We start from the raw sequence: 144,179 nt of genomic DNA on the forward strand, positions 1-144,179 counted from the left end.
GGTGCTGAGTGAGGCTGAGGAAGTGGTGTCATGGTGCTGAAGTGATGCAGAGTGATGCTGAATGACAGGTATGTGGTACTGAGTGAGGCTGAGGTGGTGCTGAGGTGGCGGGGTGGTTGTGCTGAAGTGATGCAGAGTGATGCTGAACGACAGGTATGTGGTGCTGAGTGAGGCGGAGGTGGTGCTGAGGTGGTGGTGTCCTGGTGCTGAAGTGATGCAGAGTGATGCTCAATGACAGGTATGTGGTGCTGAGTGAGGCTGGGTGGTGCTCAGGTGGTGGTGTGCTGGTGCTGAAGTGATGCAGAGTGATGCTGAATGATGCGGAGGTGGTGCTGAGCTAGTGATGCAGTGATGCTGAATGACATGTATGTGGTGCTGAGTGAAGCTGAGCTGGTGCTGAAGTGATGCAGAGTGATGCTGAATGACAGGTATGTGGTGCTGAGTGAGGCTGGGTGGTGCTAAGGTGGTGGTGTGCTTGTGCTGAAGTGATGCTGAATGATAGGCATGTGGTGCTGAGTGAGGCTGGGTGGTGCTCAGGTGGGGCTGTGCTGAAGTGATGCAGATGATGCTGAATGACAGGTATGTGGTGCTGAGTGAGGCTGGGGGTTGCTGAGGTGGTGGTGTGGTTGTGCTGAAGTGATGCAGAGTGAGGCTGAATGACAGGTATGTGGTGCTGAGTGAAGCTGAGGTGGTGCTGAGCTGGTGCCGAAGTGATGCAGTAATGCTGAATGACAGGCATGTGGTGCTCAGCGAGGCTGAGTTGGTGGTGTGGTTGTGCTGAAGTGATGCAGAGTGATGCTGAATGAAAGGTATGTGGTTCTGACTGAAGCTGAGGTGGTGGTGTGCTGGTGCTAAAGTGATGCAGAGTGATGCTGAATGACAGGTATGTGGTGCTGACTGAGGCGGAGGTGGTGCTGAGGTGGTGATGAAGTGATGCAGAGTGATGCTGAATGACAGGTATGTGGTGCTGACTGAGGCGTAGGTGGTGCTGAGGTGGTGGTGTGGTTGTGCTGAAGTGATGCAGTGATGCTGAGTGATATTTAGTTGATGGTGCTGCACTGATGCTCAGGCGGTGCCGAGTGATGCAGAGTGATGCTGAATGATAGGTATGTGGTGCTGACTGAAGCTGAGGTGGTGGTGTGCTGGTGCTGAAGTGATGCAGAGTGATGCTGAATGACAGGTATGTGGTGCTGACTGAGGCGGAGGTGGTGCTGAGGTGGTGATGAAGTGATGCAGAGTGATGCTGAATGACAGGTATGTGGTGCTGACTGAGGCGTAGGTGGTGCTGAGGTGGTGGTGTGGTTGTGCTGAAGTGATGCAGTGATGCTGAGTGATATTTAGTTGATGGTGCTGCACTGATGCTCAGGCGGTGCCGAGTGATGCAGAGTGATGCTGAATGATAGGTATGTGGTGCTGACTGAAGCTGAGGTGGTGGTGTGCTGGTGCTGAAGTGATGCAGAGTGATGCTGAATGACAGGTATGTGGTGCTGACTGAGGCGGAGGTGGTGCTGAGGTGGTGATGAAGTGATGCAGAGTGATGCTGAATGACAGGTATGTGGTGCTGAGGTGGTGATGAAGTGATGCAGAGTGATGCTGAATGACAGGTATGTGGTGCTGACTGAGGCGGAGGTGGTGCTGAGGTGGTGGTGTGCTGGTGCTGAAGTGATGCTGAGTGATGCAGAGTGATATTTAGTTGATGGTGCTGCACTGATGCTCAGGCGCTGCCGAGTGATGCTGAGTTAGTGCTATGCTGAGGTGATGCTGCGCTGATAAACAGGAAAATGCAGCGTCCCAAGAGGCATAACTAAACCTACTTCAGTGGAAAATGTCAGGGTTGGGACGGGATATTAAAACAATACCTCTGTTAATAACAATAACAGCAAATTCAAATCTGCCACCAACCGTACAGCTGTTAGTGCAGAAAGCAGCTGGTTCCATGATAATTAGAAGGTCCTCGGATTAAAAAAAAAACAAAAACAAGAGAGCTGATAACTGGCCAGGTTTATTGTTTGTAAAAAAGGGAGAACTTTAAAGCGCATTTACAATTTTTGACTTTGCATCATTTGTAACACATAATATAGTCAGTGGAAAGGTCAGATTTCATATTAAAGCTTTGGATATGTTAGGTGGGCTGGGGAGAAGTCACCCTGCCTTAGACCTGTGCATTAATAAAGACACTTATGGTGAGCACCTGTAACGATCTGTGGGCGAGGGTCAGGGAGAGGACGCTTGCAGTACAATAGGATCGTTGGCGATCCAGGGTTTAAACATGCTAGCTGAGTTGGGGAGAGCTCACCCTGCAGTACTATCTCAGGCAAAAAGAATAATGTAAAGGTAACTTAGGTGATCAGGGTTCCTGCTGGCGATAGATGGGAGTTTTATCTAGTGGCTGTTTCCAGTGATGCTAAAGTAGCGCAGAGGATTAAGATGCCTGCTGCAAAGAACATGTCCTTGTGTGTTCAGAGGTTTCCAGGCAACAATAAAAAGCTAAAGTTAACTTTGGCGATTAAGGTTCCTGCTGTAGAGAGAGATTAGAGTTTTATCCAGTGGCGGTTTCGACTCATGTTACAGTGACGCAGAGGATTACGTTTCCTACTCCAAAGTACATATCCTTGTGTTCAAAGGTTTTCAGGCAACAATAGAAATGTAAAGGAAACTTTGACGATTAAAGTTCCTGTTGGAGAGAGATGGAAGTTTTATCTTATGTCTGTTGTCACTCATGCTAAAGAAGCACTGAGAATTAAGATGCCTTCTGCAAAGAACATACCCTTGTGTGTTCAGAGGTTTTCAGGCAACAATAAAAATGTAAAGGTAACTTTGGCGATAAATGTTCCTGCTGGAGAGAGATCGGATTATTAACAAGTGGCTGTTTCCACTCATGCTAAAGTACCAAAGAGGATTCAGATGCCTTGTGCTTAGAACATGTCCTTGCTCGTTCAGAGGTTTTCAGGCAAAAATAAAAATGTAAAGGTAACTTTAATGTTCCAGCGGGAGAGAGATCAGAGTTTTATCCAGTATCTGTTTTCACTGATGCTGAAGAAGCACAGAGGATTAAGATGCCTGCTGCATAGAACAAGTCCTTGTGTGTCTGTGGGGTTTTAGGCAACAATAAAAATGTATGGGTAACTTTAGCGATTAATGTTCCTGCTGGAGATAGAAGGAAGTTGCATTTAGTGGCTGTTTCCACTGATGCTAAAGTAGCACAGAGGATTAAGATGCCTGCTGCAAAGAATATGTCCTTGTGTGTCCAGAGGTGTTCAGGCAACAATAACAATGTATAGGTAACTTTAGCGATTAATGTTCCTGCAGGAGAGAGATCGGAGTTTTATATTGTAGCTGTTTCCAAGCATGCTAAAGAAGCACAGAGGATTAGGATGGCTGCTGAAAAGAACATGTCCTTATGTGTTTAGACGTTTTCAGGCGACAGTAAAAATGTAAAGGTAACTTTTACGATTAATGTTCCTGCGGTAGAGAGAAGGAAGTTTTATCTAGTGGCTGTTTCCACTCAAGCTAAAGTAGAGCAGAGGGTTACGATGCCTGCTGCAAAGAACATGTCCTAGTGTGTCTATATGTTTTTAGGCAACAATAAAAATGTACAGGTAACTTTGGCGATTAATGTTACTGCTGGAGAGAAATGGAAGTTTTATCTAGTGGTTGTTTCCACGCATGCTAAAGTAGTGCAGAGGATTAAGATGCCTGCTGTAAAGAACATGTCTTTGTGTGTTCAGATGTTTCCAGGCAACAATAAAAATGTAAAGGTAACTTTGGCGATTAAGGTTCCTGCTGTAGAGAGAGATTAAAGTTGTTTTCAGTGGCTGTATCGACTCATGTTATAGTGAAGCAGAGGATTAAGTTCCCTACTCCAAAGAACATATCCTTGTGTGTTGAGAGGTTTTCAGGCAACAATAAAAATGTAAAGGTAACTTTGACGATTAAAGTTCCTGTTGGAGAGTGATGGGAGTATTATCTAATGTCGGTTTCCACTCATGCTAAAGTACCATAGAGGATTCAGATGCCTTGTGCTAAGAACATGTCCTTGTTCGTTCAGAGGTTTTCAGGCAACAATAAAAATGTAAAGGTAACTTTAGCGATTAATGTCCCTGCTGGAGAGAGATCGGAGTTTTATCTAGTTCATTTTTCCACTCATGCTATAGTAGTGTAGAGCAGTGGTTCCCAAACTTTTCACTCCTAAGGACCCCCATTGAGTCACTACTGGCAGCCGGGGACCCCCAGGCAATTTGTATGATTTAAATGTCAAACAGTAAAACTGTAATTCGAAGAAAATAAAACACACACGTATGCACATCAAACAAAGACTAGACTTAAATTACTAAAGATTTTAGGATTTTTTAATTAAAATATTTGCAAAAATAGAAAAATCCTAATGGGAAGTTTGGTGCTGCATCTCACGACTAACTTTTCATTGTTTGGTTTTATTTCACAGCCCGGGGCTCCTGCTGCTGCCAAGGCTAGACTGGAAACTTAAAGCTGCTCTGACAAATGTCGTCAGACTAGTCCCCATACATTGCACACCAAGTGCAGCGAGTGAGTCTGACCACTACAAGGGGGGAATTGGGGGCCTCTCCCCCAAGAAAATTTGGGTGGAAATGGTGCATTTTACAACACATTTGTCATTATATATTGAATTGAAATAATGACCTTACTATGCACCAGCATACAACACTCTTTTGTCAATCTTCATTGATTCCCTCACTACTACCCTCCAACAGTGCCTCTCATCTCTCCATAGCCCCAATGTCACATGAATTTAATTTGTTTTATAGCACCTCTCATACCGCTGTAGGGTGTCAGAGCACTTTACATCACACACATACAGAGGCAATGAATCATACGTCTGTAAATCAGTGACTAGAAAATGTTACATAAGGCAAAGGGGACTACAAGGTGTAGGATTCACAAGTCATCCTTACTGGTAGGCATTTTTTAAGAGTGCTTGGTCTGGAGAGCACAAACTGAGGATTCAGAACATAACACAGGGGTTAGCATTGACTTTAATAATACGGATTGATTTCTACCCAAACAAACCTTTTTAGAAGCATCAGGATAATGAAAGACTGGGAAAAAGCATAACTTACTAACTTGTACTATGCAGTTTGCTGGCAGCTCTTTAATGTCAGTTCATAGCTCACTGTGCTAAATGCAATTGGAACTTGTGAACTGCATAATAACAAAAGAGTCTCTGGCAAAAGCAGGAACTGACTGAGCTATGCACAAAACAAAATACTTATTTTTTAAATGCATGGTAGACATTTTTTGCAGCAGGCATATTAACCATCTGGGCTTCCTAAGATTACTCAAAGCTGCCACTGGACGAACCCCCATCTCTCTCCAGCAGGTACATTAATCATCGGAGTTATCTTGACACTTTTATTGGTGCCCAAAAACTGCCATTTATACAAGGAACTTTGCATTGCTTTTAAAACTGCTGCCTGCGGACCCCCTGGGAATGTGTCACGGACCCCTGGGGTCCCCGGACCCCAGTTTGGGAACCAATGGTGTAGAGCATTAAGATGCCTGATGCAAAGAACATATCCTAGTGTGTTCAGAGGTTTTTAGGCAACAATAAACATGTAAAGCCAGCTTTGGGGATTAATGTTTATGCTGGAGAGATGGGAGTTTCATGGAACAATAAAAATGTAAAGGTAACTGGCGATTTAGGTTCCTGATACAGAGAGAGAATAGAGTTTTATCTAGAGGCTGTTTGCAACTCATGTTAAAGTGACACAGAGGATTAAGATGCCTGCTGCACAGAACATATCCTTGTGTGTTCAGAGGTTTTTAGGCAACAATAAACATGTAAAGCCAGCTTTGGGGATTAATGTTTATGCTGGAGAGATGGGAGTTTCATGGAACAATAAAAATGGAAAGGTAATTTTGGCGAATAATGTTCCTGCATCAGAGAGGTCTGAGTTTTATCTAGTTGCGGTTTCCACTCATGCTGAAGTAGCGCAGAGGATTAAGATGCCTGCTGCAAAGAACATGTCCTTGTGTGTCTATAGGATTTTAGGCAACAATTAAAATGTAAAGGTAAATTTGGCTATTAATGTTCCTGCTGAAGAGAGATCGGAGTTTTATCTAGTAGCTGTTTCCACTCATGCTAAAGTAGCGCAGAGGATTAAGATGCCTGCTGCATAGAATATGTTCTTGTGTGTCCTGAGATTTTGCGGCAACAATAAAAATGTAAAGTTAACTGTGGAAATTAATGTTTCTGCTGGAGACAGATCGGAGTTTTATCCAGTGGCTGTTTCCACTCGTGCTTAAGTGCGCAGATGATTAAGATGCCTGCTGCAAAGAACATATCCCTGTGTGTTCAGACATTTTCAGGCGACAATAAAAATGTAAAGGTAACTTTTGCGATTAACGTTCCTGCTGGAAAGATCAGAATTTTATCTAGTGGCTGTTTCCACTCATGCTAAAGTAGCGCAGAGGATTAAGATGCCTGCTGCAAAGAAAATGTCCTTGTGTGATCAATGTTTTCAGGCGACAATAAAAATGTAAAGATAACTTTGGCGATTAATGTTCCTGCTTACAGAGATGAGAGTTTAATTTAGTGGCTGTTTCCAGTGATGCTGCAGAGGGTTAGGATGCATGCCTGCTGCAAAGAACATGTCCTTGTGTGTTCAGACGTTGTCATTCGACAATAAAAATGTTAAGGTTAACTTATAAGGTTGGTCCATGGGGCTATGCATATTACATTTACCCATATTGCCCTTTCAATAGTTTGTAGACAAGCATTATTAATCTAATTACAATTGGTGATGTTTGATTTTTGTTGTAAAGAATCAAATGCCACCCACATGCACCCCAGCACACTACCCACATGCATCCCACCAACACACCTTATAACAACACACCACACCATGCCACTGCCCCACGTCACTGCACTAGACACCAAGTTTGCAGCATGGAGCACCGCAGCCACACTGCTCTACAACATACCTAAACACTTATAAGGTCCCAAAGGCGAGACCTATTGGCGATATCAATGCTTGTTTAATTTTGCAGAGACTTTATCATGGTTACATGTTATTTGGTGCATGAGTCACACAGCAAACATTGTCTGCCCTTGTTTTAAAACTGTACAAGGAAAAGAGATACATAGTTTCAGGTGAGGCTTCCGGTTGTCATGGAAACAGGTGAGAGCGTCCTTGTGAAGAAGGTCCTTTGGAATGTTGGAGTTTAAACTGCGAATGACAGTTGGGGGGGGGCTCACACCAGCCTCAGCTCCGCTCCTCCCCTGTAGCGGGTGAGGGAAGGATGAGGGGCTGAAGCTCCCTGCAGCTCTCACACCAGCCTCAGCCCCGCTCCATAGAGACCAAAGATGGGGAAGAGCCTCTGTGTGAAGGGCGCCTGCGGGAAGGAGTAGAGAAGCTCCATGGAGTCAGCATTGTACAGGGACAGCCGCCCCCCCTCGTAGTCCAGATACACCCCCAGCTTCAGGGGCTTCACACGAGGGGACAGAGGGGTCTCAGGGGAGGTGAGAGCCGAGTACTGACCCTGCCACAACCCCTGCACAGCCCAGACTCCCCCCTCAGGTGACCATGTGACCTCTCCCTTCCTGTTCACAGACTCTGCTGCGACCCCCACATGCCACTGCCACCCCTCCTGCAGCAGCAGCACCTCCCAGTAATGTCTGCCAGAGGTGAACCCCTCGCTCCCCAGCACACAGGGGTAGAGGGCGAATCTCTTGGGGGTGTCCGGCAGGGTCTGTGCATTGTCCATCCGTCTCACACGTCGCCCCCCCTTAGACAGGAGGAGCTGAGGATGAGCCGTGTCAGGATCCAGAGTCACCATCACTGCAGAGAAGAGATTCACAATTAGAGATTTAATGACACAAAGAAAGGCTGTAATTACTGCTTCTGTTTTACATATGATTAATGTACACCAAACCTGGAAGGAGCACGCGGCGCTAGAGAGCGCACGGCACTAGACTGGTCACTACACTAAAGCGAGCGGCACTAGACTGATCACTACACTAAAGCGCACGGCACTAGACTGGTCACTACACTAAAGCGAGCGGCACTAGGCTGCTGACTACACTAAAGCGTGCGGCACTAGACTGCTCACTACACTAAAGTGCACAGCACTAGACTGCTCACTACACTAAAGCGCGCATTCATCTACACCAAACCTACATAGAGAGGACAGCAGGTGGGGCACTGTACTGGCAGTATTACCACATACAGGATTAACAAATGCAGTATTACCACATGCAGTATTACCACATGCAGCATTACCACATGCAGCATTACCACATGCAGTACAGCCATGTACAGCATAACCATGTGTAGTATTACCACATACAGGGTTGTCACATGCAGTATTGCCACATCAGTTACACCAGTGTAGGTGCATGCGGTGGGTCAGTGTAAATGTGTGCGCTAGGTCAGGGTAGGTGCATGTGCTAGGTCAGTTTAGGTGCATGTGCTAGGTCAGTGTAGATCATGTGCTAGGTAAGTGCAGGTGCATGCACTAGGTTAGTGTAGAAGTATGCACTAGGTCAGTATAGGTTGTGCACTAGGCCAGAGTAGGTGCATGCGCTAGGTCAGTGTAGATGCATGCATTAGGTAAGTGCAGGTGCATGCACTAGCTCAGTGTAGATGCATGCGTTGGGTCCGTGTAGATGCATGCGCTAGGTCCCTGTTGGTGCTAAAATTCTGGAAAATAGAGGTGAATATTCTCAAGGAGCTATCGCCGAGTTATCGGCACTTTATCGCAGCCAAAGTCGCGATAAATTTACCGCCCCATTAACAAGCTGGTGCAAACAGCCGGTATCACCAGTTTTCCGGCGATAGCATCCTCAAAAAACATCGCCACAGATGACCCCGGCAACTATCGCTAATGAGATGCAGAGTAGGCGTTCCTGTGCACAAAGCCGCAACAGCACCACACCGCAACATTCTCAACGACCAGCCAGATCTGCGATAAGATCACAAAACATGCAATAAGACGTGTTAGCACCAGAAAACTAACACCTGCTCCGACCTGGTGCAAAGTCAGACTACAACCTGCACCAGAAAAGAGAGCCCAGCCCAGAGCCACACCTGAAGTACAAAGATGCCATGGAGCCACGGAACGTGCGTGCCGGACACCCAAGAGGGCCAAAACACCAACCGCCACCACCCCCAGATCCAAACAGCACCCCCCCGGGCCTCACCCCGGGCAACCCCCACCTCCCCCAGACCAATACACTGCACATCAACGGCACGAAAACATGAACAAAAGCACCCGCCTGATGTCACACATATGCAACACTCAACATACATGTGAGCACTGAAATCCTGATTCATACATCCACCGTTGAAAGACCAAACTAAACGTCACATCCAAAATTGTCACCAAACAACTATTTTGAAGAGTCATGGTGGGGTATCCCTGGACAATCTGTGACTCACAGCCTGCAAGACAATATCCAAGATAAGAAGGTGTGTGAGGCACTCATCAAAGGACAGGGAGAGAGAGAAAGAGAGAGAGAGAGAGAGAGAAAGAGAAAGACTGAACAAGGAGCGCAAGGCCAATCGGGCCCTTGGCTCATGCAAACATGCCAACAGCTGCGCGTGTCTCAAAATCTGTGCACCCCAAATCACAGGCCTGGCATCAAAGTCAGTGCGAAGTCCACATCACATTCAAGAAATACAAGCAGTCGCCAGATTCATATCAGGAATGAAAGCCCCTTTGTCTCAACACACAAGGCTGAAGGCCAACCGTACCCCCAACCTTGGTCCTGAATGCGGCTGGCACACCCTGCGTGAGATACCATGCCAGCCTCCGACGACTCCCACACCACGAACTGCGCTAATGAAACACCAACGTGCCCACACCCCACACACACTTGTCCCTGCGCGACCTACACCTGCAAGGGATGCCCTTGACACATAGGTTAAAAACTACCCATTTGTCCAAATGTCGCACACACATACGACTCATTGCCCAGAGCTGTGGCATATCGTCCACCGAACTTCCACCGGTCTGAGGACTGCCGTTGCCACGAGCCCAACAAACGCAATGGCAGGCACTCCCGGGCACATGCACAACCCCTGTCACGTGGAACTGTAGTGTGCATGAATGCTGCATCTGTTGGGATCCCTGCCAATGGCAGTGTTGCAAATCAGTTTCCGTCTGAGTTTCCATCTTGCCTACGTCACCTGCGTCCAGCTCAGGTTCCACTGTCGATCATGCACATTCGAGTGGCCCATCGAGGTCTGCCTATCCAACGCAACAGTAGCTGAATTGGATTGTGACCTCACAGTGCGCCCCCTGTTGGCCCACAAACAGGAGTGTCACCGGGATAGCCATGCATGAGATGCACGGATCTTTGGCGTATGTACTGGCAGTTGCGCATGGGAGATTGCACAACTCCTTGTGTGCAGTGACCACATTGAGGCGCTCCCCTACTGGGCTGTGTTGCGGATTGGGGAAACGGCGTGGACTGAGCACATCTGCTCAGACCAGTTAATGGATTGGCTCACCCTGGTGTTCCTTGAACCCGACAAGGACGTACTATTGGAACACATTGCACACGAGGCTGCGCTGGCATTCATGGACGCGTAACTACGTTCCTGCAGCCACATCGGATTGTCACCCAGAGCACAGATCCCAAAACAGGTCTGCCTTCGTCTGGACTCTGAATGCATGTGCGTGGAACTATGCGTGTGTACACACACCTTGTGCAAGGTGATGCAGTTCCATGGTCGGAGCAGCACAGCGTCGTATGACAACGTTACCAATTTGGACACACTGCTGGGGGAGAGCACACACATGGCAATGTAGCACGACATGTGACCTTGTCAGACCCTTTCACCTGATCACTGTCAGCAGAGAAGACAGTCGGCGCAGTCCGGTGGCAGAGCACTATGCAGACCCCACACGGGGCAATGGGCAGACGCCAAACAACACATCACTCGTCCAGCAAGGCAAGGTGGGCTGAGACCATTGCCATCCGTAATGATTGGTGTTCAGCTCTGCCTCTCCATTTCCTGCACCTCGAAAGGTTCCCATGCTGCGTGCAAGTGTCTTAAGCATGTCCCTGCCTATTGTGGCCGTTACCTTGTCCATACTGAGACGCACATGCCAATATAGTCTACGCAACTTCACTGGTGTCTAACTGTGATGAGTGTAGATTAGATTGACCACTCGTGTGCCACAATGAGCATCGTCCCTACGCAGGGAGGGTCTGACTGACGCATGTACATTGGTGGTGGGTCACTTTTGGCAGCTCCACCTCTGTGAGCCAGACATTGGGTTTGGGATAGTTGCTGGCAGACCTGTGTGCTTACGTGACTTCAGCAATGTGAGTATGGTGACCAACCTCTGACCATGTGGAGCAATGTCATAAATCATAACAGAATGTGTCCACACAGATGTGTGTGAGTAGGTATGCGACATGAAGTTCTGTTGTCACATGTGATGTAGGACACCACTCCTGGCCTGCTACCGATTTGGTCATTCCTACACACAGGCCTATTCACCACATGGACGTGTGCCTACGTTTGGGGGTTGTGAGATTGCTGTTAATGTGCAATGGGGACACAGCTAGTACTCACCTCACAGTCATCCAATTGGCCAGGTGTCTCAGGGATAGACATGCGCATAGATGTCAGTTACCAGGGTGTACCTTCATGTGCAAACATTGTCCCTACATCCAGCCATACTTCCATGCGTGTGTGTACATAGTGAAGACACATCTGTGTGATTTAGAATATTTTATTCACATTCAGGTGATTGACGGAGCTGGAGCCGTACATGGTCATCCAAGCCCACATAGTCCTTTGGGGATTGCACAGTGATTGGGAAGAGGGAGAGTGCAGTCCGCAGCAGGATTGCTGTGTAATTGTCAAGCAGTGAAGATGTGGCAGTCCATGTCGGGGTCCGGGTGTATGTCCCAGAGTATTCCGGGGGACAGTGGGAGGTGTTGTCCCAGGGCATGATGCATAGGGCTGAACCAGGCAGGAACAGGCCATCTGGCGGTGATAGATGCTACTACCTCCTTCCTCACACAGTAATTACCATCCACATCTTACTCCTCTGATACTTCTTCTGTGTCCGGTGTGTGTGGCGGTGAAATGGCTTCATAATTGGGTGCTACTGACACATCAGGGTGCGAAGGTGATGGGGCTGCATCACTGGGTGCCACTGACACAATAGGGTGTGAAGGTGATGGGGCTGCATCACTGTGTGCCACTGACACATCAGGGTGCGAAGGTGATGGGGCTGAATCACTGTGTGCCACTGGCACATCAGGGGTCGGAGATGTGGGTGTCAAAGTTCCCGCTGCAGTTATCTGGGACTGGCTCAGTGACAGCAATGGCAAGATGATGAACTGCAGGGCATGGAAGATCCCAGCTACATCTCGCTGGTGTTCAGCCGTGGCAGCCATACTTCCAGCCTGCATCTGCTCCATGGTCTCCATTGTCCTCCGCATCTGTGCCAACTCTGTGCTGTCATCGCTGGTGCCTGTCTGACTGCACAGTTCCTGTATCCGAGTAATGGCCCCAGCGAGGTCAGCAAAGGATTGTTGGTGAGCATGGTGCGGACAGGGGGTGTCCGTAAGGGACTGTACGTGGTCCCTGATGGGACTCAGACACCCACGTATGGCCTCGAGTTTGGCTGCTACAAGCTCGAAACCCACCCGCAGCTGATCCGCCAACTCCACCTGGCAACACACGGCGTTGAAATTTCATGTATTGTTCGTGGGGGTCCTGGGAGACAGCCATGGTGGTGTGTGTTTCCTGCTGTGTGGAGTGTGCAGGTGGGGGGGGTCACCTCGAGGCAGCTGGCCTGCCCTGCTCCTGGGGGTGGGCTGCGGAGGCTGTCCATTATACGATGGTGTGTCTTAACATATGTGCAGGCTGTCCTCTACATCATCAATGATGGGATTTGTGGTCTGCTCTGCAGTAAGTGTTGATTGTCTCTCTGCAATGTTAAGGGGTGATGCAGGTTAACTGAGTTTCCCCTGTATGTTGACGCATTGCAGATGTTTACATACAGACTGCATGACAATGCACATTGTGACTGTTTTTGTGGAGCTGGCTATTTGATGGCAGACAGTGGGATTTTCGACTACATGACGGATGTGTGGTAGTACCCGTACATTATCATCTCACAAGGTCAGTCAATGCCAGATGTGAGTGGCCAGTTTCTACGCACAAGTGGAACCTGTTGTGTCCTCTGTCCTGTGGTGTAGGTGTTGCACTTTAAACCACAGTGCCGTCATTGCTGATGTTCTGTGATTGCTATGTGTGTGTGCTGCATTGTGGAGGAGTTTCACATGCAGATCTGATTTTGTGTACCCTTATCCCTTTGAGGCGGTGTGCCTTTGAATTGTGTGCTTTTCGGGGACGGAAATGTTTGCGACTTGGGTCATATGTGCTCTTGGAAAGATTTTTTGGCCTTGTGCATTGTTCGTCTGCTGCGTATATTGGACTGCATGGGTTGTGGTTGCACATGGATAAGTCAGAGTGTGACCCGCTCCTTTACGGATGTGATCCGCACTGGGCCACCTCCATGTCGAATCGTGCACCATGTCATGTATATTGGCTGCAGCCATGCTATTGGTCATGCGGTGTCACTTGCATTGTCAGTGTGGCTCACACAGCCACTGCTTTTCTGTATTCATCACATGTGCATGGCTGGGTTGCGTCGTTGGTTATTTGGAGGAGGCCAATATGTGCACATAGTGGACGGGGGCCTACTTGGTGTTCCTATGTGTGCTGCAGTGTGCCAAGGGTATCAGGGACATGTTCCACAGTCATTGTGGGTGTGCAGTGTGCTACACATAATTGTGCATGTGTGCCATTGTGCCCATCTCCTCCCGTCCCCAGTCCCTGGTGGTTACTCACTCTGTTGCGGTTGGGTCAGGTCATTTTGAGCTGTGTCCAGGCCCCCCAACTCCTGCTACCGTCTCCACACTGATGACTGTGGCCACCATTTGGTCCAGCTCATCCAGCTCCTCCTGTGGCGCAGGAGGCCCACCTCCAGTCGCCCTTGCTGCCTTCCTGTTGGCGGCAAGCTTCTCCTTGGTTTGGCTGTGCGCTTCATGCCAGCGCCTCTTGAACTCCTCTATTGACCTCCTCGACACTCCGACTGCATTGACGTTGGTGACGATGGACTGCCTTATTTCCGTATGGGTTGCCAGTGCCGCAGTGGAGGTGACGAACAGTTGTTGATGGTGTTCTATCACCTCCTTGAGGATGATCCTGAACCCAGTCTTCCTCTTCCTCTTCTCCTTCTCCTTGCCCTTGCCCTTCCCCGAACACAGGGTTGATGGCTGGTCCTCCGTGGGGCTTGTGGGGTTCCGCTTGTCCTCTGCACTCGGTCCGAGTGCATCCATGGTGCTACGCAGTTTGAATAGGTTTTGGTGGGTTTTTTCTTGCTTTTATAGTGCATTTTCCCGCATGACGCATGGGAATTGCAGGCCTGTCGCTGGTTTTCGCTAATTTTGGTATCGCGCTTTGTGGCATCGCAAATTTTTGACCGTTTATATTTCGTATTTTTTGTTTGTCGCATTGGTTTTTACGCTGTCATTTGGCACGTTATCATGCTGCTATCGCATGGTGCCGCTGTGTTGGAAATTGAACGTTAAGACGGTGTTGTTTTCTCGTGATAGACTGCGATATGCAAAGTTGCGTTAAGCTAAATTTGCGATTGTTATTACACGTTCTTGAGAATATACCCCAATGTGTTATGTGGTAAATACCAAATTCTGAGGTCATTTTCCATTCAATAGTCCCAGAATACTGCAGTAACGGAGTTACTCGCAGTTATCAAGCCTAGCAGTATCATAACAGTATCATCGTTCGACACTGTCGCCCACCAGATCTTGCTCAGGAGATTGGACTCAGGACCTGCTCTTTAGTGGATGACGAGCTTCCTGTCCTCCCATTCTCAGACCATCAATTTAGGCCCTTTTCGGTCAAAGACGATGGAACTGACCAAGGAAGTTCCCCAGGGCTCATGTTTAAGCCCCACCTTATTCAACATCTATGTTGCTCCCTTAGCCGACCTCCTCAGGACCTGTGGCTGTACGTCGATTTCATATGCATTGCTGACTATACTCAGCTCCTCTTCTCATTTAATAAATCCACCCCCTTTGTTCAGGGAAGACGGAGATTATGCTTTGCAGAGAGACATCTTTGCTGTGGACACCAGACTGGTGGCCAGTAGCCCTTGGCACCCCCCTACCCCTAAGGCCCTTGTTAAAAACCTGGGCATTCGCCTAGACCGGGCCTTGACCATGAAGGAGCATGCCGCTTATACGTGCTGGGTTTGTTACGGCAAGTTTTTCTTTTCCTTTGAGATTCCACTCGCAAAACCCTCATTCAGACAATGGTAGTAAGCCGCTTAGACTACTGCAACGCTTTCCTGGTCCCGGCCAATGAGTCTTTGCTGAGCAGATTGCAGGTGGTTTAGAACACCGCAGCGCGCCTTGTCTCGAATTCCCCCCCGAAAACTGCCTCCCTTCCTCTCCTTCAACAGCTTCATTGGCATCCAGTGCGCAAGCGGGTTAAATTCAATACTGCTGCACCGTCCACAAGGCCTTGTAAAACAATGGCCCCTCTACATCGCCGAGAAACTTAATCATTATGTCCCTTCTAGGACCCTCCGGTCAGGAACCAAATTGCTTCTCTTGGTCCCACGGATCAGGAAATCAAGGTTAGGTGGGAAATCCTTTTCCTACCTCGCTCCCCTTTATTGGAACCAGCTCCCCATTTACCTGAGACAATATCCTGACTATCTCCGATTTAGAAAGCTTCTTAAGACTGCTCCGTTCTGATAATGCTCGTCAGCCTGTCCAACAGCAAGGTCCGAAGCGCAGAGATACCCCTTTGGGGGTGATTCAGGCGCTATATAAAACCCATAAATAAATAAATAAATGTGAGGTGTGAAATTACCGCATCTGAATTTCCAATAAACTTAGCATGAATGTCCAAGGGGAAGAATGATTTAAACAAAGGAAATGCAGCAGCAAGTATACAGAATGGAGATAAGTAGAAACCTAGAAAAGACAAAGTTTAGAGACAAATCAAGTAACTGTACCCTGACGTGAGTGCACGTTACCACTAAATGTCAAACAATACCATACCATACCATACCGCCATCCCATTCCATCCATTACCACCATACCAAACCATCCCATATTATACCATGATCTCCCTCTATAGTACACCACACCTTACATACCATCATAACATTCCATACCGTACCAGTCCATACCATCCCATCCGATCCAACCCCATCCCACCATAACATCCCATAACATACCATACATACCATACATACCATACCATTTCGTAGCATACTATACCATACCATAGCATACCACACCACACCATACCAAAGCCCACCATACCATAGCATACCACACCACACCATACCAAAGCCCACCATACCATAGCATACCACACCACACCATACCAAAGCCCACCATACCATAGCATACCACACCACACCATACCAAAGCCCACCATACCATAGTATACCATACCACACTGGGAAACCTCCTTTACAACGCAGTCATTACATCGCACTACCTTTACATGGCAGTCATTACATCGCAATATCCTTTACATCGCATGTCATTACAACGCAGGCATTACATCGCAAGTCATTACAATGCATACCATTACAACGCATAGTACCCTTACACTATCCAACACTTACCCAACTGTTGCACTCACTGGAGTTAGAATAGTAATTATTACCCCTATACTATCCAACACTTACCTTAAATGTGATGTAATGGTATGCGTTGTAATGGTGTGCATTGTAATGGTATGGGTTGTAAAGGTATAATGCGAAGTAATGTTATGCGTTGTAAAGGTAGTTTCTGAAAATGCGATGTAATGGCATGTAATGTAAAAGAACGCGTTGTAAAGGATGTTGCGATGTAAAAACTGGGTTGTAAAGGCATGCGTTGTAAATGTAAGCGTTGTAACGCCATACATTCTACCACACCATACCATAGCCAACCACTCCATACCATACCATAGCACACCACACCATAGCACACGCCACCTTACCATAGCATACCAAACCATACCATACCATACCATAGCACACCTCACCTTACCATACCACACCTTACCAAAGCATACCACAGCCCACCATATCCATACCATATAATTTTCATGAACATTAATATTCAGAGCTAATCATCACAATGATATTTACCTTTATAACTCTTCACCACCACCTCTGGGCTCTGAATCTTCACATTATTACACCTGTAATAACAGAAACATCATCTTTGTATTAAAGAGCAATGACAGCTTCAGGAACAAAGCATGAACATCACACAAGACCCGTATTTGAAATAAGATTCAGTACTAGGAGCAGCGCCTGCGGACTAGAGCTCAGCGTGAGTTACTGTTCATAAACTACAGTCAAAGCTCTAACGATATCCAAAAGTACCTTTAACATCTTATGACAGGATGTGGGTGTTCTATGGCAGATGGCTCAGTGAGACCAGTGTGCTTTATATGATGCTATGGAGTGCCACAGCGTGGGTCTTCTAGGAGCGGCCGTTGGCTGAGTGAGGGGGGGGGGGGCGGTTTGAGTAACGGGTTACATCTGCTCCTGGTGGGGTCTCGTGTATACACTTAATAAATACCTTCTTACCTGAGGTCCACATGAATTCCTGACAGCGCCCACAACACAACATTGTCACACCCAATCCCTGCCAGTGTAAACCTTGTCAACATTCTCTACAACGAAGATATTGAAGAGCCTTAGTGGGATATATAAGGAAGATATGAACCCAGACCGCTTAGTAATGAAAAACTGGTTACAAAACAAAAACTCCCACGTCTTACAGAACAGCAGATTTTAGGCCGTAGGGGAAGGATCACAGAGGGAGAGATAAGGGAACAGGTTAGAAAGTTCAGTAAAGGGAAGCAGCAGGAGGCACAGGAGGGATCACAGAGGGAGAGATAAGGGAACAGGTTAGGAGGCTCAGTAAAGGGAAAGCAACATGCCCAGAGGGGATCACAGAGGGAGATATAAGGGAACTAGGAGGCACCATAAAGTGAAAGCAGCAGGAGGCCCAGAGGGGATCACAGAGGGAGAGATAAGGGAACAGGTTCAGAGGCTCAGTAAAGGGAAAGCAGCAGGCGCAGAGGGGATCACAGTGGGAGAGATAACGGGACAGGTTAGGAGGTCAGTAAAGGGAAAGCAGCAGGCCCAGACGGGATCACAGAGGGAGAGATAAGGGAACAGGTTAGGAGGCTCAGTAATGGGAAAGCACCAGGCCCAGACGGGATCACAGAGGGAGAGATAAGCGAACAGGTTAAGAGGCTCCGTAAAGGGAAAGCAGCAGGCCCAGGCGGGATCACAGAGGGAGAGATAAGGGAACAGGTTAGGAGGCTCAGTAAAGGGAAAGCAGCAGGCGCAGACGGGATCACAGCGGGAGAGATAAGGGAACAGGTTAGGAGGCACCATAAAGGGGAAGCAGCAGGCCCAGACTGGCTCACAGAGGTAGAGATAAGGGAACAGGTTAGGAGGCTCCGTAAAGGGAAAGCAGCAAGCCCAGAGGGGATCACAGAGGGAGAGATAAGGGAACAGGTAAGTAGGCTCAGTAAAGGGTGAGCAGCAGGCCCAGACGGGATCACAGAGGGAGAGATAAGGGAACAGGTTAGGAGGCTCAGTAAAGTGAAAGCAGCAGGCACAGACGGGATCACAGAGGGAGAGATAAGGGAACAGGTTAGGAGGCTCAGTAAAGGGAAAGCAGCAGGCACAGACGGGATCAGAGGGAGAGATAAGGGAACAGGTTAGGAGGCTCAGTAAAGGGAAAGCAGCAGGCCCAGACGGGATCCCATCTGAATCCTCTTTCTGGGCATCTTATTTTAATGAGATGTCTCCGGAAGGCTGTTAAATTCCACCTTCCTAATATGAGGCACCTGTAGTTCTAATCCTTAAACCGGGTAAAGACGCTAGGTTAGTGGATCCCTACAGATGTATATGTTAGTTGAACTGTGATTATTTTTTTTTTTTATTATTATTTTTTTATTTCCATGACAGTTCCACTATTATAGACATACATGACTTCAATGCAAAAAAAGAAAAAAAAGGAACAGAAAGCAAAAACCAGATCACAGATACTACGATGTACTTATACTATCAGAGAGAAAATTCATAAGGGCTCCCCAAATTAACATTCCCAAACATTTCTTCCTGGTTCCTTTCAAGGCATACAAATGCATTTCAATTTCATAAATACGATACAACTTAGCTCTCCAGAATTCAAAAGTCGGGGGCTCAGATGATAGCCATTCTGTTGCAATACATAACCGGGCAACCGTCATTGCAAGAAATAGAAAATACCCATGTTCTTTTAAGATCTGATGACTGTATGTTTTTTGACAGCAGCCCAGTATCATAAGTGAAGGGGAGATCTTCAAAGGACAAGCTAGTACCAATGATATAAATCTTTCGACATCAGCAAGAAAATGCGACAGTTTTGTGCAATTATAGAAAATATGCAACATGTCAGCTTCCTGATCTCCACACCGAAAACATTTACCATTGTATTTATCTCCCCAAGTTGCCATACGTTTAGGAGTGTAATATAACCTAAAAATCGTTTTATAAACTTGAGCTTTTAGATTAGCTGCCAAACAAATTTTTTTAGCGAGACATAAAGATTCCACTATTTCAATTTGAGGGTCTCCCAGTTGGTTAATCCAATACTGGTTATATTTTTGAATATCATCGTTCCTATATTCCATTAAAATCGCATATAGTGAGCCGATCCTTTTTTGCAGACGGATCCCCTCAATTAAGTTATTAGGAAGAGCGTCAATCTGGTTTTTCAAGCAAAAGTCGCGAACTTGAAGATATTTAAAGAAAAACGTCTGTGGAAGCTGATATTTGTCGACTAATTCTACATATGTTGCGAATTTTGCATTTGTATCATATAAGTCACCATTTCTTGAGATCCCTTTTCTAATCCATATCTTAGCATTATCGTCCCAGAACACAGAGGGGAGTATTTTATTGGCATCAAAAGGAGTGTAATATATGATTTTACCTAATTTAATCATTTTCTTGACATTTCTCCACACTTTAAATGCTGAAGCAAGTACCTTAAATCGTGTGTGTTTGTAATAGTTGCCCTCTAATTCTTTTAATAAGCAACCTTTTGCCTGTTCTCCTAGAAGTAAAAAAAAGATAGATGGGGCATCCGCCTCATTTTTTGGAGGTTCCCCTGTCAATACATAGCCCATTTTTTGTAAAAAACAGATATAATAATAACAAAGAAAATCAGGCAAACCACGGCCTCCTCTTTCTTCCGGTAACTTGAGCCATTTCATGGCTCTACGAGGTTTACCAGGAGCCCACACGAATTTCCCACATATATTTTGTAATTGCTGTATATGCTTAAGTGAAAATTCCAAAGGTATACTTCGAAATAAATACAAAATCTTGGCTAAAATATTCATCTTGATTATGTTCCCTCTTCCGATTATTGATAATTGAAGTCTGCTCCATCTGTCTAATGAATATTTAATTTGAGCTATAGTCACCTCCCAATTACTTTCAACAATCTCTTGCATTTGGGTTTTAATCTGAATGCCTAAGTAAGTAACCTCATTTGTAACCCGAGAATCATTAAATTGTATGTTCTTTGTACAAAGAATTTGGGTTTTTTCAGCATTTAACTTGTACCCAGACATTATTCCAAAGTTTTTAGATAATGATTCGATCTCCGCCATAGCCTCTCTAGGGTCAGTAGTCACTATAGCGATATCATCTGCATATGCAAATACTGTATATAGAATGCCTGTAACTAAAAAAGGTTTGATACATGGAGAGTTCTGTAAGCTGATAATAAAAGGATGAATATATAAAGCGAAAAGTAAAGGAGAACAGGGGCACCCTTGTCTTGTTCCTCTAGTAATGTTGATCTTTTCAGATTTTAGACCCATAGCTGTGATTCTGGCAGTTGGTGCATTATATAATACCTGAATTGCCGTTAAAAAAGCTTTCCCAAAACCCATCCTTCTCATCACTTCCCATAAATAAACCCACTCTACACGATCAAAAGCTTTTTCAGCATCAAGCAGTATCATAGCTAAGTCCCTCTTTTCAACATCTGCAAAATCAAATAAAGTAATAACTTTGTTAATATGGGATACCGTTCCTCTTTTAGGTATAAAACCGTGCTGATTTGTGGTTACTAGTGAAGATATGACTTTAGATATACGGTTAGCTAACATTTTGGAGTATAACTTGCTGTCGCAGTTAAGCAAGGATATTGGACGATAGGATCCAGGTAGTTCAGGAGGTTTCCCTTTTTTACTGAAAAGGACTATGGAAACGTCGTTCCATGTAGCTGGTGCTGTTCCCGTTTGTGCCATCCTGAACATTGCTAGCAATACATTCTTCAATGGCTCGAAGAAGCATTTATAGACTTCCCCAGGAATAAAGTCAGGGCTGGCTGCTTTCCCATTTGGCATTTGCCTAACCGCCTCCTCTAATTCCTCCATGGTAAAAGGGCTGTCTAAAATATCTACCTCTACATCATTTAATTGATTTGCGACGGCGGCATCAGGAATCTGAGCCGTAGTAAAGTTTGATTGCCTGGTGTAGAGATAAAATTGATGAAATACTTCTAGAATTTCCGACGGATCTTCCCGAACCACCCCAGATTGGTCCCGTAATCTCGGAATCAATCGAGAAGTAGAGCTCATTTTTAGTCTCAAGGCTAAAGACCGGCCAATGGATTCGCCATATTCGTAAATATGTCTCCTATTTGCCAAATATTTGCGAGCAATCTCTTCGGCCCAAACTCCTGTTATAGTCGCTTACATTGTGCAATTTTTTCTTCCATAAGCGATATCTGAGTTAAATTATCTTTTTGTCAAAGCTTTAGCAAGACCAACTTCCGCTAGCTCTAGTTGCTGATAGAATACCCTCATTTGTGATCGTAATTTATTTTGATGGTATAATCCGAATTTTATTGTTTCTCCTCTAAAACAGGCCTTAAATGTGTCCCAGACTATTGCAATATTAGCTGACCCTAAATTGATACTAAAGAATTCTGTCATCCACTCCGTCATATAGCTTCTATATTGTTCATTAAGACAGAGCTTCCTATCAAATGAGAAGCTTCTCAAAGTATTTATCTCGGCCAGAATTGAACAGTCGATCATGAGGGGAGAGTGATCCGAAGTGACTCTGGGAAAAGTCTGTATCCTTATCTGTGTATGAATAGTTGAAGATGTAAAAAAGTAATCTAATCGGACGAGTTTCTTGTGTGGTGCGGAATAGTACGTGTATCCTGGAAGGGAAGGGTATTTTTTACTCCATATGTCCACCAGGCCATGATCATTAACTAAATTATATAAGGCTTTAAAAACCCGTGGTTTCCGTCCCTGATAGTATGCTAAACCTCTCATTAGTTCCGTAGTGCTTAAGTTAATATTCAGATCTCCACATAAGATTAACGGAACTCTCCAATTAGCTAACTCTATATTTAATAATTCTAAAACTTCAGCCTCATCCACATTAGAACCATATATTGAACAAATTGTGAAAACCCTACCCCGTACTGTGAACTCAACTATAGCCCATCTGCCCCATTTATCAGCTAGTTTACGGCCCACTGTGCAATATCCAGGTCTAGAAAGGATCATAACCCCTCTAGTATTGTTAATTTGTTGGGAAGCTACATTCAACACATAGCCAAGATCAGCTATAAGAAACCTATTATCCCAAGAAAGATGTGTTTCCTGCAGACAGAGAATATCAGGTTGGATAAAGCGAATTTCTGCAGCTATTCTCCGTCTTTTATTGCTAGAGTTGAGCCCAGAAACATTAAAAGAACAAATTTTTATACTTCGAGACATTGAGCATTATTCTCAAAATCAATATCGAAATCAATATCCAAGATACAATGTTAATCCAGTCAAACTGAAAATTATACAAGATTAAGTTCGTAACATACGTACATCGTTCAAAAATATCCGTTTCGTAACTGTCATTTGGAACCGCCAAGGAATTTTTTCCCTTGTACCCAACCCATCCCCAAACCCACCACCTTCCCCACCTCCTCTTTCCCCTCCCCAACCCCAATGACCCCTTCCCCCCTCCCTTAATCGAGGCTTTAGGACACAGTCCTATGGATGGAAATGAGCGTCAACCCTTCTGTCAATTCCGACAGCTCTATCTGCTCTATTACAGAAAACAATACCATGGGGAAACCCCTTCCTGCTATGTGTCACCTGAATCTATCTAAATCAAAAAATCTTTAACCCTCAATCCTAATCAAAGGCTGGCCCCCAAGACATAACTAGGCATGATATATGATAAACTATCACATCCATAAATTATTATGAGAGTACTTCATATCGGAAATAGAGAGAAGAGAAAAAAATCCATTTAAAGGTCCTTCAGAGAATGTAAATACTCTTTAGCTAGGGCGACATTAGTAAAAAATCTCGATTTTTCTTTGTAAGTCACTTTAAGTTTTGCGGGGTTCATGATATAAGCCTGCGCGCCCTTTTTTTTAAATAAATCCACCAATTGTCGCAATTGCCAGCGAATATCCATTGTATATTTAGAGTAATCAGGTACCGTAAAAAAAGTAAATCCTTCCGCCATGGATTTGCTGTTTGAGCGAGTTTGCAGGTAAACATCTTCTCTAGCTCGAAAACTATTGAAAGCTACAAGAATCGGCCTTGGTCTTGATCTTGTATTTTGCCCGGAACGAGACTGAATATTAAAAGGGAATCAATGGCCCTTTCAATTTCTCGGTCCCAATCCCATTTGCTTAGGCTAGGAAACGCTTTCTGAAAAAGATCCACTATAAACTTCCGTGGATCTTGTCCTTCGTCGCCTTCAGAAATCTGCATTACTCTGTGATTACAAAATGATTACAGGAATCTTGGCTAAGAGGTTTCCAGATGTCCTTCAAAAGTTGATCCATTTCGATCATAAGGGGTTTGTGCCTGGATGGAAATTGTATGAATTAACCCAATGACATCGGTGCGAATGATATGGCCAAGGCCTCTAATCTCCTGTTAACAATCGCAAGAATTGATGCTGCTAAAGCATTTGATAGGGTTAATTGGGTCTATCTTTGGGAGGTATTGCAGGATTATGGTTTCAGCAGCAATGTTACTGAAGTTGTGCAAATGCTATATAAGGTGCCAGCAGCTAAGATTTTGGATGGCGAACTTACAGCTTCGTTTCAGATATCCAGGGGAACTAGGCAGCGGTGTCCTTTGTCACCCATTCTGTTCTGTGTATATATTGAGCCCTTTTCCCAGATGATTCGGCAGGATTAGAACATTCTTCCCTTTGAAGCTGCAGGGTTACCAACCAGACTAGCACTGTGTGCTGATGACATAGTTCTGTATGCATCGAAGCCAGAGCTCTCTGTTCCACAGCTTGAGACGCATGCCAGAGATTTTGGGAGTCTGTCAGGGTATCTAATCAATAAGGAAGGGGAAGACAGAGATTATGACATGGGCTAAAGAGAAGGTAGGGCTTCAAACCAGAAACCAGATTAGGAATCATGGGATCATCGTAACTCAGAGTTTGGAGGAAATACTGGATGTAAACTTGACTAAGGTATCCCATTGTTAATTAGGAAAAAAAAAAAAAATCGATGCTGATATGACAAATTATACATTTATTTATGTGAACAAAATCGCGTCCTTATTAACAAATTCACCTGATGTGAACGCCGCATCAACCTCGACTCGCAAATACGTAGTCTGGCAAGCACTGAGACCTAGGCCCAAGGTTACTGATTGACAGGCCACAGGTGGGGTGGCACGTAGGCTGCAGACAAATGCATGGACGGGAAATCCGAGATCAATCCCACAGATTAGTGAAGAGACACTACAATTGTTAAGGGAGATTGGCCCCAATATAGCACGCATGGCTGGAGGGGATACGCGCGCTCCAAAAACACCATAAAGTCAGATGCTACATAAGTTGGGAACACAGAGAAAATCACATCACAGAACACACAGTGATCACGTGCTCCCCGTGCCAGACATCTGGACACTTTAACCACTGGCCGCATTTTGTCCTTGCAAGGTCGAGGCCCACCTGGATTATCAATTAAAATTAATTTATGAATCTAGAGGGAGCAATTTACATTCCTCTCCCTACAAGGATCTCCAGAAACATTTTATTGCCTATAATTAGGCTGTGGGGTTTTAGGTTTAAACCTATAATAACTGATAAAACCCCACTGAAAGAGAAATAGCCCTCACCAGTGAAAACATATAAACACTGAAAAAACACCTGCACAACCACAAACTAAATGCAAACTAAATGCCATTCAATGAAAGGAAAAAGAGAGTGAAAGAGTCATTTTTTTTTCTTCCTGAAGGGGTCAATACAATGTAACTTTGTTATACAAGCTAGAAGTAAGAAAGACTGGGTTAACATTATTCTGTTTAAGTTTTGTTGTTTAGGGATGCCACTAAAATATTGTTTCTTCTTCCTTTTGCTTTTTTCAGTTTTGCGGTCTTTGGTCTAAAGATGCAGAGTTTCGAAGCATGATTTAGATCTTGGTGAATTATTTTATAAACTGTAGAGAATCAGGGAATATCAAAATCATATTTGATATTTTGTGTTTGATTCTTTCACTGATAGGTAAAATGTCTGGTTTCATAAGAATCTTTCCTAATATGTGTCATCATATTTACCCACAGAGAATGGGTAAAAACCCTTAATACATCAGCCAACAGTTTCTAGTGGGTCAATATTGATAGTAGGTGAATTGCCAACACCTCAGGCTTTAAACATTCAATGCAAGGTATAGTGACAAGTATATGTATAAAGAGCGCTATCACCAAGCATTTGGGATAGTGGTGAAAACATGACACCAAACATTTGGAAAACATGGAACACAGTGTCACTTGAAATGCTTTGCCAAAAAAGGTTCTTTCCAAGCTCAACAAAGATTGGAGTTATATTTTTTGTTTTTGCAGTGATTTAGCTATATATGAAAAAGTTGTGTGATGACCTGTCAAAATTGATACCCGAGCTGAAGTGATTCCCTGTCGGAGATCCTTGCCACTTCTTAGATGGTATGCTGAAGGCATCTTTACAATCTTCAGTGTTAATGAGGGATGCTATTGACTTTTTAGTTCATTCTGGTGCACTGTTTTCTTATTCACAGGAACTAAAACGCAAATATTTATCATTTCATGCTTTGTGTGAAATCAAAGAAAGAGTCATCCCAACTGTGTCCCTTAGCTGATGGTTCTTAGTCCAAGGGCCTATCAATGCGATATTATCCATGTTGCAACAGTTTACAGAATGTGTGCTGAGTGATGATGCCAAAGGCTAGAAATGTGAGGATTTTTGGTCGCATATTGATAGTGATGTGAAAAAAGTACACTCTACTGCATTCTTAGATTTTTACAGGAAAACATAACTGCTGTAGTGGACATAATAAAAAAAACTAGAGTCTGAAATAACCCTTGTCTGCCAAGTGTTCAGCATAATTGGATAGATGTGAAACATCTCCTTGAGAGTAGGCTGGGCGACACCTTTAGTGACTTTGGCATTGCAGCATGTTTCATGTTTGAGTGCGTGCCACTTGGTAAGCAAAGTAATGTTGAAGAGCAATTCAGGAACGTTTCTTTTACAGTGTATGAGAAATGGCTTGCAATGATGCCTAGAAATGTCCCTTCACCCCCAATGGCATTTGAAGTCAATGAAACCTCACTGTGGTACTCGGTACAAGTTCTAGATCCCTTCAGTAAAGGGGAATTTCCTCCGTAGTTTCTTAAGTGCTGCTTCATTTTTAACCGCTTCAATAACTCTGAGGGCATAAGCGCCCAGCTCAATGCAAATGTTGTAGAACCTGCCCTAAGAATCACAATCCTCAAGTGCACCAGTATTGGCATGGAAAGCTATGTCAGTGGCCAGAGTTCAGAAATTGTGTGCTAGCATTTTGGCATTGTCGGTCTCAAGTGCCAATGTTGAGAGGGCCTTTTCACAGAAGTTTACATGGGAAGGAAAGAGCAGGCACACTTGACGAAAGACTCACTGAAGGAGTATTGTATGGTGTACTACAATAAGTTTAATTTGCAAAAATCTATTTGGACCTCATATACACTATATGTACACTGTCTATATACCATGTTCTATCAGTGCGGAAAGCAACCAATAATAAAAGCAAAATGTTCCATAAACACTGGAAAACCCCTTTTTCTGTTGTTTTTAGTGGCGCGAAAATGTGTAACCACTGATAACAACTGTTTTTTAAGGTATTGAAATCACTTGAAAACACTGAAAAAACCCCACCAGAATTTGCCAAAAATAGAAACTGAAAACAGGAAAGCCTACCTATAATGAATTGTATATAAGAGCGCTACAGATTGATTGTAATTTGAGACATTCCTCAGACCCTGTGCCTGTAATTGTTCTCCCGGCCGCTATGTTTAATTAAACAAACTGTTCCTGTTTTGCCAAAGGTTTTTCAAAGGTATTTCATGTTCAAGCAACACCGTGATATAGATGCTCGCCTTACAAGATGGAGGGAAAATCTGCCCCTCGGTATCAATGGAGGGTGAACACCATTAGGAAGCTGGTTCTTCCGAAGGTGATCGTCTTGTTTAACACTGAATCACTTCCTTTTCCCAAAAAGCTTTTGCAGAAATTGCAAGGGAAGGTCGGAAGCTTTATATGGGCATCGAGGGGTGCCAGGATCTCATGAAAGAAGCTCCGGAGGAGACTGAAGCAAGGGAGGGTCAGCAGCTTTATATGGGCATCCAGGGGAGCCAGGATCTCATGAAAGAAGCCCCGGAGGAGACTAAAGCAAGGGAGGGTTGGCAGCTTTATATGGGCATCCAGGGGAGCCAGGATGGCACGAAAGAAGGAGGAGACTGAAGCAAGGGAGGGTCATCAGCTTTATATGGGCATCCAGGGGAGCCAGGATCTCATGAAAGGAGCTCCGGAGGAGACTGAAGCAAGGGAGAGTGAGCAGCTTTATATGGGCATCCAGGGGAACCAGGATCTCATGAAAGAAGGAGGAGACTGAAGCAAGGAAGGGCCAGCAGCTTTATATGGGCATCCAGGGGAGCCAGGATCTCATGGAAGGAGTAGACTGAAGCAAGGGAGGGTCAGCAGCTTTATATGGGCATCCGGGGGAGCCAAGATCTCATGAAAGAAGCTCCGGAGGAGACTGAAGCAAGGGAGGGTCGGCAGCTTTATATGGGCATCCAGGGGAACAAGGATCTCATGAAAGAAGGAGGAGACCGAAGCAAGGGAGGGTCAGCAGTTTTATATGGGCATCCAGGGGAGCCAGGATCTCATGAAAGAAGCCCCGGAGGAGAATAAAGCAAGGGAGGGTTGGCAGCTTTATATGGGCATCCAGGGGAGCCAGGATGGCACGAAAGAAGGAGGAGACTGAAGCAAGGGAGGGTCATCAGCTTTATATGGGCATCCCGGGGGACAAGGATCTCATGAAAGAAGGGGGAGACTGAAGCAAGGGAGGGTCAGCAGCTTTATATGGGCGTCCAGGGGAGACAGGATCTCATGAAAGAAGGAGGAGACTGTAGCCGGGGAGGGTCGGCAGCTTTATATGGGCGTCCAGGGGAGACAGGATCTCATGAAAGAAGCTCCGGACGAGACTGAAGTAAGGGACGGTCAGCAGCTTTATATGGGCATTCAGGGGAGCCAGGATCTAATGGAAGAAGGAGGAGACTGAAGCAAGGAAGGGTCAGCAGCTTTATATGGGCATCCAGGGGAACCAGGATCTCATGAAAGAAGGAGGAGACTGAAGCAAGGGAGGGTCAGCAGCTTTATATGGGCATCCAGGGGAGCCAGGATCTAATGGAAGAAGGAGGAGACTGAAGCAAGGAGGGCCAGCACCTTTATATGGGCATCCAGGGGAGCCAGGATCTCATGGAAGGAGGAGACTGAAGCAAGGGAGGGTCAGCAGCTTTATATGGGCATCCAGGGGAGCCAGTATCTCAAGAAAGAAGCTCCGGAGGAGACTGAAGCAAAGGAGGGTCGGCAGCTTTATATGGGCATCCAGGGGAGCCAGGATCTCATGAAAAAAGGTCTTGATGAGACTGAAGCAAGGGGGGCTCGCTCTTCTGGGTTTTCAAGCCTATTATTATTCTTTCCAGTTCAAGAATTCTTGGTTCTTGGCAGGAGAGCTAGATCATTCTCACATGGGTCAATTATGTAGAGCCATGTTGAAGCATTTAAGCCTGAAAACGTTTTTTGTTTAAGTTTGGGGACCCAAAGTTTTTAAACAAGGTAGGTTAAAGGTACTCTTAACAATCCTGAGGGTGTGGGAATCCTTTAGGAGAATTCTCGGGATAGATTACAATGCAGACCTGGCACCAATTTGGGGCTCTCCTGTAACCCCCAAGTGACAAAGATAAACTTAGTTACCCTCTCCAGCAGGGCAACTTATCCACCTGGAGTGACATGACAAGCGCTCTCTGAACTTTTGAAGCGGGGCTTTCAAAATGTAACTGCCTGCAGCTTTGTTGTTGTTGGTCATCCCAAACGTAGTCAGAGGTGAGCGGTTCGGTGCAGGTGGATGTTCTCGAGTGGGTGAGGGCTAAGTAACAACCTTAAAAAGGGGTTTCCCAGTGGTATTGGGTATTCATTTCCGTAACAGATGTGAAAATGGGAGTCCCATACCTGCGCTGGGAAAAGGATCTTCTGGCGCTGGCTAAAGAGCAATTATAGCGAGTATCTTTAAATCTGTTATACACTCTGATCAAACTAGCACCACTTAAAAAGAGTCATTTGTTTACTCTCCACAGACCTAACTGGTCACCAACGAAGTTGGCTAAGATCAATAGGAACCATCAAAATATTAGAAGTGCGGTGACACAGAGGCGGATGACATACGCATGTTCGTGGACTGCCCTTTATTTGCCTTCTTCTGGTGGTATGTAAGTCAGGGGTTTCAAGAAATTAATGGCTGCGAAGTTAAGATAACACCCTGCCTGATCCGATTTGGGATGGACTTGTGCCCGTACTGGGACGAGTTAAACTTGGATCAGGCCTCACTGATATTTTTTCTGATATCGCTAGCAAGAATGGAAATCTGTAAGAAATCGATTACTCCCGACCCACCAAAGGTATCAGAATGGCTCGGATCTGTAAGAGATGTCAGTAGACTGGACTTGGAGCGCAAGTCGGCCTCAGTAGATGATTAGTGCCGCATACTACCTCTGCAGAGAGAAGTCATGTCACTATACGCTGTAACCTCTAGGCACTGTTACTTCTTAGGATTCTTCTTTTCATCTTTGGCTCCGGCATCCATAGGATCTAGCTGTTCATTTAGCCTATGGTGGATCCATAGGATCAGCATGGCCATTCATTTTATTAATGATAGATAAGATTGGGGGGCGTGGCCAACAAGATGGCCGGGAGGCAGCACTGAAAGAGAGCTCCAGCCCAGACACAGGCATACAACATCCTCCTGCCGCCTCCTCGACTCTGAAAATCTTGAAACTGATCTCCGGATAGGGCGGCGCCAGGGGCATGGAAATAGTGACACCCCGGAGCTGTCTGCAACGCGCTGATGCAGAAACCGAGGAGAGGCCTACAAGTCACCACCTCTCTGCTGGAGACCACCTTGCCTGCCAAAGCTGTGGGGAGGACCTGGGGAGCTGCCGCAAGGAGGTGAACGGAGTGTGGGTGGTAAAGTGGGATGGCTGATACCCCGATAGTGGTGGGGCCGGCCTGCTGACAGAACCTGCAGCCTGTAACGGAGCCCCGGCACGCCTCCGCTCTTGATGACTGCCTCGCCACGGAGAGACCCCCCAACATGGTGGCTGCATTGATTTACCCCCCTCCTGAGACCCAGTGCGAGAGAGACTGTGACCGCTGATCCCCTGGACATTGCAGGCACTCCTACATGCCGTGGTGGAGATGAGCCGCGACAACAGTGCACCCTGGTTGATGCAAGGGGCCCTCAGTAGGATGCTGGGGACGGATCCAGTGGTGGCCCTGGTGGACTCATGGTGCTTGAGGTGGAGCTTTTCTGTGGACTCCCCCCCCCCCCCCCCCCCACCCCAGGTGCTGTGCAGGGGTATGCCTGGATGGTATAATAAATGCGGCTGCACACACAAGCGAGAGGCTGCCAGCAGTTGTTTATTCGCCCCACCCCGGGATTGAGGGTCGTGCAGAGGAGCGAGAGGAGACTAGCAGTCAGCCTTGGCAGCGTGGAGGTGAACAGGACTGGACATGAACCCACACTCTTGGTGGCCGGTCCCATTGACTGGTGAGTGGGCTGTGTGACTTGCAACCTGCCATTGATCCTGACATTCTCCTCCTGTAGGATTTTCGCTGGTAACTATCTCTGAACAAAGAGCATGGCCTCCATAGTCACATGACTGCCTGGTGTGATCCCTGCTCAGGCATCTGAACACCCGACCCTGGATTTGAATCAGAACTGTAGGTGACACCAGGAGGTGGGAACTCTGTATCCTCTGTGCTGCTGCACCCCGCTGCTACTCCTGGAGTCCCTCACACAGCTTACCTGTGCAGAATTGGACTGGCACCACTGGTGGCATTCATTCTAGACACACAAGGTGTGGGGAGCGACCACAACTGCAGCGCTTTCGCCAGAAATCCTGGCGATATCGAGGGAGAGAAAGTTGCAGGTCCTCAAGGTGGCATGGGTAAGGACAAACTGCGCTGGGTCGGCAAGCAGACAAAGATTGACCAGTTCACGGTACAGGGAGCGGGTACCACAACATCACAGTCTCTTGAAGAGGCGACACAACCTGCAATGGAGCCCTCAGGGGCCCAGATTCTGGCAGCAATTAAAGCCTCAGGCCAAAACCGAAGCCATGGCCATAGACGTGAACCTCCTCCGCACTGACCTTCGCATGGTAGCGGAGCGATTAGTGGAAACGGAGACACAGGTCACGGAAGTGCGGGGGGAGATCTCCACATTGAAGGTGACGGTGGCCGCCCAGGCGGTCTGCTTGAGTCGATTGGAGGCACGGATGGAATATGTGGAGGGCTGGTCCCGCAGATGTAACCTATGATTTATGGGATTCCCCGAGGGCGCCGACGGTGACGTTCCAGAGACCTTCATGGAAGACTAGATCAAGACGGCACTCACAAACGTGACACTATTTTTTGAGGTGGAAAGGGCCCACAAGTCATTGGTCCCACCGCCGCAACCAGGAGCTAGACCCCGAAGCATAATAGGGAAATTTCTCAACTACAGAGAAGGAAATAAACTACTATGAGGGGTTCGGAGCCATGGAGACCCGATATTTGTAAATAGCAGTATACGAATATTCCCAGACTATACCAGAGCTGTCCAATTGCAATGGTAGTCCTTTAGTGTCAAACAAAAGCTAAGAATGATTGGCTTGAAGTATATGTTGCCTTATCCTGCCAAACTGCAGGTGCTGTGGGATGGACGTTCTCATTTTATCATAATGCCAGAGAACACTTGGGACTGGCTGGAGGTCCATAGTGCTGAATGTCAGCCTTCGACATCTACGGGCTCGGGATTCACTGTGGCAGAAAGAAGGCCCCTCGGCTACTCCAAGGAGACAAAGCCAATGTAGACGCCGTTCCAGATCTGCTGCGAGAACGGTGGTGCAATCTGATGGTACTCTGGACCTAGCAAAACAATGACAGCAGTGAGAAGCAGCCAGGGCCTTAGTTGAGGCAGTTACTTCTGCTGCTTCTTCAAGCACAGAATTGGATCTGTTGGGGACTCACGAACACCCGAGCGAGCAGATGGTCGAATATGGACACATATTTATGGACCACACTGAAGGTGCTGTAGAATGATGTTGCACTTGCCCCAGGCGTGACAGGTATGAGGAGGGCTGGAGGGGGAATGCCACCCAGTAGTACGACGGGACTGATTAGTCTGTTTGTTGAGGCTTCCCCTGGGACACTCGGTCATTGTTGTACGGACTTTAAGTGAGGTGTGATAAGATGAGGTCGTGGCACTGATATAGGGCCCGGGTCTTTCACCCACCAAGCTGCCAACCCTCCCTTTTTCCCTTGCTCTATTATACTTTACTGCTTGTTTTTGTCCCATACCTTCTCCCATTTCTACTTTTCTGTGGTGTGACTGATTACCTGATTACCAGTGTGAGAACCTCAGAGTATTAGGGAGCGGAACTGCTGATTGAGCCGCCCCCTGGGGTGAGATCTGACTGTTTTCTGCCCCTAAGATATAATACCAGTTTATACCCAATAGAGGGATTGTACACACACTGTAGTTCAATTGAGACTGTTTTTGGGTGGGTGGGAGTAGCATTATGTGTGGGAGTACACTAGCTAAGTTGAAAGGTGTTTTCCCAGGTGGTATAATGGGAGTCGCATATGGTTTGAGGTTATTATCGTTGTTGAAGCATCAGTTGTGTCTGAGGGTGGCGGGGGTTTGGGAATGGTGTGGGGAGGTGTGTCTGCGGAGGAAGAGAGCGAGGGGAGGGTGGGATGTTACGAGATGGGTGAAATTTTAAATTTGCCACATGGAATGTGAGGGGTCTAAACTCCTTCGTGAAACAGTATAGAACACGCATCTATCTTAGAAGGATTAGAGTTCATTTAGCTCTCCTCCGAGAGACACATATGTTGGAGACAGAAGCCCAGAAACTCCACAAAAAATGGAGGGGACATATTTACTCATCCACTTATTCATCTTATGCCAGAGAGGTATCCATATGGGTGGCTCGGGGCTCTTGTTTCAGCTGAGTGGCCGGGTTGCGGACGTGACAGGATGCTACATACTCATACACAACCTATTGAATGGCCGGAATATCTGCTTGCTTAAAGCAGTGACAAGAGTGACTTTTTCAAGGCCCCAGAAATGGAATGATATACTCCATCCGGAAATTCACAGGACAACTATTCGTTCATTGGCCCTTTTCATTGTATTCCGCTACACATGGAATCACTTCCCTCGTCTCACCTGGGTGACCAGTTTTCATTCTAAACTGGTCTACTTTTATATGTTGTTATTTGCACTTCCCTTTTTACTACTCAGGAGACTTTGCTCTCCTTACGGTGTACTTTTCTGCACAATCCTATATTTTCCTCAGCATGGTTGCATATACATGCAGTTTTATATATATTTTAAATAGATTCCGACAATATCCTCTCTGTATCTAACGGACTACTTTTGGATATTGTCCTTACTACAGGGCGCTCAGCTATTCTATATTCTTATTAAATCTCACTACAAATATATATTCTTTCCTTGCACGCAAAAAGGAACACCAAATGCACATATTTCTTTGCATCTTAGAGAGCACAATGCATGTGAAATCTAGTTTTTCACTTGTATTATAATATATACTGGCATTCCCTGTGGCCTCCATGGGTTCTCTTCTTTCGGTCATCATCACCTATCATGGGTACCGCTTTTTATGGCTTTGGGTGAGCTGACGCTACAATGCATTTTTACACAATATCCTCAGTGCGTTGTGACCGGCATATATAATTTCATGTCACTATTTCCCAACGCCTCATCACTGCTACATGAGGTTGACACATATGAATTTTATGTAAAAGATTTCATGAGAGATGATGTTCCATTCCAATGTATGTATATTTTCGGCAGCCTTGACAAAGCCCAATGGACGAACACGTGTCAGTTGCTTGTGCTCGTATAGACCAGATATTGGCCGTTCCTGCTGATATATAAACCGAACATTGTGGAAACTACAAATGGAATAAGATAACTTCCCAAAAAAGGGCAAATAATTTGATGGACTTCACATTAGGACTACTTTCTTTATTAAATGGCCTTTCTGTGTGTGCTCTAGTACTTATTATTTTTTATATTTTTTGCCAAGGACATTGTCCTAAGCAGGTGAACACCCTAGGTGGCAGGGTGTCTGCCGTACCATGGTAGCACCTCTACCCCATATGAAGATATATGTGTATGATCTAACATCCTTGACAATAGTGCTGAGAATTGGATCTGCAGTTGTTGTGAGCAGAGTCACCATTTGTGTTTGTATAATTAGGAAATTATGTCTTAGTATAGGCACAACTCTGATTTGAGTAAAACATAAAGAGATCTTTCCAGAATGTGCTTGCGTTTTCTGTGTTTTCAGGTTACTTTTCTTAGGACTTCAGTTAAACTTTAAAGATGCAAACAGGTTTTGTGAGGACAGCAACTCATTTTTGCTGCAATTATTTCAGGACTCACAGGAGTCTTCTGACAACTCGCAGGGATTTATGAAAATGTAAGGGTTTCCTGATGACTCAGGGGAGTTTACTGAGAAATTAAGTTTTTAGGGGAGTCTGAGGACTTAAAGGTATTTTTTAGAATGTGAAGTGATTTTATGAGGGTCTGAAAGTTTCCTAACACTTTGTGTGAGCTCAGTAGTGGCGTTCACACTGCAGCAGTGAGACCTGCTCCTTACACACTGACAGGAGGATAATAAACCAGCCTTACCTGCTTAGGGTGCTTCTGACATCCTGAAAAACAGAGAAAGAAATACAGAGAAATCAGTTTCCACAGGAGATGTTAAAGTTATGGCGGTATTTTTAGGAGTGACACACTTCTATCTATGGTTAAAAAACAGTGACTGGGGTCACATGACACAGCACATTCTGGGGTATCGCATGACTAGCACAGAATGAGGGATTCTGAATGACGTCACATGATATAACAGAAACTGATCTTCGGAATGGTAATGACATAGCACAGTGTAATTCTGAATGAGGTCACAAAAACACAGCACATTTTGATATTCTGAATGGAGTCACCTGACACATTGTATGATGTTCGCAAAAGGGTCACATGCATGGGCATCATTTAGGGATTGCCAGGGGTCGCAGCTGTGACTCCTGTCTTACCCCTGGCACTGTTTGTGCGACTTCTGGCTTCAGAGGTAGCAAAATGAGTACCGAAAACACAGTGGAAGCTCGCCTTTATGGGAGTCGTGCTCCGCCTTTGTTTTCAACCAATTTTATATTAAACTAATAGTGAATAATAGATTATTATTCACTGTTAGTGTAGTAAAAAATGGGGCACGAGGATCTAGAATGGGAACTTCTGTAGCAGAGGTCTTAAATAAACAAGCATTTGCAATGCAATAGGTCTCGCAACTGCGAGTTTTGGAGCTATTGGCATTGTAAATGCCAATGCTTTTAATACATTAAAAAGCATTCAGGCACATGCATCAAAGCAAAAACCGGTCGCAAACGGGCAGATTCTCAGAATTCGCAAATTGCTCATACAATCTCCAATTCATTCCTATGGGCCTGGAGGCCCATAGGAATGAATGGGACAGCATTCCTTAATTGCGACTCGCAATTTGCGAGTCGCAATTAAGGAATGTGTAGGAATCGCTATTTTTATAGCGATTCCTACATGCATAGGCTTTTGCAATTCCTTAATTGCGATTCCTTAATAATCGCAATTAAGGAATTGCAAAAGCCTACGTTGATGCATGTGCCAGATTGTTATTTACAATACCAAAAACAACACCTATTGCATTGCAATGCATAAGGGGCCATTTTGTATGCAAAAGTACACTGAATCGTCACACAAGTGATAAGTTATCTCAAAGATCATTCGTATATAGAGAGCAGTATGTTTTGTTTTTACTGCAACAGGCCTTTAGAATATTATAGGCAGCACTCAAAATACAAGGCAGATTTGCTTTGCAAATGGTAGTGAGATTGGTGTTAAGATTTGTAGGGGTGCACCATATTCACTGTTAGTCAGCACCCGTATATATATTCGAGAGTGTTTAGAATTGTCATAAAAGTATATTCATTGGCATAGAGATGTAGAAATGTAATCAGGCCTTGAGAGAAATGCAGGCCATCAGTTATTGTGAAATGTATCTGTATTACGTTTAATGTTCTAGTTCTGCAATAATGTGATGTATTAAGGAACTGTAGGTCACGTTAAGAAGTTAGAATGTAGGGTGGTAATTGTGCAGGTATAAGATGATTATGTTGAACTACTGTTCAGAATGTAATTGCAATACGTTTGATTTGCAAGGCCCAACTGCATATGTAGCAGAGAAGGCCTATTTGTTCCTTATTTTAGCCATGTTTATTAGGTTGGTAGACTTTAGAAAAGCTTAAATTGCAGTAAATGTAAAATTCCGTGGTGCAAGGATTTTTTCCGTTTTCATGTTTCTGTTGCAGGTGCAAGGACATTTAGCTCGTTAGTAGAATAAGTCTTTGTTGTAGGAGTTGAGATACGAGGGCCAGACTGGAAGGGAGTGAATTGGAATGTGAAATTGCAACTCCTAGCACGGAAGGAGCCTGGGACCCAAGGTCGAATTAATGAACAAAGGAAGATGAAATAGTACATGGAAATTTACAAGAAGGAAGACCCGGCTGAAGGGGTGTGCTAAAGGGCGTGTGCAAAGGTTTTGGGATTTTGTATTAGGGTCAGTGCCTCGTGGGTTGGGCAGAGGAGACTTAGGATGGAGGCTAGAAGGAGCACCATAGATCGAGCTCTCACTAAGTAAAGACTTCTTAGGAAGTTTCACTGCTGACACCTTTTATGCTTTTCTCAACTGAAAGGGAATGTTGTGTAGGGATGTCACTGTAGAATAGAGTAGGGACAGAAATGCTATAATTAATGACTTTAAAATTCGATATCACGATTGCAATTTTGTACCTGATGCTTTTAGAAGCAGTAGTTCTTCTTATTCTTAGTCGAATGCGGATACTTCGTAGAGTAGCATTTGTGTTGGTTCCCATTTATCTTCTGTGCCTTGTATTGAGGTGCCTTTATATTCAGATGTTTTTGCTGATAATAAAAGGTCAAATTCCTAGACTGTGAGTCATCTTTTATGAATATGTCAAGTTGCAGTAAATACGTTCTGATAATCGTGTTTCTTCCCTCTACGCTATTTGGCAAGTAAAAAGATCCTGGCGACCTGAGTGGGTTCTTGTAGATAATTAGGTAGAGACAAGAATCCGGCCTTCTCAGTTGGTAGCAGAAACGGATGGTTATTTCCGGTAACAAGGGGAGATTCAGACTAGGATAAGTGATCCTTGAGGCCCATAAATGTTAAGTGATGCTGAATCATCGGACGGTGGGCAGCAGACGACCTGGCGGACGACCATAGATGGCGAGTAGCAGTGCGGCAGGAAGCAGCAGTTCCAGGAGTGAGTATGAATAGGATGCGGTGTTGTAGATTGCGGTGTTGATTTGTGTGAGATGTCTTGCGGAGTTGGTGTGAATGTTGAGTGATTGTGAGATCAGGCTGTGAGCGCGCGCAGCCCGGGAAAGTCTTAGGTGATGAGAAGCCTAAGCGATTGGGTGTAGAATACATCCGTGGTAGATTTTGTTGACCACCCGAAGGGGATCGTGAGGTACCATCGATCACCTGGACTGAGATAGGGGGAGCGAATGTGTGTGTGTATGTCAACCTGACGCTGGTCGTGGGTTGCTGCATGTGGATTTGAGTACTTGTAACCTATCAGAGGCGATCTGTCTGCCTGGACGGGGACAGACAGTTGCCAACCGAGGTCGACAATTTCGAGAGACTGTGGACGGACAGTCAGAGGCTGTGGACGGACAGCCAGAGAAGTAACTTCGGTTATTTCAGGGTATGAATGGGACGAATGCTAGAGTGCGAAGTGAGTTAGGAATAGGGAGAACGGCTGCGAGTGGAGAAAGAAGTGACGTCAGGAAGTGTTGCGCTGCGATAGGTTGGTTGGTGTGCGAGACGCTGTCATTAGTGGACAGTTACCAGGAAGTAAACAGAAAATTGTATGCGTTCGGAATTTGGTCATTATGAAATGTTTTAAGGTATTTCGAGAATTGTGTAGAGGTGATGAACATGTGGTTACTCGTGAGGGAGAAGAAGCCCCTCCCGAGGATACGCCAGCACATTACATGGCAAGAAATGTGGGGCTGCATACCATAATTTGGCTTGAGAATTGGCACAAATTGACCCAAAGTGAAGGAGAGTTAGCTTTCCCGAGGAATGGCTCATTCAGGCTAGAAGTGTTATACCAGTTAAAGTCTGTGATGGCTGCTTTACGACCTTTGCCGAGGCCAACACAATTTGAAGCATTGCATGCGTGGATTAGAGCAGCGTATGATAGGAACAGAGATAGAAACCAAGAAAAAGTGAAAAAGACGATTAAGGCGTTCCAGGATGCTAGGTGGGATGCGCAAGAGAAAAGGTGGAGAGTACAGGCAATAGAAGGACACAGACTGTACCCCTTATTAGTACAAACAGATAACGTGAAAGAAAAGTCGAAAGAGGAGGAAGAGGGCAGTGATACGGATGACAGCTTATTGGAAAGGTTGTTATCTGAGAGACCACCTCCATACAACCCAGATGCCTCAGGGGAAGATGAGACAAAGGTAGAAGAGAGTAGGGGAGTACTATCCCGATCAGAGGTGAGGGGGGAAGGAAAGATCTCGATGGGAACCGAGATTACGAGGAACAAGCCTGCAACTGGCTTAGAGGTTGAGAGAGGTGTGAGGTTACCGGATGCTCTGAAAATACCGGTTATCATTGGACCTATTGAGTCAATGTATGAACTGGAGCCAGAGAAGGTGGGAAGCTCACAGCAGTCAGAGGTAGGGGTGAGGAGTGTGGGCGAGGGAAATGGGTCGGTGAGGAGAATGGAGCAGACCCCGAAGCCTATTGAGTGGAGTACGCCGCTGCCAGCTACAGCAGACTCCTCAGGAGGGCAAGGAGAGTCGAGGCCTGGGAGACCAAGGTCTTTAGTCGAGTCAAGATCAGACTTGAGAATGTGGACACCACCAGTGAGAACCCAAAGTCAGGGCGTGTTAGCAGCAGAGAGGGAACGAAGGACGATTGTAAATCGGTCTGTTCCTATTGGCATGTCAGGAGAGGGCAGGCCACAGGAAAGAGAATGTGAGGACGATGAAAGGGATGGTGCAGGATGCCGAGAAGTCCTGAGGGGAGCTCTGAGAGCGAGGATGCTAGATGTCGTAAGACTCAGGTAGAATTGGATGAGATAATATGCGGAAATTTACCCCTTGAGACAATATTAACCTATGAACAGGATGAATTACTATTTGTAGCGAAGGATGTGACTCGCAAAGCGCGGACAGCACATGAGAAATTGTCAGAATTGGCCAAGAGATATGGGGTGGATTTGTCGAAGACTAAAGCATTGCAAGGGAATCATAGGTTACAGTACAGTGATCAGGAACTGGAAGAGAAAAGAATCATAGGATTGAGAACCCAAGTCAAGGATCTAATCATAGCAATGCGTGCATGGATCATGCTTGACAAATGGGAAGAAAGGTGGTCCAAGAAGAAAAGCTCCAGGGGAGTGGTAGGAGAGACGCCACCTCTGGGTGGAGGCATACCAGAGGTAGGGAACTTCCCTTTACGGGAGGTACAGAATGGAGGGTATGTTCACGTACCTTGGAGTAGGGGTGATTTGGCTGCCTTTACGAATGATTTTCCCCGTTTAAGGGAAAAGCCTGTGGAGTGGTACAAGCAAGTTGATCGCTTTGTCAAAATCTCGAAAGTACTGTGGATTGATTTGAATACTTTGTTTGACATAGTGGTTCCGGGTGACCTGTGGCCGGCATGTAAAATTGCGATTGATTGGCCAACCTCGGAGCCCGACAGGAACCCGATTACAAATGGTCCGTCGCCAATAGTGATGAAAAAGTTCGAACAGGTAATCACATGGTTGAAGTCGAAAATCTCACCTCAAGACATTGACTGGGTGAAGATAGATAGGACAGTGCAGGAGCCTAAGGAGACAGTGCATGAGTTTTACGAAAGGCTTTTGCAAGCTTTCAAACAGTACAGTGGCCTAGATGCGTTGGATACCAAAGATATGGGACAGTTTGTTTCTAAATTTGTGTTGGGATTGAGGCCAGAGGTTAGCCTCATGATACAGCAGCATTTGATTTGTTGGCAGAACAAGCCAGTGGATGAGATTCTACGGTATGCTAGATACTGTAGTGACGAGATAGAATCTAAGCACAGGAAGTTGAAAGATAATTTGCTGTTGGTACAGATGCAGACAGCTCAGGGACAGCCCAATGGAGGAACTTTGGGAAGGAGACAAGGAAATTATCAAGCAGGAGTACAGAATGTCCAGGGACAAGGAAATTATCAAGGAGTACCAAATGTCCAGGGACAAGGAAGGCCGAGGTGAGTAGACCCTAGGACAGGAATAGAGGTGGCGATATTGAAAAAGACCACAGCTTGTCACCTTTGTCATCAGATCGGACATTGGAGACGCGAGTATCCTTTGAACCCGTTGAACCAGATGCAGCAAGAAGGGGAGATAGTTCAGGTTCCTGTGGCGGACACGATCCCTACAGTGACTCGACCGAGGATGGCCAAAGGGGGGACAGGGGTTCCACAGGTGCAGGTTCCCCAACTGCCCAGGATACCGAATATGCAGCAGGGAGCTCGGACCTATGTGCAGATGCCCCTGTTCGAAGTGAATGGGGAAGAAGACCTAGATCCAGTGGCGAGACCCTGCTGGAGAAGAGAGAATGATTGTACGCTCAGAGCAGTACTAGAGGTAGATCAGAAGGGGCCCTTTGTGGAAGCTGAGCTCGATGGTCACCCTACGACCTTTTTGGTTGATACGGGTGATACGCGATCGACTGTGAGGTCTGTAGCGGTTCCGGATCTGCCCCTTTCTGGACAAATGATCCAAGTTGTTGGAGTGGCCAACAAGAGATTGACTAGCCCACTGACGGAGCCCATACCCATCAGGATAGGAAATTTCAGGGACCGACACCAGTTTGTGGTGTGCGATTCTAGTCCCGTCTGCTTGTTAGGAAGAGATCTATTGTGCAAGCTTAACTGCACTATCTACTGCACCCCGAAGGGAGTGGAAGTGCAAACGAGGGATGATTATGCGACCTTTAAGGTCGCGAATCAACGTTGGTGTGTGGAAATGTATCCAGCACTGACGGTGGAGGAACTCCCATTCGATCTGAGGGATTCCGTGTCAGTTGATGTATGGGACCTCAGTGGTGAAGAGATCGGACTAGTTAAAGGAGTAGACCCAGTAAAAATCCAGGTTAAGCCAAATGCAGAGTACCCGAGAACACCCCAGTATAAGTTATCACCTGAAACTATTGAGGGAATTAGACCTGTAATTGAATCTATGATTAAGCAGGGAATCTTGAGAGAGATCATGGGTAGCCCATGTAATTCGCCCATCATGGGACTCCAGAAACCGAGCGGAAAATTCAGGATAGTGCAAGATTTGCGAAAAATTTGTGAGATAGTTGTCCCATGTTGTCCCGTGGTACCGAATCCGTCGGTGATCCGGTTCCAAATCCCATGTGACGCGGAATGGTTCACAGTGGTCGACCTGTGTCAAGCCTTTTTCTCGATCCCTCTGCATGAGGAGAGCCAATTTCTTTTTGCCTTTAGGCTGGAAAATCGTGTGTTAACATGGTGTCGTATCCCACAGGGATATACTGAGAGCCCGTCTATTTTCAATCAGATTTTGAAAAGCAACCTCGAAGGTTTGGTGCTTCCACAGGAGTCTGTCCTTGTGCAGTATATTGATGATCTGCTTGTGGCGTCAAAAACTGAAGACGCATGCAGGATTGATACGGTAGCGCTGTTGAACTACCTGGCGGAGAATGGGCACAAGGTGTCTCCGAGTAAATTACAGTACTGTCTGAGTGAAGTACAGTATCTGGGTCACCGGATTGAAAAAGGTAAACGGAAGGTGTCACCAGATCGTATTGAGGCTATTTTGAAAATGCCTGTTCCGACTACCCAGAGGGCAGTTCGAATGTTTTTGGGAATGGTTGGCTATTGTCGCCAATGGATCCCAAACTTTTCCTTTGAAGCGAAGCCCTTACAGCGGCTGACGCGTAAGGATGGGAGTGATCCGGTACCATGGAATGAAGACAGTTTAAGGTCCTTTCTGAGACTGAGAGAAGCCTTGTGTTGCGCCCCAGCTTTGGGGATGCCGGACTATAACAAGGCGTTTGCACTGTTCTGTTGCGAAAAAGAAGGCTGCGCATTGGCAGTGTTAACTCAAGTTCATGGGAATGTTCGTAGACCAGTTGCCTATTTTTCGGCTACTTTAGATCCAGTAGCCTCTACGTTGCCCGGATGTCTCAGATCCGTTGCTGCAACAGGTGTCAGTATCGAAAGATGTGAGAGCATTGTAATGGGTCACCCGCTTACTGTGCATGTACCACATTCTGTTGAATTGTTGATGACTAGGACTAAAACACAGCACCTCACAAACAATAGGTTGACGCGTTATGAACAAGTTATTCTTGCAGCAGAGAATGTGACTTTGAAGAGGTGTTCTGTTTTAAATCCTGCTACATTGTTACCTATTCCAAATGTAGACGAAGATTGTGAGGATCATGACTGTCTCGATGTGACTGAATTGTGCACCAAACCTAGACCTGACATTGTCGATGAACCACTTCCAGAGTCAGATGAAATTTTCTTTGTGGACGGTTCATGTTTGAGAGACGGTGTTGGTCAATTGAGAGCAGCATTTGCTGTATGTACCATCACTGGAGTGGTTGAAGCCGCTTGTTTAGAAGAAGTATACTCCACACAGGTGGCTGAACTGATTGCCTTGACTCGTGCCTGTTTGGCTGCTGATAAGATCCGTATAACGATTTATACGGACAGCCTGTATGGGTTTGGTGTTGTTCATGACTTCGGACAGTTATGGTCCCAGAGAGGGTTCATGACATCATCTGGTTCACCCATCCGAAATGGAGATTATGTGAGGCAATTGTTGGAAGCATTGCAATGTCCAGATGAAATCGCAGTTGTAAAGTGTTCTGCTCACACGAAGGGAAATGATTTTGTGTCATTAGGAAATAACTATGCAGATGAAGTTGCTCGATTTTGTGCAGAACAGGGATGTACTTTTACGGAAAGACATGTAGAGGGAAGCCAAGAGGCAACTGACTTCAGTGTAATGCTAGCCATGGCCGATACATGGGAAGAGTTAAAACAGCTGCAAGACGAAGTGTCTGATCAGGAACGGGATAGTTGGGTGCGAGCCGGATGTGAGAAAGGAGACGTAGATGTTTAGGTTTCAAGTGATGGGAGAGCTGTGTTACCGGAATGTCTGTTGAACCCAATGGCAAGATTAATACATGGGGCTGTACATGTTGGTAGAGATGCAATGGTACGAGTGTTTCGCCAAACATGGTATAATACGAAGTTTCGGGCAGTGGCCGAAGCCGTGTGCCAGAGGTGTGTCACTTGTCAACAAATGAATGTAGGGAAGAGAACAGCTGTGACATTGAGTCATATAGGGAGGTCAGGTGGGCCTTTCAATAGAATGCAGTTGGATTTCATTGAGATCCCAAAGTGTAATGGGTTGAGGTACGTATTAGTCATAGTATGTGTCTTTTCCAGATGGGTGGAGGCTTACCCAACACGTAGATGTGACACACTAACTGTAGCCAAGTTACTGCTGAGGGAGCTTATTCCGAGGTTCGGTTTCCCGACCTCTCTTGAATCTGACAGAGGAACGCATTTCCACAGCGAAATCATGAAATTGCTTTGTGCGGCTCTAAACATAGACCAAAGGTTGCACTGCAGTTATCGGCCTGAGGCTTCTGGGATTGTGGAGCAAGTTAATGGGACATTAAAGGCCCGGATGGCAAAAGTGTGCTCCTCGACTTCTCTGAAGTGGCCAGACGCATTGCCTTTGGTTCTCATGAGTCTCCGGAGTGTGCCTGATAGGAGAACTGGACTGTCACCCCATGAGATCCTCATGGGGAGAGCGATGCGTGTGCCAGCAATACCTGCCTCTGCTTTGATTAATATCACTGATGATGTAATTCTCGACTACTGTAAAGGCCTGGCTGATGTGGTCCGGTCTGTGTCCCAGCAGGTGCAGGCAGTAGCTGTTCCAGCCGCAAGTGACCTGTGCCACGACTTGTGCCCAGGGGACTGGGTGTTGGTGCGCAAACACGTGAGGAAGAGTTGCTTGGATGTTCGGTGGCGGGGGCCGTATCAAGTTATCCTGGTAACGAACACAGCAGTGAAGTGTGGGGGATTGCCGAACTGGGTGCATGCCTCCCATACCCGTAGAGTCCCAGCACCCTTGGAAGACACAGCCCCTCTCGTGAACGAAAACCCAGCTGAGGTGGCAGGGCCATCTGAGAAGGCAAGTCAAGCTGTAGGGGTAGCTGACGCAGCTGGTTGTGCACTGGACCGAGCCGAAAGTGGATGCGAGTGTAACCCTGAATCGGAATCAGAGGAAGGAGAAGTTGCAGTGGGCAGTACTGAATCAAATTCTGCCGAAGAAGAGAGCAGTGCACAGGGTACCGAAAGGGAGAGCGGTGGTGCTACAGAAGCAGGAAGAGTTTGGCCCGTGAGCAAGAAACGGGTAAACTTGAGATTGGCACCAAGAAGAAAACTTGCCCCAGTTTCCGAAGTGTCAGAATCAGAGCAGAGTGACGAAGATCAAGCCCCAGATGCTCTGAGGAGATCGAGAAGAGCAAGAGTGCCGTGTCAAAGGTACGCCTCGCCAGAGTGGACATACGTAGTGACAGATGCCAGGTTTGCTGAGCACGGGGAGGCTGAGATCGATCACACTGGTCAGCAGTTATCCGACTCCGAAGGTGGAAGTGCTGCTGAAGATCGAGGGGATATTGACCATCAATATTCCGGATCCACCGCTTCTGATCTTGGATACATTGGCTTTTCCGACCTTTGCTGTTGTACCCGCTCCCCATGAACTGAAAGACCTGAAACTTGAAATCCTACATGGGGTCCTAGAGCTGTTGGGACCGGCAGTTATTTTCGACTAATGATGAACTTTGTTGAGAAGAAGATCGAAAAGAAGATAACCTAGATCCGAGGGGAAGAAGAGTAAATTTAGGGACTTTTCCATTAGAGATATCGAGAAAGGGTTAGGGAAGTCTTTTCTGGATGGTGTAAATAAGGAACTGAAATTTTGTTAGGAAATACCAGCTACAGAGAATGATCGCACTGAGTCGAAGACGCAAGTCTGGATGAGAAAGAGACTTTTGCCTATTGTCATTGAACTGAACTCTGAGCACAGTGTGAAGATGTCTGAAGCTGGAAATTCTCATCGTAGAGCTAAATTAGTGATAGGTACACTTTTAGGGGTAGTGATAGTTAATATATTTGCAGTAGTCATAGCGTCTTATGTAGTGGCAAACAAGCAGGAGGGGGAGGTTCAGGGGACACCTACACCTACCACCTCCAGTAAACAGGGGGATACCATAGGAGACCGAAGAGCTTTGTTGCTAGAAGAAAGTCGCATGTTTCATATAGATCTGTCTAGAGGCGATTTCAAGCTTAATGCTTATGCGAAGCTGTTGTATGAGTATGTGGATGCGATGGATGCGAAGGATTGCTATGTGTGTATGCAGCTGCCTGCTTCCGTAGATGAGGGTATTAGATACCATTACCTCCCATTGACATATGGGATCTCTTGCAGTTTATTGCTTAGCCTGTTTTACGAAAGGAAACAGTTTGAGTATTATTTTTCTAATTATGACACAGTGCTTCCTGACGTACCGGCATTTAAGCATTTGAACAAGTATGATTATTATAAGTCGAAAGAAAGACCTCGGGCTTATTTCATACCGACTACAAGTTTAGATACAGCTTATGCGCATAGACATAATCTGACGTGTTTGTTATCAGACACTGAAAATAAATTTATTGGTCAAGTTGAAGACAGGTATAGAAAGTTGACTCAGGACCAAGATGAAGGAAAGAGGTCACTAGACTGGACTGATGAGGAAAAACTACATAAGTCAAAAGGAAGCTATGGACCTATAGCTTTAGACCATGTACAGAAGGGAAACTTGTGTGTTGCTCGTCCTCAGTCTGATAAGGACAAAATCTGGGTTGGACATAGTACGTGTGATCATACCTTCACTATGGAAGATTCAGCTAGGAACTTTTTGCAAGGTCCGGTACAAGTGATTCCAACTGTGTATTATGTATGCGGAAAGAATGCGTATGTGAGATTGCCTGCGCAGTGGTATGGGACTTGTTATTTGGCTGTTATTTTCCCGAAGATATATCATGCAGAAGATTTGAATCTGCTGGAGACCGGACGTCATTCTAGAGTGCGGAGAGCTGCAAGTGCGGGAGCAGTGACTGGTGATATTTTTGGAGCAATGATACCCAGTTTGGGCGTGGTCTTGAATGATGTGAAAATACGAAAGTTAGCAACCGTGGTTGATGAGTTGTCAATGAACACGGCAAAGTCATTGTTGTTGGTGGATGGAGGGATGTTATCGATCAGAACGATGGTTTTGCAAAATCGTCTTGCATTAGACGTATTACTGGCAAAAGAGGGCGGAGTCTGTAAATTGTTGAAAGTTCAGGAATGCTGCACGTATATTTCAGACAATAGCAAGGAGTTGAGGAAATATATAGTTAACATTACTATGATTCACCAAGAGATTGCAAGTTTGGGGGAAGAGAATGTGTGGGAGAAGATTGGCAAGGGATTTGGGCACGTAGGGAGCTGGTTTGCAGATTTGGGAAAAGGAGTTCTTGGATACGTGCTGAAGCCAATAATCATTGTGGTGGTTTGCGTGATTTGTCTGTGGGGACTTGTAAGAGCGTTTAAGTGGTACCGAGGAAATAGGGCTGAGAGGACTCTCACAGCGCATGAAAGACGAATGGCGCATATACAGGATAGTCAATATCAGGATCTTAAAAGAATGGAAGGTTTTCGACAGAGCAGGATGGCTACCACATCTGTCTAAATTGGATCTCTTTAGGACGAAATGAGATTGTGATGACAGTTGTCATCAAAGGGGGGAAGTGAGAGAGCGTCATTGGTGTTAAGATTTGTAGGGGTGCACCATATTCACTGTTAGTCAGCACCCGTATATATATTCGAGAGTGTTTAGAATTGTCATAAAAGTATATTCATTGGCATAGAGATGTAGAAATGTAATCAGGCCTTGAGAGAAATGCAGGCCATCAGTTATTGTGAAATGTATTTGTATTACGTTTAATGTTCTAGTTCTGCAATAATGTGATGTATTAAGTAACTGTAGGTCACGTTAAGAAGTTAGAATGTATGTTGCTTATGTGCAGGTATAAGATGATTATGTTGAACTACTGTTCAGAATGTAATTGCAATACGTTTGATTTGCAAGGCCCAACTGCATATGTAGCAGAGAAGGCCTATTTGTTCCTTATTTTAGCCATGTTTATTAGGTTGGTAGACTTTAGAAAAGCTTAAATTGCAGTAAATGTAAAATTCCGTGGTGCAAGGATTTTTTCCGTTTTCATGTTTCTGTTGCAGGTGCAAGGACATTTAGCTCGTTAGTAGAATAAGTCTTTGCTGTAGGAGTTGAGATACGAGGGCCAGACTGGAAGGGAGTGAATTGGAATGTGAAATTGCAACTCCTAGCATGGAAGGAGCCTGGGACCCAAGGTCGAATTAATGAACAAAGGAAGATGAAATAGTACATGGAAATTTACAAGAAGGAAGGCCCGGCTGAAGGGGTGTGCTAAAGGGCGTGTGCAAAGGTTTTGGGATTTTGTATTAGGGTCAGTCCCCCGTGGGTTGAGCAGATGAGACTTAGGATGGAGGCTAGAAGGAGCACCATAGATCGAGCTCTCACTAAGTAAAGACTTCTTAGGAAGTTTCACTGCTGACACCTTTTATGCTTTTCTCACCTGAAAGGGAATGTTGTGTAGGGATGTCACTGTAGAATAGAGTAGGGACAGAAATGCTATAATTAATGACTTTAAAATTTGATATCACGATTGCAATTTTGTACCTGATGCTTTTAGAAGCAGTAGTTCTTTTTATTCTTAGTCGAATGCGGATACTTCGTAGAGTAGCATTTGTGTTGGTTCCCATTTATCTTCTGTGCCTTGTATTGAGGTGCCTTTATATTCAAATTTTTTTCTGATAATAAAAGGTCAAATTCCTAGACTTTGAGTCATCTTTTATGAATATGTCAAGTTGCAGTAAATATGTTCTGATAATCGTGTTTCTTCCCTCTACGCTATTTGGCAAGTAAAAAGATCCTGGCGACCTGAGTGGGTTCTTGTAGATAATTAGGTAGAGACAAGAATCCGGCCTTCTCAGTAGTTTCCATTTTTTAACCTGAGTGTCATTGGTGAACACATAAAAATGGTGCAGCTAATAACATACCAGCGTGACCTTTGTTCTATTGACAAATGCAGTTCTCTGAATTCACTTCTGTGGCTTGCTTGGGTGTAGCACCGGAATGTGCCCAGGGCTAGTGCAGGGCAGCCCTTGTGGTTAAAGCACCGAGGGCTGAGAGGTTCTCTGTGTCCGTGGGTGGCGGCAGCGTCAGGGGGTGTTGGGGGTCAGTGGGTCTGTGGTGAGGAATGAAGGTCGGAAGCAGACACTGCAGCACTAAACCATGTGTCACGGTTGTGTGCACACATAGATGACATTACTCACTCTGACTCAGAAGCGCCCCAAACAAAAACCAAGCCACCCGCTCGAAGTCGTCTTCTGGCGAGCAATGAAAGGATTCGGGGTCACATGCCAACATTTGGGCTCGGATAAGAGTAAGATTGAGAACAAACGCAGCGGGCATGGAATTCACAGCCTAACTTGCGTTGAAGCAGAAGAAATGTTCAGTAGGAGGAAGACAAAGCGATGCCCGGTTTACAGAAATCTCGATCAGTGGCACACACATCAACGCAGGCCACAGTGGCACACACATCAACGCAGGCCACAGTGGCACACACATCAACGCAGGCGCCACTTTCAGAGAGGTCGAGAGATCACCACATGGCTACGAGGCCATAAACTTGCCTTTTATGGCCAAGCAATGGGAAAGGAGGCAGGGAGCAGGACGGGGTGGGTCACGCGGGGTGGTGGTGTCAAAAGCATTGGTTAGTGCAAAACAGCAACTACAGAAAGGGTGGGGGGTTAGTAAAGACGGCTGCAGATGCACTGGGCTACGTGTCCCTGTGTAATGGAAGTGGTGCTCATGCAAAGCACTTCAGGCCCTTCGTGGCGAGTTTTTTTTTTTTTTGCAGATTAATATAGCGCAAACTCAACCCGAACGTATTGGAGCGCTTTATATGAGCACCAGTTATGTTACACAAGGACACATTCATTAGTTGTTAAGTATGGGGAGATTTAGAAATTTGCCCAGAATCACAGGAAATTGAGCCAAGCCGACGTTGAGGCTCAAATCTGGTTCCCCAGCTCCAAAGTAGGCAAAATTAAAAATTTAAAAATAAGCTGTGGCCCTAAGGCCACAACCTCTCCCTAGTTAGTGCTACATGAATGCGCGATAAACGGAAATAAATAAAGGGCAGTGCAAAGCTGCATCCTTGTGCAGATTTCAGCACTTTGTAACTACCCTCTGTGATGTGGCTGCACAGTGAGTCTTTGCGCAGTGTGACCTTTGCCGTATGGCACCCAGCCAGTGAAGTCCCCGCCCTTCCTGTCACCCCCGGTACATGTCACCTTAAGGCCCTGGAGCCCTAATTATGATTGTATTGGGGGAGGGAGGGCGAAGTACTTTGTAATTACCTTCCGTGCTCTGGCTGCAGAGTGAGTCCTTGCGCAGTGTGACCTTCGGCGCACGACACCAGCCAGTGAAGTCCCCGCCCTCCCTCCTTAATGTCACCCCCGGTACATGTCACCGGGAGCCCTAGATGCAGTCAGACGGGCCGTAACACCAGCCCTGGTTTGAACCCTCCATGTTAAGAACGGTCCAGCGGCTCCAGACGGTGTCTGGCACACAGAGGAAAGCACAGACGCTGCGTCATCAAATGCAACAGAGACATTCCACAGAAACAAATGCAAGTGGAATAGCGAGTCGCAATCCTGTTTTGGAATCTTGATGCGGGCGCACTGTTCTTAGTTAATCTGGATGTTCTTTGGGACGCCTCAGTACGGACATGTCCGCATGTGTTGGGTGGCGGTGTTTCAGACTGACAGGTGTTACAGTGACATGAAAGGCCTTTCCATTTAGCCACACGTACAGCAGCCTTTGGGTATGGGGTTTGTGGCTCATGTCATTGGTTAATAGTGTTGTTGTACACCTCATGCCATCAGGCCAAGCTATGAGCCTTCTTTCCAGGAAGGACAGAGTCTGCTACAAAGAAGTCCTGTCTCAGCCCAGGGGATAGGATTGAGCAGCAACTGGACACAGAACCGTATTCAGTGGCCGGCAGGTAAATATTGAAGACCACATCTCCATTTGGTGAGCTTGATAGAAAGGTCGAAGAGGTGAGAAAGGCCAGTTTAAGTCTTATAGACCCAAGTTTCGTTCTTTTTGTTTCCATAAATGCATTCATGGAACCACCTTACAGAGAGAACTTAGGCCACAGAAATATTTATTTGCAATGGCCCACGTGACTGAAAAAGAACCTCAGGATTCCGGAGGCCGATAGAACATTAAAGTTAACAGCTATATCCTAGCACTGAGGGGAACTTGAAGGAAGGACGGGAACTTTGAGGTAGAACCAGTTGACGGGAGATGTCCACTGAAAGGGTACGAAAATGGCTGAATGTGAAAGGATGCAGAACTGCACCTGCTTTCTAAACAAAGCCTAGGATGAGCCTGATGTGTGAGAACAAGTTAGAAGGAGAGATAAAAGGTAGGACGTGTAACTGATTGCAAGACTGGGAGTGTCAATAGTTCGACTGATGAAGACAATGCAGATGGATAGAGCAGCCGAGGCAACTGTCAAGAGAAGGGGTCCAAGAGTTGTGCAGCTAGAACAGTGCAGCGAATGTGGAAAGCTGGTTTGTATTGCATGAGTGCGCCACCAAAAGAGATGCAAAATGGAAATGGATGATGCAAAAGGTGGTACTTTCTGTAATAAATGCACAAGACCAGGAAGAGGAGGTAGTTAAGAGTGTCCATTGGTGCTGACAGTAAACAGGCTGCATCTATGGACCAAGATCGAGCATGAATGGTTGAAAAGTTCTTGAGTGGCTCATATATATTTCTTTGGAGTGTCCCTTAAATCCAGAATGCATTGACACCAACATGGATGGGTCGGCAGCTTATGTCCTACAAGGGCAAAGCTTAAGGTTTATGGTGGCGGCCCGGCCTAATCATGTCTTTTTTTGTGGAAGGTACACTGCAGACTTAAGAGACCAGCTAGAATGAAGCGTTCCCCAGCTGGTTTCAAGAGTTAGTTATAATCATGGCTGTTTTACTTCTGTGGTGACATACCATTCACATGGGACATGTTGGATGTGGAACGCAAGCCTCCTGAAATGATGTCGTTAAGGAGTGCTACAAATCATAACATGATGTATTTGTAGAAAAAACATTAGACGGTCTGTGGTTCTAAACCTGTTTCGAGTTAGTTTACATTATTTTTGAAGAAATGTGGTGGGAGTACAAATAGATGTGAATTTCTCGAATGATTGCATGCTATTTTTGAAGAGGGGAATTAGCATCTTTGTTATACAGAACTAGGAAGTACGTTACTCTGAGAATATATGAATTTCACTATGTCACGCTGCAATTTGGAGTAACATAAACTGGTAAAGATGGTTATAATTGTGTTAATTATCTTTTCAATGCATGGTTGGCATAAAGGATTGAGTGTGGCGATTCACTGTAGTTTTGAGATAGAAATAGTCCTCCCTTTTTGGAAGGAGGAATGACACACCAAATAGCCAATAGCACGTGGCGAGTAATCCTCCTGTGTAGTGTGCTTTTATCTACAGTATTTATAAATTAGAAATGAATCATCTGTCTTGCAGACAGCTAAAGCCGTATGTACCTAGATCTGACACGTTTCCACGGATACGTTTGTAGCCCTAATTTTAACAAAACCTTTTAAAAAACATAAATATAGAAAACTGTCCGCATTGAAATCAGTTCGAATTAGTAGCAGCAAACACTAGCGGTATGTGTGTGTGTTCTCAACTGGTAAACGAATAACTGGCACATGCAACAAGAAAGACTTTTGCGATTCCTTAATTGCGATTTTTAAGGAATCGCAATTAAGGAATTGCAAAAGCCTATGCATGTAGGAATTGCTATAAAAATAGCGATTCCTACAAATTCCTTAATTGCGACTCGCAAATTGCGAGTCGCAATTAAGGAATGCCATCCCATTCATTCCTATGGGCCTCCAGGCCCATAGGAATGAATTGGAGATTGCATGAGCAAATTGCGAGTACCAGTAGGTACTCGCAAATTGCTCATGCAATTTCAAGGGTGCAAGGGTGTCAAAATGACACCCTATTGCACCCCTGAAATTGATCTGTGCACATATGTTGCACACACACATGCTCTTAGGGCATGTGTGTGCGCAATATGAAACTTTGAAAAATGCACGAAAGTGCATTTTTCAAAGTTTTTGCAAATTACCATGAAGTTCAACTTCATGGTAATTTGCTCCCCCTATTAGCGAAATCGCTAATTTTTTAACTTTAATGCATTGCATTTAAGGAATCTCAATTTGGGATTCCTTAAATGCAATCGCAATTTAAGGAATCGCTATTTAGAGATTCCTTAAATTGCGATTTTTGCATTTGGGATGATGCATCCCAAATGCAAAAATACCGGTCGCAAAGGGGCAGATTCTGCTAATCTGCCCGTTTGCGACCAGTTTTCGCGTTGATGCATGTGGCCCTAAGTGAATAGGCAGTGTGTTATTAGTATTTACATTGAATAAGAGGTTGGTCAGAAAACGGTAGCATTATAAACTTGAGATCACCGGCCTCCCCACCTTGAATACACAAGCCTTGGGCCGACATGTAATCACATCTTGCTCCTCTTTTTTTTTTTCTTTGACGTGTTTGTGCAAACTTCCCATGATGTCTTGTTGCTTTCGGCCTGGGGCTCAGTGGCTGGCTTCTTGCCAGGCGTGTGGCGCTGGAGCGATCTGGGGGAGGGCAGATTACTCACTAATGTATTGGATTACCATCAGATGGACTGCTGACATTTAGTGTGCGCGCTTATTCCATGAAATCCCACTCGGGAGTGCTTCCGGCACTTGTGCATTTACTGCCTGTGTGATAATGGGATGTTGATGGGGGAGATTATCGTCCGTTGTCTGCTATTTATGTTTGTGTGCGTAAAGTGAACAGCTGGGAGGTGCGGAGCATCTTGCAGTTTGCTATGAGTGTGAGAGTGCCCGAGTATGTTAGTGAATGCGGTGTGTGTATGAGGTAGGGACCTCATTGTAATTATTCCGACATGTTGTGCTTTTCATAAAGCAATACAGCGAGCTATCCTTTACCCTAAGCCCAGTCCCCGTAGGTAGCAGCTGCACGGTAGCATTATTGCAGTCAATGAACCTTAGAACAAGGAGACTGTAATGTAGTCCGTGAGATGGCGACGGCAGAGTAGCAGAGGCAGAATGGCCACAACCTTCAGGGGTTAGAATAGATGTTCCAAGCTCATTCTTTGAAACTGCACGAGGGTTTGTGGCTGCCTTTAAATGTTTGCCAACATTTACCCCATTTTAGAGTTAAGTGAGCTCTTCCACCTAGCGGGATTTCCATAACCTGAAGCAGATGAGTGCATGTGGCTGTACTTTTGTAGTGCGTTCTGTAATATTTATATCAGTAAGATTACACTACTGTGCTCCTACAGCATGTTCACGGACACGGAGATCAAACACAGCTGAATGTGGCTCAGAATAAAACTGTGAAGTAATTTATGGTGAAGCCGAAGTATGTCGCTCGGGTCATATAGACTGCAAGATGTCTGGCTGCTCTTCTGCCGGTCTGTCCCTCTGTGCCCGGCGTCTGTATGTCTGTTACTCTGGGTTACTATGAGGTGGATAATAAAGGGCAATGCAATGATTTATTTCAGGCCAGTGTGCTGGGGAACGAAAGAGGCTCCACTATGGCCTTTGGGTGCACACAAAATGAATAGATTCTCCACTGAAATCACCCGAGTCAATATTGTAAATGATGAGTCTTGGCAAAAGTGTCTGAAACCGGTGACCTGAAGACTGAAGGTGGGGAGCTGGTTTCTGGCGCGTTAAACGTAATCCTCCCCTGTGTTTGGTTTCCAGTTCCCTGGGCGCGGCGGGTATGCACTTTAAACATGTGGGTGCTGCTGAGCTCATGTCCTGGGCTGGGGAGCTTATGTTCAAAGCTATTTTTCAGCACCTTGATCCTTTTTCATGTTTCCATATTGCCTCTTGGAGTCTTGGTACAGCACTGTGGCTAATAAAAAAATGCTTCCTTTGATATTACTCAGCAATGCCTTGTATCTTGAAGTCTGTTATGAAGCTCTGTGGTTATACTGAATAAGTAGCTAACTATGATATATGACATCTCTTTATTAATGTAATAACTGCACTTTCACAATTGCTTTATTAACCTTCTTGCTTCCTCAAATTTGCTTGAAAATGCACCATTTATCCACTGTTTTTTCAAAATTTTCTCAGGGAAAAACCCCCCGGAACTCCCCTTAGGTTGTTCAGGCTCGCTTGCTACGCTCGCTCGCTGCAGAGCAGTATCACAATCATTTTACGCGCCTCACCACTTTCAAATGTCACCAGCCGCCACTGTGCGTGGGGTCACTGTGCATTGACCCTGCCAGGAGCTCATATGTGTTCCACTCATACATTTAATAATGCACACAAAATAGGAATATTTTACTTCCTTCTTTTGTTGTATTTGCCAAACAGTATCTCACCTTCAGGAGTTCCCACGCCGGCGCCTCACACTTCTTTTCTATCTCCGTTATCACGGCATTGAGAGAGGTAATTTGATTGGACAGTTTGGTGATATTTGTATTTTCTACCATGGTAATTTTCTTCTCCATCTCCTCCAGTCTCCCGTGCAGGGTTTGCTCATTTTCTTTCAGGAGTCGCCGCAGTTTTTCAATCTCAGATTCAAGTTTCTTCTTCTCAGTTCTTAGCTTGTTCTGTCAGAAGCAAAAAAAAGCTGGTTAGATCTTATAAAGCTTCCTATAGGCCGTCCTGAGAGTGGGGGTCCAGGAGGAGGGTGGAGGGGCGGCCTATTGTGATTGATATCACCTTGCACAAAGGGTTTGTGTGAGAGACATCCAAAAAATGACATTTGAAAGAGAATTTAGAATTTTCACAGCCTGGTGGGCAGAACATTTGTATTTTATTAAGGAAACGGAGGCTAAGATTATGCAAATTTCCTTTATTGCCAGCTCACAGCAGCAACAATCGAAGAATATAGAACTTCAATAACATTCTAAAAGGCTATAAAGTTCCCCTGCACGCGGTGTTCTCCCTTTTTTGGCGTTGCGAACAAGATCGTTTCTAAGATCCATAACTTTCAAGCAAAAAACTTCATCAGTGAAAACTTCTTACTCTGGAAAAAAAAAAAAAACCAATACAAAATCAATAACTTTTCTCCATTCCAATGTGGAGAGATAATCTTGGCCTCCGTGTCTTCAATAAAATCCAGATTTTCTGCCCACCAGCTGTGAAAAATCAAATTGTTATGGCATGACACAGAGGCTAGCATTATGCAAGTTTAAAGTGCATTTGATACATTGTCAATAGCGCTTGCAACAGGTCTAAAGTAGCAACTTTTAAACATACTTTTAATGGACCAATCCGCAGCCCCAAGGATATCTCCCGGGAAGAGAGGTTTAGAGCCTGATGCACCCCTAAGGGAGTGTACACCAAGCATAGTAATGTCTACACCTGCTTCTTTCATTACTTCCTTCACCCATCTTGCTACGGTTGGGGAGGAAACTGCTCCATGAGGTAATTTATAGAATATTAGAAATTGTTCTTTATTTCCTCTCATACTCACAGTCCTTCTTTCATATTCTATCAAGGATTTCACTACACAAAGTCTTTCATTCTGTGACAAGAAGGGGTAGAAAACAGAAGTTGACATGGTCTCTGTTCGCCTTTTAAATAAAAGCAAACCCTTTGTGGTCGGTAGGCCCTGCTGGTGATGTCTAAGGCATTTACGTCTGAGGTCCATCTAAAAGATACCAGGCATAGCAAGACAGTGAGTTTATAAGAGAAACGTTTTGGGGATAACCCATAACTCTCTCCCCAACATATTAAAACCTGTAGGACATCTCTAATGTCCCATAATGCAGGATATTTTGCAGAAGGTAGGTTTAGTACCCACATACTTCACATAAATGTTTTAGTTAGTACGTTTTGTCCCACAGAGACTCCGTCTACAAGGCAGTGACATGCGGCAAAAGCTGATCTGCAAACATTAATGTAGGAGAGTAGGATCTGCTTCACATGGGTACCCACACTTTTTGCTGGTGTTTCACTGTTTTTCGACCTTAGTCTGGCTGTGGCCCTGCTAATCAGGACCACAGCCTAGCTGCTTCCTCTCTAAAATGGTTTGCATGTACATTAGGTACATATCTAATTGGATTCTGGAGTGCCTTATAAGCCCCTAGTATATGGTATACTATGTACTTAGGGCATGGGTACCTCAGAGGCCTACCAGGGGCTGCAGCATGTATTATGCCACCCCTGGGAAGCACTCCAAAATGACACCACAGGTCTGCTACTGCAGCCTGGGTAAGGGTGTGCTTGCACCCCTTACTGTGGTATAGGCTACCTATATCACTACCATTATACAGACACATATACACCTATAAGCCACTACTATGGCAGGCCTTGACAATCCCGAAGGCAGAGTGCTTGGTTTTGTGTGAGAGGGTGCCCAAGCATGAGCTGAGCCCCTCTGCAGCTTTCGGAAATACTTCCTTATGGCTGTTCTGTGATACAGCCATACCATATACTCTTAAGTGCATTATAACCTCACGGTAAACGCTAACTTTGGAATGGATGCATCAAAACATGTTGTGTTTGGTGTCAAACGCTTTGGAATACTATCCCCCCCCCCGCCCCCCCGCCAGTTCTGGCGGCGGGGTAGCATTCCACCCTTCTAGAGGGAGAGACATGTTCACACTGGCTAAACCCACAACAACCTTTCTGAGCCCTGGCATCACAAAATGGCTGCCTCTGCCACAGACACGGGTCTGGCCTCCTGTTGCTGACCGAAACTACGGCAGGGGAGGCCTGGACAATAGGTTTCCTGTCGAAGGGAGGTGTGACCACCTCCCCAGACAGGCAGATGTGTATTGGGGCTGGGCGGGAGCACTCTCTGGTGCTTTGAAGTCCTGCACTGGGGGCACACTTGGTGTCCCTGTGCATAGTCCAGTTCAAACCGGTTACAGGGGCTACCTGCCCCTGTTCTGGCGTGAAACTGGACAAAGGAAATGGGTGTAACCACCCCTCTTTCCAAGCCCACCCATAGGTGGGGCCTTAGAGTTAGTCCATCCCCTAAACTTACTATAAGTATAGGAATCCAGTCCCTAGGACTTTAGATTACCCTGAACGAAACTCTGCAACATATATCCTGGACCTTCGACTTTCTATGACGACTAGAAGATGGAAGAAATCTCCCTTGGGGTCAAGGAGTGGCTCCCCTGCTTGGCAGGCACTAAAGAAGCAACTGACCGGTCTGCATCACTGAAGCTCCAGCCGGACGCCGAAGCCTTCGCATCACCAGAGGTGAATTTCCTGACTTCACCGAGGCTACCCTGAGTCCACAGCAAAGCTGAGGCCCGTGGCTATTGTGGGTGACGTGGAACCGTGACCCCTGGACACCGCGATCTTTTGCAGCAACAGCATCTTCCTGGGATTCCTCGAAGTTGTGCTTTGGGCTCCGAGTAGCCCCAGCCTTGAGCACCTCTTGCACCGAAGATTGCTGGCCTCCACTCCATGAGTGATCCGTGGGCCAGTTTCAAGTGCGACCGCTCGAGGGTCCTTCGCGATCACTAGCCCGTTGGCTAGCCTGTTCCCACGAAGGCAACTCCTTTTCTAATTGGGCTTTTCTGGTTGCTCCAGACGTGCCCCGACTTACCCTCACTGGATGAGTCCCTCAGACCTTGCTGGTCTGCACCGCAGTCCTTTCTCTGAATTCCAGTGACTTGCTGTTGCCAAGGCTTGTTGGGTCCAATCTGGTCGCCAACACTGCAGCACTCGACAGACTTCGTGGGACAGCTGAAATCCGGCTTGTGGACTTCGTCGACACCTCCTGGACCTCGTGACTGAAGACTCACCTGAAGCACCCGACATCTGTGGGCATTGGTCTATCCTGCCCTTGGTCACTGGCTAGTGACCCAGACTCTGTCCCCTCTGCTTTCAGGTTCCTTCCATCCTAGATCCAGGCTTGGATCTCTTCGGACACTTCTCCTCTTCACGGCAGCAGCAGTTCTTTGCAGGCTTCCATTGAAATCGATGACGCGACCCGACACCAAAAGACACCTATGCACCCGGCTTCCCTGGGTGAGGTAACTTGAGTACTCCGGTGCTCCTGTGGGTGCTGGCCCTAGAACTTCTTAAGTCCAAAAGGGTTTGGTCCTGACTCGATTAGAAGTGTCCCTAATCTTTACATTTCCAACCGCGCCATTGCCCATAGAAGATAACGGGAACCCGCGGTTGTGTTTACACACTGCATACAGTCCCCGTGGGTCCCCTGTGTCACTACCTTGGGTGGTTCCTTGGGGTCCCAGCGATTCTACAGGCTCTAGGCCTTGTGTCTAGTTCAGTCGTGGTTCTTATACCACTATTTTGGTATATGGTTTGGTACACCCCTAGGGCCCAAACGTGTGTTTTTGTGCTATTACTGATAATTGCTGAATTGTAATCTAAGTACTTCGAACTCCAGTCTCATAAGGAGACTAGAGTGGTGTGTTTTATCTTAAATACTTATATTTTGAATATATACCTGGTGTGGTTGTCTTTTCATTTGATCATTCAAGAGATTATAGACTGGTTAAACAAGCTGCTTTACATTCCTTCAAGACTTAGCCTGAAGGCTGCTCTCCATAGCTACCACTAGGATAGCTTTCAATAAAGGTTGTCTTTAACCTATTCACCACAAGGCTTTGTTTGGACTGATAAAAGGTGCCCACTAGAACTAGTGGACAGCATATATCAGGCCACCTTCTCACAATTAACTGTTCTATAAGAGAGTCCTGAAGTGAATAAATCCAATAAGTAATTAACTACATGTAGTAAATCAGTTGAAACGGGATTGTAGTTCCTTCAAAGGAACAAACCCATTCCTCCCAAGTAGTCTATATGCTTTCCTTGTGCCAGGCGCCCATGACTCGGATAGGAGTCTAAAAGCGTCTGCCGAAAGGCCTAGGATCTTCCATTGTCTCCTGAAATCCTCCAGGCCATCAGCGTCAGATGTCCCTGCTCTACAAGAGGATGTGACTCTCCGTCTGTCTGGGCCTGTAATTATTTCCCTGAAGGTTGGAATTAAGATTGGTAAACCTATGCTCATTTCTAGTAGAATTGAGAACCATGCCTGTAACCTCCAGAGCGGTGTTATCACTACTGTGACCTCCATGTTCCTGCAAACGTGCAACAGTAGCTTAGGTAGCAGTAGTAGGTCTTGGTAGCATAACAAAAGGAGGGGAAGCATAAAGTGCTAGGCCCTGCCAATTCGGAAGGAAGGCTTCCACCCTGAGGGTCTGGTATACAGCTGAAAAACGTTGACAGTTGAGTGTTCAATCTGTCCGCCAAGAGGTCCACCCGAAGGGTCCCCATATCGACTGGCAACTGAGGAAAATGTCCTTGTTCAACCTCCTATTGATAGAGTCTCTGAAATTCTGGGAGAACCAATCCGCAACACTGTTTCTCTATCCTGGGATATGCTCCGCTGCTACTGACATGCCTGCCCTTGCTCAGACAGTAACCCCAGAAGACCTTGGCTAAATCTGCAAGACCCTTGGAGTGAGGGTCCCCCATTTTGTTGACGTATCTGACCGCAGATACGTTGTCCATGCACAACATTACAGAACACTTCATTAAGTCTTTGGTGAAGCAGCAAATTGCAAATGAACCTGCCAGTAATTTCAAGCAGTTGATGTGCAACTCCCTCTCCTCCTCTGTCCAGTGTCCCCCTACTGATGAGTCGCCACATCTTGCACCGCATCCCTCTAAACTCGTGTCTGATTCTATCACTGTCTCCTGGCCTGCCATTCCATGCTTCTTCATTCCTCAGCCACCAACGTAGTTCCTTCTTTGAATCCAGGTCCAGAGACAGCATTTGAGAATAAGAAATTGTGGTAGACCACCCATTCGTTCAACTCTTTTAGATTTATCACTGGTCTCATCCCCTTGTCCTTCTTCTCCACTAGAAAGATCTTGCTGATAAAACCTGACTCCGTTCCCTCTTGTTTTGCCTCTTTGGTCAATAAATCCTCTACTTCTTGTGTTACTAAAATAGAATTTTCTTGTGAGAATATCAGTTCTGGGGGAATTTTCCTTTGTAATGGTGTATCTGTAAATTCGATCATGTATCCCTTCACTGAGTCTAGGACCAAAGGGTCCTGATTCACCAAATTCAAAATTCCACAAAATTGGGCTGCTCTGCCTCCCACCTTTATAGGGGTATTTGAAAGGTCTTTCATAGTTCTTACCTACTGAAAAGCCTCTTTGAGTCCGCTCACTTCTGAAGCCTCTCCCGTGAAGTATTTGTTTCTGGGGGTATAAATGACGAATGTGGAGCAAAGTGTGGGTGCACAAATCTTGCGCCATGTCCCAGGTAGGGTCTTGAAGAGCTTTGGCCACGGCTAAGGAACCGACCCCCTGTTCTCTCGGCCCTGCCAAAAACCCTATCCTGGAAAACTTTCTTGATGGCTTTCTAGGACTTCTGAATTGAGCTAAATGCTCCCATGTACTTAGCTATGTCCCTAATAAAATTGTCCCCCAAACAGTAGACCTTGGGAGGCAGCTACCCCTCCGCTAGTGGTCAGTTTGACCAATTCGAGATCTATTTTTTGCAATATGCTTTTTCTTCTCTCATTTGAGAGTGCAGTATTTGCGTTCCCCAGGAGGCAGTTGGCTCTTTGTGCCCATTGGCGCAATTCTTTGGGGTCAATGAGGGTGTCTTTAAGATGAGCCACTTCAGCCATCTCAAACGTCTTTGTGAGTGGGCCAGTAATATCAAGTAGACAGTCTTGGCAGGACTTGAGGCCTTTATCGATACCTTTCCTAGGGCCTTATCCTCCCGTGACGCTTAGAGCCACCACCTTTGCGTCTAACTCGGAGGTAGACCCAACTTTATCCGGCAGGGCGGGGCGTGGGGTGGGCATTCGGATCTAAGACGGGACCTGACCTCTTTGGTATTTCCTTCCTAAGCCAAAAGGAGAGGTACTCGGAAAAATGCCGCGATGGAGCCAACTCTGGAGACAAGGGTTGTTTGAGCGGGTCAAACATACTCTCTCCGAATGGGTTAACAATGCCCATTTTTGACCTGGAGGCCTTTGATGACTCGTCAGTTGTACCCATATTCCTCACCTCTATCTCCTCAATATACGTATCAAAAACGAAGGAACAGGATAGGTTAATTTCATCCTCCAATGTTTCATCGCAATTGATGGGAATAGGTACTTCTGGGCCTTTTTCTTGCCCATCTGCAGTGCCCGAGGCACCAACATTGTCACCGCCAAAGCGTGAAGTCATTTGTTTTGAGCATTTGGGCTTTTTTACACTCTTAGGCAGGATTTCCCCTGGAGCCCCTGTCCCCTGGGCCTTAATCACCCCATCTCCCCCTTCAGGGTGTCCTGGGACAGCAACTGGCCAACCCTTCTTGGAGAGAACCTTCACTTTTTTATTAATTATGTCATCCAGTGTCCCATTACCTTATCCAGTCCTTATTTAGAAGTTCTTCCAGTCTATCCTCCATAGTATTCTCTGAAGGCTCAAGGGACATGGCAGAAGGTAAATATTATTTAAGATTACTGGGCTCAGTGTAAGGAAACAGCTGCTCTGGCAGTTCATTGGACTGCAACTGCCAGAATTGAAGCAGTTGGCCCAATCAGTTAAAATGGCCACTGTTGTGTCTTTACTAAGGTGTCCCAATCTCCTAAAATGGCACTGGCGTGTACAGAGTGTGGCTGACCATCTCTTAAGGGTCTTTCCTCTAATTGTCTGGTTCTTTCTTTATTGTTGTGCCCCAGACTATCTCTTTTTTTCTGTTGTTATTTATTAAACTGTGCGATGATTGTGCATCGCACCGCTGCCTTTATTTACATGGGTCTGCAGTCGCTGATGGAAAAGGAGGGCTGCCGGCATCTTTGTTAAGTAGACGGACTCTCTTCCGTGGCCACGTCTGTGAGATGACTCCACTGGACTGCTGCTGATGGGTGAGTCACCGCGTGTGCAGCGCGACGGCATCAGCGGAAGGTGTCCTTCGCAAGCCGGTCTTTTTTTTCTTTTTCTTTCAAGAAGCTCCCGCTATTATGGCAGCGGGATGCGGGCTCACACTTTTCAAAGAAAGCTGGCCTGCAGCAACAAGTGGCATGGAGTCGGACTTTGAAAGAAAAGACCAGTCCACAGCAAGGGTGTATTTCTTGGCCTTAAGGAGCCGAGGGAAACGCCGAAAAGTTGTGTTGGGTATGGAGGTAGTAGGACCTCCGACCCGACGCTGTAAGAGAGGGGAAGTTAAATAGAAAAAAACAAACAACCACCCTCCTTCCTAGGGTTAGGAAAAGACATTGGGAGACATGGGAAGTTACACAATAACCTGGTTGAGCGTGTTAGTACCAGGGTAGGAGATGGATATTATTCTTATTTTCTATAGAGGAGGGTGGTATATTTCAAGGTAAAATAACTCAATCAGGCACCGATTATGATATGCCCTGTAAAGCCTCCAACCTTTGGTCGGAGCCTTTAGGGCCGCATCGTAATGGGCTATTCGGCTTTCCTAATTAAGATGAAATATAAGATATAGGCAGTCGGAAAGTAAACTGGACGGTCATTCCGGCTTGCTTCCGACGGGCTCTTAGAGCACGTCTGCCATTCAGCAGCCGGCCTGTAATCTCAAGGGCCGGTCTGTCCGACATGGAAACCATGTCAAAAACATGTTTAGGGCCCCCAGCAGGGCCCCCTTTGGTGCACAGCCTCCAGTTGGAGTCCTGGGGGGTGCCTATGGTGCCCCCCTGAAGATCCCAGCACCTTGTGGCTGGCACATTGAGGTGCCTGCCACTGGGTGCAGGGATGAACCGTACCTCCAATTTTACTATGGGAGCATGCATTACGGCCGGTTTACAGCTGGAATGCATGCTTCGATAGTGGAATATAGACATGCGACAGAACAGTGTTCCATCGCATCCTAATGAGGTCGGGACCGGCGACATCAAAATCAGCCCTAAGTATTAGCACTATAAAGGCTGCACTTACCATGGAAGCAGAAGCAACAACGAAAGGGAGAACACTGCATGCGGTGGGACTTTATAGCCTATTAAAATGTTATTGAAGTTCTATATTCTTCAATTGCTGCTGCCGTGAGCTGGTAATAAAGGAGATTTGCATGATGTTAGCCTCTGTGTCGCGCCATAAAATTCAACTAAAGAAGTTTCAAAGCTTTAGAGGGTGGATCTGGTTCCTCTGCCTGCAAAATGAGTACAATAAAGTAGGACCCAATTCACCTTAGGAGAAACACTTCATGAAAACTGTGGGAGGGTTTATCAGATACCATGAAAGGTTTATGGCAGTGACACCCTTGTTAAATGTATCTCTACAGACACCCCCTGTTGATTACTTTAATATCACGACCAATGGCAGTGTCAGATTGGTGATAAATGTGCACCACTGCTGAAGGGGCTTCCACGTTACAGGCCTGCCCCTTCTCCCATCCTGATGTAGGGCTAGGTGCACCAGTTATCCTAGGATATTCCCGTCAGCTGTGCCCTATCCCTGTAAGAAAGGTCTAATGAAGGCATAAAAACTGACGCGTCAAACTAAGGCCGATTAATAAGACTGTTGAAGGAAAATCTTGCAACGAGGATTGAACAGAACAGAGAATGCCCAAGGTCAGAGGCTGAAGCTGAGCTGTGCCCATTTCATTCCTAGAATTAGAAATGCATATGTCCTGAAGAATGGAATGTAAATGTCACGAAACGTGCTAAGATTAGAAGGCATTTGGGTAGATGAACTATTTGTGGCTTAAAACTCATGTACACAATGTTGGAGCTTCCATTACTTCGGTGAACTGTGTGGGATGTTCTCTGATTTGATGTTGTATATACAATACCATAGCATGATTACATTGCTAAAACCTTTGTTTAGGAAGGGGCTTACTCCAGGCTTGATTTGTCTGTTGGATGTATAGATCACTACAGATACACGCATACACAACCCACAGAGGTACACACTCATATAGATGCACACATTAATGTGCACACTCACACACAAACCTTGTACCAACTCACAGGTGGATATCTTCAGTCCATGCATGCACAGACTCACGGAGGCACATGTCCATGCATATATATACTCACACACAAACCTTGTACAAACTCACAGATGGATATCTTCAGTCCATGCATGCACAGACTCACACATCCATGCATATATATACTCACACATAGATGCATATACAATCTCACGGTTGTGTAACTCACCACTCATGCATATATCAGACCTTGCGATACGCAAACCCATAGAGAGGCATCCACATACGCAAGTACAAACCCACAGCCAATAAATACAGACTAAAGCATACACAACCCTCAACCACACATGCACATAGACACGCACATGTATTTGCATACTCTGTGTCTCAAAACCTATATATGCATATGCAGACACACACAAGCACTAATCCAAGCCCAAAAAACAGGCAGATATAGAGATGCTCAGACATGCATGCACTCCCACAGATAACTCCAGGACCATCCATACTTGAACAAAATCTTAGACACGTACACCTAAGTGTGAACATGCACATAACACACACACACACAGACACACACACTGGTATGTACTCACAGCCAGATAATGCCACAACTGTGCACACATACTCTAACACACACTGCGTGAGTATGTAAGTACTACCTTAGGATCAGAAGAGTAATTCTTGATTTTATGATTTTTTTAGGATGAGCCCGTGGCCGGTTTCAGCCCCAATATCCAAGTGCAGTGACTCCCGTCAGTATATTTATTTGGTGGGGACCATGACCCAGTTTGTAGGGTGACTCATCAGCCTCCGTGTTCTTGAACTCTAAGAGGCCACAAAAAGACAGGGGCATGGACACACACAGACACAGCACTCACTGCAGCCACTCACCCTCATGGTTTTATATTGTTCCTCTTCCTTGACTTTAGACTCCTGAAAATATTCCTCCTCTTTCTTCAGAAGACGCCGCCACTCCTGAAGTTTTACCTGCAGAGATGAGAGTGCAAGAAATAAGAGTAGATATATGGAGTGCAGTCTTTTTTTATTATTAACAAATTTTATTGACTTTAACGGCACATAGCGGACGGTACTCAAAGCATATATTTCGGATACAGTTTAGATGAGATGGTGCCAATTATATTCAAACAACAATACTGCGCCGAAGCCAATGTGAGCCCATGTGCACTTCTTCTGCTATGTACCATGACCATGAGACCGTGTGTGCCACACCCAGCATTACTGCACCTCTTCTGCTGTGTACCATGACCATGTGACAGCGTGTGCCACCCCCTGCATTACTGCACCTCTTCTGCTGTGTACCATGACCATGTGACAGCGTGTGCCACACCCTGCATTACTGCACCTCTTCTGCTGTGTACCATGACCATGTGACAGCGTGTGCCACACCCTGCATTACTACACATCTTCTGCTGTGTACTATGACCATGTGACAGCGTGTGCCACACCCTGCATTACTGCACCTGGTCTGCTGTGTACGATGACCATGCATGCCTGTGTGCTACACCCTGTATTACTGCATCTCCGGGTCTGCACCTCTTCTGCTGTGTACCATGACCATGAGACAGTGTGTGCTGCACCCTGCATTACTGCACCTCTTCTGCTGAGTCTCTTGACCATGTGAGCCACTGTGTTATGCCCAGCATTACTGCATTTCTTCTGCTGTGTACCATGAGAATGTTTGTGCCACATCTGCGTTACTGCACCTCTTCTGCCATTTTCCATAACCATGTGCGACACCCTGCATTACTGCACCACTTCTGCTGTGCACCATAACCACATGAGCTCCTAAGATAACCCTGCGTTACTGCACCGCTTCTGCTGTGCACCATAACCACAGGAGCTCCTAAGATAACCCTGCATTACTGCACCGCTTCTGCTGTGCACCATAACCATAGGAGCTCCTAAGACAACCCTGCATTACTGCACCGCTTCTGCTGTGCACCATAACCACATGAGCTCCTAAGATAACCCTGCATTGCCACATCATGTGAACATATTTACAAGAAACGTTCGGAGCGCAGTGTTAAGCCAAAATTGCTAATGAAACGCATCAACAGTTTCAGAACGCAGGGATGCGCCGTATTTGCAAGATATTGACGCACTCCAGCATGTTCCCTAGTGATGCCACTAAATTTAGCTGCCTAGCGCCGCAAGGGTGCCTGTGTTGCAGGCAATGATTAGGTCTCGCCTGAGACAGCGCATGCCGTCTCTTTGAGACATTTAGTAAGTGGCTTTTTAAAGTGCCACCAGAGGCTTTTGGTGGCCTAAAGCTTGAGTGCACATGAGCGTGCACGCCCGCAGCCGCAATCTGCCTTTCTGTCATGGCTCATTAGCCTCCTCCACCCCCTTGCTGTCTGCTCTCACTACCCCCCTCCCTTCTCCCCCCTCCATAGTCTAGGCTGGGCCAGCACGGACCATATAGCAAAGGCTTTGAGAGATTTTCTAAAAATGTTAAAAATGCAAACCTACACGTGTATACATAAATACATTCCACAGAATATATATATATATATATATATATATATATATATATACACACATTTTATTTTTTTTTAAATCTTGGCGAACCACTTTGATAAAGCATGGTAAAACATGAAAATGGTAGAGAACAGCAAGCGAGGCTTCAATTTCAATTTTAATATGTGAACCACAGATACACGTTTAAGGCTTCTCTTGCATTATAAACCTGACTGATTGGAAGGTGCATTCGACCATCCGAACACATTGCAGAACCCTTCTGCACAGAAAACTATCCAAAGACAATTTTACTTCCCACTTTGCGAATCAGGCCTCACAATAAGCGTCCGTTATTGATAAAATGGCTGGCCCGCCCTCCTCCCATATTGTGTGCACATTATATTTGACTAAATTCACTCATTAGCTGAAATAAGAGCCGAGAAGGAAGTTCGGAATCAGGCGAACAGTAGCAAAGCACCTGAATGAAGTAACACATTTCTTCATCAGCAAATCTAGTTTAACGCGGGTGTCGCCAAATATGTACCTCACGTTTCCATAAATCGCTTGTAGCGACCGAATTAGTTGTTTTGTTGCACAGTGATCAGCTATCAAGCTGGTTCCACGGCACAGGCCTCCACATGCCGCCAATGGCCACCAGGTTATGTTTACACTCACTGCCCCTAGACACTGCCCTTCCAGCGCTCAGGGCACCGCATACCAACTATGCACGCGAACAGAGTACACGACGTTTCATTACTTAACCTGTTAGCTAATAGCACGCATTTTCACACAGCTTGAAATTTAAGAAAGTTTATAAAGCGTACCATGCATTAGGAGGGCCTCACACCATTTAGAAGACAAAATCACACGACCTACCACTAAGCTACAATTCTCATTAATGTACACTGTCCAGTCACTTTTTCTTGGGAAACCTTTTGCCTTCGTAGACAGCTTCAGGACGGTTTACTTTAGGTTTCTTTGCCCATTAATGAAGTCTTTATGTGAGATGCTGCAGCGCCCAAGCGTGCAGAGGCACAGTCCGTCTCAGTCAGTGCTTCCTGATAAAGTTACGGCAGCTCCTGTGAGCTTTACATGTACAGGGGACCTCGGCGGGGCACCTGGCACACAGACACAGGACCTGCAGAGTATTAACTGACATCCCAACAAAAATACTCATAAGGCATGCAAACTCAGATTCAAACACCACCAGGTTTGCGACCACTAAAGAGATTTTACGGTGTAAAGCAGCCTTTTATAGGTCAGAAATTGGCTTTGAGCATTGCAATGTGAGAGGGCATAAAGAGACTTTCACATCACATTTACAAGTTGCAAATGTGTGTCTCAACAGCTTGTGAACTTCAACTGCGGCTTCAAAACAAATGATCAGTTAGCAAAACCCTCTGAGCTGGGCTAGCACCTGATCTGCAAAGGAGAACTGTCGGCAGCCCTAGGGGCGAGCAGGCAGAAGTCGATACTCCACAACACCCCAGGTCTTCCCCCAACAAGAAACACTTGTGTTAAAGAAAGAAAGAAATAAAAAGAAAAAAGTGGCGCAAGGCAGCTTTTTTTTTTCCTCTGGAAACAATTTCAGGGATGTAGGCCATGTCACGCCTATATCCATGCCGGCCGTGTAGGGCCCCTAGAGTGGGAAATTCGTAATGTGACCCATTAGCATATAGGTCGCGCTGCAAAGTGCACAACCATTTGGAAAACAGAGTATACAAGATTGGGGAGAGGAGTTGGCCTAATGGCTAGGGCGCTGGACCTCGGACCTGGAAAACTGGGTTCGAGTCTCGGTAATGACACTGAACATCCTGTGATTCTGGGCAAATCACTTAATCTACCCGTGCCTAACAAAAAAATTAATGTCTGTCCTCATGTAATGTAACTGGTGCTATGTAAAGCGGTCTGATACCCGATTGGATTCGGGTCAAGTTTGCGCTGTATAAAACTCTGGAAAAAAACAAAACAAAAAAAAAGATTTACCACAACACACAATTGTCAAACACTACATCAGATAATTATTTGTCAGGAACAACTGGTGAAAGCCCCTTTCAGAATTCTGGATAAAGCACTGGACACCATTACAAATTACTCGTTTGCCTACTACCCACCTCCCCCACCCCCAAGCGTTCTTGACACACGTGACTCATGCCAGCCAACTAAATTATGGGCACCATTGGGACCAAGATACCTTGAGAGTTTGCAGAGGAAAGTGCAGAACACACAGTTACTGCTTTGCCTTAGACTGGCTGATGGTTACCACATGAAAAGTCATGTGTAAATATACGACATAGCGCCAAATGCATTTTTCACCCATTTTTAGGTCTCGGCTCGAAGGCTGCGCTTGCGCAGTCTCGCTCCGAGATTTAATGTTAGGAGTGGGGCTTTAACCTGCCCCTTTTTTTTTACCTCTTCTCCATTGGCTGGCCTCTGAAATACTGGTCAGCCATTGGAGAAGAGCATTGTCTCTCCAAACAAGCCCCGTCTTTTTCGGATTCGGGGGCGTGTTTTTTACTTTCTTTCTCTCCTCTGGAATGTAAACATTCCAGCCAATGGCAAGAGGAGAGAAAGAAAACACGCCCCCGAATCCGAAAACGCCGCTGCGTTTCTCCGAGGCATTTCTGCTTGACCTCGGAGAAAGGCGGTGGTGTTTATGGCGTTAAGAGGTTGAATGATGTACAAAGCTACACATTTCCTCTCAGTACTACACTCACACTCCGCCCTGCTTGCTCTCTGCCCCTACCAAACCCCTCGTGCGCATCCTGCATGCCACCGGGGGTCAGGTCTGCAAGCCCTTTGTGAACCCGTCCTGCATGAGCTACAGTCTCCCTCCCCCACCCCAACCAAAGGCCAACTCAATGGCGACGAGGCACGCCTGCCCTCCTCCTGCACTCCACCCTACCAAAACCCTCATCTCTCAGATGCCTGCACAAACCAACGACTGCCTAGGACCCACGCGCCACCAACTCACACAATCACTGTGGGACTCAAAACAACACCGGAGGGGCACATACTGCAAGGATGCTCTTCCGACAGGCGAGCATGAATCCAGCACCAGGCATAGGGCTGTCAGCTGGGCCCAAGATCTACATCTCCAAACAGGTGTGTGCATAAAACAACACACTACACACCTAAATGAAGACACGTGTGATACAACGCCATCCAACGCCAGGCGCAACCTCAGCCCCCTGTACGAGACTCCTAGAAGCATGTATCAATGTTCAATTAGAAAGCGACTGCTGCGCGTCGCAGCACATTACAGACAGCCAACAGTAGCAAACCACCATACTAGCAGCTGGCGAGCACTATACAACTACCAAATATCTCTGCTCATCATCACGCACGACACAAAACCACGCCCTACATAGCCAACCATAACCTCATACTCTTCCTACATAGTATGGCGCTATCTGTCCTCCAAAGGAGCGTCAGCGCTTTCTGAGGCCATGAAGCGCTACAATGGACGAATACAACTTCAATTCAAGCAGGGACGCAATATAACTTAACAAGACGGTGGAGCTGACATTGCACTAGCCCTTGAGCAAACACATCCTCTGTAGTCAAGGCACTCCTTTCCTGCAACGTGATTTTTCGCTCTGGGGGATCACTTTCAGTTGTTGGCATAAGGAGGTATTTTTACGGTACATGTGACATTTATTGCTAGACAAACATTAGCAAAAGCAGGTTCTAAGGTTATGAAAACATTCCTCTTGCCTAATCTCAAAGTGAGAAATATTTTGGAAGACAAGTCACTCAAAAAGCTCTGCTGTCACCTTGTATCGTGTTCTTGAAAAATTACCGCTTAACATCTCGCAGCACAATTTATCCCCTCTTCACCTGACTTAAGTGGGTGGTATTAACCTGTTACCTTCCCAAAGAAATTTTGACACCATGTATCCGCATTTTAGCAAACTGCCTTCTCGGAAGATGAGGAGCCGCTGAAAACTACATTTCGCTGACATTCTGTGTACACCACTGGGTGTGATCTTGTGCAAACCGCGGTGAAACATCCGGCTACGTTTAAATGAGTGACACTACTTAAAGTTTGGTAACTTGACTGATGGGAGGCCTGACTCAAACGTACCGCTGAACGCACGCTGTTCGGGAGGTCCTGTTTGCCTGTTTGCTGAAATCTGTCTTGAGTTACATGCATCTTTACATAGAATAAGATGCATTGCTCACAGCGCCTACTAGATATAACTGGCTCCTGCGGCACTGCACATACTCTCTGCGTCACCTGCCCTGCGAGAATTAACCTGGAACCACAGAACTGAGCACCGATCGCGACATTTATTATCTTCTGTTCACAGACTCCACGTGCTTGCCAATTGGCTTCTTGGTACTAATGCGCCTGAACGTCTACCCTGCTTTGTCTCCATGACGTCTGCTTCCGCTCCAGGCGTCACCGGTCTTTCCATGTACAGATGACCTCACTCCATCGGTGTCCAGTGTTTATCGAGACACTGCCCCCTGCGAGAGGCCGGGCACGGGTGACCACTCGGAGTGTTTCTATCGCTCCTTCCTTCCTCGCCTGCAAATGTAAATAGAGAAGTGCAGGTACTGACTAGCACCTGTTTGCCCCTGAGATCGGACTGGGCTATCGGGCAGGGCCTGAAGGGCTGGTCCGGAGAATCAGTGTGTGGGCCAGTTTTTAGGTCTCGGCTCAAAGGCTGCGCTTGCGCAGTCTCGCTCCGAGATTTAATGTTAGGAGTGGGGCTTTAACCCGCCCCTTTTTTTACCTCTTCTCCATTGGCTGGCCTCTGAAATACTGGTCAGCCATTGGAGAAGAGCATTGTCTCTCCAAACAAGCCCCGTCTTTTTCGGATTCGGGGGCGTGTTTTTTACTTTCTTTCTCTCCTCTGGAATGTAAACATTCCAGCCAATGGCAAGAGGAGAGAAAGAAAACACGCCCCCGAATCCGAAAACACCGCTGCGTTTCTCCGAGGCATTTCTGCTTGACCTTGGAGAAAGGCGGTGGTGTTTATGGCGTTAAGAGGTTGAATGATGTACAAAGCTACACATTTCCTTAAGGTGAAACTCAAGAGATCAGAAAAAGCTGCTTTACATCTAGCCGTACCTCTTGAAATGGGTAGTGTAGAAAATGGAAATGCATCTCAGATATGAAAATTTTTGGGAAGGCATACTATACTGGCTTTAGAATACTTCTACATTCGTCACGGTAATGAAGCATTGTTGTAACGTACTGTGTGTAGCGCGAGCCCTGCTCCTGCCCAGGCATTTGAGTTCAGTGTGGCCAGTGTCCACCAAGCGGCGCCCGACCAGCCTCGGCTTCTGTCCGCGCATGCGCTCTGGCTGGTTCCAGTCGGCTCCGTTTCTGTTCCCAGGATTGTAAACCGAGGCCGCCGTGGGTCTGTTTCCGCCGGAGGCACGGCAGACTGAAGCAAGGATCCCAGGCATGGCCGTCCCTACGACGTTCCTACCGATGCTGCTGCTGCTGAGTGAGGTGACTGCCGGTGAGTTAAACCATACAGTGCACCCTACCCGCCTGCTCTGTGTTCATATGTCACCATCCCTGCTCTGTATGCCGTTCATGTATCGATGTGCCTGTTCCTCACTTGTCTTCTGTGTTATCTACGTTGAATCCTGCCGGCCCTCCTGGTCTCCTTTATTTTCCCGTATCTTACTTGCTAGAAGCCCTCCCTGCCTGTTCTGTGTCTGCTCCGTCTTACTCTTTTAAGTGTGCTTCTGGCCATATCACTCGGTTTGCTTATATCTTGTTCATTTTATGTAATTATGCCCTTTCCTGCTTGCTCCTCGGTCTAAACACGGTCCCTCCAGGGGCCCTTCAGATCCCCTTGTTTTAACCAACTTCCAAGACGCGTGAAAGGTAAAACGTCAGACAAAAATCCTAATGCGATGTGTTCTGTTGGTAGGGATTCTGCCAGCTTTCGTGAGAGTGCCTCGGCGATCAGTGTCTCTGCTTCTCTGCTCTTGCGCAAGGAGCGTTTCGTGGTTAGTTACCTCGTTTACCGGGCATGTGCAGTTGAACCGTCTGCTGCCCCTTTTAGGTTGTCTATGTACCAGTTCTGTTTACTGCGGAGGCTGTGTGTTTGTTGTAGGATCTGATGAACAGCAGTCATCTATTATTTAGTAGTATTTGTTTGTTTGTTTGTAGTAAGCTTTATTGCGGTTAAATTTACCATAAAAGCACATAAAAATACACAAAACAGCAAATCGAACAATCCATTTCATACACAGTCTCAGATTATTATTTGATTATTAGACATATAATCCTTTTAAAACTTTTAAATATTTTCCAATATACTAAAATTAATAAAACAATGATCATTCTAAAAGGGACAAAATAGTTCCACTCTCTCAATATTCATTTAATTTAATCTTAGAGTAAAGCAGCATTGTTAATCAAATTCCTTCGAATTATCCACATAGAATGAAGAAACTTGGCTATTGCAGAGACAATCACTGGCTCAGTGTCTGTTTTTAGTACCCTAAAATAAACCAGATATTGCTTTATGCCCAAATTTTTACACAACTGGATTATCCATTTCTTCCTGATGTGAGCATAAGCTGGACAGAAAAGGATAACATGAACAGGGGTTTCATCCTCCATACGGCAACCTGGACAAGGGCGTACTAGTCCCCCTTTCCACCTATCAATATTATAAAAAAGAGGCAACGTGCCATATCTAAATTGTAGATAAAGCTTCTTTGCAAGGGTTGGTTGTATTAGATCAATCACAGGCTCAAAGCTATAGAAAGACTTGACATCCAAAAAGATATCAGTTAAGCTTGACGTTTTTACTGTGCGAAAGAGATTCCTTAGGTTGGTTTCTTTAACAGCACCTGTTATAGTTGTCTTAGAGGTACCTGTACAGGAAACTTCAGGATTTAACCAGAGTTCCTCAAATCCGGTCAGTATAAGTGACTGTTTAACAAATGCTAGCCATGGAATCCTACCAAATCCTATTGATGCCATGACAACTTGGAGCTCCTCCTTGTAGTGCACCAGCTCAGGAATGCTCCATAGACGCTTCCAATAGAGTAAAGGCCGAACAGCGATAGCGTCTGCGATTGAGCAAATATTTAGATCAAATCTTAGCGGAACTAGAGGGGTGCTTTTTGGGAGATCCAATAGTTGTCTTATAAAATTATTTTCAGTTATTGATAGGTTACTTACTTGTGTATGTCCCCAGAGTTCTGCCCCATACAAGGATGATGCCCTAGCTTGGATCTTAAAAATTTCAAGGGGGGCACTAACTATTTTGTGGGTACAGCTCTTCTGTACTTTTAAGATTCCCCCTGCTGCTTGAGTGAGTCTTAAATTGGCCTTAGCCACTTGTGGACACCATCCCATCTTATCATTCAGAGTCAAGCCCAAATATTCAAAGGTTGGGACCCTTTCAAGGGGTCTGCCATCCATCATTGGGTGGGGGCAGTTAACAGTATTTGCATTAAAAACCATGTACTTAGTCTTATTTATGTTAATCACCAAGTTCCTTTTGGTACAAAATTTGGAGAACTGGTCCAACACGCGCTGCATCCCCATTGGGGATTTTGAGAGCAGAAGCGTGTCGTCTGCAAACATTAAGGCTGGAAATCTTCGGGCACCTAGTTTGGGGGGAGTCAATATCATTTTTTGCTAGGAGATCTTCGATAAGCCCGTTGAGAAAAAGAGAAAATAAGGTCGGAGCAAGGACGCAGCCCTGCCTGACACCTTTCTCAATCGGGAAGGCTCCAGTTAACTGGCCTTGTTTACCAAAGCGTACTCTCGCAAAAGTACCTTCGTGTAAGATTGTAAGCTGGTAGCATAAGTATGGTGGGACCCCCATTGTTAGTAAAATGGTCCATAGTTGTTTGCGATCCACCATATCAAATGCAGATTTTAAATCGACGAATGTGAGATAGAGACTAGCCCTTTCCAAGACCACATGCTTCCAGTGAAGCACTTGCAGCCGGAATAGTTGGTCAATTGTTGAAATTTTTGCCCTAAAACCCGCCTGGAGCGGCGTCAGAATATTGTTATCACTAGACCAGGTCTCCAAACGCTGCAACAATACCCTGGCGTAAATTTTTTGTGTAACATCATTAGTAGTATTTGTGTGTGTGGCTCTGTGTGTGGGTGCAAATGCAATAGGTCTAGCATTTGAGAGAGATTAAGCTTTTGACATTGTAAATAACAATGCTGTTTCTTTAAATGTTTTAAAAACAAACAAAAATAATGTCATGAGCAATGCCAATAGCTCTAACTTTAACAATGCTGAGACCATTGCATTGTAAATGCTTGTTAGGTCTGCATTTGGCTGCAGCAATCTCAGTTACACATCTCAAATCCCTGCACACCAACCTTCCCAAGAAGGTCAGCGAGCGATAGCGCACTTCCTTTATCTTTCCACCATACCTTGATCTATTTTAATCTCTTTTCTGTTTTACTACCTGACAACGCTCTCTGAATGTGTGATCGATAAACGAAGCACATATTTAACTGTTCACAAAGGACCCAGCAAGAGGCCTGGGGGTGCGCCCTGAAGAATACCCCGACAAGCTCACAATCTGCAAACATAAGCATAACAGAGGCTGGCAGCCTCAAAACGCGGCATGGAGTGGCGGTGCCCTTCATGTCTATTTGGAAGGCCGCTTTCTTCTAAAAAAAGTAAAAGGGTGAAAAACAGAATGTCTCATGGTGGGTGGCCTATGGGGGGGATGTGGGGTTTAGATGTGCCGACCTGGTATAATTATTCAGCATTGAATTTAGTCGGGCACTCAGAAACGAGTACCTACTCAGTAACTCAGAAGAATAAAGTGAGCACTTCAGGGCACATAGGAGGGCCTGGCCGGGGACAGGGAGCAGTGACCACTAACATATTAGAGGCATGAGAGATTGCTGAACTAGCAGGAGGGTGCAGTCTGCTGGCACTTGTGAAAGTCGGGCCGAGGAGTTTCCACAAATCATAGGTCACTAAACAAACTTCAGGCGCCTTATCCTGCTGAGCGCCCCCTGGTGGCGGGATCACTAGTCTGAGGGCAGAAGCCGCAAAGACCAAGAGAGTGAAGCCGACCTCATGATGGGATATGGTGCACCCCCAGAGATCTTATAATCCAGAGTCAAAAAGAAACGTATTCATTGAGGCTGGGCTGCCCCATTGATAGATCTGAAACTGCTCCTCGGCCGTCAGCCACTAAAGGTGCTATCCAAGCACTTCACAGAAATCGGTAAGGAAATGTCCTGGTGTTAGCATATTAATAAGAATGTCAGAACTTCTCCCCATCCAAAGAGTAGAAACTATTCTCTATCAAGAGGAAAGGGCCATTGAAACAAACTCCACATGTGCAAGACGCACTGGCACAGAAATTGAATACCCTAGAGACATGGCAAACCAGGGACGGCAGGCATCACCAAAGCAGAGCATTGCAAGGGGCTTGATGTGCACACTTTATTATTTATGCATTTTTATAAAGCGCGGACTTTACCCGAAGGGGTCAGCGCGCTGTACAATGGAACCAGTTACGTTACAAGAGAAAAGTGGTACACAATAGAACGTACAAAACTAGCAGGACACAGAATCAAACACAGCAGGCAAGGAATGTACAAAAAATAAATAAATAAAACAAACTTACAATGACTAAGAAGTTCACATATAACAAGCATCGCGGCTCCGGCGCTGTACTTTTAACATTACAAGTAAAGCGCGGGTGCCGCGATTATAGTAAAGTAAAGAAATAGATGTTTTTTCTATTTCTTTACTTTTGCGAAATTGAAAGTGATCGCTATCATGGTTATTTTGGGGGTGCCTACCCGAGCTTCCAGCGCCTATGATCCTACTCAGGCGCGCAACACCCATTGGGCTGAATGGGCTGAACGGGCTTCAGCCTCCCCCCCTCGTCATCTTCAGCTGGGCTGCCAAGGTTCAGATGACAGCACAACACCCTTTCCTGATTTGCAGTGATCTAAAATAATGAAGGTATGAAAACCGTTTCCCCACTTTCATTTGTATGAAGCCTCCACTTTTGTTCTGGGATGCTTTAGAATCCGAGAATTTGATTTTAATGACCCCTTCTGAGAGGCCTCGAACCGGCCGGAGGCTGCCAGCCTCTGAAGGTCTCAGCATCCCTCCCTGGCCCCACCTTTGTTTTCTTTGAGAGGGGTGCCACCGAGGTGATATCCTTGCCGGAAGCAGGGATTTCAGCTAAGCACGTTTGATGTGCTGTGCAGCATGGCGTGTGAAGATGTGCACAGCAGGGGATGTGGGCTGTGCAGCATGGCGTGTAAAGATGTGCACAGCAGGGGATGTGTGCTGTGCAGCATGGTGTGTGTCGTATCGCAGTGCCTAGTGTCCATTCCCAGGACACTACAGTGTGAAGATGTGCAAAGCAGGGGATGTGTGCTGTGCAGCATGGCGCGTGAAGATGTGCACAGCAGGGGATGTGACGCCAGCAGGAATTCCTTTACAAAGGAAAAGCGTCACATGCACTGCCATCCCTTTACCCCTGCTGTGCGCATCTCCCCAGTGCAAAGAGACCTGTTGTGTGAGCTTCAGTTTCAGGACTGACCTCTCAAGTGAGGCCCCGCCTGCCCTGGGCATTTTGGACACAGCTTTTGGAAGAACACCTCGACTGATTGCTTTCTCAGGAGCTGTCCTTCCTTGTATCCAGTCTGGACTCGGAGCCTTGTTTTACTGGGTGTTTCGGCCCATGAAGTTTCTTGGAAGTGGTTTCCTTGTTCATAAAATGCACGTGTCCTGCGTTTCGTGTGGAATTTCCCCCAGTCTGATATAAATAATGTCTCGTAGCGGTATCTGTTGTCTGGGGTGTCGTTCAGTTCAAGATCCTGTACTTTTGGGTCATAATGTGTAGATGCGCTGAAGATAATGCAACAGGTGTGACTTTTCAGTCACACAACAATCTCCACACTGCAGCCAGGATTGACGGCCACCTCACACTGCAGAGTTCAAACATTCATCACACTAACGCAAACTACAGCGTGCTCCCCCTCACACTGCACAGGTGCAAATGTCACACTCATGGAAGCTGCAGGGGTCTCAGTCTCACACTCAGCCCAAAATGTAGGTGGCATCAACATTCACCCAACACTGCATGAAGGACTCAGGTTCACCGCACACTGGAGAGTACAAACCTTAGTACACTCATGGAAACTGCAGGGGTCTCATCCTCACACTCACCTCAAACAGCAGCTGGGACCAACCCTCCCCAGAAACTGCTGCCAGGACTCAAGCTCACCTCGCACTGCAGAGTCTAAACATTAATTACACTCAAGCACACTACGGAGGGCTCATCCGCAAACGGCAGCTGAGACCAACCTTCACCCCACACTTCATGGAAAACTCAACTTTAGTGCAGAGCGCAGGGGCCCAAATATTGCCCTTACGCAAACTACCAAGGTCACATTCCAGGGCTGGCTTTAGGGAAATGCAACCAGTGTGGCTGCACTAGGCGCTGACCTGGAGGGGGACGCTGACCTGAGGGGGCGTGCTGTGTTTAGCCTAATTTAAGATTTAAAAGCACCTGCCTCAGGGTTTCTTGGGCGTCCACCTTTCAGGCAGCAACAAAAATGTCAAGATAACTCTTGTGATTAATGTTCCTGCTAGACAGAGAGAGAGCGAGAGAGAGAGATATGGAAGTTTTGTTTAGTGGCACTTTTTACTTGCTTTAAAGTAGCGTAGCTGGTTAACATGCCTGCTGCAAAGAACAGGTCTGTATTTTAAGTGGATAGCTGAGTGGATTAGTAAAGCCAGCCTTTACCAGCGCTTTAAAACAAATTAAATGGATGTGAGAAAGGGGCTATGGAGAGATGAGGGGCATTTTTGCCTGATGGTGGTGTATTCACGGTTTTCTTTTATCTTAACCTTTTTATTTATTTCTGCCTTTATCTTTCTCATAGTGCCCTTACCCCCTTCCTCTTCTCTTCTGCCCCCCTTTCTTATTTATTTATTCTTCCTCTTGACTCTTTTAATCTCCTTCTCTTGTTCCTGCCATTACTGGCTCGTCAGTTTTTATTTTTTATTTTCTCATCCTCTGTTCTTTTCTTGCTCTGTTCTTATTTATCTTAGCGTTCTGTCCTTCCTTCTTTCCCCCACTCTTTATTTTCCCTTTTCATGTTCAATGGTGATGACAGTGCTCTAAGTTGGATACAAAGTGGAGGGCGGGGTCTATAAAAGAGTAAAGAATGGGGTAAAAGTGCACTGCTGGCTATGTTACTCACTTTTTGTGTGACGCACTTCTATTACTTTCATGGCCTCGTATCGCTGGTAAGGGGTGCCTCTTGCTATAGCGCCATAGCAGCCTCAAAATCTGGCATCTGTTAATTCTCCCCTAATATCCGTCCGTTACTCAAATTATAATTCACCTACCATGTCCCAATCTCTACTCCCCTGTTATTTATATTTGCCCCCACTCCAACAAAAAACTATAACAAACATTAGAACAGTTAAGAAAAAGATGCCAACACTAAAAAAAAATGTTATATACGTTTTTATTTTAACAAGGCCATTCAATTAGACAATCTCATCTTAATTATAGAGAAGGTAACAAAAAAATGCTTAGAACACTTTAATTACAACTTTTCAACATGCTGCACAGCAGCCACGCTGCGCCACACTATAGCTTAAACACATTAGCAAAACCAATAGCTCTGACTAAACACTTATAAGGTCCCAAAGGCGAGACCTATTGGCTTTGCCAATGCTTGTTTTTCATTTGCACATAAACAATCACTAATGGCGATTTGTATGTTCTCTGTGTGCTACAGAATGCAGCACATATAGAAGTTGAAAAACGTCATTTTTTTAATGATTGTTTATGTGCAGAGAGGGACCCCTTGCTGCACAAGAACAATCACTAATGGTGATAGAAACAGCAAAAACAAAGAGAAATTAATAAGTTCTCCTCATTGTACCTGTTTAAAACTAGGTTTTCCCTGGTCTTATTTTGGTGCTCCCCCATATTTACACCATCCTTGTAAATAACGGGCAGCATAAAAAAACAATGGGGTTTATGTGATGGAACGCCCACAGAAACACCCATAACTCCTCCCTTCGCTGCAGCGGACTGCTGCGGTAAGGGGCATATTTACAAGGGGACGTTAAGCCACGTTAAGTGGCTTATGTCCAGCTTGTAAATATGGAGCAGGGCATTGCGCCACAGGAACGGCATTAAAAGTGACATTATTGTGGTGCAATGCCCTTGTAAATAAGCCCCAAAGTCTTCTAACACCCACAAAACACCCACATACATATGACTTCTGATTATCTGCAGCTACTTATGTGGTGCGAGGTGAAAACCTCAGTGCTCTGACAGACACCCAGTGCGATCTTCTGCAGTTTCTTACATGGGTCACACTTTGAAACTCACTTACAACTAACAACCTTACCTAATGCGTATGGGCAGCCTTCTCCAGGTACCCATGGAGACCCACAGGGTCAACTGTGATCCCTGAATGTTCACAGAGGTCCCTTCTCCAGGGACCCAGGGAGACCCACAGAGTGAACTGTGATCCCTGAATGATCACAGATGTCCCTCCTCCAGGGACCCGCGGAGACCCACAGAGTGAACTGTGATCCCTGAATGATCACAGATGTCCCTCCTCCAGGGACCCGCGGAGACCCACAGAGTGAACTGTGATCCCTGAATGACCACAGAGGTCCCTTCTCCGGGGACCCAGGGAGACCCACAGAGTGAACTGTGATCCCTGAATGATCACAGAGGTCCCTTCTCCAGGGACCCGCGGAGACCCACAGAGTGAACTGTGATCCCTGAATGATCACAGATGTCCCTTGCCCTCTTCTAGGAGGATCAACTAACCTGTGATCCCTAAAATCTGATTTAAATACCGTTTATTCCTTTGTGGGAATTATAGTGTGTCTTCGTTAGTGAACTCTGAACTGCCACTCACATACCTTGTGCTCTTGGACAACCATTGATGTGGGACCCGCAGGGTGCCTTTGATCCCTGAACACCCAGATAGTGTATCGTTTGAGAGACTCCAGTAATGTATTAACTTGTGAATGACTTGTCACCTCTGAACACTTGCACACATAGCTCTGCTCTCAGTCTGCCTCCCTGATGGGGCTCACAGAGGGACTTTGTGAACCCTGAATTTCCACAGACATACCCTGTGATCTTCATTTGTCGTTCCAGAACACACACACACACACACACACACACACACACACGCACACGCACACGCACACACGCACACGCACACGCACACACACACACACACCTTGTGCTCCTTAGCAGGTTCATCAATGGGGCTCACACTGGGACTTTGGAATCCGCACATACCTTGTACTCCTCTGCAGCCTCCTCTACAGGACTTGCTAAGTGAGTTCTATGGTCCTTGGACTCCCGGCACACCAAACATATCATCCTCTGATCCTCTGCACAGAACAGCAGCTGTGCCTGGTTATGTTTCTCACACAGATTCTCCTCCGGGGCCCTCACTGGCGGCAGATGAAGCTGTTTTGCAATTTCCACAATGTTCCCCAGTTTCCTGTTGGGTCGGAGGTTTCTCCTAGAAGATGTTGCCCTGCACTCAGGACAGGGGAAGTTTCCATCTCTTCCCTCCCAGCTCTGAGTGATGCAGGAGCGGCAGTAGTTGTGTCCACAATCGATAGTCACCGGATCCGTAAAATATTCCAAACAGATGGAACAAGTGGCCTCTTCCTTTAGGTTCCCGAGCTGAGCTGCTGCCGCCATGATTCAAAAATGCAGGAAGTAAAGGTACGTTTCAGTTTCTCTCTCTTTATGAAGTGGGTGTGTCTATGCATCTGCCTCTCTCTGGCTGCGCTGGGACTTCCGGGATCATGTTACAGTCGGAGGAGAGAACGGATTCCTGGCCCACTAACCTGCAAACGTCATCTAGAAGCACGCAACATCACTTTTATGAGGCCTTCTTGCCCAATCCAAATGCCCTACCAACATATTTAAAGAGCGATGTGGCCAATCATGTTACACAAAAAATGTAAAACCACCAATCCGGAGCCCCGTGTCATCCATCAAGTGGAAATAAAATATTGCTTCTGGACCAGAGAGGGCAGCACGGTGAAGGCGCCCTCCTTGGATATAAAATGCCATGAAATAGCTGGCACCAATAAGGAGTCTGAATGTGTCAAAACTCGTTATTTTCAGCGCGAAGGTGTAAGAAGCAAACCCACTAATTGGCCAAGAGCTGCCGCCAATCACAAATGTTTATCTCCGACCGCATAACTGGGAAATTCGTGAATCCAAAACATTCTCCACAGGCAGGAACCGCGGACCAGAGAGGAAACTACCCACCGTGTGAATTTATTGGATCAAAACACATCCAATAGCATGACTCCTTTCATCTATGCTTCCTGAAACGCCTGTGATGTTGACCAAAGATGCGCCCTCATTGGACAAAAATACCATTGGAGTCAGCTCAGCTTCCTGTGACTCTGTGTAAATCACTTGTCCTCCCCCCTCCACACACCCTGCCTACCAGAAAGGACGGTGTCCTTCTGTGACGTAACAGGTGCCCGTGTAAAGCGCTCTGATGCCTTCGGGTCGAGTTCGCGCTATATAAAACTGCAAAAATGAAGGTACCGGAAAGCTTGTGCGTTCATGGCCGGAAAGTAAACTGCCAAACTCTTCTGCTCATTGGACCAGGGTAACGTCCAATGTCTGCCCTCGATACCTTCCATCCCACTTTCAACAAACCGATGAAGAGGACCGGAGAGGAGACCCATACACACTGGTTCTCATTGGTTTTATTTATTTATTTGTGCATTTTTATAAAGCGTGGACATTACCCGAAGGTGTCAGAGCGCTGTACAATAGAGCCAGTTACATTACAAAAGAACCGTGGAACACAATAAAACATTGCAAAGAAAAACAGTAGTGCTGTACAATAGAGCCAGTTACGTTACAAAAGAACAGCGGAACACAATAAAACATTACAAAGAAAAACAGGAGACTAAAAATGAAGGTTACATAGACACAAATTCAGATAAAGCACGCAGGAGAGAGGAATGTACAGGAAAAAATACAAAATTTTACAATGAGGAGCGAACTTCCAAGAGGGGCATGAGAATGAAAGTATTAGTTCTCAAAGTGTCTTTGGAAGAGGAGAGATTTGAGATCAGCTTTGAAGATCCGGGTAGAGGAGGTGGCACGGAGCAATGGGGGAAGTGAGTTCCATATTCTCACCGCATTGCCTGAGAAGGATTGTGCCATCGATCTTTCCCTTTTGAAGACGGGGGGGCTCAAGCAGAAGCTTTTCCGCATTGCGAGAGGGTCGAGAGCCTCCCGACAATTTCAATTTGTTTGCCAGGTAACGAGGGGAGGACGTGTGTAAGGTTTTATGTGTGATGCAAGCAGTTTTGTAAATGGATCTTGCCTCAATCGGAAGCCATCGAAGAGCGGACAGGATAGGGTGTTTTAAGGGGCATATTAACAAGGAATAGGGAAAATTAACGCTAAGGGTGCTTAGCGTTAATTTTTTTAACGCCCGCTATCGCTGGATAATATCGCCTGGTTATCGCATTATTAACAACGCTAATCGCCCAGGCGATAAAAGAATCCAGCGACAGCGGCATTTTGGGAGGTTATCGCTGGTAATGCAGCGATAAAACTACAAGGATAGGGATATCCTTGTTGATAGCCCATGGTGGACTTAGCCATGTAATCCACCTCCCATTGGATTGCATAGCTAAGTCTGAAAATTAGCAGACGTAAAAAAGCAGCGTTAACCGTGGTTAGCGCTGCTTTTTTTGTCTCTAACAGGGTTAGCGTGAAGCTTGATAATAGGAGAAATTTTGCTTAGAGACATTTCTCCTATTATTTTGCTCTGGAACGCCATTTTGCATCTCATTAGAGATGCAAAGGGAAGCGTAGTGAAAAAGGGTTCTAACATGCGTTTTTGCATGTTAGCACCCTGTTGTTGCTAGCGCAATATTTTTATCTCCGCTTCTTTGGCTTTGGCCGGTAAGAGGGAGGCAGGTAGGTTCTGACAGAGGAGATAGTCTGAATAGTGAACTGCGTAGAATTCTTAGGAGAGGATGGTGGAGGGGGGGTGATGCTGGTGGACTTGTAGCTGGCTAGTAAGTTGGAGATGCCTGTAGAGGACAGACTGTGGTTGGCTTTATTGGGGTGCGGGAGCACGAACTCCTCGGGAGGATATTAGGGAAGGGGGACATCTTGGTGCTTAAAAGTGAGATAGAAGCTACAAGCTGGGAGATAGAAGAGATGAGAGAATCAAGTTTATTTTCCAGGGAGAGGAGAGCAGAGCACGGAGTGTTGGGAGGCACGAAGGAAAAGGGTGGGAGTGCGGAGGGTGTGTGGGGACGGGGAGGGGTGGGGGGAACAGGATAAGGGAGGTGGTGCAGAGGGTGATTGAGGGCGGGCGGGATGGAGGATCGGGAAACTGGAGGGAGAGCAGGGAGTGCGGGAGAACAGGGCAGGGTGGGGGAACGGGATAAGGGAGGAAGTGCAAAGGGGCGGAGGGGTAGGGGAATGGGTGGGGATTTGGGGAGCAAGGGTAGAAGGTGTGGGAAGGTGGTGGGCGATAGGAGTGGATGGAAACACAGTGGTGGGAAGAGAAAAAATATTACTGGTGTTGAACAGAGAGGAGGAGTGGAGATCAAAAATAGGAGGAGAAGGTTGAGGAGTAGGAGGGGGGTCAAATGAAGGCCAAAGGAAAGGGGATAGGCGAGGAGAAGAGGCTGAGCAGGGAGGGGAGGCCAGGGGGTTAGATGAATGCCACAGGTTCGTGGAGAAGAGGGGAGAGGTGGCTGTACAGGGGGAGAATGAGGGGGGTCCCAGGAAGGCCATTAGTATGGGGAGAAAAGAGAGGATGGTGCTGGACAGGAACTGTAGGTTATGAACGGTGGATGAAGGGGGACAGGTGCCAGGTGGAGTGGGGGGGATTGGGCTAGGTGGAAACTGAGGGAGAATGGGACTGCAAGGTCAGAGGGAGAGACGAGGAAGGAGCTGTCAAGGAGGGAGACATGGTTGGGAAGCAAAGGAAGAGGGAGGGAAGGTTGAAGAGAGAGGGGAGGTGGAAGAGAAGAATTTGGGGAGGGAGACATGGTTGGGAAGCAAAGGAAGAGGGAGGGGAGGTTGAAGAGAGAGGAGAGCGGGGAGGTGGAAGAGAAGAATTTGGGGTAAGGGGGATGGGGAAGAGAGGAAAGGGATAGGGTGAAAGGGGGAGGGAAAGGGGAAGGTAAGGAAAGTTGAACGGTAGAACTGGTTGTAAAACAGGTGGATTAAGAAGGGAGAAGGTTGGATGGATTAGGGGGGAGGCGAAAGCGTTAGAGACTCGGGCAGGTGCAGGGTGGGGAGGGGGAGTGGGTGCCGGAGGCAAGGCAGACGGGATAGGGGGAGGAACATATTGGGAAGTGGGAAGAGTGGGAGAGGAGGGCGCAGAAGTAGGGGGGAATAAAGGGTGGGCCTGTGACTCCCGGAAACGTGGCCTGATGGCGCATCTGGGAGTCAGGGGGGGAGAAAGGAGAGGAGCTCAAGGAAGAATCTAGGGAGATCATAGTTGTATGGGTTGGACGAAGGGAGTGGAAAAGATGGTCAAAGAGAGAGAGACATGAGACTGTAGCTTGAATCATGACAGTGCCATTATTGTAAAGCGTAATGGTGAGAGAGCCACTAAAGCTGGCGGAAGGGGAAATTTTTTGCTGCTGTCCATGCGGGATAGATGAGGAGGAGGAGACGTTAAAGGAATTGTAGTAGCTGGTGGACCAGGAAGGGATATCGTGAGTGAAAAAAATCAGGTCATTTTTGAGCTTCTCTAGGCACCCATTGTGGAATTGATCAACAAAGAGGGAATCAGGGAACTGTTCAATGGTGTTGTGCTTGAACCGTTTTGCTGCTGCTATGAACAGATTAGGGGGATAAATGACTTTGAAGCAGTTAACTACGGACTTAATTCGAATGGAAGCCATGATAGGGAGGGAAGGGGCCACCAGGGTAGCGATAGCGCAAAGAAGAAGAATAAGAATAGGAGGGTGCATATTCCGGAGGTCGAGTGAGGATAATCTAATAAGATTGTGGACAGGAGGCAACTAGAAGTGCAGGGCCAGGGATTCTGGTCTAACTCCCCTCTAAACCATCGTACCGGTGGGATAGAGGGCTAGTTTGTCTCCCGTGGTGGAACTAGAACGTACTTCAAGTAAGATTCCTTTTCTGAGCTATCCGCAGTTTCCGTTGGACCTAGAGCAGCGCCTTGTTCTGTGGAAGATTCCATTGTACGCGTTTGGCACTTGCTTTCAAATGGGGTTATTTAGGGTCTAACTTGCCCAAGTTCCTGAAACAATGGTTTCTTTCTGCTCAGCTCCCCCCACAGACGTGTCTCACCATGCAGTTGTTTATGGCGTTGCAGACAACAAACTTCTGATGTTAACCTTGGCTTTGTAGGTGAATAACTAGTCCCGCAAAGGTCAGTGCAGTGGACTGGAACCCTCGAATTCCCTCTATTAAACTGACTGCGTAGCCACTAGCGCGGTGTAGTAGCCAATGACTTCACGACAATCGCATCGGTTGACAGGGGACCAATGGCACAATGCTACCGAAGGCAAAGATCAGCTGTTGTAAGATTGCGCAGGTGTACCACAGCACCGTCGCCACCAGAAAGCAGGGGGTCACCACTAATAGGATACAGTTCTGTGGGCAACAACGGACCTAGTGGCCACCACAGAAAAGGCAGAGTCAGAGTCACATACAATGCGGAAGGCTCGCAGTGTTGAGGTGCCCAACCACAGGGTCAGTAGCTAGCCTGTGGATTCCCAGAATACACAAAGAGGGCAACTCCGCCGACCAATGTGCATGAAGCAGATGGTGGGTATGTGAAGAGGAAACCATGCCCAGGTCGCGGAACGCAAGAAGGGTGACCCGGCGAGCCACCGCAGCCCTCAAGCCACCCCCGCAGAATTTACAAGGGGGGAGGCCAGGGGCTGCCCGTGTCCAGTCGCAGGCAACACCCACAGCGCACCAGCTGGCCCAAGTCAGAGCGACCGTAAGATGGAGGGGGCAGGCAGGGGCACAAATAACAATCAAGGTGCAGCAGTCCCGCGTTAGCGCACCCCGGGGCCGCCAGACAAGAGAAATTAGACGGGCCCCGGTCGTGCAACGGGAGCACGCCCAGTCCCAGGTCAGCTATTAGGCCAGCCGCACTCACCTCGTCGTCGCCTTATACCGCTGAGATGGCACCGGCAATCGTCGCCACCTCCGCGCTCCAGCTCAGCCGCAGGCAGCAGTTGATCAAATTTCAAAGTCACGCCGCAATCCCGCCAGGACGGCCCACGAGCCTCACCACCTGCACTCCGGTGCAGTGAGTTCTGTACCCGCCGGCCGGCTCCACCACACTGCGATGCATCAGCTGCTCGCCTACCGCAGTGCGGAGCTCCCCACCGTGTCCCTGGAGTTCGCGCTGGGTCACGATCAAATGTAGAAAGACTTGCAGATGTCTTCGCACCGGAGAGAAAATGTCGGTAGCTGTGGTATTTATTGGTGCAGATCTTACTAGACAGTGGCAGTGGCAGCTGCAGTCATCCCTTTTACTTTTCTTCTCTTAGCCTCGGTGACTTTGGTCAAGCTCATCCGCATTTATCTGCAGTTCTTGTTGCGTCTCTGAGTCGTCTCTCACCGCGGAGTGGGGGCCGTACTCCCTCCTCGAGAATTTGGTTCTGGTCCTCCTGCTCGCTCTGCTGGTGCGGGGGTCACCTCTTCCACCCTGGCACCCCCCTCTCCTCTCAAACTCTTTTCATCTCTATCGCTCTGGTCCGGTCCGGTCCCTCTCCTCATGCTGGCTTCTTGCCCCGTTGCCCGGATGGAGATGGCTGTCTATAGACTTCTAGGAAGAGGTGTCTTGGGAAGAGTTTTTTGTATGGGGGAGGGGGCAGGGGGTGTGAATGTAATTTTTAGGTCTCGCTGAGCCAGCGCATGCGCTGCCCTGTGAGACATTTAGTGTACGGGTTTCCAAAGTGCTGCCACAGGCTTTTGGTGGCCTACTGCTTGCGTTCATGCGAGCGATCATGCGCGCAGCTGTCATCTGCCTCCCTTCCAGCGCGATCACTTTCAGGTGCTGCTGCGCATCACCAGCATGTTGTTTTTGTTTTTTTAACATTACTATAAGCTTCCCGCGTCACGCGGCCAATGCTTGTTTTATCTAAGGCTCAAAGTTTCTTTTCTTTTAGTTGTTCAATGTTCTAGTTTTATCCTATACCCCAAACACTGTTACTCATTTGCCTCTGAGCGTGTGCTGGTATTTAAGGATATTACATTTTGTCGTATTGTCTGTCTGTGATTTTTTGCGTGTCAATATCTAATATTTGACCATTCTTGAGAGCTCGATCTGGTTTCCTCTGTGTCACACCCCCCACGAGTTCCAACACTTGAATACAACACAGTGCCTGCAGAATTCCACGTGATTTACAATAAAGTGAGATTCCATGGTTCTTGTTTTTGCAATGCTTTTCTAAGGCGGTAATCTGCTGGCAATTGCGCACTGCATGTTTTTATCCTGTCGCACGTATTTTTGTTTCTGTTGCTCCTCTGAGCAGGAGGGGGAGTGTGGTAAGTTTTGTTAAGAAACGCAGGGGCCATGAATCGCAGCTTATTTATATGAAGGGCAATCACAATTGGCTTCTTTATATACAATGTATTCATCATGCAGCGTGGCTCCTGCAGCCAGGCCTCGCCCCCTCGTTTCATGCCCTCAGAGGCCGCCTCATCCCCCCTCCCCTGCAGGACCCCATAGTTCAGTGGAAGCGATAGGGACATTCCTGACATAGCGATACCATGAGGCGCACTTTTAATAATCTGCCATCTCCCTTTCCTGCCCCCTCCACCTTCAGCAGGGCCTCCTGACATCCCACAGCCTCCCTTCCAGCAAAGCCAGGTGCCCAGCAAACCCCCCAGTGCCAATCAACACACACCCAGCTATACATGGGCAGCCACTTTCAGCCACGGAGTACCTACACTCACTGAATTTGAAATGGAGACAACCAGGATTTATCAGCAGTATGCAGTACTTTTACTGAGAAAGTACCAGCACTTACCCGTAGCAAACAGATATTCCCCTTGATACCTTTCCAGGGACTGAGGACTGCCACTGAGCGGCGTTAGCCCTTCATGAAAGCAGGGCGTATTTTCCATTTCAATAAAGGGGTGCTAAAGTAGCCGGATATTTTATTTTGATATAGACTTCTTAAACTTTTCATCTTGCAAACTTTACCAAATTAAAAAAAAATATGAACAATCAAGCCATCAGACTTCACAACATCACACACACACACAGGCCTTTATCCACCATACCACTGATCCCCTATAATAATGTGATCTGGGGTTCCCAAGTGAGCACCACTCAGCATCACTCAGAAAAGGTCCAAATATAACCAGCCTGTTTAAGCCTTCCATGACCATTTCAGGACACAGAATACAACATTGTATTTTGTTTTCAAGAATAGATGAGTTGAATTCTCACCATCACTGGGCAATGACACTCACACATTGAGCTCAAGGGGTATGATTGATGTTATTCTTTAAGAGTTAATGTCAGAGAGTGCTGTCAATTGGTTACAGAGATTATATATATATATACATACACACACAAACACACACACATTCACATATATATGGGTGTGCGAGTCTAAGGGGAAAGATGGAGATCTATGTGTGCATGTTTGTGATGGATGGAGGTGTGTGTGTTTTGACTAATAACGTGTGTTTATATGAGTGGTGCATTTTGATGGCATGTTCTCATGCCTACCACAATAGCTATCGATGAGAGCCACCGTGGCCATGTTTGATGTATGCTGGGAGATCTGTCCAACATGTTCTGTTAGACGTCAATAGTGACATCTTTCTAGAAAGTACTGTTGGTGTCAGCGTAGTAATGGTAGCCAACTATATGGCACATCTGTGCAGTTTTGGGTGTATGCAAGCTGGCTTAGCTAATGCATTCGGTCGTAAGATTCTGTATATTGCCTCCATAGCATTCGTTACCCTTTGGGTTTCTTGCTGGCCCATAGGCATCTACTGAGTGCAAATTTAGCAAGAGAAGTAGCAAACTGCTTTCTGTGTTTACATCAACACAGCATAATCACAGAAATCCTGAGCCGGCCATGAACAATACATACTGCTGTGCATCTGTGGCAAACGAGTCATACCATTATAAATCACTGCAATCAATGGCAGAGCTGTTCTCACCCCACAAATCCCAGAAACATGGGGGTGGAGGGGCTCAACTAGGCTGGGCAGGCAGAAGGGCCTCGATGTCCTCGATACTGCAACGTGGGGGGTGCCTGGTTTGAAGCTCCCGGCTCTCTCGGGTTTCTTGCTGTGTGGGGTGTCACCTTCATGCATCGGAGCGCATGATCAGGACTGACCCACCCATGAGAACGCACTTCTGGTCCACCCGAAAGTGCGTTGTTATGGGTGCGTCTATCGTGATCCTGGGGCTGCCCAAAGGGGGAGAGGGGGGCTATGGTAGTTCACTCTTTAACTCTCCCTCGGATGCCTCAGGACATGAGCGCCACCAACTCTTACCTTTAAATGAGTCTGTTGGGGTGGGGTCTTCGCAGTGGATTTGTTAATTCTGTGCTTCACAGGTTGTGTTACATTATGTTGGCATTTTCCTTTTTTAGTCGTCCGAGTGGATGAGGTTATTATTTCTCCAGTTAGTATTTTTCATGCTTTTGGGCAACTTCATCTCTCAGTTTGGCATGTGAATGCCTTGCATGAACAATTTTGCCCCTAGCGTAGGCCACGGAGGGAGTTGGTAGTTTTGGGGAAACTGAACCTTGAAGGGAAACTCATGCTTCTGACCCCAGTGTCTCCAACCTAAGAGATCACGAAATGCATTATTAGAGAGCCTGATGAACTGGTATGTACACGAGATACCGTAGATTGGGAGTGATGAGAGGAAAGAGATTATAGCCATTATCTATTAAAATCAATGTAAAGTATTTATTAACAAGCATTGGCATAGCCAATAGCTCTCGCTTTTGGGACCTTATAAGTATTTAGTTATGCAGCACAATATCCTTGGTGCAACAACAACTGTTGCATGGCTAAGCACTTATAAGGTCCCAAAGGCGAGACCTATTGGCTATGCCAATGCTTGTTGCCTCTGTTTCTCCGCCCTGACCCCGGGCCAAATCACCAGTGACCCCGGTTTCCTTATAAAATAGTTGTACCCGATTGCCCAAAAATGAATGGCGGGGACAACCCCGTTGATGGGACTATGCCAAACCTGGGGATTTGCAGACAGGTCTGTGCCTCGGAAAGGCAGGTTAGGATGGGTCAGAGTCAGCCAATCACTAGACAGCGCGTCACAGGATCTGCCTTGTGAGACTCGGTTTCCCACAGGTCCAGTTGAGAGACAGCCAGCCATGTCTCAGCCTGAGATGAGGCTGTCTCTCTCCGACCCCGAGAGAGTTTGCAGAGTTACAGCATGACATGCGACTGACTCCGTCACAACCCGCCAGCTTCTTAGCGGCACCGACATGCAGGCACAGCCTGACACGTAAGTGAACTTTTACGAATCCTGCCTTAAGGGGCCTTGCATCTGGATGTCGTCAGTGGAGAAGGACGGTTAGCAAAGCCTGGCATGTGACTGGCTCTTCCCAGCGTTACGTGTCTGAGTTGCGTGCACCGGCACTGAACATAGCGCAACCTGCCCTCCCCCCCCCCCCCCACCCCCCTCCCTGCACCACCAGTCGACGGGCACAGGCCTGCTTTTCTTTTGGGCGCTATTTGCCATGTAGCAACCTGCTAGCGATGTGGCCATAAGATATCAATTTAAAAGAGATAACTATGCAGGAGGAACACTCAGTGGGTTGGGCACGTGCTGCACATGTTCATGGTCATGGAAATGAATCAGCCACAGACTTTCCTGTTTACTAAAGTGGATAAAATAAGTTCAATTGAGTTGGCATTTTGTAAATGGGGGCTGGCGCTGAGGAGGAAGGGGTAATGTGGCGCCTAAATTATATACGAATGAAATTGGGGGGAAATGGTGGAGAAAAACGAGGACGGCATGAGTGGGATGATGTCTTCTTAGTTAACAATAGTGTTTTCACTAACGTGTTATAATAAAATCTTAATGCAGAACAAGTGCTAACAATAAACACATATCTCCACGGCGCTACATGCGGTCATAACGCTGTTTGGCACTACAGAGGAAGGATTGCAGACAATATCGGCACAGGTGAAACCATTAGTTATACTAACTCGGGTCACACATATAGCATATACTACTAGCTGAATTAGCTCAAGGCACTTTACAAATACAGCAACGCTGGCCATGTTTTCGCTCTGTGAAAGCCGCGTTGTGCCCTTCACTGTAGTGCCACAGGTGTTCAGTGCTGCAATTATCATCATCAGCAGACAGGTCCACCCACCCACTCACCGTCGCCGAGGAGAGACTGCACCCTTGGAAGCCAGTTTCACTGTCTGGGTTATTGGCGGAGCTCAGATCATAATAGCAGCTTTTGAAGCAAGATGTCAAGAGTGTCCCAGGGGGTACCTTACCAACACATGTGAGAGTCCATACAAAGACCAAGGAATGGACAAACACGTCAGGCTCCAGAACCAGGAATAAGCCACCGTTGTATTAGTTTTATATTGTGCTAGGCATCCAACCAGCACTGGATGCCAAAGTTGCACTCTCTTGAACCCTGAAAGCAAGGAACACATACTAAAACAAGCGCGGTCCCGAAAGTGAAAGTAGGACCGCCCTGCAGCTGGAACATGGGGTTCTCTTGTCTTTATGGGGCCATGTGTTTCCAACACATGGCCCCATAAAGATAAGAAACTGCTTTGCGACAGACGCAAAGCAGGCCACCGAGCCCGGCTCGTAGGCCAAAGGGCGTCCACCAAAAGCCCTAATTTTCATTGGCAGGCCACCATTTACCATAAATGGTGAAGCCGGCCAATGGAAATAAGGGGCAGGACTTAAAGCCCTTTTCTGAAACTACTCCTTAGCAATAAATGTCGCGAGGCGAGCAGCGCATGTGCTGCCACACCACGCGAGACCTAAAAACGATTTTCTGTAAAATCCTGTTTTTTTAAAAAAATATGTTCATTATAATCATTGTTTAAGAATTGCACATATTTAAAAATACATTTTAGGCAATTTCTTTCTGCATTTGCAATTTTAGCTTCAGGTTTCAAAGCCTGCAAAATACCTGCCTTTGCTTCATATTTTTAAATCTATTCCAGCCATGCATACAAATACTAGTCAGGCGAGTAAATAACCATCCAGATGGCATCCCCACCTGTACTTTGTACATGTTCACTTGCTGAGGATATTGTAACCACTGCCTGTCATTACCTGTTCTGTGTGTGAGGGAAGATTGCACTGCTGCTGCTTGTGCTGTACCCTTCTGTGCGCGGGGTAGCTTGCACTGCTTGTGCTGCACTTCTGTGTTAGAGGGAAGCTTGCACTGCTGTTGCTTGTGGTGCAACTCTTCTGTTTGTGAGGAAAACCTGCACTGCTGTTTCTTGTGCTGCACGTCTGTGTGTGAGTGACACTTCCACTGCTGTTCTTTGTGCTGCATCTCTTCTGTGTAAAGGAAGCTTGCACTGCTGGTATTTGTGCCGCATCTCTTCTGTGTGTGAGGGACGCTTATACTACTGTTTGTACTGCACTTTTGTATGTGAGGGAAGCTCCCAGTGCTGTTGTTTTTGCTGCATCTCTCCTGTGTGAAGGAAGCTTGCACTGCTGTTGCTTGTGGTGCGCCTCTTTTCTTTGTGTGAGTGAAGCTTGCACTGTTGTCTGTGCTGCACCTCTTCTGTGTGTAGGAAGCTTGCACTGTTGTCTGTGATGCACCTCTTCTGTACGAGGGAAGCTTGCACTGCTGGTGTCTGTGCTGCACCTCCTCTGTGTGAAGGAAGCTTACACTGTTGTCTGTGATGCACCTCTTCGGTATGGGGGAAGCTTGCACTGCTGGTGTCTGTGTTGCACCTCTTCTGTATGAGGGAAGCTTGCACTGTTTTTGCTTGCGATGCACCTCTTTTGTGTGTGATGGAAGCTTGCACTGCTGTTGTCTGTGCTGCACCTCTTCTGTGTGTGAGGGAAGCTTGCAGTGCTGTTGTCTGTGATGCACCTCTTCTGAATGAGGGAAGCTTGCACTGCTGGCGCCTGTGCTGCATGTCTTTTGTGTGAGGTAGACTTGTACTGCTGGCGTCTGTGTTCCCTCTTCTGTGGGAGGGAAGCTTGCACTGCTGTTGTATTGTCTGTGATGCACCTCATTTGCCTATAGCGCACCTGTGTAGAGGAAGCATGAACTGCTATTGCCTGTAATTAACCTGTGTATGAGGGAACCTCAAATCGTCGTTGTGTGTGCCTTGTGTACCTTTTATGAATGTAAAGATGTTCTGAGTTGACATTTTCATATCTTGGATCTTTTTTCTCCTGTAAAAGCTATCACTTTCTCAAATTCAAGACAGGGGCTGATTTGATATGCCTTGTGTTTTAAAATCTGCCTCTTGAGTATTCCCAGATGTGGCATGTATGACTGTGTCCTGATTGTGACTGTTCCATATATAAGGGAAGTCGGCATTGCTGCTGTACCCATCATGTGTGCGAAGGAAGCTTGTTCTACCTGTATGATCTTGCACTGTGCCTGTTCCATGTGTGAGCACTGCTGCTGCTGTACCCATCCTGTGTGTGAAGGTAGCTTGTTCTGCCTGTACTGGTTTGATACTGCTCTGTGCCTGCTCAGTGTGTGAGAACTGCTGCTGCTACTGCGCTTAACTTTTATGTGAGGGAGAATCATGCACTCTGATGGCATGTGCTCTGCTCAGATTGTATATACAAGAAGATTGCACTGTGGGTGCTTGTGCTGTACTCTGTGTGAATAAGAAGCTTGCACTGTTGGTGCCGTATTCTGTATGTGAGTGAGAAGCTTGACTGTGACTGCCTGTGCTGTACTCTGTGTGAATAAGAAGCTTGCACCGTGGGTGCTGGTGCTGTATTCTGTGTGAGTGAGAAGCTAACACCATGACTGCCTGTGATGTACTCTGTGTAACTAAGAAGCTTGCACTGTCAGTGCTGGTACCGCATTCTGTGTGTGCGTTAGAAGCTAGCACCGTGACTGCCTGTGCTGTACTCTGTGTGACTAAGAACCTTGCACTGTCAGTGCTGGTACCGCATTCTGTGTGTGAGTTAGAAGCTAGCACCGTGACTGCCTGTGCTGTACTCTGTGTGACTAAGAACCTTGCACTGTCAGTGCTGGGACCGCATTCTGTGTGTGAGTTAGAAGCTAGCACCGTGACTGCCTGTGCTGTAGTCAGATGCTGAGTGCAAGATTGATGTACCATGGTTACGTCTTCTAAACCCACAAGCATATTTATTAAACTTTGGCGCACCACAAGGTGTGAGAAGTTGGCCTGGTATATGCTGTCCACTAGTTATAGTGGGCACTTTGTACCAGTCCAAACAACCCTTATTGATGATAGGTTTAAAGACTACCTTTATTGAAAGCTATCCTAGTGGTAGCTATGGAGAGCAGCCTTCAGGCTAATGCTGGAAGGAGTGTAAAGTAGCTTGGTTTACCAGATTATAACCTTCTGAATAACTAGATGAAAGGAGAACCACACAAGGTTTATATAAAATATATGTATTTATTTCTAAACACTCACTAATAATCTCTTTATGAGATTAGAGTCCAAGATACACTATAATACAGTTCCAAAACGACAGTAAATAGCACAATATACAATGGGCCCCAGGGGCGGACCAAACCATATACTAAGAAAGTGGCATAAGAACCACGACTTGACTAGACACAGTGCCTAGAGCTCGAAGAATCACTGGGACCCCAAGAAACCACCCAAGGTAGTGACACAGGAGACCCACGGGGGACGTGTGCAGTGTGAGAACACAGCTGCGAGACCCGTACTATTCTATGGGAAAGTCGCGGTTGGAATTTTAAAGTTTAAGGACCCTTAGGAGTGGACTTTGAGCAAAACCCTTAACACTTGGGGGGTTCTAGGGACAACAGCCACAGGAGCACTGGAGTACTCGAGTTACCTCACCCAGGGAAGCCGGGTGCATAGGTGTCAAATGGTGTCGTGTCGCGTCATCGTTTTCAATGGCGACCTGCTACAAAGTGCTGCTGTCGGGAAGAAGAGAAGTGTCCGGAGGGATCCAATCCTGGATCGAAGATCAGAAGCACCTTAAAGCAGAGGGGACAGAGTCTGGGTCACTTGACAGTGACCAGGGGCATGATAGACGAATGCCCACTGATGATGGGTGCTTCAGGTGCGAAGACGTGAAGCTTGACTCTGCAGCCATGAGGACCAGGAGGCGTCGATGACAACCAGTAGCTGGATTCGAGCTGTCCCACGAAAGATATGGAGTGCTGTAGTGTCGGTGCTCGGATTGAACACAACAAGCCTTGGCAACAGCAACCCACGCAGGAAGAGAAAAGATGCTTCGGTGCAGACCAGCAAGGTCCTGGGGACTCCCCAAGTGATGGAGAGTCAGGGTACATCTGGGGCAACCAGGTAAGCCCAATTAAAGTTAAAGTTGCCTTCACAGGGACCCACCAGTTGATGGACTAGAGATCGCAAAGGGACCTTGAGAAGAATCACACAATACCAGCCCACGGGACACTCGGTGAGTGTAGGCTAATAATCTTCAGTGGAAACGTTATGCGTGGCGTGGACTACAAGTAACCCAAATCACGGCCTCAAGGATCAACGAGAAGTTTATGCACTTGCAAATGTGCATGGTGTCCAGGGGTTCCAGTTGCACGGTCCCCACGAGGGCTATGGGTCTCAGCTTTGCTGGGAGCTTGGGTCAGCCTCTGAGAAGTCTGGGAACCCACCTACTGTATTGCAAATTCTTCGGAGTCCGGCAGGAGCTTCGGAGATGCAAACCGGTCAGATGCTTTTTAGTAACTCCTTTACTCCAAGGGAGATTCTTCAGTCATCCAGCGCCTTGTAGATCATCGAAGTTCCAGGATTATGTGTCAGAGTTTCATCCAGGAAAATCTAAAGTCCTGTAGCCAGGGGTTCCTATCTTATACCCAAGGAAGGGTGGGACAAACTCTAGGGACCCACCTATGGGAGGGTCAGGAAAGAGGGGTGGCTACACCCATTTCCTTTGTCCAGTTTCGCGCCAGAGCAGGGGCTGGTAGCCCCTGCAACCAGTTTGAGCTAGACTATGCAAATGGACACCAAGTGTGCCCCCAGTGCAGACTTCAAACTACTCTTGCAGTGCACCCACCCAGCCCCAATACACTAAAGCCTGTCTGGGAGGTGGTCACACCTCCCTGTGACAAGAAACCTATTGTCCAGGCCACCTCTGCTGGAGTTTTGTCCAGCAGCAGGAGGTCAGACTCGTGTTTGTGGCTGTAGCATCCATTTTGTGATGCCAGGGCTCTGTTAAGCTGGTACCGGGTATACCGGTGCAATCATGTTTCTCCCTCTAGTAGAGTGGGATTATACTCCCACACCAGTTACTGTAGTGGGGGTATGATTCCAAGGTGTTTGACACCAAACACGACATGTTTCCATGCAGCCATTCCAAAGTTAGCATTTACCGTTTGATTATAATTAGGGCTCCCGGTTTTATGGTATTTATTTTTTTGCCATTTCCGTCTGTATTTATCCATTTTTATTTTTTGGGCATTTTTTCTGTATTTATCCACATTTATTTTTGCCACAAGCAGAAGGCAACGCTGCAGCTAGTATTTTTCCACATTTATTTAAATTGACAATGCACACATGCATTTGGTTGTTCTTGGTCAACACAATACATTCATCTGAAAACTTTGCCATTCGCAGAATGTCCCAAATACGCTTAAAAGTGCTATCACAAGCCATTTGTCTCAGAGCCTTGCAGTTTCTGTCATCTGCAGAGAGTGCTGTATCCTCTCCCCACTGAACACCATACTGTCCCACTGAGATAAACTCACACTCACTTCAGCTACAACCCAATTGTGCCCTGCTATAAACACCTAGAAGCAACTCTATTCAAACTATGCACTAGACCAGAGTAATTTGCTGCATGAAAAAAGTAACAACATTCTGGAAAAATCAAACACTCATAGGGAATACAACTTAAAGCTTTTTCACTCATTATTCAGAAAGCTAAGGACATGAAAAGAAAAGTAGCGCTAGACTGGCAAACTCTGTAAGGTGGCGCTAATGTGTTTGGGTGTGAATAAAACCAATCTGGCCACTTTGCGACTACTGTCTTGTTTTATTTAGTTACGTGTTTATTGTTCGTATTTTAAAACCTTTTTTCTCCTCCTGAGGCCGCGTTTTGGAATAGAAACATTTCAGAAAAAGACTTTTGTAAGACGTGTCCTCTTTTTTTGGATCCATTTCACTGGGGAACGAATGACGGAAAGGAGAGGAAAGAACAGTCACGGTTTTGTACAAGTGAGGAGGAGCACGACAAAGAGAGGGAGGAAGAGGAAAAAACCGGGGGGGCAGCAGAATTGGACACTGTCCTTGTCCAGGCAAGAAGGAAGAGACAGCAATGGCTTTGGGCAATGCAGTCAGGTCACAAACTCTGCAAAGACTCTGTTTCTGAGTCTCACTTACACCCTCTTCCCTGTGTGTGTGTCTGACTGAGCCATGCCTTCCAGCGCAGCCCGGGCTGAAAATACAAGGATCCGGTTTCTTCTCTCCGCTGCCCACTTCCCCCTGTTCACCCCAGGTGTGTCTGCGAGAGAAAGCTCAACCCGAGCCAAGGGAGGGAGGCTGAATGCGCTGTGTGTGAGAGTGATTCACTTCGCACAGGTGGGGCGCTGAGAACAATGCAGGCCTACTGGCGCTAGCAGCCACAGATCATCCAGGAGCTCGGGGCACTGATCCTCCTGCCACGACCCCCCATTGTGCAGGCACTTACTGAGCCTGAAAACAATGTAGCAGACATTGTGAGGGTGAGACGCAGGGAGGGGGGCTGCACACAACACAATATGACGAGCTGAACCGGACAAATAGCAGCGCCAGAGTGAAATACTAGTATTTTCCCGTTTTTACATATAAATACAGACAAAGGCAAACTTGTTTTCCGTCTGTATTTATATGTAAAAATCCGTTTAAACGGAAAACCGGGAGCCCTAATTATAATGCACTTAAGAGTATATGGTTTGGCTGCATCACAAACAACCCTGGAATAGAGATTCCAAAAGCTGCAAAGGGTCTCTGCTCATGCATGGGCACTCTCTCACATGAAACCAAGCACCCTGCCTTCAGGATTGTTAAGGCCTGCCAGAGGGGTGACTGATAGGTTTACATGTGCAGTGATTTGGAGAGATATAGGTAACCTACATCTCAGTAAGGGGTGCATGCACCACCTTACCCAGGCTGCAGTAGCAGACCTGTGGTGTCATTTCCGATGCTTTCCCAGGGGTGGCATAATACATGCTTCAGCCCCTGGTAGGCCTCTGGTGTACCTATGCCCTGGGTTCATAGTATACCATATACTAGGGACTCACAAGGGTACCCCAAAATCCAATCTGGAGTCTACCTAAATCAATTTAAAGGGGAAAGCAAATAGACTGGGGTCCTGAATAGCAGGATCCCACCCAGACTAAGTCGAAAACCAGCAAAACACCAGGAAAAAAGTGGGGGCAACCATGCAGTCAGATTCCACCTTCCTACACGGGGGAGCAAGCAAAGTTGTTGCACTCAGTTGTGTGAAAGTGAGAGCAGAAATGCTCCATATTTACAAAGATATGGAACATTTGTGCTCTCTCCTTGCCCTGGCACACTGTGTGCTGACTAGCGCACAATTCAGGCACAGGTGCACAAAAACCATTGGGCTGAAAGGGCTTCAGCCCCCCCCCCCCCCACACCACCCTCTGCCATGTGCCATGGGCTGGGCTGAGAATGCCAGCCTGTTATCCAGGACCATTCAAAGTATTACTGGCCGTCCTAAAGCCCCGCCATTTACAGCAAGCCTCTGTGTTTATCTTTGTTTCTGTTTCTTTCTTTGAGCAGCCCCCCCGTGTAGTGTCTTGTGAATAAAAGAATGCTGGAACTCTTTTGATTCCCACTTTACACCATATGTCTGTGACGTAAGCGTTGAAGAGATGAGTTGAAGGCAGGCTTAGAATGTTGAGTTCTGACTTGCACGCAGCATACTAAAGACTTGTAAAATTACTCTCCATGTGGCGTGGTTATTGACGAGAGCCTGGGCTGGCAGGACGCTACAACTGGTGACGAGATAAGGAATACGAAGCCCGCATGCTAAAAGCGCTGTTTCAAAGAGATTGCCGCGGTCTAGCCAACTACTAGTGCATGCCATGTGTACTGCAGTTGAAGTACAGAATCAACCCTGGCACCGGTGGAGTCTCAGCGCAATGCCAGCCTGTATAAAACACTTGAAGCTAAAGAAAGTGACTTAGAAAGTCTACATGTTGGTGGCCTGTACCTGAAGGAAACAACCGCAAATAAAAGGTACTGCTCCAGTACGCAAATTAATGCCATACGCTACATGGAGTAAGAACGCTAAAGGCGGATGCAACCATGTTATGAAAGCAGAGCACAGCAATGTTTCAGTACAAATCAAATTGAAATTCATGTGTTATGAAGCCGAGATTAACCAAGTGTTTGTGAAGAGACTTTAAGCACAAAGCAGACCAAATATCATAACGTTATCTGCTTTCATGGACTAGTAGAGTACAACGCTTATCTACTTACGAAAACCACTTACGAATCGTCGGACAACAACGTGCTGTGAAGTGGCCACAGAGGGAGGGTCAGGGTGGTACTTGTGTAGCTGCTATGCCCGAAGAAGCCACAGCACCACCAAAACTGCCGCATAGGGGTCCAGAACAACTCCTTAAGACAAGGAGCTCCGAAGGAGAGCAGGCCGATATAGAGCTGTTCCCCCAAAAGAGCGACCCCTCACTAAAACTGCCACAGTGGGGCCCAGAACAATTTCACAGACCACCGTCAAGTAAATGCTCCAAAGGAGAGAAAGGCTGAGATCCAAGCTCCAAATGTTGTCATGGGTGACCCCGAAGCCAGCACGTCATAAGGGGCTAGAGAGACTGTGCCTGCTTTAGTTCCCCAAGAAGTTCCTGCAAGACCACTACTTACCACCAATGTATATATGGCTGCTGCATTAATACAGCCAAGAAACACAATATTGGCAATAGATGGACTGCATGGATAAAGACTTTTGAATATTTCATAGATGCAATAGATGAAAAAGACGATAAAAATATTCTAAAGTATCTGAAGAACATGGCATGTGAAGGAATGAAAGATGCTACAAAAAAGATACCACAAGAAGGTGTCATGACATACGATCTAATCAAAACCGCCTTGAATATCAAATTTAATCCAGTGCCAAATGTGGATTATGAAAGATACATAATCAGCCAAGAACACCAAAGACTAGGCAAAACCATTTGTTGAGTTTGTTGAGAGAGTGGATGTTCTGGTGAGGCACGGCAAATTCAGTGAGTTTAATGATGAGGAAGCTACCCGCCTCAGAGTAATCAATGGATGTCGGCCAGATTCCTTTCGATGATCTATGTTGGTGGAAATTCTGAGCTTAGAACAAGTCCTCATGGCATCCGGTGCTGAAGAGTGTGCTGATTGTTAAGCAACTGACATGGAGGCGCCTAAAATGCATCAGTCATGAGCATGAAAAGTAAGCCAAATTATAAGGCTGGGGACACAAGGCGATGTCACCAAAGAAAACATGTTATAAATGTGGACTGTTGTTTCCACACAAAGGTAAATGTCCTGCCATTGGACAAATATGAATTGGCTGTGGTAAGACAAACCATTTCGTGACAACATGCAAGGTGAAGAGAAAAGTAAGTGCGTCACAGCATGAAGACAAAATGGCCAACCAAACGCTACCTCAGACACCAGGCAAAGTTGATCGTTGTCCAAATCATCGACAAAGACTTTCTCAGTATCCATTTCCAGTGGCAATGACAATTGTGCAATGTTTACTTCAAAAAGGCATGCACATGTGGGACAAGTCAGATGTCGGCTGCTTCAACGTCCCTAAAAAGTCAAGGTTCCTTTGTAGCTACGATAAAACATAAGGAAACTCTGATACAAGCGCCTGTTTATGTACTTCAAGGAACAGCTTCAAGTGCCTGTTTGCTGAGTTTTAACACTGCTGCTGATATGGGACTGATATCAGTGAACTACAATATGTAGCTCATCATGAAATTTTTAAAAGTCAATTTCCTTCTTTATTTCTCGGGTTAGGAAAACTCAAAGCAATGAAAGTAAAGGTACACATAAATGAGAATGTTCGTCCTGTTGCTCAAAGACACAGACTAGTCGAGTTTCACTTACAAAAATCTGTTGAAAAAGAACCTAATTTGTTGCTTAAACAGGACATCTTTGAATGCTCAACTGGTCTAACACGATGGGTTTCTCACATTGTAATAGTGCCTAAAAGAAACAGCAAGGAGCTGTACGCATATGCGCTGACATGCGTCAGCCCAACAAGGCCATTGAGTGAGGAGAGACATCCCAGTCTGCACATTGCTGATATGATAACTCAATTGAATGGCCCAAAGTTCCTCTCCCAGCTTACATAAAGGATAACACCAACTGGAGCTTGTAGACAAATCCTGGTACATTACAATCTTTTCTACGCATACTCAAGCAAATGAGTTTGGTATATCCTATGGTACAGAACTTTCCAAGACGTCATTAGATGTGTCATACAGCCTACAGTAAATGAATTTAACTATAGTGATGACATTTAGGTTTTTGGAACCACACAGAAAAAGCATGACAAAGCTCATGGGCAAGTAAGTTGTTTGCTGAACAATGAAGGCTTAACTCTGAATGCTGACGAATGTGAATTTCACAAGAAAAGTTTGAAATTCTTTGGCTATCTATTTTCTGATGGGGCTATTAAATCTGATCCGGCAAAAGTGCAAGCATAGTCTGTGGCAAATCCCCCATAAGGCATTTCTGTATTACGATCATTCCTTGGAATGGCCAATTGCTGTTCTAGATACATGATACAAGGTTTTGCCATGGTCAGTGCACCATACGAAAATTAACGAGAAAGAGTTTGTCTTTTCATTGGTCACGAGAATGTGAGAAGAGATCCCAAAAATCAAGCAAGCTATTGAGGGTGCCACTGAAATGGCCTATTTTGATTCTGAGCTTCACACACAGGTTGTTGTTGAATCTAGCTATGTAGGGTTAGGTGCAATCCTAGCAATAGCACAACGGATAGCCAAACTTCCAGAGAATTATTGCAGCAGTGCCAGTAAAAGCCTGTTACAAATGGAACATGTTTATTCACAACCTGAGAAAAAAAGTTTGGCAGAGGTCTGGGCTGGCAGATATTTCCAAGTGCTTTTGTACGGAGAGCCTTTCACAGTTGTGACTGATCATCAAGCACGGTTAATGATATGAGGCAATCCCAAAGTCAAATTACCCCCTATCAATCAATCAATCAATCAGGTGTTTATAAAGCATAAGCTACTCACCCGGTACGGGTCTCAAGGCGCTGAGAGAAAGGGGGTGGGAGGGGAGAAGGTCCGCAGATCCTGGAGGTTCACTGAGTTTTAGAATTCATAGGGAAAACTGATGAGAGAACTTCAATCAGTCCAAAATGCAGCACCCACAATGATTCTTAATCTCCCAAAATCTCATTCGATCTCCTCAGGTATTCAAGAGCTGCACTGGCTCCAAGTTCACAAGCGAATTACATTCAAGGCCCTATGTGTGGCTTACAAAGACCTGCATCATGTCTTCGTGAGCCACACAGAGGGCCTCTGGGAACATCTTAAGTGGTACACTCCTAACCGACATCTGCTTCGGCTACAACCAGAATGATCAATACTACTAGATTCAAGAAAGTGAACTGGGGAGGAAGGAGCTTTGTCACCAGCACTGCCAGGTGCTGGAACACTCTACCTCCACATAATAGAGCCATCCATCTCCCACCTGCTCTCCTTTAGCAAGGAGCTTAGAACGTGGCAACTAATGGCTCCCCTCTCAGTATGCTCAGGCTCAGCAAGCACCAAGACACCCACGAGTAGACGCAAGCTATATAAATCTTTTTAACATAGCATAACATTCAACCCCCCGCCCCCCAGTTTGAACTCTTTAAATCAACTCCAACACCATGAGAGCAGGTGGGACTGAACAACATCCAATAGGACTGTAACCAGATGGACATGCTGTCTAGGGACCCAGACTACATCCACACCGTGTTCATGCTCAGAATCATCTGGTTAAATGACAGATGCGTACCGGGACGCCAGGTGCTCCCAGCTGCACCTGTCCACTTATCTTGTACGTTCTTGTGGACTGAGAGACTCTGTGGTGTTTTGTTCTTTATTAATCTTCACAGGTTGGACTTGCGTTTTTTAATAAAGTTTGGGAGGGACGTAGAATCTTGCTGGGCACGTTCTAGTGTCTGGCAAGGTACAGGTGTACCAGCCACTCCCTGAGGGCTGGCTTTCACACTCATCCCACACCCATCCAGCACAGGAGTCACTGCCAATAAAAGAGGCCGGCTGCACGTGCCCTGGGCCTGGTTATTCACTCGTACTTAACTTGCTGGTTGAATTCCCGGTTGCCCTCAATGGTAGCAAGTGCTAAGACGCCATGGCATACATGCGCTCTATAAAAACCTACATTTCATTTAATTTCATATCAAAGTGTCAGTGTCATTCCTTTATTGGCATGAGGGCCTCTGGTCCACAACCCTACAGTCCCCCCAACCCCAATTTTCAGTCAGCAAAAACGATTCTAGAACATCCCTACCTGACGTCTTCTTGGGTTCCGACCTCCTTCAAAAGACGGTCCCTTTTTTTCAAAATCTTTTTATTGGTTTTAAACAACACTCAACAATGATAGCTGCCACGTGCACAGTTCGTAAGCCAAGAGTTACAGAGGTCACAAAGAAAACACAGCATGTTCACAAGGTCTCGGCATTACTTAGTGTCCATCTTTATCATCCCTAAAATATTAGTCCTGTCGCAGCAGGGCTACAAATGCACAACTTACATAGTTTCGGGAAGTAAATATGATTAGTGCTCGCGCACCCGTGCGCAACTCGTCACTGCAACCAGAATAAAACATGAACATAAAACTCACATCGTGGTGTCTTTGTATTGAAGATCTAGCTGGGGAGGGGGGACAGTCAGGGTCGGCCTCCGTCACTTCTTCCTAATACCTCTTGGTTTCCCAAATGCGCCCCAAGGTGAGGCGGAGCAGCAATCACAGCAGTAGCGGTGTGGGGTCCAGGAGGGCCTCACCATCTGGGGAACCATAGGAGTCCCTTAATCCATTACATCTGAAAGAGGTAGTCTGGGGCCACAAGCAAACAGGGGCAACCCCTCTGATGAATATCCCATAAGTGGGGTCCAGATAGAGTCAAACCCCTTGTTTGTGTCCTCTACGATATCTGTCATTCTTTTAAGGGCTAGAGCCCCCCATAGCCTAGCATGCCATTGCGTAAGGGAGGGGGCCTCTGCTTTTTTCCAGGATCTGGCTATTGCCATTTCGGCCGCTCCCAGGCATAGCCACATAATGGAGCGATCCCCTTGTGTTTGGTATTTCAGACTGGGATCACGCATCCGCAGGAGAGTGTGTTCAATGTTGTCTGGGATTGGGTAGCCTAGAATCTGTTTGATTTGCAAGAGTATTTCTTTCCAAAATGGTTGGATAGAGGAACAGTCCCACCAAATGTGGTGGAAGTCTCCCAGCATCCCGCAGCCCCTCCAGCATTTATTTGAAGTGTTGGGGGAAATTGTGTGCAGTTTCTGGGGATAAAGATACCAGTCGTACATCATTTTGTATCTCATTTCTCTCAGAAACATGGATCAGTTACATTTGGTGATGTCCTTGTACAGGGAGCCCCACTGCTTGTCCACCATGGGGATGGTAATGATAGTGTCCCAGAATTTCCGATGTCGTCGAGCTGACTTGGTGCTCACGCTAGGATGAGGGAGTACAGGAATGAAATGCAGCCCTTAGTCGTAGTGCTTAATTATGCAAATTTCTCAATAGGTAATATGTCTCTGGTCGCGGCCAGCTGCACCTGAGGTTGTTGCACCCAATGCTTAAGTTGTAAATAGTGGTATTCTTCTGTGGGGGATAGCTTAAATAGACCCGTACACTCTTGAAAGGTAAGCAATTTTCTCCTCTTGTAGAGGTCCGATATCATGAGGCAGCCCCCTGCCCGCCATCCATCAAAGGGACCCTCCTGAAGTGCCGGGGAGAATTCCGGATTGTAATGAATGGGGGTATAGGGGGACGGTTTAGTTAGGAGTCTTTGGAATAAGTGAGCTCTTTGTCCCTGCCAAATGAACGTAGTTGTCAGCTTTTTCAATTCTACAAACAACTCCCTTTAAACTGGAATCGGCAGGCCCTGGAAAATATATAATAAACGAGGGAGGACATTCATCTTGATAACATTTATTCTGCCTATCCTATGAGATGTATGCAGATCCACACCCATTGAAGTCAGCTTTAAGCTGTCGCAGCAGGGGAGGGAAGTTGGCTCTATGAAGATCTGTATTTTGGGAGTAATTTTGATACCGAGATATGTGATTTCTTTATGGACACAGCAGAAAGGGGAGGTCTCCTCAATCCCAGCCATCACCTCTCGAGGCAGAGTCAAATTTAATAAAAAGGATTTAGCCAGGTTTACCTTGAATCCTGCAGCTCTTTCAAAAAGGTTGAGTCTGGCTTGGATTGCTGGTAGAGATCTCAGCGGGTCAGTTATGGGGAGCAGAACATCGTCCACAAATAGGAACATTTTATGCACGGTACTCCTCGATTGTCGGGATTTGCCCTAATTCGCTCCGCCAGTAGTTCGATGCATAAAGCAAAAAGCATGGGGGAAAGGCAACATCCCTGTCTTGGTTCTTGTGACAGTCGAAAGGAGTCGAAAGCTACCCCATTTACCAAGATGTGGGATCGAGGGAAATGGTAGTTGACTCTCACCGTGCCTATGAAGGTTTCACAGAACCCACAACGGCTCAGCGCCCTATTTGAAAAGGACCAGTCGACGCGGTCAAAAGCCTTCAGAATCATCTAGAGATAGGACGGCTGCCGGGATATGTTTTTTCTGTACTTTTTCCATTACATGTACTATTCTACGTAGATTATCATGGGTCTGTCGCCCGTTGATGAATCCTGATTGGTCTGGCTGAATTAACGCGGGTAGATGATTTTCTAAACGACTGGCCAGTATTTTGGAATATAGTTTAGCGTCAAAGTTTAAAAGTGCTATAGACCGGTATGATGCGCGGGCTTTAGGGTCTTTTCCTGCTTTAGGGATTATAGTAACTATAGCTTTACCTATGGTAGCTGGAACCTGTTAAGTAGCTGCTATGTCGTTGAAAAGGTTTGTTAGGTGGGGAGTTAGCTCGGGCGCAAATGTTCTATAGAATTGCGCAATCAGATCGTCGGGGCGGGGGCTTTCTGTAATTTAAGCGCGTCTATCGCTTTTTGTGCTTCTTCTATTGAAATAGATTTACTCAGTTCCTCATTAGAAGTGGAGGGACCTGCAGGAAATCCAGGGTCTCCAAGTAACCTGTCTGGTCCTGAGGCGACAGGCGTTCTGCAGTGTACGCGGTGTGATAAAAGTTCCCAAATGGGTTCACTTTCCCCTCTTCACTAAAATGGGAGGCGCCAGCATCATCCACTATGAGTTTCACATATTCTTTTTCTTGTTTTGCCTTAAGCTGACGTGCCAGCATTGTACCTATTTTGTTTCACCCGTCATAACCCCGGGCCTGCAGGCGTAAGATGGTCTTTTCTGCCTTGTTGGTGTAATTGGCCTGAAGCTTCCCCTTTACGGCTGTTACCCTCCTCAGGGCCTGCTCCGAAGGGCTATCTTTATGCGTTTGTTCGGCTTTCCGCAGTTCCCCGTCCAGTAGGAGTCTCACTTCCTTCTACTGATTTTTAAGGATGGTGGCGATGGCGGTGCACTTGCCTCTTCTGACTGCCTTGAAGGCGTCCCAATTGTTCACATGGCATGTAGCTATGGGGTCGTTCATGTCAAAATATTCTTTAATCGATTTCCTCAGGTCATCCCTAAGAAGTCTGTCTCTGCTAAGGAAGTTAGTGAACCATCCTGGGGACGCGCTTCATTTTTCCATCATTATTTCACCTCGGTTTACACTGGGGGGCACATTGGTCCACTGGCCCCCTGGTCCAGCAGGAGCTTTTTTGAAAGCACTAGATGAGGTCATTGTTCCCCGGGCCTTGCGTTTCTCACATTTTTTATTTCTTGGGGATTTTAATATTCATCTGGACAGTGCGGGCGGGTGAAACCAGGGAGCTTTTTGACTTACTGAACATCGCCCGGCTCTCCCAATGGATCAATTTCCCTACGCATCGGGGAGGCACATCCTAGAGCCGGTTTGCTCTAATTTCCCTATCTGTGTCAAACAACCCCTCCAAGTTTTCTGATCCATTTTTCATGGACCATTCAGAACTCCCACCCACATAACTGGCATCTCCAGGGCAGACCCTCCCAAAAAATCGATCCTTCCGCCTTTAGCTTGGTCCTGGCAGGTACTCAGGCCTGCCTTCACCACGGATTTGGTAGGAGCCCTGGAGAGTTTTACTAGTTGGATTTCGCATGCGGTGGAATATTTATCCCCTCCTCTGACAAGTGCTCTAGAGACTCCCCCTCTAAAACATGGTTTTCCAAAGAGTTAAAAGAGCAAAAACAGCATTGCAAAAAATGAGAACGCTGTTGGAGACTGGCTTACTGTCCTCTTGCTAAAGCGGCATTAAGGAAGGCACAGAAAGCTTATTACACTTCCATACATCAAGCAAAAAGACGATACTATTCTGAGCATATAACACTCTCTAAAAACCATGCGAAAGAAATTTTCTGAATCGTGCAGAGCTTCATAGCCCCTAGCGCTGAGCTTATCACTTTACCAACCTTGGACACCTGGTGTGAGAAACTGTCTAGCTTCTTTATTGACAAGATTCAGTTGATTCAGTGTTAGTACCACAGCTCAGGAAGGGAATCCCTTCCCGAATATTCCTATATCAAGTTCACCCTCCCTGACGTCATTCTCACACATTGCTCCGCAAGACTCTCTGACAATCCTTAAATCATTGAAATCTGGCTCCCCGTCTGACCCTTGTTTGGCAAGGCTGTTAGCCTCTGTTGCCGAGGTAGTCAATCCAGAGGTTAATACTTTTATTAATATGTCTCTTCAGACCGCCACTGTTCCCCTGGATTGGAAGCCGGCCAAACTTCTGCCTCGGCTGAAAAAGCCATCTTTGGAACCTTCCATTCCAGCTAGCTACCGCCCTATCTCCCTTCTTCCGGCCGGGCCGAATGTTTGCGAGAAAGCTGTTAACAAACAGCTTTCCAATTTTGTTGAAACATCTGGCTTGCTCCATTCAGACCAATCAGGGTTCAGGGCCACCTATAGCACAGAGACAGCTCTGGTTGAAATCTCAGAAGCAATTAGACATTTGGAGAGTGTTTGGACACTGGTGGCAGAGCGGCGCTGATTTTATTAGATCTCTCTGCCGCCTTTGATATGGTGCCACACTCCCAGCTACTGGCCCGTCTCTCAGACATTGATGTCTCTGGATTAGCCTGGAATTGGTTTAAATCATTCCTTGAAGATAGATCGCAGCAAGTGTGGCTGCCCCCATCCTTATCGGCCCTCAAAAGGGTGACTACTGGAGTGCCTCAGGGTTCTACCCTGAGCCCTCTACTTTTTAACATATGTCACTCCTGTGATCTACTTGGCGGAGGAGCTGGGAGCGAAGATCATCGCTTATGCGGATGATACCCAGCTCCTCTTCAAATTGGAGAAAAATGACATATCCCCGGCTCGTGCTAAAGCCTGTCTTACAGCCGTCTTTAAATGGCTTATATCTGCTCAGCTCAAGTGTAATGAGGACAAGTCGGAAATCCTTCTGTATGGGACTTTCCCTCCTCAGTTTAGGCAATCGCTCTGGCCGGCAGATTATCCTCTACCTAACTCTGCGGGTCAATCAATCAAAAACCTGGGGATCTGGTTTAACGAAGATCTCCGGTTCTCTACTCAGATTAAGAAACTAGCCGGGCACTGGTTTGGTACATTGAAATCACTCAGGACGTTTTTACCCTTCCTACCCACGGCAGCCAAGGAAATGGTTACCCACACCCTGATTCTCTCACACATTGATTATGCAAATGCCTTATACATCGGCTTGCCAGGGTACCAGCTGAAGACATTGCAGGTATTACAAAACGCTGCGGCCAGGGCTCTTCTCAATATTCCTGAAAGATACAGCATAAAGCAACACCTGTACGACCTTCACTGGCCCTCCAGGGCCCAAAGAGTTCAATTTAAAGCCCTTACCCTGGCTCATGCAGCCCCTTACGGATCTGGTCCGCTTTATCTCAGGAAACGTTTTAGCTTCTATGTGCCACAGAGACAGCTGCGCTCAGCCGCGCAGTGTCTGGCGGTGATCCCCCGTTTTCTTCTGGCAAGAATGGGGGGCAGTTCCTTGGCTTACAAGACAGCGGAGGCTTGGAATTCCCTTCCCCTCGATCTGCGTGGCACTCAAGATCCTAAAATGTTCAGGAAATGGCTAAAAACTTGGCTTTTCATTTAGTCCACAGTTGTCTTTCAGCTCCTTTCCTTTTGTTTGACTTTCCCGCCAGGACACTCTTGAGTAGCCGTGCGCGCTATAAATGACAAAAACATATCATAACATAACCATCTAACATGTTTCGCCAGAGCTGTAGCCAGAAGTATATGTTTGGGGGGGGCATGGCCCCATATAATGACAAGATGTGGTTCAGGGAGGTAAAGTAATCGTTTTCTATCTACAGAATTTGTTTGAAAAAAATATTTAAATTTTGTTGATAGTTTAAAATAGGCAATATATATTGTTGCATATTTTTAGGTATGGTATGATTGTCAAGTGTTGTGGAGGAAATGGGAGACAAATAGTTAATTTTAACACATGCTAGTCAAAATTTGTCAAAATAAAGACACTTCACGCATTTAGGCTATTACAAATGATGTTTTGAAACATTTGTACCCAATGTTGCAACTTGAACATATTATGCAAATTGCCTAACACAAAACTGAAAAAGAGTTAAAGCCAGCTGTACAGGAGGATTGGGGGTTCCACCCAAGGGCACATCTGGTCAAAGGCAACAGTGCCTATAATTGAATTTTAAAGTGAATACAATAAAACAAATGAGCTCAAGAAACATATAGGTGTCAACTCACCATTGTGGGATCCAGAAAATATGCGTGTTATATGCTTGTACCCACTTGGTGCCCGACAATAATGCTGCGCAAATCTGACCCTGACCAAAAATTTCCCGTTCTGGCTCAGCTCTACAAATCTTTGCCGATATGTTCAAATGACCAAAATTAAAAACCTATTCCCTACAAAAATGACAACCTTGAATGTACATACACACACACAAGCCTGTACTTAAATACACACTCTTAGTAGACTGATTATTTCTATGCGTTCAGAGCATTGTGTCACTAATTTTGGCTCCCATATTGCCTTGAGGTTTTGAATGACCACAACAAAATGTACTGCCTCCCAAACACACACCCTGTGTGCTCAGGATATAGCAAACATCAAGGCAGGATGGCTAAAGATTCAACAGAGCAAGGCAGTCTTTGGAGAGCAGTGAAAATAGCAATTATGTAAACCCCGAATGTCGGAGCAGTGGTGACTGGTGATGTTTAGTAGTGCTGGGGCATATACGCCTACCCAAAACTGCACTGAGCAATCAAGCAAAGCTTGTAAACCTCACTTCCTCCATACTATTTGGAGGGCTGAGTGGTTATACCAGATAATCCTTTTGAATAGTAGGAACATAATAATGCCAGGAATCTCACAAACTTATGTATGCACAGCAAAGCCACATACTGTGCAGTGCTGTTCCTTAGGTCACAGGGCTCTTACCAGTTTGAAGAAAGCACTACAAGCAGAACAAAGATCAACTGGTACCAGCTCTTGCTCCTAAAGAAAGGTACACTGTTTCTTTCAGAAAGTGACTTCAGAACTGCTGTTCAAGCACTTGCACTGTTGCACCTCAAGGATGGAAACTCATCGCCTATCAGACTCCACACTGACACTCCCTAAGGCATCCTGCATGCCACAGCGGGTCTCATCCAAGGCCTGAAGAAATAAGATCACATCACCCCCATCCTGAGGGCCCTTCATTGCCTCCTCTTGAAGCTGGCCTCATCTCTAAAACTAGCAGCATCATGTCCAAGGTCATCAAGACCAACGCTCCGCTCATCAGGCAGACCAGTTCACAATCCCTGATGGGTGTGTTGAGACCCAGCCATGACACCATCAGAATTCAGACTAGGAAGAGTAGAAAAGTAAACACAAGGCAGCAGCCTTTCCTCTCTATGCACCCAGGATCTGGAGTAGCATCCATGCATCCCTCAAGACATCACAACTCTGATCCAGGAAAGAGTTGGAGGCTCGCTTCTTTAAAAGAACACTGCATCACATTGCATTACCCATCCACAACCCGCTACCTCTACTATCATTTGTTGACTTCATGCCAGCGCTCTGCTAAAACTGTCTCGGTTTGTGCTATAGAAGTACAATGTACAAACACACATACATACAGTTTACACCAATCATTCAACCTGAGTTCTAAGGTTAGAGTAGTGATTGTCAGTTAAATATCAGCTTTAAATTAATTGCCAAAAATGTAAAAGGTTTGTCCCAAATCCTCAGTTTTATAGTTTATAAGGAATACGCACTCTTTTGTCATTGAATTCATGCTTTTCATTTTATGAGAATATACTCGATCCCCTGGAACAAAAGCTTATCAGTGTCATGAAATGTTTCACTTTTAGCAAATGTAGGTTTGGGGTCTCAATCTTGGTTTGTCATTTTTATCAATTACTCACATGTACTAGTGCCACGCATGGATAAATTATACATGTCATGTCACTAATGGTAGGAAAGTAGGATCTGCTTATGGTTACCCCCACTTTTTGCTGATGTCACTGTTTTTGGACTAGTCTGGCTGGGATCCTGCTAATCAGGACCCCAACCTCTCTGCTTTCTTCCTTAAATTGCATGTATGTACTTTAGGTACACTCTTGATTAAATACTGGGGTACCCTTATAATTCCCTAGTATATGGTACACATGTACCCAGGGCATAGGTACCCCAGAGGCCTCCCATGGGCTGAAGCATGTAATGGTGCCTCACTCAGCAGACTGCAGGTAGTTCAGAACACTGCGGAGCGGTTGGTCCTTAATGCCCCCTCTAGGACCCCTTCTCGCCCTCTTCTCATGAAGCTGCATTGGCTCTCTATCCGCCAATGGGTCAAATTTAAAACCTGCTGCACCATTCATAAGGCACTGCTTAACTTGGGCCCATCCTATCTTTCCGAGAAATTCATGCCCTATGTACCATCAAGATCCCTCCGCTCAAGTGCTAAACACCTTATGGTGGTGCCTCGAGTAAGTAAGGCAAGACTAGGAGGAAGAGCTCTTCCCCATCTTGGCCCTCGTTACTGGAACCAACTCCCCTTGTCCTTGAGACAGTTTCTAGATCACTTGCAATTCAGGAAGTTGCTTAAGACCACCCTTTTCTGCACCTGTTAAACTCTGCTGGAGTTGCTTCACACCCTCACAGTCTGCTCTAAGCGCAGAGATACCCCTTTGGGAGTCGATTCTAGCACTATAGAAACAAATAAATAAATAAATTGTGCCACCGGTGAGAGGCCATTCAAAATGACAACACAGGTCTGCTACAGCAACCTGTGTAAGATGGCAGGCCTTATCAATCCTGAAGCCAGGGTGCTGGGTTTTATGTGAGAGGGTGCCCATGCATGAGTAGGGCCCTCTGCAGATTTCGGAGACCATTCTCCGTAGTTGTGTGTGATGCAGCCAGACATATAGGTAAAGGTGCTTTATAACCTCAAGGTAAATGCTATCTTTAAAATGGCTGCTCAGAAACATGTCGAGTTTGGTGTAAAAACACCTTGCAATCATACCTCCACACCAGTAACTGTTGTGGGAGGTATGGTTCCACCCTTCTGAGGGGACATGTGTGGATCACCGGTCTACCCGGTACCAGCTTTCTCGACCCAGGCAGCACAAAATGGATGCTGCCAGCCACAGACACATTTCTGGCCTCCTGCTGCTGAGCCAAGCTCGAGCAGAAGAAGGAATGACAATAGGTATCCTGTCGCAGGGAGGTGTGACCACCTCGCAAACAGGGTTTAGTGTATTGGGGCTGGGTGGATGCACTCTGAGAGTGCCAGAAAGTCTTCACCGGGGACACATTTGGTGACCCTGTGAAGGACATGGGTGTAGCCACCTCTCTGTCCTGCACCTCCCCTAGTTTGGACCCTTGAATCTGTCCCTTGTTTGGGTATAAGAGGGCTTACCTGACTTAGGCTCTTTAGATTACACCTGAACAAGATTCTACAAAGAAGAAACCAAGTGCTTCAACTGTCTGCATGACGCTGGATGACTGAAAAATCTCCCTTGGAGTAAAGTAGTTACTCCCCTGCCAGGCACCTAAGCGCATCTGACCGGCTTGCATCTCCCGAGCTCCTGAGGACTCCAAAGATTTCAGCAACACAGGAGGTGGGTTTTTGAAGGTCCTGGTGGTAAAACTGGCCTCTCAGCAATTCTGAGGCCTGTATCCCTCATGGGGACTGCGTGACCCGAACCCATGTGCACCGCGTACATTTGCAGTTGCATGTGCTTGTTGGCGATTCCCGAGTTTGTGCATTTGACTCCGAGTGGTCCTGACCCCAATCAGTATTTGCACAAAAGAACTCCAGCCTCCCTGCACCAAGTGCTCCGTGGGCTGGTACTTGGTGATCTTGCTCGAGGTCTCCTCGCGATCCCTGGTCCGTTGGGCAGTGGGTCCTGGCGAGGGTCACCTTGTTTGTTCTTGAGCTTCCCTGGTTGCTCCAGATATGCCCTGACTCTCAATTGCTTGGAGAGTCCCCTGGACCTTGCTGGTCCACACCGTAACCTGTTTTTCTTTCCTGCGTGGGTTGCATTTGCCAAGGCTTGCTGGTGCTCCAGCCGGACACCGACCCCTCAGCACTCGACATTCTTCATGGGACAGCTCATCTCCAGCTCCTGGTTGTCCTCGATGTCTCCAGGTCCTCGTGGCTGAAGAGTCAAGACTCCCCTAATCACACCTGAAGCACCCGACATTGGTGGGCATCCGACTACCGAGCCCCTGGTCACCTGAAGTGACCCAGACTCTGTCCCCTCTGGTTTCAGGTTCCTTCCTTCCAGAATCCAGGCTTGGATTCTATCGGACACTTTTCACCTTCACGGCAGCAGTACTTCTTCTCAGCACGCCATTGAAAACGACGGAGGTGTCCAACACAACTTGACCCCTATGCACCCGGCTCCTCTGAGATAGGTAACTCTGGTACCTTGGTATCCACGGGTGGGTTGGCGTTGAAAACTGTTAAGTTCTAATGGGTTTGCTTGAAGTCCTCTACTAAGTGTCCTTAACTTGTAAAACTTTAACTGCCACTTTCTCATAGAGTTGTACGGAGCCCGCGCTCGTGTTCACACACTGCACCCATCCTCCGTGGGGTCCTGATCTACACACCTGGGGTGGTTCCTTGGAGTCCCAGCGATTCTACGTGCTCTAGGCACTGCGTCTATTCAAGTCGTGATTGCAACGCAAGGCGAGACCTAAAAATGGTATAACAGAGCGAATGCGGTGCCATCGCTTTGCGAGGCATGCAGTATACACTATAGTGTGGAAGCTTCGTGGAAGCTCCGCCCACTCTCTAGCCCATCTTTTTCATTGGCTTAGGTCCTAAATGCTGCCTTCTGATTGGTTTTAGCCTTGTTAGTCCCTCCTCCTCATGGCCATGTCATCATATGTATACTTTCATAGCTACTGGCCCCATTACTTTTAAAACTCTTTTGTTCCTGTGTCTCCCCCACTCCCCTCCTGCAAACTGTGACTTCTCGGCCCATTACCACCCCCTCCCCCCTCCCGTTTGTGCCTTTTTGTCCGCCCGCACTATTTTAAATGCAATAGGACTCGAGTAAATGCGAGTGAGTTCTATTGCATTGCAAGTGCTTGTTAAAGTAGTGCGCAGTCATTTACATTTGACATGCGCGCGATGTCTGACATCACAGCACTGCCCCTTCCGCCCGCACCACCTCTCTCTTTGCCTCTACTGCCGCACCCGGACCCCTCGCTTTCTCCAGCTCCCAGCACCGCACAGCTCATCATGGCTAAAACAGCAATGGGTCAGAGTGAGCCCCTTTTCTTATCCTGCGGGACCGGGACCGGGACCGGACGGTTGGCCTGAAACAGATTTGCGTCAGTGCAGAATAGCACACGCTTCGTGCTTGTGGGCAAAATAAATATTTCATGGGTGTTAAAGCTACTTGCGTAATCGCTAGGGGAGTTACCGGATTCTTAAATGGCCGCCGAACGGGCGGTGCAGTATCGCATGCGCCGGAGTAGGTGCGCACTGTAGCACAGCCAGCACTCCACGCTTCTTCCACTTTTACAGCTCCCAGTTTATGTGCCTCCTGCGGGTGGGCGCCTCCAGGGTGCTGCAGCCATTCTATTCCTGGAGCCAACTCCTGATGCTGGCCCGTCTGATCCCCCGGTGTCTTCCCGCCGTGGTCTCTGCACTGCGGAGGGGCCCAGAAGCAGAGGTGCTGGACCTGGTAGACGTTGGTGGGTCCTGACAGGGTCAGCCTTTTTGCTTGGGGGTGCACTGTTGAGACGGGCTGCCATGAGCCCGATGCTGGCCCGTCCGTTCCCCGGTTTCTTCCCGTCGGGGTCTCTGCACTGCGGACAGATCTATCACAATTTGGTATTCTAAAGAACACTGGTGTTGCCTTGATATGTGTTAGGTCTGCTGGGACATCCCCGTGCTGAAGTAAGATTTAATTAGATTCACGAGCTTCCGCCAAGTTTTCAGAAAAGCCGGAGGTGTAATATTCTTGGGGGCAGCACTGTCTCTCCTATTCTTAATTAACTCAATCATTTGGACTAGTGAGAGAAGAAAGAACTGAACTGAATGAAAGTAGGTTGCAGTACATCCGACACCACACATGCTTTGCCCACACACCTACCCCCAAACCCATAGCCTATCGTACAAACCAGCAACACCTGGACCAACAGCACACGGGCCAAGAGAACACATGCAGCTTGTGCGTGGCAGTTCCCAGTGTTTGCCCTGACGCGCATTTAAAAAAGAAAAAACATATATTCCTGTCATGCTCTGGGAGTTTAATATCATAGTGTGGGGAATGTGGCCTTTCCTTGAGCATTTGACGGCATTCGCGGGTTTAAAGATAGTGGACACTTATTGTCTTGAAACATAATTATTGCATTTTCACTGTTATCAGAAATTTGCATCTACAAATGTGTCCAACCTATAAGCAGTGCTTTTAAATGGGCGGGCACTGTCCGGTACTAAGTACCAAGCAAATGGTGGGCTCTGCATATACCTTTCCAACAAGTTAAACTTTGTTAAAATTGAGTCTTACCTTCAGTCCCCTTATTATCAACTGTTAGTATTGTATTCAACCTCCTCTCTCTGCACGATACTGGTTAATTTTTATAATAATATCCCACTTGATAGTGTCTCTAACGTGCTTAACTCATTGTGTAATGAATTAAAACTTCAAGCAAAGGAAGTGGTACTGATAAAATGCTTATCATGTGTGAGGATTTTAATTGTGCCCTGTGCCCTCATGAGGATGACGAGACATGTGGCTTTGACGTGGAAGAAGACACAAGCAATACTCATTTTTGCCACTCGAACACAGGGGAACCTTTTGACGAACTTGTGTTTAAATTAAATCTAGGCTTTGCTAAAGAATTATGCACTAGACCTATTTCTATGCCGCAGACCTTGAATGGCAGGGGCCTTTGTTCCACAATAGATTACATATTTTTATCAAATCTGCATGCATCAAGATTGCTCACTTTTTCGGTTGACACTAATTCATTGAGTGATCATTTTCCACTATGCATATCGGTATTACTCCCTGCCAGAAGACAGGGAAGGGAAGAACAGGCGGTAGACGAGGCTTTAGTCAACCTAAAACTTGATAAAGTTAATGGATACACTCTTCGTTGGAAAATGATGGATCCCGATGTAGTAAATAAACAACTAATTACCAGGTGTAGATTGGCCTTTGCCACCTGCCTGAACGAATTGGCATCCCCTGAACGTGTTCTATTCTCATTTCAAGATATAGCAGGTGCAGTTCGTGATGCACTGTTTAAACAAGGTGGGAAAAAGTCTGTTCCTCAGAGGTGGTTTGATTCAAATTGCTCTCGAGCATACTCCACCCTGGAATACGAGTTGCATAACACTCCTAGGAGCATCACTAACATCAGGCAGGCAAGAAAGAACTATAAATTGGTTCTGACTGAAAGAAAGAATGCTTTAAGAAAAGAAGCGTGGGAGCTGCTTATCAAAGCCTCTCAAACGAAAGACAGAATAGCTTTTTGGAAAGCGGTTAAAAAACCTTTTTTGTCCTAGGGCGAGGGTCCAACTATCGAAGTAGCCATTACAGAAGGCCAGTGGATTGAACACTTCTCCAGGATATACAATGGGCAATGTATGCCCAATGGCAGTGAAAGTGAAACCCCTCAAACCACTAATCATCCGCTGAATTTACATGTCAACATCGATGAAGTAAATAGGGCACTTTCCTTATGTGCAGGTGGAAAAGCCTCGGGACCCGATGGGATTCCTGTGGACCTATATAAGTCCAATAATACTCTATGGGTGCCCATAATAACCCAAATAATTAACGCGAGCTAGCAGGCTGTCTTTCCACCAACTTGGGTGGAATCCACTATTGTTCCCATATTTAAGAAGGGGGACGGCCAAGATCACACCTGTTACAGGCCTATTTCCTTATTGGACTCGATGGCCAAAGTTTCAGGCCGAATTATTTTGGAACTGCTACAGCTTTGGGCAGAGGATAATCATATTTTATCCGATGTTCAATATGGATTCCCTGAAGGATTGGGGACTGTAGAGCAGAGCCTAAATCTAGCTATTTTTATGGGGGAAGTACATTAGGGCTAAAAGGGTAAGTTGTTTTTAGCTTTTGTTGACCTCACGGCTGCCTTCGACTGTGTGAGGCATGCAAAACTTTGGGAGATTTTAGAATCAATGGGGGTTGATATAAATATTATCCAGTTTATCAAATGTCTATACAACGGAGCAAAGTCACGTGTGCGCTATGGTCTGGGCGGGGAGCGCACTGCTTCTTTTCCTATCAGGAGGGGGGGTAGGCAAGGTTGTGTTCTAGCCCCCTTCCTTTTTAATCTTTATATTAATGGGTTAGGGCAGGCACTCCTCAAGGACACTTAAGATTTCCCTCAAATAGGTAATCGCCCAATACCAGCTCTTTTATACACGGACGACGCCGTGATAATGTCTCGCACCCAGATTGGCCTTCAAATGACTTTAAACAACTTTTTTAACTCTATGAATACTTAGACCTTATAATTAACATTTTAAAGACTTTCATTATGAGATGTGGCTGGGGTAATCAAAGATGTAGGGACATATAGGTTGAGGGACACCCAATAGCACCGACTAACAGCTTCTTATATTCGGGTATCTTGTTCAGCCACAATGACACCTGGGCTCAAGCAGTAGTAGCCAAAATGTTGGCACTAATTAGAACAACATCTGCTCTTGCCAGCTTTGCTAAAAAAACTGGGAAGGGAACCACCGATGGAACTTCTGAAAATATACAAATCGAAGTGTGTCTCAACTGTTACCTATGGAGCTGGGATTTGGGGTTTTGTTGACACACACTCGATTCAACTGGTGGAGAATACTTTTTTAAAATATATTTTGTCTGCATCATCTAGTACCTGCACCTATGTCTGCCACGCTGAGTTGGGTCTCTCATATATATCAGACCTCATAAAAGTAGTGCCAATTCTCCTTTGGCACAGGATTTGGTCGAGGGACGAGACTCAATTAAATAGGGAACTATTACAGGATAGTCTGAGGCTGGTTGGTGCGCAAAAAATCCCATGGGTCAAGTTTGTTCAAGAATTTACCAAAGATTTAGGCCACCCAGAATATTTTACCAACCCAAGTACGATTACTTTGATTTCTAGAAAAATTCTAAGAAAAGATGCTCTTCTTCACCTGGATAGCTTAAGACTATCAGGGGAAATGATCAAGCCTAGCATCCGGCAACACCAGATGGTTCGTACCACTTTTAGCTTGCAGTCATATGTAATATTTGTACCTGGTAGTTTTTATTAATAAGATTCAGATTGTGGATCATCCACAGACTTGTATCATTTCCTAATATGAACGACTGGGCAAGTGAGCTGCAACTATGCCCATATGATAAGCAGTCAACCCAATCCTCACTTCACTTACTTTTATTCTGTAAATTTTACTTAGAGACAAGAAAGATCTGGATCAGGGCCGTTTCTACCATTAGGCAACACTAGGGGGCCGCCTGGGGCGGCAAAATGGCTAGGGCGGCAAAAGAGGGAAAAAATGTACTTAATAAATATTGATCTTCTTTGCCCTGAAGCTGCCTCTATGTGCGCGCCCGTGCTTAGCGCAGGTCTTCTGCTCACAGGCCCTTGAGCTTGTGTCCCCGACTTTTGTACCACATTATGCTTGTAGAAACCCGTTCCACTGGTCGGATCACCGTGTAACACGACGGACTTGGGTACGGCTTGTTTTGTTGCTGCCTCCGAGGGCCCGCGCATACAAGTGTCCTGCCCAGCATGGACACTCCTCTCCACAAATAACTTAGTCTTATTCTGTAAATTTTACTTGGAGACAAGAAAGAACTGGATAGTTCCAATTTTAAAAACATCGAGGGCTGAGACAATGTCGCCCGGCTTTCATCAAGCTCCAGCTCTTAGAAAACGAACATGTAGCTCGGAGGGTATCTATGTTTTAAAAAAAAGTCCTCTATCAGAGAAAGAGTATAGTAATTCAGGACCTGGGAGGTGGCTCTTTTTAGATGTTCGGTCTTTTTTATTCATATGATTTTATATCTTCTATTGTAAATCTAAGAAAAAAAATATATATATATATATATATATATATATATATATATATATATGTATATATATTATCTACTGGCGGTCGCCAGTAGATAGTTATAGTTAGGACCGAGTTTCCATAGGAAATCTCAAAATTCTATTTTGAATAACTTTGGCTCCGATTGACGAATCCTCGCGAAATTTTCAAAACGAATGGGGCGCTCCGTTCAGCTCCTACCCTGAAAGTCTCGGGGTGATTCGTCAAGCGGGGGCCGAGAAAAAGGGGGGGTCCCAAAACGCGTTTTCCCCATGGATTTTTACATAGGGACTTTAGTCGCAGCTACAGCCCGAACGGCTGAACAGAATTACGTGAAATTTGGCAGAGAGGTAGCCATAAGGTCAAGGAAGTGCCTTTTGCAGGTCTGGTGTAAATCTGTTCAGTATTTTCTGAGAAAATAGCATTTAAAGGCATATAAATATCTATACGCGCGCACCGTGCGCGCTGGGTGCGCGCACCCTGCCGTGCGCAAGCGCAATTCTGATTGGTTGTTAGATCTTAGTAAACATTCGAATCGGTCGAAACCAGGAAGTGTCCGCCGCCATTTTGTCTCTCGCAGTCTGAGGGGGAGAAAAACAAAGGTGGAGAACGTGAAAAGGGGGCAGGGTGGACAGTTCCTGACCCCCTAGCCTTTGTCAGGGGGTCCCAGAAGGACCCCCAAGGGCCAAATTTTTTTAAATTTTTTTTACGAAAAATCGCGGAGTGCGCACAGCGTGCGCGCACGGTAGAAACTGAAAAATTCCGCGAACTGCGTAACGTGGGTGCTTGGTGCGTGAAGCGCACCAAGCGCCCACAGCGCGCGCACAGTGCGCGCACGGTGAAAATCCTTAAAAAAAATAAATAATAATAATAAATACATAACTTAGCATTTAAAAAAACGTACAAATTCACTGAAAAAACCATAGGTTTCACACACGTTATAGTTAGGAATTAGCATTTAAAAAACCTTGCAAATTCACTTAAAAAACCATAGGTTTCACACATGTTATAGTTAGCTGGACATTTCACTTGTAAAAAACCAATGAAATTCCCCCGTTATAGTTAGTAAAGGGAACTATAACTCACGCGACCGCAATCCTCTGCTGATGATGTCAGATATTACATCACTGATGACATATGTGTCTTTCTGAAAAAAAAATATTTGTAATATATGTATAGCTAAAAATTAACGGAAGAAGACATGGGTAAATAAGTGTCTAGATACAGTATTAGCATCAGCAGAGGATTGCGGTCGCGTGAGTTATAGTTCCCTTTACTAACTATAACGGGGGAATTTCATTGGTTTTTTACAAGTGAAATGTCCAGCTAACTATAACATGTGTGAAACCTATGGTTTTTTAAGTGAATTATATATATATTACCTACTGGCGGTCGCCAGTAGGTAGTTATAGTTAGGACCCTCTTACCATAGGAAATCCGCAACATTCTATTTTGAATAACTTTGGCGCCGGTCGACGAATCCTCGCGAAATTTTCAAAATAGGTGGGGCGCTGCGCTCCGCTCCTACCCTGAAAGTCTCGGGGGGATTCGTCAAGCGGGGGCTGAGATAAAAGGGGGGTCCCAAAACGCGTTTTTCCCATGCATTTTTCCATAGGACCTTTAGACACAGCTACAGCCCGAACGGCTGAACAGAATTACTTGAAATTTGGCAGAGAGGTAGTCCTCAGGTCAAGGAAGTGCCTTTTGTAGGTTTGGTGTAAATCTGTTCAGTAGATTCTGAGAAAATAGCCTTTAAATCAATATATATATCTGAGCCAGCTTACGGTGCGCTTACCGTACGCGTACGGTGACGTGCGCGAGCGCGATTCTGATTGGCTGTTAGATCTTAGTAAACATTCGAATCGGTCGAAACCAGGAAGCGGCAGCCGCCATTTTCTCTCTCGGACTCTGGGGGGGGGGATGAAAAACAAAGAGAATAAACATGTAAAGGGACTGTTTAGACAGCTCCCAACCACCTAGGCTTGGTATATGATTCACCAAAGAACCCCCAAGGCCAAAAATTCAAATGATTATTTTTTACGAAAAATCGCCGATTATGCTTACCGTACGCGTACGGTAAAAATATTTAAAAAAAAAAAAACAAAATACAAAAACTCCCCACCCCGTGTGCAAATGGTGCCCGTAGGGCACCATTTATGAATGGCATATTGTGACAATAATAACTAAATATAAATGTTTATCTTTCACAACGAAGCGCATAATATGTCCTCCACGTGCGCACGGTGCGCGAAGCGCATCGAGCGTACATGGCCCAACCACGGCACTAACTGCGTAAAGTGGGCGCGCGGTGCGCGAAGCGCACCGCGTGCTCACTGTGCGCGCACGGTGCGCTCCGCGCACCGTGCGCGCACGGAACAAACTGCGTTAAGTGGGCGCGCACGCCACGAATGGCGTAAAGTAACTTAGCATTTAAAAAACCGTACAGATTCACTGAAAAAACCATAGGTTTCACACACGTTATAGTTAGGAATTAGCATTTAAAAAACCTTGCAAATTCAGTGAAAAAACCAAAGGTTTCACACAAGTTATAGTTAGCTGTACATTTCACTCGTAAAAAACCAATGAAATTCCACGTTATAGTTAGTGCAGGCAACTATAACTCACGCGACCGCAATCCTCTGCTGATGACATATGTGTCTTTATGAAAAAAAAATATTTGTAATATATGTATAGCTAAAATTTAATGGAAGAAGACATGGGCAAATAAGTGTCTAAATACAGTATTAGCATCAGCAGAGGATTGCGGTCGCGTGAGTTATAGTTGCCTGCACTAACTATAACGTGGAATTTCATTGGTTTTTTACGAGTGAAATGTACAGCTAACTATAACTTGTGTGAAACCTATGGTTTTTTCACTGAATTTGCAAGGTTTTTTAAATGCTAATTCCTAACTATAACGTGTGTGAAACCTATGGTTTTTTCAGTGAATATATATATATAAGTCCAATGCTCACCCGCCTTCACAAATGAGCTCGACATATGCTGAGGTTCACAAAAAGATTTATTCCAATTAAACAGCACGAGTGATGCAGAAAGGCGGGAAACGCCAGGCAGACGCGTTTCAGCAGTTATGCTTTCTTCAGTGCCGGTTTCCTTAAGCTGGGTTTCTCACTGGGGGTTGATTTAAAAGTCCTGTGACGTTTGTATAGCCACTCCCGTTGATGCCCCGCCTCTGCTTGCAGTTGGCATTCGTCTCGTGCTCCACTGAGATCAATTGCATGCTGGTTATTGAAGTTTGTCGTGGAGACCCATACAGTGAGGGGCCTCTCAAACACCAAGTGGTGTCCCAAATGTGTTGGCTCACTGAGCCCCGCATACCAGCAGCCTCCGGTCCCAGTGGGAATCGATGTAAGTTACTGGAACCTGATGTGACCCCTGCAGTTAATACTGCATCCTCTCTCCCGATGCGGTCAACGTAAGTACTGATGACTCGCAAAGGGGGCAACGCGCTGTAGGAAATACAAAAAACCAAAGGGTGCTGCTTGGCGCGTCGCACCAGACCGAGAGGGCATGCCGATAGCCAGTGTCAGCAAACTGGCCTAACATAAAGTCCAAATGCTCACCCGCCTTCACAAATGAGCTCGACATATGCTGAGGTTCACAAAAGGATTTATTCCAATTAAACAGCACGAGTGATGCAGAAAGGCAGGCAGACGCGTTTCAGCAGTTATGCTTTCTTCAGTGCCGGTTTCCTTAAGCTGGGTTTCTCACTGGGGGTTGATTTAAAAGTCCTGTGACGTTTGTATAGCCACTCCCGTTCTTGTGATGATGCCCCGCCTCTGCTTGCAGTTGGCATTCGTCTCGTGCTCCACTGAGATCAATTGCATGCTGGTTATTGAAGTTCGTCGTGGAGACCCATACAGTGAGGGGCCTCTCAAACACCAAGTGGTGTCCCAACTGTATATATATATGAATTATACATCAAGCTGAGAAAAAGTTCTTAATGTATTTTGCACTTAAATTTTTGATGAATATTCATGTATTATCTTTGTATTTTAACTGTGCTTTTATGATTGTAATATTGCAATCGAAATAAAGCTTTATTTGATTTGATTGGAGTACCGATACATTTTTATTTTGAGAAGGAGAGTACCGGCATTTCTCACGAAAAATGTAATACTTTTAATTGGAGAGTACCTGCACTTCTTAGAAAGAAGCAGGCACTCTGGCACAGCGTACCTACACTTCTTAGAAAGAAGCAGGCACTCTGGTAGAGCGTACCTGCAATTCATAGAAAGAAGCAGGCACTCTGGCACAGCGTACCTGCACTTCTTAGAAAGAAGCAGGCACTCTGGTACAGCGTACCTGCACTTCTTAGAAAGAAGCAGGCACTCTGGCACAGCGTATCTGCACTTCTTAGAAAGAAGCAGGCACTCTGGTACAGCGTACCTGCACTTGTTAGAAAGAAGCAGGCACTCTGGCACAGCGTACCTGCACTTCTTAGAAAGAAGCAGGCACTCTGGTACAGCGTACCTGCACTTCTCTGTCTCCATTTCAAGCACTACGTATAAGGCTTTCCACACACAATATGATACTAGGAGGGAATCCGAGGGGTGTTTAGTGCGTGCCACCTGTTTGCTTGTTTTTGTTTTGCATTTTGTCCTTTGCTATGGCTGCAGCCTGGCTGTCATGTGATGAGGCACTTGTGTTCTATAGAAAGGATAAGCGTGTCCATATGCTAAATTACCGTATTTGTCCTTCCCATAAGGCCTCAGGTGAAGGATGGACTCTTTTTTCATCCTCCTTGAGATGACCATAACGGACTACTTTTTCAGAGCTAACAATGGATACAATGGTGACCGCTCAGCCCTCCACAGGGCTTGGTCGCCCCACTCACTGCTGCTGCTCCTGCCTGCCTTTGCCGCCTCCTGCCTGCAGATTCCTTCGCACGCTGCCCGCTGCTCCTGGGAATTTCCCGCTGCTCCTGGGAATTTCCCGCTGCCCGCTGCTTCTTGGAATTTCCCGCCGCTGCCTCCCTGCGGCCCCGCCCCCCTGTGATTCCATTCGCCGCCCCGCTCCCGCCACCCAGCTGCTCCTCCCTCCCGGCTCCTTACTTATGACGCCCCCAGAGCGACCGCGCAGCGGACGCGCGCAGCGGGAGCGCCGATTGAGCGCTGAAGGTGCGCCAAAGGTAAGCCCGTCTGCGCCCGTCCGGGCCTGTACCGCGCCCAGCGCCAGACCCCCTGGTCCTCGCCCTCGCCAGCACACCCTGCACATCTACGACGCCAAAACCCTCCACGCACTCAACGCCGGCCGAAACACCGCCTGCTACCGAGCCACCCCGAGACGCACCCATGGACCCTTCACCTGCCTGACCTGCCGCTTCACCGGCCTCCGACCCAACACCGCACCTGCTAAACCGAGCCCCAGCAACAAACACCTGATGTGCATCCTGCTCAACACCCGCTCCGTTCACAGGCATGCCGTCGAACTCTGCAACCTCCTCGACTCGACAGCACCAGACATCGCCTTCCTGACGGAAACCTGGATGAACGCCTCCTCAGCGCCCGACGTCGCCATCGCCGTCCCGGAAGGCTACAAAATCACCAGGAAGGACCGCGTCAACCAGACAGGAGGAGGCATCGCCATCATCCACAAGAACACCATCCGCATCACGACCAACTCCGATGACACCTTCACCTCCGCCGAACACAGACCCCAAGACCACGCTCAGAGGCACCCTCGTCTACAGTCCACCGGGACCACGCACACAGTTCAACGAAGACATCACAGACTTCGTCAGCCCGCACGCCATCAATTTCACCGACTACATCCTCCTGGGGGACCTCAACTTCCACCTGGAGGACAACCAGGACCGCAACACCACTGCTCTGCTGGACAACCTGGCAAACCTCGGACTCAAGCAACTGGTAACCACCCCCACCCACTACGCCGGCCACACGCTTGACCCAGTCTTCTCATCCAGCAAATAAGTCACCTTCAGCCACTCCACCAATCTCCAGTGGACTGACCACAGCTGCGTCCACTTCAGCTTCAGTAAAACGACGACCCACCACCACCCTCAACAAGCCCCCCGCAGGAGCTGGAACAAGATCACCGGCGACCAGCTCACCACCTTCCTCAGCCAGAACCCCCCCACCAGCTCAACGGACCCCAACGAAGCCGCCAACAACCTCACACAGTGGATCACCAACTGCGCAGACGCCCTCGCACCACTGAAGAAGAACCCCCCCAGCAGACGCGGCAGCAAGAACGCCTCCTGGTTCACCGACGAGCTCATCACCTCCAAGAAGAACTGCCGCTCCCTGGAGAACACCTGGCGCACCAACCAGACAACATGACGGCCCTCAAACACGCCACCCGCAAACACCACCAACTGATCCGCGCCACAAAGAAGACAGCCTTCAAGGAACGACTGGACAACAACACCCACAACAGCAAGGAACTCTTCAGCATTGTCAAAGAGCTCTTCAACCCCGACGCCGGAAACAATGACATCACTCCCTCGCAAGACCTCTGCGACTCCCTCGCAGCCTTCTTCCACGACAAGATCGCCAACATTCACAACAGCTTCGGCCCACCAACCACGAACCCCACCACCGAACCGATGCCCCCCACCGCCACCCTCCGCACCTGGACCCCAGTCAGCACCGAAGACACAACACGCACAATGAACACCATCCACTCCGGATCCCCTACGGACCCCTGCCCACACCACATCTTCAACACGGCCGACCACATCATCGCACCCCACCTCCGCGACATCATCAACGCCTCCTTCAACACCGCCACCTTCCCGGAGTGCTGGAAACACGCCGAGATCAGTGCCCTGCTGAAGAAACCAACTGCAGACCCCTCCGACCTCAAGAACTACCGCCCCATCTCGCTCCTCCCGTTTCCTGCCAAAGTCATCGAGAAGACCGTCCACAGACAGCTAGCCGCCTTCCTCGAGACCAACGGATCCCTCGACCACTCGCAATCCGGCTTCCGAGCCAACCACAGCACGGAGACCGCCCTCATCGCAGCCACAGACGACATCAGATCCCTAATGGACAACGGGGAAACTGCGGCCCTCATCCTCCTGGACCTCTCCGCAGCGTTCGACACTGTCTGCCACCGCACCCTGGTACAGCGCCTGAACAACACCGGCATCCAGGAGAAGGCCCTGGAGTGGATCACCTCATTCCTCGCCGGAAGAACCCAGAGAGTCCGCCTCCCCCCGTTCCGGTCAGCGGCCACCGAAGTCATCTGCTGCGTTCCACAAGGGTCATCGCTCAGCCCCACCCTCTTCAACGTCTACATGAGCCCCCTCGCAACCATCGCACGTCAACACAACCTCAAGATCATCACCTATGCCGACGACACCCAGCTGATCCTCTCCCTCACCAGCGACCCGGACGCCGCCAGAGCCAGCCTACACGAAGGGATGAAAGACGTCGCCGAATGGATGAAGAACAGCCGCCTGAAACTGAACTCAGACAAGACGGAGGACCTCATACTGGGATCATCACCCTCCGCCTGGGACGACTCCTGGTGGCCCCCCGCCCTGGGAGCCACCCCCAAGCCAACGGACCACGCACGCAACCTAGGCTTCATCCTGGACTCCTCCCTCTCGATGACCAGACAAGTCAACGCAGTCTCGTCTTCATGCTGCAACACCCTGCGCATGCTTCGAAAGATCTTCCGGTGGATCCCCACCGAGACCAGGAAGACGGTCACCCAGGCCCTCGTCACCAGTCGGCTGGACTACGGGAACGCCCTCTACGCCGGCACCGCCGCCAAACTCCAGAAGAAACTCCAACGGATCCAGAACGCCTCAGCACGACTCATCCTGGACATCCCCCGACACAGCCACATCTCCGCACACCTGAGAGACCTGCACTGGCTCCCCGTCAACAAAAGAATCACGTTCCGACTCCTCACCCACGCACACAAGGCCCTCCACGACCTGGGCCCCAAGTTCCTCAACAGCCGCCTGACCTTCCACAAGCCCACCCGCCAGCTCCGCTCCGCCAGCCTCGCTCTCGCCACCGTCCCCCGCATCCGCAGAGCCACCGCCGGAGGAAGATCCTTCTCCTACCTGGCAGCCAAGACATGGAACTCCCTCCCCATCCAGCTCCGGACAACGCAAGACCATCTCGCCTTCAGAAAGCAACCCAAGACCTGTCTGTTCGAGCAGTAGCGTCCCCCCCCCCCCCCCCAGCGCCTTGAGACCCTCCGGGTGAGCAGTGCGCTATACAAATGCCTATGATTGATTGATTGATTGATTTGGCTGATTTCATGCTTATATTCGAGATACGAAATGTTCATCTTTTTGCATAGGATATCATTCACCTGAGGATAATTGGATGCTTGATGTAATCAAGATTGACAACGATAATTGTGGGAGGGCGGGAATTTTCTGTTGAAATGTCCATGACATTGTGTTAAACATGGGGTGCCTTAATATCGTTTTTCACCGAAGATACTTATTATATTAGTAAATAACAGCAATCGTGCATTATGGGCGGAGTAGTTTGATTAGTTAGGGGGTGTGAACAGGAAGGATATGTATAGGCGGGAACAAGACACAGGTTTGGATAACAGGAGGAGGGAGTGTGGTATTCAGTACTGGTTTGAAAATGAATGGAGGCAGTCATCAGAACACTCGAGCTATGGGCTTGTTTAATCTATTATGAAGGGAGATTCACGAAGGGTGGACAAGGTGGTTTTGGCGAGAGAGAAAGGTCAAAAAGATTTTGAGGATTATCGAGGGTTATAGAAAGAATGGGGCATTTAACAGGTGAAATTATCAGCATGAATTCTGTGGGCAACAATGTTGAAGATGGGGCGAACTCTAGCATGTTTTATCAGATATGGTGTGTATTGGTTGTGGAATTTGAAAAATACAAGTCAGTCATCTAATAGTTATGTTTTAAATTTGTAGAATAACCCCTGACGAAGTGCCAGGAAAGGCACGAAATGCATTGGGTAACGGAATCGATTGAATTAAGGAGCATCTATGTAGCGTTCTATGCTATAGAAAGAGGCACGTAATGGCACATCTACAGCATTAAGGATTTTAAAGTGAGCATAGTGTCCGACATGCGACTGAACAAACTTTGAACAATGCAATATATGGAATGGTTAAATTAAATAAACATTCTGAACTTGATTAACTTTTCGGCATTATTTATGCATCATAACGCTGTGCATCCAGAATGGGGTGTCAGTAAGCCCCACGTTCTCCTCAGATGCAAGGTCCTGTTCCGACCGAAAATTGATGTTGCATGGTGTGAAAAACAAGCATTACATTTCTCCTCAAAAGCCCTACAGAGCATCCACAGTAAAAATAAATAAATAAAAGGAAAACAGATTTTGAAACAAACTGTTTAAGAATCATTCCAGGTCATCAGGGCAGGACTGTCTGCGGAACCGAGCAGGCTCTGTCAGCGCCCCCTGAGGCACTGCAGCCCTGGGCCAGTGCCCACTTTGCCAATGCCTTTAAACGTCTCTGTATTGTTGTCACATTTGTTGCTGAACTGAATCTGTAACACGCTTTTCCTTTAAGAGTGGAGGTTAGAGAGGCCTTCTTATGTCCCTTCCTTCTGGGAAACCTATGCCGAACTGCAACAGAGAAGAGCTTTGCCCAGCTGAGACAAGCTCCCACCATCTTGTATTTTAAGTGCGACTGTGAAGAGCTTTGCCCAGCTGAGACAAGCTCCCACCATCTTGTATTTTAAGTGCGACTGTGAAGAGCTTTGCCCAGCTGAGACAAGCTTCCACCATCTTGTATTTTAGGTGCGACTGTGAAGAGCTTTGCCCAGCTGAGACAAGCTTCCACCATCTTGTATTTTAGGTGCGACTGTGAAGAGCTTTGCCCAGCTGAGACAAGCTCCCACCATCTTGTATTTTAGGTGCGACAGAGAAGAGCTTTGCCCAGCTGAGACAAGCTCCCACCATCTTGTATTTTAGGTGCGACAGAGAAGAGCTTTGCCCAGCTGAGACAAGCTTCCACCATCTTGTATTTTAGGTGCGACAGAGAAGAGCTTTGCCCAGCTGAGACAAGCTTCCACTATCTTGTATTTTAGGTGCGACAGAGAAGAGCTTTGCCCAGCTGAGACAAGCTTCCACCATCTTGTATTTTAGGTGCGACAGAGAAGAGCTTTGCCCAGCTGAGACAAGCTTCCACCATCTTGTATTTTAGGTGCGACTGTGAAGAGCTTTGCCCAGCTGAGACAAGCTCCCACCATCTTGTATTTTAGGTGCGACTGTGAAGAGCTTTGCCCAGCTGAGACAAGCTTCCACCATCTTGTATTTTAGGTGCGACAGAGAAGAGCTTTGCCCAGCTGAGACAAGCTCCCACCATCTTGTATTTTAGGTGCGACAGAGAAGAGCTTTGCCCAGCTGAGACAAGCTTCCACCATCTTGTATTTTAGGTGCGACAGAGAAGAGCTTTGCCCAGCTGAGACAAGCTTCCACCATCTTGTATTTTAAGTGCGACTGTGAAGAGCTTTGCCCAGCTGAGACAAGCTTCCACCATCTTGTATTTTAGGTGCGACTGTGAAGAGCTTTGCCCAGCTGAGACAAGCTCCCACCATCTTGTATTTTAGGTGCGACTGTGAAGAGCTTTGCCCAGCTGAGACAAGCTCCCACCATCTTGTATTTTAGGTGCGACTGTGAAGAGCTTTCCCCAGCTGAGACAAGCTCCCACCATCTTGTATTTTAGGTGCGACAGAGAAGAGCTTTGCCCAGCTGAGACAAGCTCCCACCATCTTGTATTTTAGGTGCGACTGTGAAGAGCTTTGCCCAGCTGAGACAAGCTTCCACCATCTTGTATTTTAGGTGCGACTGTGAAGAACTTTGCCCAGCTGAGACAAGCTCCCACCATCTTGTATTTTAGGTGCGACTGTGAAGAGCTTTGCCCAGCTGAGACAAGCTCCCACCATCTTGTATTTTAGGTGCGACTGTGAAGAGCTTTGCCCAGCTGAGACAAGCTTCCACCATCTTGTATTTTAGGTGCGACAGAGAAGAGCTTTGCCCAGCTGAGACAAGCTCCCACCATCTTGTAATTTAGGTGCGACAGAGAAGAGCTTTGCCCAGCTGAGACAAGCTCCCACCATCTTGTATTTTAGGTGCGACAGAGAAGAGCTTTGCCCAGCTGAGACAAGCTTCCACCATCTTGTATTTTAGGTGCGACAGAGAAGAGCTTTGCCCAGCTGAGACAAGCTTCCACCATCTTGTATTTTAGGTGCGACTGTGAAGAGCTTTGCCCAGCTGAGACAAGCTTCCACCATCTTGTATTTTAGGTGCGACAGAGAAGAGCTTTGCCCAGCTGAGACAAGCTTCCACCATCTTGTATTTTAGGTGCGACTGTGAAGAGCTTTGCCCAGCTGAGACAAGCTTCCACCATCTTGTATTTTAGGTGCGACAGAGAAGAGCTTTGCCCAGCTGAGACAAGCTCCCACCATCTTGTATTTTAGGTGCGACAGAGAAGAGCTTTGCCCAGCTGAGACAAGCTCCCACCATCTTGTATTTTAAGTGCGACTGTGAAGAGCTTTGCCCAGCTGAGACAAGCTCCCACCATCTTGTATTTTAAGTGCGACTGTGAAGAGCTTTGCCCAGCTGAGACAAGCTTCCACCATCTTGTATTTTAGGTGCGACTGTGAAGAGCTTTGCCCAGCTGAGACAAGCTTCCACCATCTTGTATTTTAGGTGCGACTGTGAAGAGCTTTGCCCAGCTGAGACAAGCTCCCACCATCTTGTATTTTAGGTGCGACAGAGAAGAGCTTTGCCCAGCTGAGACAAGCTCCCACCATCTTGTATTTTAGGTGCGACAGAGATGAGCTTTGCCCAGCTGAGACAAGCTTCCACCATCTTGTATTTTAGGTGCGACAGAGAATAGCTTTGCCCAGCTGAGACAAGCTTCCACTATCTTGTATTTTAGGTGCGACAGAGAAGAGCTTTGCCCAGCTGAGACAAGCTTCCACCATCTTGTATTTTAGGTGCGACAGAGAAGAGCTTTGCCCAGCTGAGACAAGCTTCCACCATCTTGTATTTTAGGTGCGACTGTGAAGAGCTTTGCCCAGCTGAGACAAGCTCCCACCATCTTGTATTTTAGGTGCGACTGTGAAGAGCTTTGCCCAGCTGAGACAAGCTTCCACCATCTTGTATTTTAGGTGCGACAGAGAAGAGCTTTGCCCAGCTGAGACAAGCTCCCACCATCTTGTATTTTAGGTGCGACAGAGAAGAGCTTTGCCCAGCTGAGACAAGCTTCCACCATCTTGTATTTTAGGTGCGACAGAGAAGAGCTTTGCCCAGCTGAGACAAGCTTCCACCATCTTGAATTTTAAGTGTGACTGTGAAGAGCTTTGCCCAGCTGAGACAAGCTTCCACCATCTTGTATTTTAGGTGCGACTGTGAAGAGCTTTGCCCAGCTGAGACAAGCTCCCACCATCTTGTATTTTAGGTGCGACTGTGAAGAGCTTTGCCCAGCTGAGACAAGCTCCCACCATCTTGTATTTTAGGTGCGACTGTGAAGAGCTTTCCCCAGCTGAGACAAGCTCCCACCATCTTGTATTTATGTGCGACAGAGAAGAGCTTTGCCCAGCTGAGACAAGCTCCCACCATCTTGTATTTTAGGTGCGACTGTGAAGAGCTTTGCCCAGCTTAGACAAGCTTCCACCATCTTGTATTTTAGGTGCGACTGTGAAGAACTTTGCCCAGCTGAGACAAGCTCCCACCATCTTGTATTTTAGGTGCGACTGTGAAGAGCTTTGCCCAGCTGAGACAAGCTCCCACCATCTTGTATTTTAGGTGCGACTGTGAAGAGCTTTGCCCAGCTGAGACAAGCTTCCACCATCTTGTATTTTAGGTGCGACAGAGAAGAGCTTTGCCCAGCTGAGACAAGCTCCCACCATCTTGTATTTTAGGTGCGACAGAGAAGAGCTTTGCCCAGCTGAGACAAGCTCCCACCATCTTGTATTTTAGGTGCGACAGAGAAGAGCTTTGCCCAGCTGAGACAAGCTTCCACCATCTTGTATTTTAGGTGCGACAGAGAAGAGCTTTGCCCAGCTGAGACAAGCTTCCACCATCTTGTATTTTAGGTGCGACAGAGAAGAGCTTTGCCCAGCTGAGACAAGCTTCCACCATCTTGTATTTTAGGTGCGACAGAGAAGAGCTTTGCTCAGCTGAGACAAGCTTCCACCATCTTGTATTTTAGGTGCGACAGAGAAGAGCTTTGCCCAGCTGAGACAAGCTTCCACCATCTTGTATTTTAGGTGCGACAGAGAAGAGCTTTGCCCAGCTGAGACAAGCTTCCACCACCTTGTATTTTAGGTGCAAGGAACCTCGGTACCCCTTTGATGCAAAAAAATACATTCTCAATACAGGAATTGCATCACACTGTTACAAGGAGGTGTGGGAGGTTTATTTAGGAATGGTTTAGGGATCGCTACAATTTGTAAACTAGTTCACCCTTGCTTGTTTGCTTGATCCACTGCTATTAGAAACTCTGCTTGAGAAATGAACGAAGACTGCGTGACAGAGTTTTGTAAAGCCTTGTCAGTTCTGCGTTCTACTTTGGCCTCCAAGCCTCTCAGTCCTGGTGGCGCCAGTTCCCTGCATTGGTGTCCACAGGAATATTTAAAGGAATCATCTAAGTCAGGACTGTCTGTTGGAAAGTGCTGCTCAACCTAGCAGGATCTTATCTTGAGGATCATGTGTGCCACCAAGACGCCATTAGCCTCCAGATGCTCACAAACACTGTCCGGGGACATCAAAGTAGAAGGTAGTATGTTCCCCTTGTGGCCTTCCTACACATCTTCCTCTGATCATCTTTTCCGGTAGTGCTGGTCTCTTGTACCTTCACAAGATCGCGTCCGAAACTGGATAAATGGTCAGTCTCCCTTTCTCCCCATCCAATGAGCATGTCTGAGGTTCTTCAACATGTAAGAGAGCGGCTGAGGATGTGCATATATTGGTACTTCAGCACTGGTCACCTGGCGACTGTGAGAGCGGACATGAACATTGAAGAGCCTACATTCTCATCCTACTGAACAGAAAGATCTGTCATGCTTTTTACCGGCACTCTGGTCGCCCTCAACAGTTGCTTACAAACACGCACTCTAACCTAGTCTTTATTACCACACACATGGGCTTTACTCATGCACCTAGTGTGTACTCACAATTACATCTAATCGTTACTCGCATAAGCTCAGGCTCCACTCATCCATAGTCCTGTCTTCTGTCACACACTGACCTCCACATCTTTGCTGTCTGCATGCTCCTCTCCGCAAAACGTAGCCACCTTGTGCACAGCATCAGCAACCCCACTTTCTGCATATTATCTCCCCATCAGTACAATCCATGCTACATCAATCAATGTTATCATTTCTTCTCGATTGGTTGGCTGTTTTCCCAGTTGCTTTTATTTTTCAGACACCAATCTCTTCGCTTTATTTTTATACTACACAGAACTGAAGGGTTGAGGCAAAGAGAAACCGCACCTGCATATTCCGGGAAAGGTACAAAATATTTCCAAATTTGCAATGAACCTAGGAGTATAACCCCTCTCTACTCCAAAATGGAAAAATTCTAAAATACTAAAGAACGGATAGTGGTTCAGCACTCAGTAATCGTATTGTAAGAGTTAATAAGAGGATAACAACAATGTTTTAGTCACCAACATCAAAGATCATAGTCTCTATGTAAACAAGTAAGAACTTCCAGTGTCAAAATTTTCTTTCTTTATTAAATAATCTTCTCAATCAGTTACATCAATGAAATGAATGATAAAATCCAGTAGCCATTGCGTTTCATCCACACACGACTTCTTCAGGGCTCTAGAGTGTGTATGGGATTCACCAAATCCATAGTATCTTTTGGCGCTGCTTACATCCCAAAGTTGTCAAACTATGTAGTATACACCTTGAGAAATGTTGGTCTCTTAGGTGGTGCCCGTCATGGCGTCTGCTTCTAAGCACTTGATTTTTATGTTTGCTTATTTCCATCAATGTGTTTTTTCAGATTGTTATTGCACATAGGTTCATCATAGTTAAGACTTTCTCAAATCTTTCTATTGGCATTATTACACAGATTCTTCTCTTTGCACTTGATCTTTTGCTAAATAGTGTATTTCCCAAAGAAGCCTCAACAGTAATTGCATGTCTTTGAAGGGAGAGGCTTGCATGCAGACAAATAGGAGAATACCTTGAAGAAAAAGTAACTGGAGTGCTAGCAGCACCCTAAGCAATTCAAGATATTTGAAACCATGTCTTTGCAAAATAGTGAACCTAAATCTTGCTACACCTTATAGAACACGCCCCATTGAGTAGCCACTTACCCTTCATATGCTTTCTGTGTGTAGGGTTCTCTGTTCATCATGCTCACTTTGATGGGCCTTTGAAAAACTGACATTGTGATTCAGTGTTTCCCTTGTGATAGTGGAAATTAACATTGACAAAAGGATGTGGGGAATGTGCAGTGTCCTGGCATGCGCAACTAGTTGCTTATTGGCCTGCTGAGTCATGCCCCGGATACTTACCGGTAATCTTCGTTACTCCGAGTTAGGTCTTCCTCGCCACATGAGTTCCCGTCCCTCCCTCCCTATCTGGCTATCAGCTTCATGGTTATGCTTGGTAGTTTCAGGCTGTGGGGTTGGGCCGGCCCGCCTCTTATAGTGGTCATGGGGTGTATGGGTCGGCCATATTGGGAAGGGATGGGAGGCGTGGGAGGCTAACTTTTGCTTTGGAGGGTTCTGGTTTGCAGCTGAAGCTCACTTCGTTAGTTATGTGGCGAGGAAGACTAACGAGGAGGTAATAAAGCCTTCATGTAGCACCCTTGCAGGGTAAGATGTTTGTTCAACATATGACTCTAAAGTCAGACTACTGAAAACAACGAGCCGTGCAGTTTACTGTTGTGTCTTCAATGCAGTGTGTGTTATTGCTTGTTACCGGTTCCCTTTGAGAAGTATTTCTTCCATATGCATAATTAACACAGCCTGAGTTTTCACAAGGGCTTTGCACCATCGTTGACCCATTTCCGATTCTTCGCCTCTTTTCTTTTGATCTGAATTTTAACAGCACAGCTGTCAAATAGACCTATTCTCAACCGTATACAAGGAAGTGGGTTTTGGGTCCTCCCCTTTCATCCATTGGCTTGTTTGGACCAGCTACTTTCGCCCATTGGATTGAGACTTTGTCAATCATGTGTTTGTCATCCCAGTGGAGTGTTCATATCGCTCTAAGGCAATTGTCTGTTGGGTGTAACCTTCCGCCTCCACTTGATTTCTTACATGGAACTGTGAGGGGCTACTTTGCAGCTACAGCCCTCTCTGTCCTTCCTTGCTGGCTGTCTCCCGTGTGTGGCACTTTACTATTAGTGTTGGAACATGAAACACACACCTCAGAGGTCAATTTGTAAAATAATAAGTGCAGGTGGTCACAATGTTTCTTAAGCGGCCACCACCCACTGCCACTCGCTCCACCGACTGCCACCTTGCCTCAGTGATATGCACCCTATATTGCGGCGTAGATCATTATTGGTGGAGCAACATTATAGCCTAATAAATCAAAGACGAGAGGTTTTTGTGGAGCCCACATCCTGACCGTGTGTGTTTAAAGGTGCTCTTGTGTGATCAATGGACCTGTTGACTTTGCTAGGGGCTTCAATGGCGCGAGGCCCCCAGGGGTGGCTTCTAAAGCTGTCCTGTCTCCCCCCAGACTCCACATGCTCACCTCCTACTCCGGCTCCAGCACAGATGGCATTCCACACGTGGGCGCTAGATTGCGCCAGAAGGCCTCGCCTCTCCAGTCATGTCCGAGACACATCACTTAGGAGTGGGTGTGATTGTGGTCGGCTGTGTTATAACCACGCCCCTTAGTAAGACTGGAAACCACTTCACAAGGACGCCTATCGTTTCATTAATGTTACTACTTGAGCTGAAGGGGTTAAGTGTCTATTGTAAACCTTGTGTCAGGATGTGTGTATTCTTAATATGGTGTTAATCTTAATTCGTTTCCATGTTGTAATTAGAAGTTTATGGAGTGATTTGTGGTCTTTTCGTTGCTGTGAAGGTAATGTCTTTGTCGTACAGGATTGTTTATTGGTATCGTTAAGTTGCATTAACAAGCTGCTTCCAAGAATAACTGCATTCAATCAATTCAAATTAAATTCGGTGAAAAGCTGCAGTTCATTGAATGATATATGTCTTTTATTTATGTGTTTTGAAAACTGCAAGTGGCACCAAAACAAGGACTTTGTACTTATATTCGTTGCTTACGAGAAGCAAGGCTGGCAGTAACTGCGCCTCTTAAACCACCAGTCTTGCTTCTCGTAAGCAACAACTGTAAGTACAAAGTGCGTGTTTTCGTACCACTTGCAGTTTTCAAAACGCATAAATAAAACACAATGGGCCTGATGTATGACGCGCAAAATAGAGCATCGCAAATTGCGAGATTTTTGTGACTCGCAATTTGCGAGGCGCAATTTTGGATGTACAACAGTGTGTTTCTCACTGTTTGCGATTCCCAATGGAGTGGCAAATTGAGAGGCCCATGAATATTAATGAGCCTCTCGCAATTTGCGACCCCATTGGGAATGACAGGCCCTCCCATGTATGGTGGCCTGCTGGGCTCAGCAGACCACCATGTGTGGGACCGCTTTTAAATAAAGCAGTTTTTTTTAATGCAGCCCGTTTTCCTTAAAGGAAAATAGGATGCATTTCAAAAAGAAAAGAATGAAAGTTTTTATTAAATTTTTTAGGGGCGGGTTAGTGGTCCTGGGACCACTGCTTGCCCTTAAAAAATATTCCCCCCTGCATTTGCAGAGGGGAAGTGGTGCCCTGGGGTCCCCTTTCCCTTTGCGAGTGGATTATCACCCTCTTGAAGAGGGTGGTAATTTGCGAGTGCAAAACATTCATACATGGGCTTGCGCTCGCTAATAGGAAGGGAACACCGGCCCCTAATAGCGAGTCGCACAACCTATTTAGCGAGTCGCAAATAAATTCCAACTCGCTAAATAGGTTTTGTACATGGGCCATGCTATTTTGCATGCGCAAATGGGTTCGCAAACCCGTTTGCACATGCAAAAACGGTCGTAAATCTGTCCCACTGTCATTTACAATGCCAATGGTTAAAACTCTTGCAAATGCGAGACCTATTCCATTGCAAATTCTTGTTTTTTTTACTTATAAGAGACTTGGCAAGCACTGTGCAGGCAAATCTTAAAAATCACCATTCTGCTGTGACCACTGTAGCAACTTCTGGACAGATTTACATGAAACTATAGAAATCAGACAAAAAGCTGTCTCTTCACTCCACATGCCAAATTTGGTACACCTTTTCACAGCATTTCCCGACTTATCATTCAGTAAAATTCCCACATAGCAATTTGAAATAAAACACAAACGCTTTAGGGCCCCTAAAAGTATACTTTTCTGTATTGACCAATCTTCACAAAACTTTGCAGGATAGAAATTATCTTCATGGATATTTTTCCAATTCTAATGTAATTCATTAAACAGGGTGAAACCCAGTAGTGAGGAATGGAATGCTTTTACTGTGTACTTGCAATTCAACCAGAACTACTGTTTTGCTTTTGCAAGACTTTTGTTAGTAAATAGAGACATGTGTCCCATCACGGTAATATGTCTTGGAATACAATTAATTTAGAGAACCTTGTTGAATTTAGGAGCATAATTTTCAATACCCGCTGTTACTTCTGAATCTACAATTTATATCGTTGGAGAGTTGTGGGACTGAGGGTGCCAGAGAGTCATGACAGAGCAGGCCTCATGAGAGATAAGGTACCCACAGTTTGCTCCGATTTGAAACAAGAAGCTATTTTTCACTAAGCGTTACATCACGGTACCAGAGCCCCAGACCACCCAATACCCGGTTCACCTCAGCTGTAGGACGGCTTCATGCACACGGCTACGCATGTGGAGAAAGGTCCTGGAACATCTCAGCCTCAAAAGAGAGCATTACTATCCAGAACCACCTCATCCAACAACAACCTGTCCGAGGGATGCAGCACTGTCATCTGGCCCTATCTGTGCTCAACTAACGCAAACCTGTCCTTGGGATGCAACGCTGTCATCTGTCCTCCCTGTGCTCAACTAAGGCAAACCTGTCCTGGGTATGCAACACTGTCACCAGCCCTCCCTGTGCTCAACTAACGCAAACCTGTCCTAGGGATGCAACACTGTCATCTGTCTTCCCTGTGCTCAAATAACGCAAACCTGTCCTCGGGATGCAACACTGTCATCTGCGCTCCCTGTGCTCAACTAACGCAAACCTGTCCTAGGGATGCAACGCTATCCTCTGACCATATCTGGGCTCAACTAACACAAACCTGTCTGAGGGATGCAACACTGTCCTCTGGCCCTCCCTGTGCTCAACTAACGCAAACCTGCCCTGGGTATGCAACAATGTCACCAGCCCTCCCTGTGCTCAACGAACGCAAACCTTGTCCTAGAGATGCAACACTGTCATCTGCCCTCCCTGTGCTCAACTAACGCAAACCTGTCCTAGGGATGCAACACTGTCACCAGCCCTCCCTGTGCTCAAATAACGCAAACCTGTCCTGGGTATGCAACACTGTCACCAGCCCTCCCTGTGCTCAACTAACGCAAACCTTGTCCTAGAGATGCAACACTGTCATCTGCCCTCCCTGTGCTCAACTAGCGCAAATCTGTCCTAGGTATGCAACACTGTCATCTGCCCTCCCTGTGCTCAACTAACTCAAACCTGTCCTGGGTATGCAACACTGTCGCCAGCCCTCCCTGTGCTCAACTAACGCAAACCTGTCCTAGGTATGCAGCTCTATCCTCTGGCCCTATCTGTGCTCAACTAACGCAAACCTGTCCAAGGGATGCAATGATATCCTCTGTCCCTATCTGTGCTCAACTAACGCAAACCTGTCCGAGAGATGCAATACTGTCCTCTTGCCCCATCGGTGCGCAACTAACGCAAACCTGTCCGAGAGATGCAATACTGTCCTCTGGCCCTATCGGTGCTCAACTAACCTGTCAGAGGGATGCAACACTGTCCTCTTGTCGTGACAGCGTTAGAAGCACAACGGTGCGGTAGCCACTAACCTGACCAGAAGGCAGCAGGGACGGTGTCAGACGAAAGTTCCCTCCTTCCCGAAAGCGCGTCGTGCCCCAGAGAGGAGTACACTACTCTGTGGACAGACGTCGCCCCGGGGGAGAAGGGAATAACAATGGATAGCTCTGTGTGGTGCTCCTTTGAGGCGGCTATGGAGAGTTTCAGTATCCGCTGGCGTGTCGGGGGAGTACCGTACCAACTGAAAATGACAAAGGCAGGCGTTAAAGAGAAGTAACGGAGTCTCTCCTGTGGAGCATATTACCCTTATTCGCAAAGGAATTCTATTCCCCCCTTCCTACCTGAACGGGATTAGGTTTAAGCTATGGAATCCCCTTTCCATCTGGGGAGTCGCAAAGAAAGAAAACGAAAGTAAGTCTGGTGCAGAATCCACCTTGTACTGGTGGCACCAATGTGCGTATTTCCCAACAGTTAAGGTTGTCCTACTCTCACGCTGTTATCAGTACAGCGTGGGGAGAGCAGCTCAATCTCACTGCTAATATTGTTCCCTTCGGATAAGAGTCAAGGAATCCAGAGTACGCGTTGAAAAGCACGCGTGAATTGGCCTAAGTACCTAGAGTAATAGCGGGCCCCTGTTTAATCAGGGAAAGTAAGTAACGAGGGTCTCGCATGAGCGAGGAGCCCTACCTGATCCTTATCGGTAGATGCGGGAAAGTCTCGTAAAGGCGCCCGACCTCCGGCGGGGACACACCATCTGCCTGGCGCTGGTTTGTAAATGCAGAATCTCGCTCCGGGAAACCTCGCAGTCCTCGGGGTCCTAGAAGGGTGGAACACGCCCAACCTCCGGCGGGGAAGCACCGTCCGCCTGGCGCTCGTGGGTGACTTTGAAAACGGGAAAGATTGTCAAGCCCCGTTTCCTGAAACGGGCGGGGCTATATAGCCGCCCAATCAGTAAGTTCGCTGGTCCTGGCGCTTCGTTAGTGAAGAGAAGGGTGTTCTGGGACGTGTAGTTTTTGTGGCCGGGCTTTGGTAGCTGTATTTAATGCAGGTCATGACAGTACCCCCTCTTGAGGACCACCGTCTCGGCGGTTGTCCAGGTTTTCCTGGGTGTTTCGTATGAAATTGCTTAATTAGCCTTGGGCAGTTTAAGTTTGATAAGGGTTCCCAGGTTCGGTCCTCCACCCCATAACCTTTCCAGTCCACCAAATACTGTACCCTTCCCCTCACTAATCGGGAGTCTAGGAGCTCTCGAACTTCATACTCTTCCTGTCCCTCTATTTCTACAGGTGGAGGGAGTACGGACAGTCTCACGTCTTTGGGACAGGGTTTTAGTAAGGAAACATGGAACACAGGGTGGATGTTCCAGGAAGGAGGAAGAGTCAGACGTATGGCTACAGGATTTATAATACGTTCTATGCTATACGGGCCTATGTATTTTGGGCCCAGCTTACCCACCCCCTTTAGCCGTAGGTGTTTTGTAGCTAACCACACCCGGTCTCCAGTGTGATAACTAGGTTCCTGGCTTCTCTTTTTATCAGCGTAGTGTTTAAGTGTGGTTTGTGCTTCCTGTAGCTGGTTTTTTACTTCTTTAAGCACTATTCGGAGATGAGTGTGGTGTTCCTGTATAGTGGGGAGCTTGGACTCTGCAGGCCAGTCGAACGGAAGCGTGTTAGGATGAAACCCATATAAGCAAAAAAAACGGGGAACAACCAAGCGTGGCATGATCAGCGTTATTGTAGGAGAACTCTGCTATCCAGAGTAACGGGAACCAATCCATGGCGTTTTGGAGAGAAAAACAACGTAGATACTGTTCAAGAGTTTGGTTAAGACGTTCCGTCTTACCGTCGGTTTGGGGATGATAACTGGTTGAGAGTCTAGTGTCCACTCCCATGGTGGTGCATAATGCCTTCCAAAACCGAGAAGTAAATTGGGAGCCATTGTCGGTGATAAGAACCCTGGGTAGTCCATGGGCCTTCACTACGTGTTGGAGGAAGGCAACTGCAAGTTCCGCCGAAGTAGGCAATCTTTTCAAGGGGATGAAGTGTCCCATCTTGGTGAGATGATCAACTACCACTAAGATGGTGGTGTAGCCGTCGCATGGGGGCGTCTCCACAATGAAGTCCATCGACACTGTGTGCCATCGGAGTGCGGGTATGGGAATGGGACGAAGCAATCCTGTAGGTTTCGCATGGCTGGTTTTGCTCTGGGCGCAAACCGAGCAGTTTCTGATATACTCTTTGGTGTCGTTCTTCAATGTGGCCCACCAAAAGGAACGCTCTACATATGCGATGGTTTTGTTTTCTCCTAGGTGTCCTCCTAATGTCGTGTCGTGAGCTCAGGATAGTACCTGTTCTTGATGGGCCTTTTCTGGAAGGTATAACCTCTGGTCGTGGTAGAGAAAGCCATTCACAAAGGTTTGATTCTCAGGATTTTCATTGATCCAACCTTGCTGGTCGATATGTGTGAGTGATTCTTGCAGGTTTTCTAGGAAGGATTCCGAGAAGGTTGTGGCTAGAGTCTCGGGTTGAAAGACTTCTACCGGGAGAATTGGTGGACCGTCCGTGATATCTTCAGATGTGTCTTCTGTCGGGAAGGGAATGTGTGACAGGGCATCAGCCTTTCCATTTTGAGCTCCTGGTCGGTCTCTAATGACAAAGTCATAATCCGAA

The 144,179-nt window shown here is 46.6% G+C and overlaps 1 protein-coding gene across 1 annotated transcript; it reads right to left on the minus strand.

Moving 5' to 3' along the window:
* Nucleotides 1-6,996: 6,996 nt before the first annotated feature.
* Nucleotides 6,997-82,346, minus strand: LOC146869401 (E3 ubiquitin-protein ligase TRIM39-like). The gene is made up of 6 exons (XM_085599745.1): nt 81,802-82,346; nt 65,932-66,027; nt 55,517-55,747; nt 35,402-35,424; nt 17,191-17,243; nt 6,997-7,817 (listed from the first exon to the last, which is right to left on the minus strand). The coding sequence occupies exons 1-6, from the start codon at nt 82,213-82,215 to the stop codon at nt 7,306-7,308; spliced, it is 1,329 nt and encodes a 442-aa protein (XP_085455871.1). The 5' UTR covers nt 82,216-82,346; the 3' UTR covers nt 6,997-7,305.
* Nucleotides 82,347-144,179: the final 61,833 nt, after the last annotated feature.

This window comes from Triturus cristatus, chromosome 1_1 (genome assembly GCF_964204655.1).
Source record: "Triturus cristatus chromosome 1_1, aTriCri1.1, whole genome shotgun sequence".
NCBI classification, from domain to species: domain Eukaryota; kingdom Metazoa; phylum Chordata; class Amphibia; order Caudata; family Salamandridae; genus Triturus; species Triturus cristatus.

Coding starts and splice junctions, on each gene's coding strand:
- LOC146869401 (XM_085599745.1), bottom strand. CDS start 82,215: ATGGCGGCAGCAGCTCAGCTCGGGAACCTAAAGGAAGAGGCCACTTGT. Junction 17,244..35,401: donor GTCAGAAGCACCCTAAGCAG/GTAAGGCTGGTT, acceptor CTGTTATTACAG/GTGTAATAATGTGAAGATTC. Junction 7,818..17,190: donor GGTGGTGAAGAGTTATAAAG/GTAAATATCATT, acceptor TCTTCTCTGCAG/TGATGGTGACTCTGGATCCT.